This window comes from Lycorma delicatula, chromosome 10 (assembly GCF_047948215.1).
Source record: "Lycorma delicatula isolate Av1 chromosome 10, ASM4794821v1, whole genome shotgun sequence".
Taxonomy (NCBI): domain Eukaryota; kingdom Metazoa; phylum Arthropoda; class Insecta; order Hemiptera; family Fulgoridae; genus Lycorma; species Lycorma delicatula.
In genome coordinates, this window is record NC_134464.1 from 59065092 (window position 1) to 59194643 (window position 129552).

At 30.0% G+C, this 129552-nt stretch overlaps 2 protein-coding genes across 3 annotated transcripts; one reads left to right on the forward strand and one right to left on the reverse strand.

The window, feature by feature from the left end:
- Positions 1–22060: 22060 nt before the first annotated feature.
- Positions 22061–36465, reverse strand: LOC142330876 (cuticle protein 8-like). The gene is made up of 3 exons (XM_075376340.1): positions 36427–36465; positions 30915–31079; positions 22061–22327 (listed from the first exon to the last, which is right to left on the reverse strand). The coding sequence occupies exons 1-3, from the start codon at positions 36463–36465 to the stop codon at positions 22061–22063; spliced, it is 471 nt and encodes a 156-aa protein (XP_075232455.1).
- Positions 36466–61501: 25036 nt separating this feature from the next.
- On the forward strand, positions 61502–121666 carry bonsai (28S ribosomal protein S15, mitochondrial). Of its 2 annotated transcripts, none has more exons than XM_075377098.1 (4): positions 61502–61888; positions 65581–65714; positions 116958–117165; positions 121338–121666. In XM_075377098.1, the coding sequence occupies exons 1-4, from the start codon at positions 61674–61676 to the stop codon at positions 121615–121617; spliced, it is 837 nt and encodes a 278-aa protein (XP_075233213.1). In that variant the 5' UTR covers positions 61502–61673; the 3' UTR covers positions 121618–121666. The 2 variants fall into 2 exon arrangements, with proteins under 2 accessions (XP_075233213.1, XP_075233214.1); XM_075377099.1 differs by lacking the exon at positions 61502–61888 and adding an exon at positions 61913–61935.
- The last annotated feature ends 7886 nt before the right edge of the window (positions 121667–129552 follow it).

Consider the following 129552-nt stretch of genomic DNA (forward strand, 5'->3'; position numbering starts at 1 on the left):
GAGTTCAGGATTACTCGATAGAACTGGCGTTTATAGAAAGACTACAGTTAAATAATAGACATTGTCCCGGGAGATGTCCAACCTTAAGGGGCTAATTAAGGACATCAAAATAAACAAAAACGTTCATGCGAACAAGTGCCTTATCTTGCTTCATTTTCCCCTCTTGTCGCCTCAATCTTAAGAACGAATTGAGGTATTTTAATGAAATTTAGTGTGTATGAACGTGCGCGCGCGCGTGTGTATCCAACTGCATCTTCTACAAAATAAATAAGTTGGAAACTTTTACCTTTGATAATTCCAAAACGGCAGCCATTTAAATTATTTTTAATTATTAATATTTCCATAAATACTACTTTTATAGAATTTTATTTCTATTAGATAAAATACTTACCCTTTTATTGTAAAGAAATTACACCTCATTTGTTGAAATCGGTGTACAAATAACGTGAAACTATAAAAGTGAATCTCAATAATTGCGCTTTCTAAGAATTTAGTGGCTGTTTTCACGCTTAATGTTTGAGATCCACTTTTATAATCTCAGGTTATTTACCGACCAATTTGAATAAATGAGGTGTAATTTCTTCACAATAAAAGGGTTAATATTTTATCTAATAAAATATAATTCGAAAAAAGTAATATTTACGGAACTATTAGTGATTAAAAAATGTAACTATACGCAAATTTGGAATTTTCAAACTTATTTATTTTTTAGAAGATGCGATGTGTAAACCAAATTTCATTAAAATATTTCAGTCCGCCTTTTTAGTATATAAATTATTATTGAAAAAATGCAAAGAAAAATAGACGAGAAAATGAAGCGAGATAGGGAATTTGTACACGTGAACGTTTTTTTTTATTTTGATATCCTGTACCGGACACTTAAATTTGGCCCATATTTCCCGGGGCAGTTTTTATACAAATATTTTTATCTTTACACGATTATAGTTAAACAAAATATATTTGTGATATTAAAAATATCGGAAATGAAAATATGATGGTAAAACAAATATAAAAACTAGTGTTGTTAGAACAAATTAGGAGGGGAAAAGTCTACCGTTTTCCCGTACTTTTAGGAAATGAGTTTTTTAGAAGAAGATAATTAGATCAGTTCACGGATTTCCTGAATAGTAAATACCGGTGAACTAAATCAATATTGTAAAACTATTGGCAGTATGTGTGTGTGTGTGTGTGTGTGTGTGTGTGTGTGTGTGTGTGTGTGTGTGTGTGTGTGTGTGTGTGTGTGTGTGTGTGTGTGTGTGTGTGTGTGTGTGTGTGTGTGTGTGTGTGTGTGTGTGTGTGTGTACAATAAAAAGAAATATTTTATTTAAAAATATTACTTTTATTAATTTTTTGGGTTAACCAGTCAACTACACAAACTTATAAATTAAATACACAATACACGGAGGGTGTATTTAACTTACACATTTTTCCCCTTCTTTTTTCCCCGCTTCCCGAAGCCGGATCCACAACTTAACATAAACTCGTCTCCGAGGGGTGCCATAGCCTCTAACTACCTCATCGGGAACGAAGTTCCCGCCAGAAAGCCGGGACCCGGTCATTATTCCTTGCCTAATGGAGAACCCCTGAAAGGATCTCCCACCGGGACTAGGTCTTACTTTCGCTCCAAAGGTACTGCAAAAGAGTCCCCATCCGATCATCGTAAGCGGAAGACCAAGCCTCCCACCCCCTCCCGGATGGGGCTGTCCCTCAGAGATACCGTGATATTCCACATGTAAAACAGTGGCCGCTTTTGTCTGCGCCAGAACAGAACTTGGCCCTGTGGCCTGGATTCCAACATCTGCAGCAAAGGTCGTCGGATGTACTCGACAGGCCACCCACTCGATCCGAACTCGCGATCACATAGTTTGTTGCCAGGACTGGCGGCACTGTCAGTGTAACCACCTGAATAGTGGTATTATTTTATTGGTATATAATTTTTTAATCATAAATCATTTTCTTAAATGTGTAAGGTACGAGTAATTATTATTTAACTCCATATTATTTAAGTAGGTCTTTTAAAATGACTAATTGTCGTCAACCAGTAAATATTCCTCTTCTTCCTTGTGTTATGATCACGGAGACCCCCTTCAATTTTTTTAGGGGATTAGTAATTCCATCGTTTGTAGATGATGTAGGTAACAAAAATCTTATTTAATTTTTATTATCAAAATATGATATTCATGTGAGGTACTGAACTTTTTTTTAAATCAGATCCGTTTGTCTTCTGTTCTTTAGCTTAATAAAATAGATTATAGAAATACATGAAGCACATGTGTATTCATTATGGGACGCAGTTTAATCTGAGAAGAGGCTTGAAAACTATTTGTAAATTTGCTAATTATAACTGTTAGTTTATACAACAAACAGTAATACTAAAAAAAGGTGTAATAAGGAAATAAAAGTTATTGATCTTTTGGTTTGACGTGTTCAATTTTATTCACTTTTTAAAATTCTGTTTAATCATATGGAATAGGGTGGTCGGTAGAGGACAGGTAGGGAGGCAAAGTAGAGGAGTAGTTTTTTTAAAAACAATTCAAAAACTAATTATTTTATTAAAAGACGCATTAGTTGTATTTTAAAGCTTATCTTTATTACTTGCAGTTGAGTATATTTTTACAATCTAAATTAACCTAGTTATGACGTTTAACTTATTTAAATTTTTAAAATCAGCTATGAAAGTGTCTTTTTGTATTCGTTTTTGAAAACTTGAAAAAAATAAGGATTTATAAACTTTTTTTTAAATTCGTTTGGAAAAAGCTTTTATTTTCTGTAATTTTATTTATCTGTTTTCACCATACTTTCAAAATGTACTGAATGATGAATATAATTTGTGAAATAATAACAACAGTTATTAAAAAATTAAAAAACATGACTGCCAAAAAATAAAAAATAAATTGAACTAAAAAAACGACAATAAATCAAACCAAAAAAAATAAATCAACAAATGGAAATAAAAGATTGGACATTGTTATGCAGTATTTAATTAAATAAAATAATTGGTGACCGATCAACTTTCAGACAGTTTTAATTAGTTTAAATATCTTTTTCATGTTGTAAAAATAACAATCATTTAATGTTGTCTAATGATTAAGTTCTCACCAAGTCTTACGTCAGCAAGTAAATTTTGTTCTTCAATAAAAATATTTAAATTCAGTCGAGGGGAGTCTGAATAATAATTGTTCTATATTAAAGAGAAATTGAAATAATATTACATGAGGAGCTAGCCGTACTCAAGCTCATCTTTTTCTCTTTAGCCTCTGGAACTACCGTAAAGTATTACTTCAAAGGATAAATGAGATGATATTTATGAATGTAAATGAAGTGTTGCCTTGTACAGTCTCAGGTCGACCGTTCCTGAGATGTGTGGTTGAAACCAAAACAACCAGCTCTGTATGAAGCTGCCGTACACCCGTGCTTTCACGGGTGGGCGGTGGTGATGAAGTGCGAGGGCTCTCCAGCTCCTGAGCTAAAAGACTGAGTCCCGGTGGGGCAGTCCCTTTGGGGCTGTCCCCATTAGAGGCAAAGCATAAAAGGACCGAGTCCCGATTGCTGACTGATGGTGACCGGGAATGGCATAGCCGGGCCTGGCATTCCCCTCATCTGGCGGCTAGAGGCAAAGGCTTTCCTGGAACCATGTTCATGCTTAATTGGGGGGTCTGGTTCCGGGAGGCAGGGTTAAAAAAAACCACCGAAGAACACCGGTATCCACAATCAAGCTGGATACACTAGTATCCGTACTCAAGCTGGTCTCGGCGTAGCGTAGGCCACTCGATTTTTTTTGAGTATATCAGTTAATTTTTGTCCCGGTTTGGTTCCGTTGTGATTTTGTATTATACTAGGAAATATCCCATTTGAATTTTAAAAATCCGAAGATCGGTTGCGAAGATATAACAATATTTCTGAATAACCATGATCTGTTATATCAAGAGTGTACCCGATGCATGTAAAAGTTAGCCTTCTAACGAATACTTCGTTTGAATACTGAAAATCGGACGATTGTTTGGATATATAAGAGAACCCCATTGCACCTCCCGAAACAGGCTCACAGGGGCACCTCGTTTGTTGATACTGATTATTGGTCTAGCCTCATACGAGTTGCTGGCATCACCTCATCACTATAGTATGTCACCATGGGAAACCATTTATTATTAAACAGAAAGTTTTTTAATTTATTTAATATTATTTTATTTAATTTAACGTAGATTTAATACTATTATTTTAGTAATTTTATTCATTCGATTGATGTGAATCATTTAGTTCAAATCTTGCTAACACAGTGATAGAGGCTCAAAGTTCACATTTCATTAAAGTTTGTGCTTCAACCGGCAAATCTCCATTACGAATAACTACAATTTTTTTTAATTTTTTATTATATTCTAAATCCAGATAATTTTATTGATATAAAAGTCATTTTGTAGAGTTCAAAGTTTTTTACTAAACATTTTTTTTCTCAATTGTACTTTTAATGCTAGATAATTTTTAAGTTAAAAACATAATTTGATCAAAGGGGTGAAATTGAATTCAAATTTTTTTACTGAAAATTTTGGTCATTTTCGCATTGTACTCTAAATATTTCATAATTATATTATTAATGTTTAAAAACCGTTTGGGGTATTTGAAATTAAAATTCATCAAGAACAAAGGCGGGAAAGTTATGGAACCCTTTGCCAGTTTTTTAGGGTTATTCACAGATATAGTTTCGAATTTGGTTAAAAATTACTCAAAAAGGATTACTTTTTTATTATTCTTTCCGTACATTAACAGAAAACTAGTTGCGGAAATCAAAGTTCCCTTTAATTTTTACTATTACTATAATGCGAGCTATTATCCCTCTAACTCATCGGCAAAGATATAGTATAAATATAATGTTCTACTATTTAAACATTTTTTTTTTTTTTTTTTTTACTTCTTTGTATGAAATGAAGTAAAGGAAGTATTGTGATTTGTGATGGCGAAAAATTTCGGTTTCCAGATTTCAACGGAAATATCCATTTTGACCATCCCTGAATCCATTTTAACTAGTTTCGGCGTGACGTCTGTACATACGTATGTATCTCGCATAACTCAAAAATGATTAGTCGTAGAATGTTGAAATTCTGGATTTAGGACTGTTTACAACAGTTGTGCATGTCCTCTTTTGACTGCAATCGACTGTCCAAAAAAAGCTCAAAATCCATGGATTTTGGAGTTTTTCTTAAGTGTAGTAACTGAGAGCTTTTCAACGATCTATCATAAGTGGTACTTATTTTCAGTGGTTCCAGAGTTGTAGCCAAATAAAATTTCAATTAATGAAATATTTTGATCTGAGGGGAAGGCACATCGGTGCCTTCCCACATCGGTTTGATTCAGACTTCATCTTCTTTTTTTAACTTTATTTTTTAATTTAAATATATTGATTTATTAATAATTATTAACCCCTCATTGTAAAAAAAAATACAATAAATAATAATTCAATAAAAAAAGAAAAATATCACAAGTTATTAATGAAATAAAATATATGTACTTTTCATTTTAAAAAAATGTTTAAATGTAATTTAATAGGCGTACAAGGTAGTCATGTATTGTCCACATCAGATTTTTTTTAAACACATATACAATGTGTAAGTATATACTTATTACATTAAGGATATTATTATGTCATTTAAGCTATCTTTATGTGCACCACATTACTTACCTTGAGATAATATGACATTTATTTCATAAAAGTTTAGAAAGTCAAAGTTAAACTTAATAACTCAAAATTCTCTTGTTAACTCAAGAAAGTTGTTATCATTGAAATAATATCTTTACTTGTAGTTATTTTAGATAATTTACAAAAAAAAGTCCTAATTATTTTTTAATTATGCAACAATTTGTAACATTTACTTGATTTCATATATATATAATTTTTTTTTTTTTTTCATGGAATGGAACACTGTTTTCTGTAATATTCGTTTTGGTACGTTAGCTTGTTTACCTTCTTTCTATTTATCGAAGTTACTTATATACGTATTTGTATATGTACACGGGCGCGTGTGTGAGTGTATGTAATATTTATTATTATGAAATTATTAGTTAGCATGTATAAATGTTAATTTCATTTTACTTGCGCTTACATAAAAACGTTAATCGTTATTGTGTTTAGCAGTTTCAGCCCAAAATAAATGCTTAATTTTATAGATATTCCAGTGGCATACATAAGGCCATACAAGAAATGAAAGGCATATAAAGCCTATAATTTTTTTTGTATGTTTCTTGTAATTTTACTTAAAAGTTCTCATTGTGTTCAAATTCATCTATAATTTTTAATATTTCTTATAGATTTAGAAACAGTAAAACGGTTTCAACCTCAAATCGAGGTAAAGTGTAATATAATACATCGTTTCCTACGGAAAGAAATACATCAATTTTTATTACTTCACATCGGCTTTATCAAACTTTTATAGGTGTAACGCATGTAAATCATCTGAGATACAAGCGATTCTAGTCTACGCTGCTGTTTCTGAAAGTAATCATGTTCATTATACAACCAATCCCTGCGGAAAATAAAGTGAATGTTTAGCCTATCGGCTCAGAAAAGAAATCAGCGGGAATCCACTTCAGTCCTTACTTTTTTGTATGCTTTTCGATGGATTCATTTTATTCTTGATAATGGCCGCGCTGTTTTTGGGAGTGGCTGTTGCCCCACGTTGTGGCGTTTGAAAGTGTTAGTAATGGCACGTAATATAGATATTATGAAAAATTTTTAAATATGTAACGACTGTTGATAATTTAATCCCAAAAGCGTACCAGAGCAGAGAGAGATAGGGTATGTTTTCATTAGAAGTTTATGAAATTTATGAGTTTTTTCTTGATTTTTGAGTAAATCAAGAAGAATTTGAGTAGGTAGAATTGTAGAACCAGTTTTCGTTTTTGCGGTCAAGACTTGTTTTGTTAGTATGGGAATAGTATTTTTCTATGAGTATTATCTCTGTTGGAATAGTATTTTTGTTGTCGGTATGAGAATAGTATTACTCAATCAAATAATGATCTGACTGCATAGTCTAACTGTAGTTGAGATGCGGCAGTAGTTTTTGTGCGAAACCTTCGGTGTTAGAGGAAGTCGCGCGATACCCGCGACTTCTTCTAACACCGCGAGTATCGCGGGTATCCCGAATCGGTTAATTTGATACTTAAGGGATCGTAAGTTATAGTAGCCGGTGGAGGTTGGAAGAAGCCACACGATGGCGAAAGTAAGCCGTGTAAATACACCGATGAAAATGTCTCCCGAGATATTGCATCGATGGCATCCTGACAGAGGTCAGACTGATAACTGTGATGTGTTATCAGGTTTAGAGGTCTAAAACACGACCTCCAGTAAAGCCTCTCAGGCTTAAGAACGGAGGGGATGGTGTGGCGACCGGGATCGTCACAAGGCGAGTGTCTTCCGCTACGGAAGTCTGGATATTTACAATTTATCGACATAAATTGAGATTTTATTACCTCTTCAAAACAGTAAACGGAAGATGTATAACAATTTCTTTCTATTTTGGATTTTCAGGAAGAATGAGAATAAAAACATATTTTATTCTTAATTTTTAGAAAATATTGCATTTCAAGGAAAGTTAAAATAACCGTAAATAACTTATTAAATAGAGGTCATTATAATTTTTATTTACCGTAACGTTGACATAGATTTAAATATGATCAGTTTCAGTCGATTATTTTTATTTAACGGTAAAATAGTCGAGGACATATAAAAGCCTGATTAATAATTATGAACTTTCAGGTCATATACGGTTGATATGAATCCTACAAAACGATATATATTGATTTAGAATTTTTTGAGATGAAATATATCTATAAATCTTTTCAGTTATCCCAAGAAACATGGGTAAAAATTTGGTTGCTATTGATCGAGTTATTTTTTTGTTTATCCCGAACAAACAAAAACCCTCTTCTGTTTTATATAATCGTATAATCTTAGTAATCATTTTAAAATTTATTTATTTATGCATACAATTATTAGGAATAAAAATTAACGAAAATATACATAAATAATACAAAACATAACTACATTTAAATAAATATAATTATAGATCAGAATACTTATTTATTTAATACAGGAGTATTTTTATATTTCATTAAAAAATAATAATAAATAAAAATTCCAGACGCGCGTTGTATGTAAACAAGTTTCTTGGATCGTGTCATTCATACAAGATCAAACTGGGCCATTGCTCTTGTAAGTAAACATAAAAAAAAAAATAATAATAATATTAATAAAAGTGTAGGTTATCATGTTATGTTACGTAACTATTACAAGACAAGAAATAAATGCACTAAGCGTGGAATAAAAGTAACCATTTGTGGAGCTGTCTCATATTTAACTTATATGTATGTTAGTAAGTGTGTTCGATTGAAGATGTAGACTTCGTCATCTAGTTGTCTGGGAAAAAAAAAGAAAAAAACTAGACCGTATAGCATACAGTTGAATGACTTGTTTCTTAGTTAATAAAGTATTTATATATGTGTGAGTGTAAAGGCATACTCCATACATTACCATTACGTTGGTATACGTTATTATTATTCTAGTATGAAGTTGGTAAATATCGTATGTGAATTGAAAAGGTATACATGTATAATATATAATATTTTATCGTATTATCCAAGAGAATATTCAATTAATAGAATAATTAAAGAAAGCGATTAATTTTTAACGCATAATTTAATTTAGAATACAGCTGTTTCTTTTTGTTATTAATATGTTTATTTATTTACTACAATATATAAACGTGACTTTCAATTTTAAAATCTAAATTTAACATAGGAAATGAATTTTTAGAATAATTTTACTTGTATAATAAATTAATTCGTATACTAATTGAATTTAATTTACTCAAAATTAAGTCATCAATCTTTTTTTTTTATTAATATTCAGATAATAAAAATGATTTAAATAAATTCTTCGATATCCACTTACATTTTTATGCAACATTTCATTTTAATTTATACTAGCCGGTTTACTCAGTACTTCTCAGATTTTAAGTTCAAATCAATTATCCGGAAGGAAACACTCTCGATCAAAAGTGTAAGAAATGTTTTTTTATAAAGTTTTTACTCAATATCATTGATTCTTTTTCCTTCCCATCTAGATAGCGCTATAACAATTCTAGAAGATAAAGTTTTGTAATCAGTCCAATTTGGGCATATGCGGTTTTCACCGTTCTTGACTTTTGACACCTAAGAAACCCAAAAAACCGGATGGAAATTTTTCGGAAGTTAATGTTCGTATATACGTGTGTGTGTTCCATGTTGTTTTCTATATCACCTTATATATCCAGAACTACTGGACCGATTTTGACCAAACGTGGTCAGATTACTTCTATATATAGTGCACCGATGCCATTAAATTTTCAATTTAAAAGGTCAAGGGAGTAAGGCTGTAGAGCAAGGTTACCCTTAGTATCTCGAGATTTCGCCTAATTAAGATCATATTTTTCTTAGTCACATCTGTTAATTAAAAAAATAACAATATTTGCAAAAAAACTTTTGCAAAATCGCACTCCCACCCCAAAAAATACTGTTGTAGTCATCTGCTGTATTGTGACGTCACAGGTGAACGTTAGAATTAAATAAATTAATAATATTTAAAGAATAAAAATGTAAATCGGTCAGACCAGTTGTCGAACTCGGTCGAATCCGTACCTGGTGCGTTAAGCCTCGTGGTTACACCGATCTGCCGACCGTACAAGCGAAATTTGTTCTATGTATTTTATGAAATTACATTAGTTTAGTTAGCGCCGACCGTCGCCGCTAGTACCGCCACATCCGCGCAAATTAAATACGGTATGCACGTGCGCTTTAGTTAGAATCATTGAAGTAAACAAACGAAAGAATATTATATTTAAATAAAATGATAAATATTTTTAAGTTGGTGTATGTAAGCCGTGCATCAGAAACAACTCACAGTTGTCAGATTTTTTTTCATTTTTGTATCATAGAATACATAAATTATATTAAAATACAACTATAACAATTAAAACAGTAATTTAACTGCATACATTTTTATAGACACAGAATGTACACTCGACTCTCTGTACTATAGCATGGCAACACTTTAACTCTTCAACCGTTAAAAATAGAAAAATGAAATGCTCCCACGAAACTACTTATCTTTTTTGGAATGAGACGATTACACAACGGTAACTAAAATATTGTGAAAGAAAATAGTACGGTTGTAATATCATTTTAATTGGCATTAAAAAAAAAACAAACATTTTGTCGTAAAAAACATCAGGATGCAACAACCCTGACCACAGTAGCGTTCATTTAATATTTTTCAAAGGAAGTTTCAAAAGTGCCTTATTGTACATTCCATGCAGTGGTATCATACTACAAAATATATCTTAAAATAGGATCATTTGTTGATTTATTATATTTTTTTTTTAGTTTTTTAAAACGGTTCTTTGAAACGGTTATGAAATACATTAAATAAAGCCACCCGTTTTGGTTATAGTTTATATCTTTTCACTAGTCTTTAAACTACTGTAATCATTTTACCACTTTAGAGTATTACTAGCCTAGTCTGGGTAGAAGCTTCGTCCTTGGAACCCTAAACATTCGTTATTTTCATGGTATGTTAGAATATTAAATATTTTACATATATTAAAGAAAAAAACATTAAATCATTTTATTTCATTCTGTTGCCATGAATACTTATAAATATAATAATGAAGTAAAAGGATACTTTATTCTTTAATGAATATCTTTAATTCTCAAATTCACTTCCGACGAGGTTAGGGTCTCGATCTATAACTTAAAACCTTCCGTGGAAAGCATCTTTAAAAAAAAGCATCCTGAAAATTTGAAAGCAATCGGTCGGCTGATTCTCGCGTGAAGCTGTTGCAAACGGACAAACTTTCGCATTTGTATATATAAGATTTTTAAGTTGTGATTATTTAACACAGCTCTAACCCCAATGTTTTACATTTTTATCCCAAAAACGCAAATATAATTTTAGATAAATCGTTTGTATCAAGAAGTATAAATCGTTCGAACGAATGAATCGTTCGTGCGCTTCATTCAAAATAAAAATGTGAGCACATACAACAAACAATCCGACGCACCGTGCTTTTAGGTAGATTTCATAAGAAAGCTATCTGTAGTAGCTTTCTTATGCCTTTTCTTATGCCGCGCCTTTTATGCCTGTTTTTAATTGTAAAAATAGAAACAAAATTGTCGGTCTGCATCATTTTTGCGATCCGCTTTGAAAGCTTCAGCCGTACCTTAGCTGTTTATTGACCGATTTGAACAAATGAGGTGCCATTTTCTTTGCAATAAAAGGATTAAAGTGAAATATATATATATATATATATTTCACTTTCTTGTGGACACGATAACTGCCGTAATTTTGCGCCAATCACTTTCAAATTGGTACATCAAATATAACAACCCAAAATCTAGGTCGAGTTTGTTAAAAACTCGTCCCATGGTTCGATTTTGCCTCGATGGGAAAAATCGAACCATGGGGTGGAAATGGGGGGAGCTTTTTTGAAAAAAACAAAATATCGCTATAACTTTCTTATTAAGTAAAATATAGAACTCGTTTAAAGTTTCTACTATTCTTTGGATAAAGGCCTAAAACCTATCTTAGTAAAGTCTTTTGATACCACCAACCATTGTCCCAGGGGATGGAAAAAATGGGATTTTGTAGACAAAAAAAATCATACCTCCCTTTATCGAATCGGTTTAAAGTCCTCTAAAAATTACCTAAAACGTTTTTTGTCTGAAACAATTTTTGATATGAACAACCCTTACGGCAAGGAATGACCAAAATGTTGCTGGAATTGTAAGAAGATGGGGCTTGTAGTTTGCTAAACATACTACAAGCCCCATCTGAGAATGACATGCAACCACTGCAAGTTTCACATGCAGTGGTTGCATGTGAAACGTTTTTCACATGCAACCACTGTTGTATTGAGTAAATTTCAGATTTTCTTAACTTTAAGGTGGAAATCTTTTTTATCCCCTACTTAGTTGTATCCTCCTTGGGTGCTCGGGATGTAGTGGTATCATACCAAAAAATTGTTTCGAGATAGAAATATCTGCTGACTTAAATGTCTCTCTGTTTAATGGTTGAAAAGTTATTTAAGGATTGTCATATTTAATGAACTCCACATATTTATTTGAATTATTAAAAAAAACCTCCGCTTACTTCTATTTCTCTTTTGTTATCTCCTCTGAGTATTTTCGCAGAGATCTCTGGTTATTCATAGTCGGTTCTTTTCTATAATAAATTAAGATATGGAGATTTTGAAATTTTGTAGAATTAACTTTATTAACTCTCGTTCGTTGAAATAATTTTATTTCAAGATCAAAAAAGTAAAATAAAACATTAAGTATTTTACTTAATCTGTTGTAGGGGAAAACTTTGCAGATTAAACACACATTTGTATTTTTTACTGAAATATAATAACCAGGAAGGAAGGAAGGAGGCTTATCCTTTCTCCATATACCGATTACAATAATTTATCCGTTACTAAAAACTCTTCCAATTTGTAATTCTGCTTACGGTTATCGGGCGGAGTAATAATATATCACCGTAATGATGATATACTATTTACTATTATAAAACGTAATGATGTACGATATTCAATGTATTTTCTTGCAAAAAAAGAATACTTGGAAACATAAGGTTAAAAAATAATTCGTATTCCTTCCTCATTCTTTTTCTTATTTTATCAAGGCATCTTTCTCGCCTTTTTCGTTTCTTGGAAACGGTTGTTTTATTTTATTTTATTTTAATACAAAAGACATCGGTTGTATATTTATCTTTATACATTTAAAAAAAAAAACGGTTTCAGATTATTGCGACACACTAAAGTTTAAAAAATAGTATAATTGAACATTTTCAACTTTCGGAAGACGGGCCAAATAATGTTCGATAAGTTTTTGGTAGTTGTTTAGGTGTAATTTAAATAGTGCCGACATGATAAAGGTTGGGATTTTAATAAAAATATATTATTTTTTAAATTTTATCGTGTGTTTTATTTCTATGACAATCCATCTGAAAAATTATGTTAAGTATTCATATACATAGAGTGTTCCGGAAAGTATGGACCAAATTTAAGGGACTTTTTTCACCGTGCCTTTTGTGCCTGTTTTTAATTGTAAAAATAGAAACAAAATTGTCGGTCTGCATCATTTTTGCGATCCGCTTTGAAAGCTTCAGCTGTACCTTAGCTGTTTATTGACCGATTTGAACAAATGAGGTGCCATTTTCTTTGCAATAAAAGGGTTAGAATTTTATTTACTAAAACATAATTCGATAAAATTAATTATTATGCAGTTATTAATGATTAAAAAATTGTAATTTTCATCTTTTTGGAATTTTCCAAAGTAATATTTTCAAGCTTTTTTGTAGAACTTTTCGGATAAATGCACCAAATTTCATTGAAATATCTTAATCGATTTTTAAGATATACTTTTTTACTGAAAACATAGTATACACTCAAAACACACAATCGTGCACAAACAGGCATTCTGCAGTATCGTTTAAAATTAACAGGCGCGTCTTACTTTTTGGTATTCGGATGTTATAAATAATTTATAAACTAACTAATTAAGATATGTTCTCCGCACAAAAAAAGTTGTATTAACTTGTTTATAATTATGAGAATAAAAAGCGATGATTTTTTCTTTCTTTTTTAATGAAATAATAAACTATATGAAGTTAGTTACAAAGTCTGTACACGTACAAAAAGTAAATGTATAATGTCGTAATAATAACTTAGCGACAAGCAAGCAGTTAGATAATTTTTTTAAAGATTGCACTATGTTATCGAGAAATTAACCCTTAATTTTCACTTTATTTTACTGAAAAAAGGAAAATAATTAGGTACACCTCTGACGGCTACTGGTACAGTAAATGTAAATTTTAATGAGTACCCTTTAGCGAGTTAATCTTTTAACTAGTTTTGTCTTTACCATAACTAGTTTTGGCTACTTCAGGACTAGATAACATTATTATTTATTAAACTAGTGAGCGTTTTCACGCTATCAGTTTCTCTTCCTTAAACGCCCACTTCTTATATATGTCCCTCTCATGCCTTTCAAAACAATAATAAATATAATTGAACTAAATTTAAAACGCTTGACAATAATCTTTTGACTTTTCGTTTATTTATGTCGATCGCCTTTTGAAAGTGTGTTTTATGTAACTAACATTTTAAAATAAAATGTTTCTATGCCACTTGCGTTATCGCTTTATATTTTCCCCTGCTAGTTTGAAACTTAATAACTCGCTTCATTATAACGTTAAAGAATTAAAGTAGATTTTATTTTATTCGTGTTTTCCCCGTTAAGCTATGCGATTACATTTCATTTTTGAAATTCATCTCTTCGAGTTACGAAATAAGAACAACCTAATTATTAATATTAAATTAAAAACTCTCGCAGACGTGGGATGAATCCTTTTTATCTAAATGCGTATGTTTTTAATGGGTACCATGATTCGACTTTCGGAAAATTTCGACATATCTTTGCGTTTCACATGCCCCAGACTCCAGTCACCGTTGTTCAAAAGTTTATTTATATATATATATATATATTTTTTTTTTTTTTTTTTTCACTTTCTTGTGGACAAGATAACTGCCATAATTTTGCGCCAATCACTTTCAAATTGATACAATATAACGACCAAAAATTTCGATCGAGTTCGTTAATGGGCAAAAATCAGTCCATGCGGGTGGAAATGAGGGGGGGGGGCTTTTTCAAAATAACAAAATATCACTATAACTTTCTTATTAAGTAAAATATCGAATTCGTTTAAAATTTCTACTATTCTTTGGATAAGGGCCTAAAACTTATCTAATTAAAATTTTTTGATATCACCAACCATTGACCCAGGAGGTGGAAAAAATTGAGTTTCGAAAAAAATATCATACCTCCTTTAATAGGCACAGTATCGAATCGGTTTAAAGTGGTCTTTAATCCTTTAAACATTAACTAAAACGTTTGTCTAAAACAATTTTTGATATTACCAAACCTTACGACAAGGGATGACCAAAATGTTGCTGGGATTGTAAGAAGATGGGGCTGTCAAACATGTGAAACGTTTTTTCACATCCAACCATTGTCGTATTGAATAAATTTGAAGTTTTTTCGTAACTTTAAGGTTACGAAAATTTTTATCCCCTAAACACCAGTGAAATCTACCTCCCCTTCCGGTGTGCCGAAAAGGATTTTTTATGTAGAAAGAGCTAATAATATGGAATGCTAGGGTTTTAAACTGTACAGTAGCTTCAAATGTATTCAAGTTAATTCGTATGCAAAATTAAACTTCTCAATCGTTAAATTAAATATACTGGTATTACTAAACAAACATACAGTATGTATCAAAAACAATTTACCCTATTTCAAACAGATATATTTCATAATAAAAAGGTGTTACAAGTACAAGACAAATTACATACTATTCAAACATGTTTAAAATTTCATATACTAAATTATAAATGTTCTATATACCCTCCATCTCCAGCACGGATATCTGAATTCGTTTGCAACGCGTCGCAGGGGTTGACGTAAAACACTTCTGAGTAAAATATCTCCAAACAAAATGGCAGGCATTTAATGTTTTTCACAGCTAGTTTTAAAAGCGATCTATATTATCTCTCAAATACCCGCCAATAGTAAAACATTACATAAATAAGATTTAGCAAATGCTTTTGCCCCAAACCGATCTATTTTTCGGTACGAGTCGCTATTTAAGGTTTAATGAAGCGGCCCCGTATGAGATTAGCTGTAAAAATACAGTATTAAATGACAGCCATTCTCGTTTGAGTTGCAGCCAGAATTTGTTGGTCAAAAGTTTTATTTTTCAATGTCCTCTGAAACGATGCTTTTAAAGACCATCATTTTAAAGGGCATTGAGAACAAATAAAACAAAACCCAAATACTGTAATTCTAGTCCTTTCCATTTAAAACTTTTGAGTTGCCTTCCACGTAGCCTTCGCTGGTGCTTGTGTTGCTATCTCGTACGAAAATATTTGTCGTTTTGAAAGGAACATTTACTTGATCCCATTTTTGTATATTTAACTGTTAAAAAATTATTTCCCATTCTACATGTTCAATTATTTTGTATAGTACGCTATATAATTTTTCTATATTTTTTATTTGACTATTTGTTTAGAATTTATGGTCTCATATTATGTCGATAAAAAATCTCGGTTGCGTGTAAAATTTTCGTGAAAAATAGTTGCGAGTCCAATATTTTTCAATAGAATATTTAATTCTATTCCTTAACAGTAGATTATTTTGCGATTCGTCGACTACTATCTTGGAAGCATGAGTTATCGAGATCGGTGGTTATAGCAAAATCATAAAACAACCTGTACATCAGATATACTGTAATCTGCTTTCTAATGGATAAAAATATTTTACACTCTCCGTCATGTAATTTACGAATAATAGTCACGAAAGATGTCACATTCTTTATAAACAAACTAACCTTGTCTCAGCTTCGCCTGCGCTATACGGTTACTTGCTTTTCCCGTCGCGTTCAATTTTTTTATTTTATGTTTTTTACTCAACTTACCGGAGGCAGATGCAGCCAATCGCATCGTAAATACAGTATTGGTAGCAGAGGCTGTGTCGGTTGTACACCGTTGCACCCCTTAAAAAATCAAAACTAAAAAAAAAACCGAGAATGGTTTTCAGATAATTTACTCGAAAAGTATTTACAAGCCCAACTATACCGACTATCTTGTTTAGAATAATCGGGATCGGGAAAATTGTTCAAAATTTTTTTAATCTTTCTTTACCCCTTTTCAAGGTCAATTTAAAAAACCTAGAAATCGGTTAATTCACATGAAAATTATACTGTCTAAAAATCAGGTTTATATCTTCATTTGTTACTGATAAATTTAAAAAAACGGGTTTCAAAAAAAAATTCAAAAACCCATTTAACCCTTTAAACTCGAAATTTCTAAAAAATTTAGAAATCAGTTTTTAGATATTCACCAAAAAAATCAAGCTGATATCTTCATTTGTTATAGAGAAATTAAAAAAAATAAATAAATTTCATTGTAACTTCATTTTACCTCTTTAAACTTGGAATTTCAAAAAATGTTTTCTTAGTGTGCATTTACACCGTAAGAAGAACATGTATACAAATTTTCACCGAATTATCTTCAGTAGTTTTTGTTTGGCGTTGATTAAGAATGCTTACGATATGTTGTCTTTAATTTCAATAAAATCTCTGTTGAAAAAGCGGCTAGCAGCCTAGCGGCCCGAATGAGAAGTGCAGTACCGTGAAGGATTAAAATTTAGTAGCGATTAGTTCAGCGGTTCTTGAGAATTTTGTTAACATACGGAGACAAATGATCTCTGTCTTTATATATATAGTAGACAGATTAAGGAAATATATGACTGAATCGCATCTTAGGGAAAGCAAAAATGGTTGACCTAAAGAGTTTTTTTTTAACAAGCATATGGACTATAATGATATATATTACACCGTATTAATATTATTTTGCAAAAGAGCCTAAGCTGAACACTATGAAGTTATATTTTATAATTAAAAATATCATTATAACGGTTGGTTTTCCTTTTCGGTTAGATGAGTAGGAAGCTGAAATTCGCACTTCTGTGTACGTCAGGCGATCTTAAAGAGGTGAACTAGACCAAAAGTTATAGATTATTTGTCTGTTCCTTTCTTCTTATACACCTTTTATCAAATATTAATTTAGAATAATAGGAAGAAATTAATAAATGAACGATTAATTCGATTTTATTTTTTATTAATATTTTTTTTTAATTTCGGTAAATTTACATTCTGAATGATTTATTAAATCGTATGAAAATAATTTTGCAAATTAAATTTGAATTTTGTTTTAAAAATATAAATCGAAAATGTAACGTTTATTTATTACGCAGCTGTAAAAATACTATTGATTTTAATATTATATTAACGTTGGAGTATATTAAATGAATTTTCTATATAAAATAGTGTTTATTTTTTTCAAATCCGACCTTATAATATCTTGTAAAAATTAAAATTTGTATTATTATTCAATAGAATTATAAACAATTTTTTTTATTTTTCCTGCTTAAAGATGAGTTTATTACAATTTTATTGTAAATGTTATAAAGGTATTTAAATACATATTTTTTAAACCAAAATAGGTATTAAACATAAATAATTAAAATATACGAATTTATATACCGTATGTCCTTTATAAATGAACTTCGTAATAACCGCTTATATCGGTAACACCGATTGTATAATCTGCTATATTAGTCGTTGATTATATAGTGTTTTTTTATCTATTACTTTCACATCCTCTCTTTTTTTAAGTTTTTACTTTACTAATACAAAGTACATAAAATAAAATTCATTTGATACTTAATTTTAAAATTACAACAAATAAATAACAGTTTAAAAAATAAATAAATAAATAAAACAACAGTTTAAAAAATAAATAAATAAATAAAACAACAAAATAATAAATATTATATATAATTAAAACAAATTAACAAAACAATTATTAACAAATAAATAATTTAACAACTTTACAAAAGTAATAAAATATTGACACATAGTAATAAATTTAATACAAAAATATGTCCTAGATAACAATAATTTTTAGATTAAGGGTTACCCTTAAATTATATCATACAAATTATATCATAAAAAAAAATTGTTTAACGGCTTTTCCAGTTTTCGTTTTCAAAATTCATTTTATTATTATATCATATCTCATGTTGCTTTGTAGAATATAAAATTAAAATGAATTATTTAGTTTTATTTGTATAAATAGGTGTATTTATACCGTATTAAATGATACCGTGTCAAAACGATACAAAGTGTTGACATATAAATAAGTGGTGATCGTAATTTTGTAATCGTAATTTTCTAATTGGATTTTTTTTTAAATTAAAAATACTCGTACTGGGAATTCCCTTACTTTATCATCATATATTACTGCTTTTTTTATAACCCGTTTTTAATTCTCGTAAATTAATCTCTTGTAAATTCACAAACCTGTATTTTATTACAAGTAAACATTAGCCGATGTGATTTAACGTCTAAGGAAATAGAAGAATATTATTTATTAACTACGTAATGAAATATTTTTATATTTTATGAATTTAAAAAACAAAACGGATTACTTATAAGCAGGGAGGAGTACAGAATTATCTGCTTACACAGTATAGAAGCGCAACGTAAATTTGCAGCGAAAGATGTCTATGAGATGTCTACGAGTCGACGAAACGGAACGGAATGCAAGTGTAGAGGGAGAATTTATATCTCCCTTCTAATCGCAAAACCTGGACAAAAGTCCTCTTGCTGCCGAGTCTGTCATTTATCGGGAGGATAATTATTTATTTAGTAGCTGTTATATCTATTTTGTTTTATTTACGGACGGAATTATTTTCTTCGTTCCGATCCATTAGATCGGAGAGAATTTGTCGATCGGGGCACACCCTAGGAGAGTAGCCTCGTATGAGCTTCATTCTCCCTGCCTGAATCCGCTTAGTCCGTCTCGGAAATCGACGAACCTGCAGGCTTCCTTTATATCGATATACATTATTTTTTCTTACACGGCCATATAAAAAAAGGAAGCTTCTCGGACAACGGAAGAGCACTATATATATATATATATTTTTGCGTAGCTCTGTGGATAGCGGTGCCCTTGAATTATCACCATAGTAACAAGTTTATATATCGATAGTTTTGAGTTTTTTTCCGTATTCATTACGCTAAATCCCGAAACCAATCGTATTTTTAGAATCGATAAATCTATCTTATTTATTCATATTTTTATTATAATGTAAACAGGGGACGCCATGAAAAATTTTCTGATCGCGTCAAATAATTACACGTACAGTGCGTGCATTTCATCCGCGTTACGTAACTAGAATTAGCTTCTTCTTCTTCTTCTTTTTCCTGTTTAGCCTCCGGTAACTACCGTTTAGATAATTAACTAGAATTAGCTGATTGAGTTTATGCGAACTCTTTGTATAAAGACTATATCATAAACAACGTGTGTTATTGGGAACGAGTAATAAATGTGATAATATGACTACCTTATACCGCCATTAATTTTATTTGTTTACATGAGGATAGAACAAGTGTAACTAAATCGATCTGTCTATTACAATAAGTAACAAAATAAAATCGGATTGGTTTTTAATAAAACTGAATTGTTACCGATTCAATACGGACCAGGTATATAAATATCTATAAAAATTGAAAGGAGTCGTATTATTTTTCATAATATGAAGCATAGGTTGTTGGTAAAACAAACTGTGTAGTTTATGTCTGCGATCAACACGTTCTTCTAATCGTTACTGTCTCTTAAAACATTTGACATAATTTTATTAACGGACAGTACCTCAACTCGAAATAATTAAGAAAAAGAATTCGATGAAAGAAACTGCAATAATCATTTGTTAGTACTTGTTTGAAAAGGAATAAAAATATTTAATTTTTCCCTTAATTAGAAACCTATTAAACAGATCTGTAAACAATTAAAAAAATTGTGTTTATTTTTATTAATGATGTAATTTAATTTTTGTCATTATTATTTGGTAATTAAGCTCATTTTAAGGCGATTTAAGTAGGAAAATGCATAGTACTCGAATATTTTTACGGTATACCGTATATTTTTTTATTGTAACCATGTACGGTTACTTTTTACTGTTTAGGTTAAGGTTAGGTTAGGTTAGGTTTAAGGTTACTTACTGTTTAGGTTACTTTTTACTCTTTTACGTTAAAATTAAATGTTCCTATCAGTTACCCAATTTATAGTTTTATTTCTTAACTTGAGATTATTATTATTGTTATATTATTACTTGAATTTGAAAAAATTGGAATAACTCGTTGTGTTAATATTTTTTTAACTGGCTTAGATATCCCGTTTAAGTATGGTTATTGTCATTCTAATTAATTGATTCTTCATGGTATTCACGATTGGTGATATCAATTTTAATACCTGGTAAATCCTTAAATAGTTATATCGATATTTCACGATAAAATTATGGTTTTTCGATCTTTTGAATTATTATTTTTCGTGGTAATGTTACTTTTATAATAAAGGTTGATAGTATCCAAGATTTATTTTTAAAATCGATAAATATTTTCGTTACCTAGTACTCTATTAATTTTTATACAATGAAAGATTTTTTATGTTGTCTTTTTAGAATTTAACAAATAAACAGTTTTTTATTTTAGATATATAAAATAAATTATAAATTCATACGTAAAACTTATTTACGTTTATTTTAATGTAGGTAACTTAATTATACAGTAATTCGGTTTTAAAAGTGATAATAGATTAATAATATATAATTTAAACTGGAAAGCAGTTATAAAACAATGTGAAATATATTAAATAAACTTTACATATTCAAATTTTGATTTAATGATAACCACTTAATATTTCATTTAAATTATTAAAATATTTTTTATCGGCTAACTTTTAACATAAGTATACGTTTCAGAAAATATCTGATTTTCAATAAAAGAATATCTGTGAAAAACCAAACGGAAAAGCGAGAGAGATAGAGATAGAGGCAAACTTACCTGCCGTGAATCTGAATCTAATAACTTTTTAATAATAGTTTTTATTAGATTTTTTACAAAGAATTTAAAAAAAAGAGAATAAAAATTACAGTGTAAATGAAGAAGAAATTTAAAATGAAATATTTTCCATAATTTATTTTTCATGGTGTTATTTTTGGTGGGCGGGATCTTGAAATAAAGTACTCGTAAGGAGTAATGTTGACGTGGAAACGCGTACAAACTACCAACCGGTGTAATGCATCGGTTTCCACAGCTACCGTCACCAATCACTATTATTCTCCTACAAGATCCCGCCTTTCCAGATAATACTATAGACTCTAACAAAGAATTAAAAGAGGCAGTGGAATAAAAATATGACATAAGGAATACTTTCTTGGGAATTTAAATTATTTTACATCCCTAGTACCAACACCTTGGTTAAATTATTCATCCTTTTTCTAAAAATGAGCAACATTGATTTTTTCTCCACCAGGACCTTATACTAATGCTATTATTTTATTTTTAATTATAATTTCAGTAATAATCGTAAGAATTAGAACCACTACTACCACTTGATGTTGACGGTGAAGAAGGAGAATATACCGGCGGTTTATAATTAATTGTAGCTTGAAAACCATTTTTCGGATCGGACGTATACGAAACGATTCTTAACGATCCGTCTGGTTCCACTACACTATATTCACCTTTTACTACATCACCTTCACGTGTTTCACGATGGTTTTGTGTGTTACCTGATGCAGCATCGTCGACACCGTAAGCAAAAGAGTAATCAGGTTTAGCCTAGAACAAAAAAAAAAAAATACGATGTAGATTTAATTTAAATTCTTCACAACAAAAATCTTTATTCAAAATCCTCATTCTCAAGTTATTTAGCTTTTATAATATTGCATTACTCTTTTATTATTTTAATTTTTACGTTGGCATTAATTTAATTGTGCAGAAACATAAATATAGAACGAAATGTGTTGCGAACGTCTAAATCCTACGAGTGTTTCTACATTGTACTTCTACGTTGAAAATCGTTTCAACTTGTGTGATATTCCTGACTTAATTTCTGATAAATCAAAATTCATTTTGGTATAATGTTATTATTAAATGTACAAATTTTTAAATCTTATTGTGGTACACGGTTGCTACTGTTTTTATCTGATTATTGCAAAGCCAAAAATCTGATATGAACACCACATGACTTCCTTTTTCCTATTAAATTACATATACACATTTTTTTTTTAAATGAAAAGTACGTAAAATTCTATTTCATTAATAACTTCTGATATTTTTTTATGTAATTTTTTTATTGTTATTATTGAATTATTAAACTTTTAGGATAAAATAAAAAAATTATTAAATTACAATAAATTTTATCGTAAAAGTTTTTTTTTTAGAATCAGAGGTTAATAATTATTAACCTCTGATAAATCAATCGGTTGATTTAAAAAAATTAAAAAAAAATTAAAAAAGAAAAAGGATATGATGTCTGATTCGAACCGATGTGCTTTCCCCTCTTAAAAATCAAATATTTCATTAATTAGAATTTCCTTTGGCTACAGCTCTGGAACCAATAAATAAGTACCAATTATGATATATCGTTGAATAGCTCTCAATTAAGGCTTATTACTGCAGTTAATAAAAAGTCCAAAATCCAATTTGTTTTGGATTTTGAGCTTCTTTGGACACTTTTGGTTCAGTCGATTGCAATCAAAAGGGGAAGTGCACAACTAGATGTTACAACAGTCCTACATCCAAAATTTCAACATCCTACGGTTAATCGTTTTTTTAAGTTATGCGAGATACATACGTACGTACATAGACATCACGCCGAAACTAATCAAAATGGATTCAGGGATGGTCAAAATAGAAATTTCTATTGAAATCTGAAAACTTAAATTTTTCCTGATCGCAATACTTTCTTTACCTTGTACAAGTAGTAAAAAAGATGGGTAATGATTTTCGCGTGTCAGTATGTATGTATGTATATATATATATATACTTGTTGGATTTCATTAGCTACACTCTGAAGCTCAAACGGCTTTTTCCAAATAAGATATCATTAGTTATGTCTTGTCACTACGGTTGATAAAGGGTAGGTGACTTCGCGAAATTATTAATATGGCAGATGCTGCCATTATAATATCGGACTCAAAAATATTTTCTTTTCAAATACCAGCAACATATACATGAAACAATATTACACATATAATAATAATTATTTCCATATGGCGGTTAAACTGTCACAATGTTGGACTTACGGTACGGTCTAGTTTAACCTACTACTTATAAATTCTAGTATATATACAGTTTTTAGTTAAAAAGTAGCAAATTTTTCAGTTAAAATTTTCCACCTCTACCGCGTCCTAGACCGATCGACCGCTTGACTCGTCCGTCGTTCCAAGAAACGACTTTCACCGAATGAAAATTTTCATCAAATCGAGCTTTCATCAAATGAAAGCTCTTTGGAAGATAATTCCAAAAATAATGAAAATTAATTAATAAGTAATAAATGAAATATGTAAATAATTATGAAATCGGTAACAAATGCGACGCAGTGCGGCGAGAATGGTACAACGTACAAACAATAATGTTTATAAACATTATTATAATAAAAAGCTTATTAGGCGTTAAAAACAATTTTAAATAGTAAGTTGTATTTAATGTAACTACTTCCGTCCACATAATTGAATGTGTACTTTAATATTAGAGTACGGTACCACAAATAATTCCTATTTTATTTGTACCAAGCCGGAATCAGAGATTTTTTAGAGGATGTGATTAAAATTTTAAGACCTTCGACTACGGTTTTTTTTAAAAATAAAATAACTACTACTATTTGTGATACAAATATTCAAATATACATATAAATATCTGCATGCAAACAGTTAATTTAAATATTTGCGTCTCGGCCTTTCATCTGGAGGTCCCGGCTTTGAATCCCGGTAGGGCATAGCATTTTTACACGCTATAAAATTGTCATTTCATCTCATCCTCTGAAGCAATGCTTAACTATGGTCCCGGATATTAATATTAATTACTACCTATAATTGTTTTTATGTGAACGTTTAATACCATTTTTTATGTTAATGTTTATCATCAATAAAAAGCACGGTGTGTCGGTTTGTTGTATGTGCTCACATTTTTATTTTGAATGAAGCGCACGAATGGTTCATTCTTTCGAACGACTTATCCTTCGTGATGCGAACTATTTTTTCTAAAATTATATTTGTGTTTTGGGGATAAAAAAGGAAATCGTTGGGGTTAGAGCTGTGTTAAAATATCACAACTTAAAAATCTTATACATATAAATGCGAAGGCTTGTCTGTTTGCAATTACGCGAGAACCAGCCGACAGATTGCTTTCAAATTTTCAGCATACATTTGTGTCATCCCAGGGAAGGTCTTTTCATCCCAGTTACTTTTATACGGATTTAAATTCTAGATCGTGGATACCGATGTTCTTTTGTGGTTGGATTTCAATTAACACACATCTCAGGGAATGTCGACCTGAGACTGTACAAAACTACACTTCATTTACATTTATATATATCATCCTCATTCATTCTCTGAAGTAGTAATACCTTACGCTGGTTCCGGAAGCTACACAGAAAAAGAAAAAAGGGTAGGTCTTAAACCATAGATCGAGGTCGTAGCCCCCTCGGAAGTGAATTTGTGAATTAAAGATATTCATTAAAGAGAAAAAAGTATACTTTTGCTTCATTATTATATTTCTTTCACTATGGCAACAGAAATATTATGAAGTAAAATTATTAATATTTTTTCTTTAATGATATCTGTATTAAATATTCCAACAACCAGGATAACGAATGTCTCGGTGAGCAAGCGGCAAACCCCTCTATCTAGACGGTCAGGCAAGCGAAGCGAGCCCTGACCGGCTAGTATAAACGAAAAACGTTTTCTTCTTTTTTAGTTTGACCATAAATTTAAAGATCATGTAGAATTTATCAATAAATTCTAATAAATATACTTTTTGTCACAGTTAGTTTTTGGCTGATTGCTTTTTTTGTGTTAAATTCATTGTGATATAACTGTATAAACAATTTGATAACCTAAATTTTGGAATTTTTTAATTTTTTTTTCGTTTTTTCTTTATACTTTTTGATTTTTTTGGGACTAGCTATCTTTTTTCAGTTAGGAACACTTAAAAGAGATACGATTTTTACAAAAAACAAGTATTAAGCAATTCTTTCCATGTGGTTTTTTGCACGTGATTTTTGGAGTAAAATTACACCTCTGTAGATAATGTAGATATATTCTACATATACTGAGTAAAGGTTTAGACTTAAAGTTCAAAAAGGAATTTATTTTTATTTTATCTTCTAAATGTTTTTATCTGAAAACACTCTTTTAGATCTTCTTTTAATATGAAAAGAACATCTTCATAATCTTTTTAAAAATCAAATAACGAACACCTGCCTTGAGTAGCAGAATTTATTCTAGATGCGCTAAACTGCCGATAATTTTGAAGCATATTTCACAATAACATTATTCTGGATATAGAAAAGTGAGGTTATTCTAGTTCGTTACCGATCATTTTTCTATTATTCTTGGTAATTTGATGAGAAAAAAGTGAAAAAAATATATAACTAATTAAAACTGTAACAATCTTTTTCTTTATTTTCGATCGATTCGACCGTTTTTTATGCCACTATTATTCTGGTGATCGACCATTTTACTTTTCCTTCTAGAGTTATAGCAAATTTATAACTCTAGAAGGGAAAGCATTATAATCGGTCCAATTTAGGCATTTGCGGTTTTCACCGGATCTTGAAATTTTGACATCTAAAAAACCAAAAAAACTGGATAGAAATTTTCCGAATGTTAATGTTGTTATGTACGTGTATGTGTTCGGTGTTGGCCTTTAAATCTCATTATATCTCCAGAAGTACTGGACCGATTTCGACCAAACTTGGTCAGATTACTTCTATATATGGGGCGTTGGTACCTTTAAATTTTCAAATTAAAAGGTCACCCTCAGTATATTGAGATTTCGCTTAATTAAGGTTACATTTTTTTAGGCGCATTTGTTAATGATTAAAAAATCACAATATTTGCAGAAAGAATTTTTGCAAAATCGCACTCTTACCCCAAAAAATCTTCTAAGTTGCTGTTATATTGTGACATCACAGGTGGACGGTAGAATTAAATAAATGAATAATATTTAAAGTGTAAAAAAGTAACTTGGTCTGAGCGATCTCGAACTCGATCGCCCGGTTGATTCGGTACCTGGTGCGTTAAGCCTCGCGGCTACACCAGTCTGCCGACCGTACAAGCGAAATTTGTTCTATGTAAGAACATCATTGTTCAATGAACAATGTCGCGGAAAGATATCTCTAAATAAATACTTTATTACATATTTCGTGACGGTACGGGCGATTTCACTCTACCAAACAAAAAATAATAATTAGTTTGCAGTAGTAACCGCATACCGTTCTTTGTTATTACGTTTATATTTAAGTAAACGTTAAGAATTTCACGATTGAAAAAATAGTTTTTTGTGAACTGAAATAGCTATTATTTGAAAAATTACTAAAACTAGTAAAGCGTTGATTGAAAAACGTCGGATTTGATTGAGAATAAAGATTAAATAACTCAGTTGTTTGAGAGTTAATGGGCTATTGTTTTCCAATTTATTTTGCGCGATTCACACGGGTATAAAATGGTACTTTAAAAAAAATCCAGTTATAAAACTGAATCGTATAGGATTACTAAAAAGTTTTTTGGCGGTAAAAAATTTTATTAACGGTAAATTTTTTTTTACCGTTGATATGAAGCAAATTATTAAGGTTGTAAGTAATCGGATTAGGTATAGAGTACGATACATAGGTATTTCTTATTTGATTATTATTATTATTATTATGAAGGCAAATCTTATTTCGTTATATATGAACCATATTTATTTTTCACTTTATTTATAATAATAATAATAAAAGTAACGTATTATATAATACTTTGAAAAAAATTCCCTGGTTACAAATAAATAATAAATGCCGATACTGTACCCGTCTATTAATCTTTAAAACGAAACTTTTATACCGTGCTTGTTCTTCCATTCGATACACAAATAATCTATATTCAAGAGCCATTACAATTTCTTTGATTATGCTGTGTCACGGGTAAGCAATTCAATGTCGTCACGTATTTGGATCTACATAATCGATCGTTAAATTACGTGTAATGTTTTTATAAGTAAATACAACGTTGCGTCGATTTGATATTAGTATTTATTTGATTTGTATGTTTCGATTGTGGTCTTTTATTGATATAAAAAGTGCTTCCGTTCTGATTCTATTCTCACACGCTCATAAATACTTGGCAATTAATGTTAAAAGTTCAACGATCTAAAATAAATATGTTTAAATCTATATTTAAAAATGTACGTGAGTCTGAATGTTTGCTATTCCAGAGTGCTTTCATATAAGCTGAAGAGGCCTGGTTATATCTTAATCGGTTTTATAACACTACTCGGCTTTGTTCTGTGGGAGAAAAATATTTGCCGTACTAATAAAATTTTTTCATTGTAGATTATGGTAAGAGTTCAGTAATCTCAATCATTTTAGTTTTTAAAGAAGTCTGGAAGTAGACTTAAATACCAACAGACTTATAAGTGAAAAAATGTATTGAACAATTTTAAATAACCTTTGCATTATAACATAAACATTATTTATGAATAACCTAAAAATGAGGACGTGAAATATCGACTTGATTTGTACAATTAATTAATGGGGAGTTACGCTTTTTGACTGTTCTTTCAAATATTCAGTAACTCGTAAAGAGCCCTGCAAATTTAAAAATTAAAAACCAGAATTACCTTAAAATGTTATACTTGACTACAGAATATTAAAATATATAATATATTAAGAAAAAACACATGTAAATATTTCCCATAAAGTACATAATTTCTAAAAAAAAATTTTTTTTAATAATAATAATAAGGAAAATTTAACTGTTATCAAAACTTGATTGATTCTGAAATCAGATCAGTCCGAAATATATCTTGAATTACATGTTTGCCTCTTATCTTGCATCGTTCGTGGATAGATAATCCGTTCTCAACTTTTACTTTTTCCTCGTATTTTTGATTCCTTCTTCTCCAACTTAAACTGTATTTAAGCTCTCATTAAAGATGTGAAGACCCTTTTTCCTTTGATATTTTTTATTATGTAGTAGATCTGATCACGAAACTATAGGTGTCCCAAAAGTAACGCAGGATTTAAATTTACAAATCGTTCTTTTATTTATTCATTAATCGGCAAAGTTGTGACGTAGTTTGAAAGAGTAAACGCTCCGATTATATATGAAAAATAATATCCGGCAAATATCCTTCACGTCTCATATGAATCTCACGCGACAAAATTTGCAATTACATTTTCTCAAAGTTGCGGCTCAATTGTCGCGGTAACTTGTCGGATTTCTTTTTTAAGTTCAGGAACGGTCGGTATGCGTTTACTGCATATGAATTTACAAATTCTCAGAAGTAAAAGTTATACAGTATAACATCTCATGAACTTGGTGACCGATTTTTATCACCGTTTCGCGAAATCAGCCGCCCGTAAATTTTCTGCTGCAACTCAATCATTTCGTACGCCGCATGAAAAGCGGCGCCATCCTGCTTCAATAACATTCCATCAAAACCAAAGCAAGAGTTTCATTCAAAATTATTATTCCAAAGGCTTTCATCCAAGACCACAAAAATACTGTCATCATCTCGCGATAACGTACACTACAGACAATTTTCAACAGAACACTCTTCGGATTTGTAACACGTTATCGCGATAGTTATGCGCTCCTTTCTTTCCTTTTCTGTTTAGCTTCCGGAAACACCGTAAATTATTACTTCAGACGAAGAATGAGGATGATATGTATGAATGTAAATGAAGGGTAGTCTTGTACAGTCTCAGTTCGACCGTTCCTGAGACGTATGGTTAATTGAAACCCAACCACCAAAGAATAACGGTATCCACGATCTAGTATTCAAATCTTTATAAAAGTAACTATCTTTATAAGGACTAATACCTGAGTTACTAGGACTAATTCCCGGAGGCTAAACAGGAAAAAGAAAAAAAAGAAAAAGAAAAGTTCCATTGTCCAGTTCGGTAGAAGTGGATATTGTTATTTTTTAACAATAAGCGACTATTTTTTAACGAAGTTTGCATATTCCAATATATAAATGCAATAAGTTAATATAAGCTTTTATTAGAAAACGTATTTAATTTTCTAAATATATATGTGCACGATTCGTACTTGTGAAAGCCAGATCTGAAAGCCTATTTTTGTATTAAAAAAAACTCGTTCTGACTTTTCGAAGGAGTTTCAAGAGTTGACGTTATACTTTCGACGAGAGTATACGTAGTCGAAATAAATATTTAATAATGAAGTTTAGCTTTTTGTTAAGAGCTTGAAAGAAACAAAATAGTACGGTTTGATTTTAATCAAATGAAATCATCTGTTCATCCTCCGAGAACTTGTCGCCTAATACGAGTAAAACGCCCAGAAATTTCGCTTTATGGGTAACAGAAATATCATCATCATTAATGGGAATTCTATTCACACGATTAAGTAATTGAACTACGAGTATGTCATAGATTTCATAGATTTTCATTAAAAAAAATTCAGTTATTCGAATCGATTCCTCGAATTAGGATGGGCACATAATATTTAAAAAAAATTATTAAAAGCTATACTCAGTATTCGTCCTTAAAACCGTTTGTAAAGAATTCACCCCATTTGATACGATAGAACCTTCAAATTTTTCTTTCAAAACGAATGTTTTATTATTTGTACTTTTAGTATCGGTTTCAACGTAATAGTAGTAAAATTTTACTACAGTAAGAATTCTTTCCTTGACGGATGTTTTTTTTTTTAATTTTAAAAACTGTATTTGTTATTTATAATTATTAAATTGAAAGCCAGCCGTTTTTAAAACAGATATTTACCGTGGGCGACTTTACTAGAACAGGTTTGTTTAATATTTAAATGAACATTGAATAGTCAAATAATTTTTTTCATCCATAAGCTCAAATCTTAAACATGAAAATACAGTGTGAAAATCTACAGCGTGAAAATTACTACGTTTGATCAGAATTCGAACCTGAGGTCGTTCCAATAAAAAATTGAGACTCTACCGTTCTGCCGCAGTATGGAGTTTCCGTTCGATTAGCTTATTGAAAAACCAATAAAACAGTTAATCGATTATTTAAAAAATCTTGTGTAATTAATAATGATAATAATAATAATAAAACTAAAATAAAATTAAGAACGGTGTTATTATTAAATAAAAAAATCGGTTGTTTTCTTTAAACAATATTTAAAACAAATTTCTAGTATAATATAATTAAATGTATAATTTTACTTACAACATAGTCTCTTGATTTTAAATAGCTGAGCGGATGGTTTGCTGAATAGTACGGTACAATAACTTCTTTAATCGCTCCAGAAACAGGACCGATAAATGTTTTATACTGATACCCTTGCGTTAACGATTTGCATAATATTATAAAACAGAATAATAATACTTGCCACTGAAACATAAAATAATTTATTATTTTAATCGACTAAAACTCAAAATTTATAAGATACAATTAAAAATAAAAAAGAAAAAAAATTATAATAATAATTATTATCTTTAAATCGATTCTTAGATCGGCAAATAAAAGTAAATCACAGTCTGTCGTTTATCTTTGCTTACAGGTAAACTCCAGTATCTTCTTCATTTTACTCGTTTACTACTTTAATGTTAATTAATATAATTAACTAGCAGATCCGGCAATGCTTCGCTATTGATATATATATATATATATATATATATATATATATATAGAGAGAGAGAGAGAGAGAGAGAGAGAGAGAGAGAGAGAGAGAGTGAGAAAGAGAGAGTGAGAGAGAGAGTTTAAATGAACACAATTGAAAATTTGATAAAAGAATTGAAAACTGAACTTCACAAATTTTACCTTTCACTTAATCTCCTTCCTCTTTCCCCTTCCAACTTCTCCCTTTCACCCCTTCTCCCTCCCCCCTCTCCCAGGTTCTTTTTTATCCTTTCCCGTTTCCCCTTTTCTCTTTCCACCTTTTCCCCGTTTTCAATTTTCCTTTTGCCCGCGCGTAAATCGGTCCGGTAGTTTTTTGGTCTTTAGCGGACACACATTCGAACATGCCTTTTATATATATATATATATATATATATAGAATAAAAAAGTCTGTTTGTATATTTGTTAGTTTGTTTCGTAAATATCTCGACACCGGCCCCACCTAGCGGGTATAGTTTTTGCAAAAATATTTCTTTTCGCGTAACTAATATTCATATTTTGAATATGAACCAAATCGGTCCATAAATATAATTTTCCTAAATATTTCAACCGCAGCGCCATCTAGCGGGTTCATTTTTTGCAGAGATAATTCTTTCCATGTAAGTAACATATATTCTGAATATGAGGCATATATTCTAAATACAATTTTTCGAAATATCTTGACGCCAGCGCCACCTAGCGGGTCCAAACTAATTCAGAAACCTTCCCTGGCACGCGTTCAACCATTCCCCAAAGTTTCATCGCTATCGGATGAACGGTTTAAGAAGGCATAAGAGACACACAAACAGACAAACATTAATTTTTATATGTATAGATAATATATAATTACAATTATATAAATATATAATATAATTAATAATGCCGCCCTCCATGGCGAGAGTGGTAGCGTCTCGGCCTTTCAACCGGAGGTCCCGGGTGTATATCAGATGCATTCAGATCCCGATAAAATCACCGCGGAGGTCGATATCAAACTTTTTTATTATCATTAATTAATTGTTATTTCTTATTATAAAATACGTAGATCGTCAAGATCGTTAGGATCCGGGTGTATTTCGATATTATTTTGGATTCTTAAAAAGGATCTCAGCATTGTTGTATACATACATACATACTGATATATATATGTATATATATTTTTTCTCCCCTCCACTGTTGTAAATATATAACAGAAAGAAAGTACTGCTTTGATAATAAGTATCTGTAAATTTCTTCTACGGAGTTTGAAAACGAAGAAATTTCTTAAAGTTTTTGATAAAACATTAACAAGATCGCATTAACCAAATCGAACTATCTCGAACACTAGAATATTAAAATATTTGAAATTAATCTGTTGCCTTTCATATATTGGGCATCGGTGCCGATAAAATTTGATACTGATATCTTAAGAGGATGAGAGATTGAGGGATTTTGGAGGGTTCACATTATGTGATTCGTAGAATTTGATAAAAATTTATTCTGACGCGTTTTGCGTACTATTCGAAACATTCACAATTAAACTTTTTTTTCCAACCGCAAATTTCTTTCCAAAGAAGTTTTTTTTTCCTTTTTTTTATTATTTCTTAAGCTTTAACTTTAACATTTTAACGTCATAAATTGGAAATTGATGCTTTAAATTTGAAATTTGAAATTAAATTGAACTTTTTCAAAATGATATGTTAGGATTCGAGGTATATGAAAACGGGTGTTGCGTAAAATTTGATAAAAATAACTTCCTTCAGCGTATTTTTTTGAACTTTTCAAAGTATGTATATTAAGAGTAAAAAAGAGATAAAAAAGTCAGCAATTAGTTCTATAATCTTCTCGAGTATAAACGTTAAATAATTATGTATGTATCGTATTTGAATATATAATATTACTAGCTGCAGGGCGTACCTACGGTACGCCTCCGGGCGGGTTGCCCTTCTCGGAATGGGATTATTAATTGTCCAAAATTGATTATCTCCTGTGTAAAAATATCTTTTTTTTTAAATGATGAAAATGATACACGAAAGTTAAATTAGAGATTTAACTCTAGAAATTGGTACTAACGAATCGGGATTTTCCGCTAGTGATCGGTACATTCCGGTGCTAAGCTAAGGGGGCGAACACACATACAAATGCCGTTTAATAAGGTAGAATATAAAGTACGAGTATAATTTGTTTAAAGGAATTTTTTTTCAAAATAATTACTCGTACTGCTAATAGAAAATACTTGATTTTGCATTGGAAATTTGATTTTTACATTCTCGGTTACAGCTCTATTGTTGCTGCAACAAAAGGGAAAATGTAACAATCGCCCAAAATTTTGAGTATCGTGGTTTTTTGCAAACGTCGAAACTACAAGAACCTCCTTGTCCAAAAAAACACATATACTTAGAAATTTCCGAAAATTTATGTACGTACGAATGTCGGCCTGTATTTCGATTAATGCTTTCGGACTGACTTAAAATAAATTCTTCGAAAATGACAATCCATTTCTTTATACGGGCCATTGATGGCATTCAATTTTGAACAAAATAAAAAAGGGGGAGAATTAGTTTTCATCGTTTTTAATATTTTTTCTTTTTGTGTAAGTCGTAGAAAGTTGAGCTTTGGTACGATGAATGTACCTATTAAGTTATTTAAAATTCCAAAGTTTTAAGTCGATTATCCGTTTAGGGTAAGGATATTCAACATTATTTCAAAACAGATTTTTTTATATCTTGTTAATTCGCTAATCAAAAATGTAGAAATTTGCTAAGAATATTATGGTATCATCCCAGCTTTGGCCTGATTTTCTACCCTGTTACACAAGGGGCTACCATATGGTACCCATAATTGTTTTTAATAAATTATAATTTTTTTTTTAGCTTCTTAGATAAATCCCACCGAATCGGGCCACCCTTTACTCCAATAAATAAACGTTTAAAACTTACAAAAAAGAAATGGGATGAATGGGGCAAATACTTATATACCAGTTTTTTTTTAAACTTTAACATCTAAGATTCAAAATTCCAGGGTATGTAATATTTATGTAGACGAAATGAGAACTTTAAAATAGGGAACTCGACTTAAAAATTTAATTTTTTTAATAATTCCTAATACTGTAGGTGTACTTCACGTTGTGGCTGTTATTAAAAATTAGGTGTACCTGTCGAGTAAGGTATCAAATAGCACCCAACTTTTTTTTTATTTTAACAATTAGAAAATTCAGTAAATGCCCAAATGCAGTATAATTTTGAGAAATAATTTGGTCAGGTGAGACCCATAATTATTTTCTAAGAATTTTGTTTTTTCTTAATTATACTTTTATTATTTTTCTAGCTCTCCATCGCAGCTTCATCCGCTCCATACAGTTACTTGCGTTTCCCGTAGCGGTCAATTTTTTTATTTTATGTTTTTTAGCCAAGTAACCTAAGGTAGGTGCAGCCAGTCACACGTACAGTAACAGTGGAAAATTGTTTTTAAATATTTATCTGAAGAGTATTGCAAGCCCAAATCTACTGAATATCTCGTTTAATATAATCGGGATTGGGAAAATTTACAGTCATTGTTCAAAATGTTTTTTACCATTCTTCACCCCCTTTCAAAAATCTACAAATTGGTTTATTCACCTAAAATCAGGTTGGTTCTTCTTTTGTTACCGAAAAATTAAAAAAATAGTAAATTTCATTGTTATGCTATTTTACTGCTTTAAACTCGGAATTTCAAAAAATCCTTTCTTAGTATGTAGTTACACTGTAAGAAGAACACGTATAAAACTTTTTATCAATTAATCTTCAGTAGTTTTTGCTTGGCATTGATTATAAATCGCTCATGATTTCAATTTCATTAAGTCTTCTATTGAAAATATCTCGCTGAAAAATATCTTAAGAGCGGCTCGCTGTAAGAAAGGGCCATAAGAATTTAGCCTCTCACCATCTAGCGGCCCGAATTAGAAGTGCAGCACCGTAATGGAACTACTTATTATTTATACGTTTTAATAAATAATTTTTTTATTTCTAGATAACATTTCCAAAAAACTGTGATCTATTAGACCGAGAGTGTACCTGATGCGTGCAAAAGTTAGCTTTCAACCTACTAATAAATACCCCGTTTGAATTTAGAGAATCGGACGATTGTATTATAAGAGCACCCCTTTGCACCACCCAAAACAGCGCTCCAGAGGCACCCCGTTTATTCCCAGTTGATAGTGATGATCGGTGTAGCCTCCAATGAGGTGCTCACATACCGCACCACACTAGCCACACACGTAGTCCCCACGAAAAGCCCGTTATTGTTAAACAAAATTTTTTAAATTTATTTAATATTATTTTATTTAACGTAAATTTATTCTATTGTTTTTGTAATATTATTTATTCGATCGATTCGAATCATTCAGTTCAAACCAACTTCACACAGTGATAGGAGCTCACAGTTCATTAATTCAGTTCATTAAAGTTTGTGCTTCAACCGACAAATCTTGAAGAAAATAAAGATATTTAGATGATGTAGGCAGATCTTAGATGAAATATATCTAAAAACCTTCTCAGTTATGCCAAGAAACAAGGATAAAAAATTTGGTTGCACTTGATCTAATAGTTTTTTGTTTATCCCGAAGAATCAAAATTCCTTTTCCTCTTTATAAAATAGTATAGATACTTTTTAAGGTAATATTATATCAAACCGGACCCGAATTGTTTTCTACTGAACAAGTCGATCTGCAATTGTATTGTAATTATTGCATCTTTAAGTCATTAATATTTATAAACTCTATGGAGAATTTGTAATAAAAGTCTGTCACAGAGGAAGCTGGGAAATTTATGAAATTTTTTCCCTCAGTAAAGTGGTTTCTATGTCGCATGGATTTAGCCCTGTTTCCTACGATCTCCATTTTAATGATATCTTACTGCTTTAGAAGAGATGATTATAAAATAGTCGCATAGTTTTTTAATATATATATTAATAATTATTATTGTTTTAATTGACGATTAATTAATTTTACTTAAAATCGATTACAGAATAAACTTAACGTTAAATGAAAGTTTTAATACCAATACCTATAGTAACAACAATACAATTAAATGTGTGTTTCAAAACAGTATTATTACGTAATTTTTATTACCTTATATTTTTCCACTTGGAAAACTTTAATCGTTGTCATTATTATATTGTTGTTCTACATTCTTAGATTCATTCTTTTTCTTTTTAAATAGTCAGTAAAATTATATAATAATGATATCATAAATAAAACGCGGTGGTTTTGTTTTCATAATGTTCTAGGTCAACCTAAATTCAATCAAGCGTAAAATGATGCACTTATCGCGTTGGATTTAACGTTATGGTTTATCAAGCGTAATAAAAGATGCTACTGCTTTGCTATTATAGGTAAATTAACCTATTTTTTTAAGTTTGCAGTATCAAATGCAATCAAAATGCATTAATAATGATAGGTATTTTTATTATTACTATTATTTTCACATATAATACGTAATATATTATTATTGTATTTAATTTGATAATAAAAAGCGAATTAAGTGAAAGTATATATATATATATATATATATATATATATATATATGTACTTTGGACATTACTTCTTTTTTTAAAGAAATCCATAGATATACCATGAAATATTACATTGTATCCTACTGTAAGCTACATATTATTTTATATTGTATCCTAAGGTTTTAGGAAATAATATATATATAATACAAATTATTATTTTATGTAATTTTTTTTCTCATTCTGATGTAATTTAACCTATATATATATATATATATATATATATATATATACAAAAGTGTAAAAATTCAGACGGCTGAACATTTCTTCTACAATATTGAAGCTAAGTTTATCGATCGATATTAATTTTCAAATTTACAATGTTTTTATTAAACCAGTAAAGACATTAAACATTACTATTCCTAACCCTTGAACGTTGAAGCCGTTCCAGTTAACAAGATTTTCAGAACCTTATCGATCAATGTGGAATTAAATTCTCCTTATAAAAGATCCAGGGGATGAAAATTACAAAATTTTAAATACCGTTATCCATTTTATGTACCAATATTAAACAGTTGAACAAAAAACAATTTGAACGTTTATAAAAATAAAATTATAAAAAGTTTTAATTAAATAAACATTTGGGAAAAATTATTATTCACATACTACAAAAAAGGCCCTCCGCAAAAAAGTTACCAGATTTATGTTTGTTTCATTATACATGATTTTTTGCCAATTGTAACTAAATAACGTTCACGAATTTACCGAACTAACAAACCGAAATAACAAGAACTTTTACAACGAAAAGCTTCAAAATTCTGAACATTTTCAGTGTTTCTTGAGTTGTGATTTTTAACACAGCTCTAACCCCAATGTTCTCCTTTTTTATCCCCAAAACACAAATATAATTTTAGATAAATCGTTCATGCGCTTCATTCAAAATAAAAATGTGAACATATACAGCAAATAAACCAAAGCACCGTGTTTTTTATTGGAGAAAATTAATGCGGTTGAAATACCGATCTTTGTTACGATTTCTTTCGTTTCCATTTGTGATAATTTTTTTTTTTTTTGTTTAACTTCCGGGTCCACCGTTAGGCATGCTAGGATGAATGATTGTTATCGTGTGTGAAAATGCCATGCCTGACCGAGATTCGAACTCGGGACCTCTGTATGAAAGGCCGAAACGTAACCACTCGCGCCACGGAGGCAATCGCCCCGTTCGTGATTTTGGATTAGGATACCGTAACGATTTTATCTCTATATCAATTTTTCACCTTAAAGAAACTGTTAAAATAACTTTTCTTAAAATGAGTATTGTTTTTTAAGTTTTTCAATTTTTCACTCTGGATTTACAATACAGAAGGGTTTAATTGCAATTCTAATCCCAAAATTTATTTAAGTAACTAATCCGCGGAAAAAAGATCCTGAAAATTTTTGACGTTTTTATTCGATAAAGATTCGATGTTAACAATTATTTTTACCTTACATTATATAAGAGTATGCTGTAAACATTATCCTGCAGTTTGGTGTCAATAAACCGCAAATCCGTTATATAAGATACATTACAAGTTTTCTTATTCTTTTCGAAGAAAACAACGATATTACTTTCGGTCTTATCGTGGAAGTGGAGGTGACAATTGATTTTCTTTACATTTTGAGGTATGAGGAGTACGAAAATACCATTCACTTAAATTGCGGTTTCCTTTTATATATATATATATATATATATATATATATATATAGGCCTACGTATAAAATATTGCGGCTAGAAAATCTTCAAAACTACTAGATTATTCGTTGAAATGAATTGAAATTTCATTGATCTTCGAAATTTAGATATGCTGTAGTAATGTATCTGGAGTTCTGTATATAAAAAACTGAAGAAGATTGATTGAATCTTTCTTTAGTTACGATCAATTTAAGGTTGAAAAAATTTTAGCGGGTCAAGTTAGAAGCGTTAGTCGTTATGTTGCTGCAAGTCGGAACGTTGACATTTCTTTATCTGTAGTATCCATTGTTGAATTATAATCGTGACACATTTTTCCAGTACTGAAATTTTTATGGTTATTTCTTTTATTTTTTGTTGTAGCGCATTTTTTACGAGTTTTTGTGGATCGATGGATTTTTTTATTGTAAAATATTAAATTAGAATATGTTTTTATTTATATCTGCATCAACAATTAAAATCATTATAGACTTATCAGTGTAGTGTAACTGTACCGGGAAATTAGTAGTCTTGAATCGAGCCGACTGTTCCTGAGACGTGAGATTAATTGAAACCCGACTACCAAAGAACATAGGTATTCACGATCTATCCAAATAAAAGCAACTAACTTTATTAGGATTTGAACTTGAGAATCTCGACTTCAAAATCAGTTGATTTGCGACGACGAGTTTACCCCCAGACTGACCCGGTGGATTTTTTTTTAATACGTCGATTAAAACAGTTTTTTTATTTATATTACAAATTAATGAAATTGATATTTACTTCATTGTACATAAAGAACAAAAATAATTTCTTTTGAAATATGTTAATTAACCCATCATATGTCCTTAAATACTCCTTAATAAATTTTTAATATACTACTAATTAACTCCAGGCAATATGTAACTAACCTCCTTTTTATAAGACACGTTAAATAAAAGTATTATTTTTAACGTTTATCCCAAACACGCCACAATCGGTAAGAAAATAAACTGGTTTTTGTTGATCTTTTTTTTTAGTTACTCTAAAATTGAAGTAGAGGATTTCCAGATCTTAAAAGGGATTTTTTCTTAAAATCTAGTAACGATAAAGTTTAAGTAGGAATTTTTAATGGGCTGCTCCGTTAAAAATATTACAAATTATAAATTTAATTTTGTATAAAAAAAAGTAAAAAATAAAAAAAACATTAGGATGTATGTTTAAATTATGAATCTGAACTCATCCTGGGTAGAATTTATGAATAGAAAAGTAGGTAAAAGTTATTTTCTGAAAATGATTTTAAAAGGTTTTTTAAATAGACGTATTTAATAAAATCTCTTTCAAAATTAAATTTTCTCTTCATTTTTAAAAGAACATATTAACGGTTTTACAGGTTTCTGATTCGTAAGAAACAGAGAATGATATTTAAATCATTGAATGTCGGCCTCCGTGGCGCAAGGCCGACAATCCGTTTTAGCCTTTCATCCGGAGATCCAGGGTACGAATCCCGGTCAGGCATGGCATTTTTTATACGCTAAAAAATTCCATTTCCATATCTCACGCAAAAGCTTCAAGCTTATGTGGCGATATCTCATCAAGCAAAAAAAAAAAAAAATATATAGTTAAGTTACATAAAAATCGTAAAAGATTCAAGAGTATAATAAAAATTCATTCGTAAAAAAATATTTTTATTTATCCCATTTTGAAGTTCTTTTTCCCCATTTCTGGTACTTTGACGTAATAACAGAAGCTGATATTTTATTATAATTTTAAACAGAAAAACAAACAGAAACGATGTTATTTAGTTTTCTATTGTATATAAGCTGAAAATTTAACCATCCGCCTAAATAATATTTTAAATTGTTAACCTATTGACCTTAGTTATATTTAAATTTACGATTTTAATTATATTCAAAATTTAAAAAAGGTTTTTAGAATATACATAAAACAATTAAGAAGTCATAAAAATTAATACATATTCAAAATGTTATTAAGTATCTTATGGCGTACTTTAGCAGTAATTCTGTAACTATAATGAAATGTTAATGACAATATTTTGGGGTTATTTAAAGCGAAGTTTTTTTGGTTGGTTTAAAATATTTATGACTCCACGGCAGCAACGTCGTTCCGCTTTGCCCTGTCCCCCTAAAGCGTCAAATTCGACAATAGTGGGCTCGATTCTCAATCCGATGCTGACAGCGTTACCTTTAATCGTACTTTCACCAAACTCTACAAAAACAAAGACCATTTGCCAGCTCGCCGGTCTCGGCGTAGTGCAGGCCCCCTCGATTTTTCTGAATATATCAGTTACTTTTTGTTCTAGTTTTGTTCCATCGTGATTTTGTATTACATTAGCAAATACCCTGGTCTGAATTTTTAAAATCAGAAGATCGGTTGCCGTGATCTAACCGTGATCTACTAATCGTGAATAACCGTGATCTATTAGTTCGAGGTGTACCTGATACGTGCAAAAGTTAGACTTCAACCTGTTAACAAATACCAGTTTGAATTTTGAAAATCGGACGAATGTTTGCAGAGATATTATAAGAGCACTCCATTGCAACTCCCCAACAGCGCCGAAGGTGCACCCCGTTTGTTACAAGTTGATAGTGATGATAGGTTTAGTCTCGCATGAGGTGCTCACATCACCTTACCACTCTAGCCTCACACGCAATCCCCACGGGAAGCCCATTATTAATAAACAGATTTTTTTTTAATTTATTTAATATTATTTAACATAAATGAAATTCTATTATTATTTTTGTAATATTATTCATTCGATTGATTCCAATCATTCAGTTCAGACCCAGCTAACACAGTGATAGAGACTTACAGTTCTCAGTTCATAATTCAGTTCATTAAAGCTTCCGCTTCAACCGGCAAATCTTCATTATTATATATATATATATATATATATACACTCATATATAAGGGCTATAAATAGATATATGTGGATATATATATAAATGTAGCCCGTGACACTCCCGGTAATGTAAGGCTTCCAACACGGAGTCATATATCTAAATCGGTTCTGCCGTTATATACACCCTAAATATATTACACTCTTTTCTGGACAGTCGTGTAAAAAATATAAATTTATAGAGTTGAGTGAAATAAAGATTTATTTTGTGCTGAGGTTCCGGGTTCGAATCCCGGTATGGCATGGCATTTTTTCATACGCTACCAAATTCCTCCTGGCTAATGAAAATAATGAAATTATTTTCCCACGGTATTTCTTAGTATTTTTTTTTAAGTAGCATATTAAAAAAAATGCACGAGTTAAGTTTTCATTAATTGCGATTTTTTTTTAAATGTAACATATCCTCTATGTTTTCTTTTTTAACCATCCTGTTTGTAAATTAAATTTTTTTTATTTAATTAGATAACTAAATTTATGTTATTTATTAGCTTATTATTCTGTGTATCCTAATCTCTATTAGGTGTTTCAAGTACAATTACGTCCAAGAGAAAAATAAAAGCTTTTTTTTTACACGTGGTATTAAATATGCGGTCCATGTTTAAGAAACTAAATAACTGAATATCTTATTTGTAGAGCTGAATGTTAGCAAAACTTTTCTTTCGATTTCGCATAATGAGATGCAACAATATATTCGATTTGATGCAGAAATCGCAGCACGAATCTACCGCAATCCTCACTTTCTCTAGTATGCTTGGCATCACAATAAAAGGTATGTAAATATGTACCATTGTCGATAAGTAAAAATAAATATATATATATATATATATATATATATATATATATATATATATATATTGTTCTGATTGAGTACATTCGTTTCATTTTAAAATCTAGGTTATAGATTTTTTTTCAAATATAAATTCACTTGTGCATGTAAAAGATTGACCGTACTCTATAATATATATTGCATACAATAAAGATCATACATTTTAAATATTTCTATTTTAGGCTACAACAACGTGAAATTTCAAATGTACGCAGCATTTCATCCGTAAAATTTAATTTAGTTTTTTTCATTTTTATTTATGTTTTACAAATTTTTACTAAAAATATTGATGCATAAAATTAGTTTAACCGACCAATCGTAACTAAATTAATTTTGTAATATTTTTTTCCTATTAATGTGTGTAAAAAGCATAATAACTATTGTGTTTCAAATGAAATAGAAATTATAGAGTGTATCGTGAAATTTATTACTATTGCATATAAAATAATTATTGAGACTGTAAAAGGTAATATTTATAAATTTGACAGTTTAAAAAAAATCATTTACGTTTTGAAAAAATTAACGTTTTATAATTAAAAAATTGTAAATACATTGAGAATTAATTAGAAAGATATTTAATAATTTTTTTTTTAACCTCTGGGACCACCGTTAGATATTAGACTTCAGAGGATGAAATGAATGACAATTTTTGTAGCGTGTGAAAATGAATCCCTGACCGGGATTCGAACCCGGGACCTCCGGATGAAAAGCCGACACTACCACTCGCGTCACGGATGCCGGCCATTTTATATTAAACCCTTTTATATGTGCGATGCTACTTAAGTTTTCACGTTTACTTTTGTACTTATAGAGAAAGTTTCCGGAAGAAATTGCATAACCTTATCTTCCAAGATGTTTTTTAAAATACCGTTTAGATAATACTTCAGAGGATGAATGAGGATGATATGTATGAGTGTGAATAAAGGGTGTAGTCTTGTACATTCTCAGTTCGACCATACCTGAGATGTGTGGTTAATTGAAACCCAACCACCAAAGAACACCGGTATCCACGATCTAGTATTCAAGTCCGTGTAAAAATAGCTGGCTTTACTAGGACTTGAACGCTGGAACTCTCAACTTCCAAATCAGCTGATTTGGGAAGACGCGTTCACCACTAGACCAACCCGGTGGGTGCTAAACTACAAACTGTATTGAATCTAATTAACGAGTGGCCAGCTAGATGGAATATGAAGCTTAATCCGGCTAAGTCTACACATGTTACATTTGCGATTAGGAAGGGCAACTATCCGCGAGTTCAATTTAATTGCGTTTTTATCCCGCATGCTAACAGTGTGCGATACCTAGAACTGCATCTGGATCGCCGTCTGACTTGGAAGATTCAGGTCAGACAGAAAAGGATGCGGCTTACCATTAAGTTTAGGGAGATGTTCCAGTCCCTAGGCAGGGGGGTAGCAACTATCATTATCTCTTTCTTTTTCCTGTTAGCCACCGGTAACTACCTTTCAGAGGATGAATGAGAATGATATGTATGAGTGTAAATGAAGTGTAGTCTTGTACAGTCTCAGTTCGACCATTCCTGAGATGTGTGGTTAATTGAAACCCAACCACCAAAGAACACCGGTATCCACGATCTAATATTCAAATCCGTATAAAAATAACTGACTTTACTAGGACTTGAACTAGGGCTAGAACTCTCGACTTCCAAATCAGCTGATTTGGGAAGACGCGTTCACCACTAGACCAACCCGGTGGGTTAACTATCATTATCTAACAAGCAGTTTCCGTACTCAGCGGTCCTGAAAACGGCTTAGACCTACGGGACTAAGACAGACGAGAATAATATTGAAGTCATACAGCGATTCCAGAACAAACTATTGAGAAATATAATCCTGTATAACAGAGACGACGTTAGGCGCCTAAAGTGACTGCATATATTAGATTTGTATCGCTCCAGATTTGAGATGAATCAGCTACGCTAATGTATTGAACACGTCAAAATTACTCATTTTGTTTCGCCACTCACTTTTGTTGGTTCTTTGATTTGTTTCACTGTCTCTTTGTTTGATTAGTTATTCTTTGCGTAGTTTTTTGTTTTCTTCGCTTTTTATGTAGTGAACTTTATCAATATTCCTTGGACTCATCTTTGTATGTATTTATTTATGTTTATTATATATTTATGTATACTGTATAAGATATGTATACTTATTTATTTGTAAAGCAGCTTTTCTGGCAGTTATTTTCAATTCCTCAACTTGAAAAATTGCCTCTTTCTGTGAATTCGCCAGTTAAGCCAAATCATCTATGGAAGCTAAAACATTTACTTTTATTTTTCCTTCCCTGTCCCGATTCAAAATTTTTTAACAATCCAAATTGTATTTTTTTAACCATCCAAAATCTTTTCATTAGTTTATCTATTACTAGGTTAAAGAGTATAAGGGAAAGGCTATCACTCTGTCTCAGACATGTTTTAGTCTCGAAAGGATCGCTGATTTCGCCTAAAAATTGTATTTTTGAGAATGTATTTGTTAGAGTTAATTTTTTTTTAATTTACAGTTTTCTGCTTTCTTTTTATTTATTTATATTTTTTTATCAAAACTTAAGTTTCTTAATATTTTAAATTGTAAGAATAACCAATTAAAAAACCTATAAAGTAAAATATAATATTTTTTGATATTAAACGTTTACTTTTCTAAGCCAAAGATAAAGTTTAGTGTTACTTTTTTTTTAATTAGATTTTTTTACTTTAAATCTGTTACTAATTTCAAAAAACTTGAATCTTGTGTGTATATATATATATATATATATATATATATATACAAATGAATGTTTGTTTGTCCCGTATGCGTTCCTATACCATTCATGCAATTACGATTAAACCTTGGTAAGTTGTGCGCACGCCCGTAAAGGTTTCTGAATTAGTTTGGAACCGCTAGGTGGAGCTGAGGGGTCGAGATATTTAGAAAAATGTTATTTATCGACCGATTTGGCTCATATTCAGAATAAATATTAGTTACGTGAAAAGAAAGATTTTTACAAAACCGCCGGTATCGAAATATTTACGAAACACACAAACAAAGAAATACACGAGCAGACTCGTACAATAAATATATTCTCTACAAGCAGACTTTCTTCTTCTATTTATATAAAGGCAATGTTCGAATGTGTGTCCGCTATAGACTAAAAAACTACTGGACCGATTTACGCGTGGGGAAAAAAGGGTAAAAAGGAAAGAGGAAAAAGGGAAAGGGGAAGGGGGAAATGTAAATAGGGAAAAAGTGAAATGGTAAATTTTATGAAGTTCCGTAATGTTCAGTTTTTTACTGTTTTATCTAACTTTCAACTGTGTTCATTTAATCTATATTTATATATACTCAAATCCTATCACTATTGTCTTTTAAATAACGTGATTTACGGTCGGATGTGTCCAAGATTGTCTATACAGTATAATTTCGTAGCTATTTAATAATCAATTCACGAGAATTCACATAAAGCATGTTTAATTAGGATTTTAACAGTAGCTGATTACTAATCCTTTAAAACCAAAATAAAAACTTATTTTCTTATAATTCCCTTATAAGCTGTTTTTTTTTTTTTTTTTGGTTTTGCATAAGTTCCCAACTCAAATTACTAAATTTCTAAATATTGAACAACATTATTCGAGAGACTAGGTTAAGTTTTAGGTTAAAAACTGTTAATTAAACGCAACATAAAATATGAAAAATGTTAACTGCTTTATAATATATTTAACTTCTACAATCGATTATTTTCCTTGACTTATTGGATAGATCCGGTCTTATATTTTTTTATTTAATAACGGTTACTATTACTTCATCGATCTTTCGATCATTTATTCGGTATATCGTTGTCGAGATCGTATAGATATCGTTTGTGTTTTTGAATCGAATCTGTTATCCGGCTCCGCTATTCGACAGAAGTCGTAAGACTTCTGGTATGGGCCGGCTACATTATATTTTCATGTTTTATTTTTTTTTTTGTAGTCGATTATGTAGCTTAAAACGACTGAATATGAAATTCTTATATCGGGTTAATAATAAAAGATTTTTTTTACAAATAAGTGTAATTTTACCAAAGAATATCTGAACAGAGAGAAAAGAAAGCGGACGATTTGTAATCCGATTTACCATTAGCGGTTAAACTCGGTGGAGAAAAAAGCCTTATCCGGATTAATAAATAGTTTAATAAATAAATCACTTTATGAGAAACCTGAAATATATTTCCTAAGAAATATTTATATTGTTGAGGCTCAGAAGATTTCTCTTTCATTTTGCTACTCCATAGTTATTTGAATATGACAAGTAACAAAATATCCGAATTAGAAATTGAAGGTATTTAGAATACGAATGTATATATATATATATATATATATATATATATATATATATATATATATATATATATATATATATATATACTGTCGGGATCATGAATCAAATATTTTAATATTTATTAGCTACCAAAATACAAGTTAGTAACACTTAATGGAAATAAGCGTTTAGTTTTCGCTTTATTTTAATAAATAAATTAATGAAAACTACATTTTGGTACGTACTTAAGGAAAAAAAAACATCAGAAGAAAATAAGTAATAAACTAAACGTAAACTGTAAATAAAAGTAATCCCCCCCCAAAAAAAAAAAATTGTAATTAAATATAAAAAAAAAAATCTAAAATAAAATCCCTCGAATAAAATCAAGAAAAAAAAGGAAACCCACACAAACAAATTATTACACGACCGACTTTTAATACATTCTTAGTAGTGTTCTTATACATTTTCCATCATCGAATACTATAATCGGGTTATTTCAAAAAAAATTTCTACCGTTAAAATCACATTTATCTTTACCATTCGAGCGATTAAAACCCGAATTAAACCCTTTCTCGGTTTGATTCGTAAAGCTTATATTTGTTATTTTTATGATCCTCGTTGCTTTTACATAGGCTAAGCCTATGCAATCCAGCTTATGTAAACATCATAAAAATAACGCTTATATCGATAGATTTTTGTCTTTAAAACTGCTTTTGTTTTACTACAATAATTACCACGATATTTATTATTGATATTATATAATTAATTTTAAAAGAACACGAAACATTTAGCAAAATTGATCTACTATTCATATTTGAACCGTATTTAAAACATGTCGAATTATTAAGGATAATTATGCTTGTACATCGCCCTAGCTATCGTTTAAACCACGATTATTATATTTTATAGTCGATTTAATTTTATTGTTGTTATTTTCAGGTAGATTTCATAAGAAAGCTACCTATTGTAATGGGTGCCATGATTCGACTTCCGGATAATTTCGATATATCTTCGCATTTCACATCCCCCATACCCCAAAACCACCGTCAATTCAAAATCGTATATATATATTTATTATTTTATTATTTATACTTATTATTATTAATTATACTTATTATTTTACTTTGTTGTTTACTTTACTTATTATATTTCACTTTGTTGTGGACACGATAACTGCCGTAATTTTCCGCCAATCACTTTCAAATTGATACATAAAATATAACGACCCAAATCTCAATTGAGTTTGTTAATGGGGAAAATCGGACCATGGGGGTGGAAATGGAGGGCTTTTTCAAAAAACAAAATATCACTACACCTTTCTTATTATGTAAATCATTGAATTTGTTTAAAGTTCCTATCTTTGGATAAGGGCCTGAAACTTATATAGGGGAAAGTTTTTTAATATCATCAACCATTGGTCCAAGGGATGGAAAAAGGGGTTTTGAAAACAACAAAATTCATACCTCCCTTAATAGGCACAGTATTGAATCGGTTTAAAGTGGTCGTTACTCCTCTAAACATTACCTAAAAGTTTTCTGTGAAACAATATTTGATATGACCAACCCTTACTCTAAGGTATGACCAAAATATTGCTGGAATTGTAAGAAGATGGGGCTTGTCATACGCTAAATGTGTAAAACTTTTTTTCACATGCAACCATTGTCGTATTGAGTAAATTTGAAGTTTTTCTTAACTTTAAGGTGGAAATCTTTTTTATCTCCTACTTAGGATCAGTAAAATCTACCTCCACCATCCGGCGTGCCGAAAGGGATTTTTTGATTTAGAATCACATTTTCTATCCCCTTCCGTTCACTTTTATATAGAAGTTTCTTTAATTCGCTTATCATATTGATATTTTCGATTTTTTTTTTTTTTTATAATTGTTTTGGGATTTAAATCTTATAAAATTCTTTTGCAAAGTTTTAATCGTTTATTGTGAATTTGATCAACAATTACTCTATGCCAGACTTAAAATTAATAGCTTAAGCTGTACAGTTTTCTTACAAAACTTCAAAAAATATAGTTCTGGAACCTTCAGTTAACATAGGAGGAAAAATTGTTTATATTGGAATGGAAACTAGTGTAAATTTTCCGTTAGAGGTAATTTGAAAACTTAAGAGTTTTCTGGTTACATATTTGTATGAAGTTTTTACTTTAAATTAATATAAATTTTTATTTATTTATTTGTTTTACTCTTGAGTAATTTTTTGGGGTTTCTGTAGACCGCTTTTAGAAACTATACGTAAGAAATATTAAGTTCCCGCCATTTTAGTTAAGGTTATTATATTCCGATGTTTTTTAAATTGAAATATTTTGTTTTCAATGCCCCATTTAAAATTCCCTTTCCTTTTAAAATGTTCTTTCTCGCTTGGGATATGATGCGATACCGAAAAATAGATCGTTTTCAGGTTAACATTAAAGAATCAAATTTAGTCAACGCTAAATTAGTTGTTTTATATTAACAGTTGAAATGTTATTTAAGGTTTGCTATATTTTAACACTGTATATTATAACCAGATAGAAAAAAATTAGAAACTTTGAAATTCGAAAACAAAAATTCAATATCGGTAATTCTGTGGATATTAGATGTAATTTTATAAATAAAATAAAATCAACATTAAAATATTTTTAACGTTTTTTTTTTTCTTTAATTACACACTAACATTAACTAACTGTCACCGTAAAAGGTTTTAGAAATAAGGATAATAAAACTTGTTTTCTAAAAATATAAAATATATTTTTTTTAAATCTTCTGGTATTGTAATAAAATTAAACTAAGTTTTAACGAATTAACTGAAAACTAATCAGCTGGAATCCCTTACAATAATATTGAAAAAATAAATTTGTCCCAACACTTTATATCGTTCCGTAAATTATGAGTTATCTAAAAATAATATAATAATATTATTTTTAGATAAAATAAAAATAAATGAATGAATAAATGAATAAATGAATAAATAAATGAATTGTTCCCCAATAAAAATAAATGAACTCCAGATCTGGAGTTCATTTATTTTTATTGGGGAACAAAATATTTTGCCCTGTCGGCAAAATATCTTAACCGATATATTAAATTATAATTGTATAATTTTGTGAAACATCTCTACATATAATTTTTATTAAAAAAAAAATTGCATTATAAATGAAAAATATTCTAATTTAAAATCCTAAAAATATATCGGTGTTAATTTAAGAGCAGGAATTTTATTAATGTTACTCATTACGGTCATAAATTAAAAATTTCTATTTAAAAGCCGAGATAAAATTGTAACTCTCATTAATAAAAAAAATTGATTGACACGATAAATGGAAATATTCCTAAAATATAAAGAAAAAAATATTGTAACCATATCACTTTACCCTAATATTGCTCTGTGAAATGGTACTTAACGAACGAACTAATGTTTACACAATATCAAATAATATTTCAATAATAACTAATTAATTTATTTTTCAAACTTTAATTTCTTTTAAAAATAATAACAGTAATTTGTAAAAAAAAGAAAAAAAGAATTTTGACGTAATATTACGTCAGATTCCGGCAAGAAGTTTAATTAATATTAAAGAATTCTGGCTGAGGAATTATAATACAAATAAACCTTTGTAATTAGCATTTTGATAAATTAAAATTACTATTTAATAAATATTTAAATACATTGCAAATACATTTATTTATTAATAACAATAAATATAATATTTTATGAATTAATCGATTACCTTGATCATATTTGATGCTAGTTTGAAGTACAATCGGTCGAATGCTCCGCTTAGTGTTTTATCACGATATTATATAGGTTTCTAGTATTAGGTAAGATCGTTCTGATTTAGATTGAGGTGTCTCGGTGCGTGTGCACTATGCAGAACAAAACCAAGATAGACTGTTGTCCATTTCACGGACCGATGAAAACAGACTTCCTCGTGGTACCTCGGCTATATCTAACATAACACATAATGTAACGTATAAAAAATAACATAACTTACCGTAAGTAATATGTTTATCCTAATCTAATTTAATATATATGTACGTATTGCGAAATAAATCGACTAATCGTTCTTGTTAAATCGCTGTTGAAATAATAGAATTTATCTCTTTTAAATATATGTACGTATTTTTTTTTTTTTAATCGAAATCACGGGTGGTCTGTCAAGTTTTTATTCATTGCGTGAAATAATGACAACGATTTTTCGATGTTTAAAAATGCTAAGAAAAAAACACAGATGCGTAAATATTATTTATGCATAATAGAAAAAAGGAATTACAAAGAGTAGTAAATAAAAAAAAAGGTGATAAAGTAAGCGGTCTCAGTACGATTACAAAGTAATGGTATTGCAATACAAATATTAAAATAATTGTAAAATTAATTAAAATAAACGATCCAGCGATTCTTGAAAAAAACTTTCTTATTACGCAAAGAGATTTACATTTAAAACATTTTTTAATCGGTTACTACTTTAGTAACGTCATAATTATAGATGAAAATTAAGCCGAAAGAAACAGAATATTTGTAATCGGAAAAACGAATCGCTTAACCTCCACTGATTAAGATGGCAATGCTTCATTTCATAAAAACTTTTGTAATAAATTAAAAAAATAAATAAAATGGAATATATTCTTAATTAGGTTAATTGTTATAATTAAGAAGTGAACGATTAACTGCTGAAGAATAAAAATATTTATTTTTTGTTCAAAAATATTGGTGACAATTATTTATTAATGTTTAACAATAAACATCTCATTATTTACTTAAAAACTATTTACGTTATAGCTTTTTTTTTTAACTGACTCGACTGCTATGGACGTTAGCCCAAATGGAAATTTGTAGCATATGAAAAATGTCATTCCTTATCGGGATTCGAACCCGGGACCTCAAGATGGAAGACCTAGACGCTACCACTGCGCCACGGAGATCGGCATTGTAATGGACAATGACTCCTCCAATTTCTAATATTTCTTTCATAAATCTCTATTTCGGAGTAAAGCCTTTTACTTCCGAAACAAAGGAAATATTGTGATCACGAAAAATTTCGGTATTCAGATTTCAACGGTAATATCCATTTTGACCATCCCTGAATCCATTTTGACTAGTTTCGGAGTGAGGTCTGTACGAATGTATCTCGTATAACTCAAAAACGATTAACCGTAGGATGTTAAAATTCAGGATTAAGGACTGTTCTAACATTTAGTTGTGCACCTCCGATTTTGATTGCAATCGATTGGACCAAAAGTGTCCAAAAAGCCCAAACTTTTTAATTATTTGTATTTTGGACTTTTTCTTAATTGCAGTAATAAGCCCTCATTGAGAGCTTTTCAACAATATATCATAAGTGGTACTTATTTTCATTGGTTTCAGAGTTATAGCCAAATAAAAGTTAATGAAATATATGGATCTTACAAGGGGAAGGCATATCGGTTCAAATCAGACTTCATCTTTTTTTTTTAATTTAAGTATATTGATTTATTATAATTATTAACCCGTGTTGGAAAAAAAAACTTTTACAATAAATAATTCAATAACAATAAAAAAAGAAATATGAAAAAATATCAGAAGTTATTAATCAAATAAAATTTCATGGGCTTTTCATTTAAAAAAAATTGTATATGTATTTTAATAGGCGTAAAAGGAAGTCATGTAGTGTTCACATCAAATTTTTTTATTGAGGAAAAGAACTTCTATGAGTACATCGCAAAACTCGGGTCTAGCAAATCTTGTCGCTAACATGTATGTTATCGATGTTTAAAAACTACAACTCATTCATGTTTTGATCAGTCGATAATAAAATACATGCACCCACAATATTAGGAGATATGCAATATCACAAGATTCAAAACGTTTCAGGGATAAACATCACCTAGCGCAAGAATAATTTTCTTTTATCATGTTCAATCCGATCAGAAATATTCTATTGCCTGTTATCACTTTGTGATAATTACCTTCAAAGAATGTTGTCATTTTTTCAAAGTATCGAGTTTTTCATGCAACTAAACATCCCACCAATTTATTAAAAATAAAATTTTAAAGTTTTTTCTTTTGTAGAAACAATATTACTCTGGGGATGAGGTTTTAAATAATAATAATTAAAAAGATAATATAAAAACCCCTAAATATAGTGCATTCCTATGCAGTATATTTCTCGTTAACGGTTGTAATTGAATTATTACCTCAAGTACATTTCGACCGTTCATCTGGAAGTTCTACTAGATTTTATCTGAAAATTTTGAAAAAAGACTTAATCCATTTGAACAGGGGGATTTTGTGGATTGTGTAACAGAGTTGTTTATGGCTGGTTTTCGAGTTGTTTCGTCGATGAAATCTGGTGTAGATGCTTGTAATGTTGTGGTTGAATGTAGTGTGTGGGTGAGAGGTTTGTTGAGAGCGAGAGAACGGGTTGTGGTCAAATTGTTTTAAGTATTTGGATTATGGGCATGTTCAGAGGATTTGTAAGATTCAAAGTGTGTGTATACATTGTGGTGTGGAGGGGAATGTGGGGAATGCATGTAAATTTTGTGCAGGCAGGAAAGGACTCTGGCTACTCTGTCTAGAGTAAGGATTGAACAGCATATTTGAGCGTATTCAACACGGTGATTAGGGCTGATGATTATGGCTTCTGAGTCCCTATGAATTAATCAAGTGAATGTGGGATGATCTAGGACGGCCTTGGATATGGTTGTATATATGGCTGAGGGCATGAGTTCAGATGTGTTGTTGGTTCATTACACCACACAACCATGCTCTGTTTCAGGTTCCTGAACCAGAGCATGGTTGTGTGGGAGCATTTAGTGGGAGTCATTGTGTGTTTTTGAAATTATCCTGTGGGGGGGGGGGGAGTTTGTATGTAGCGAGTGTATATTGTCAATATTGGGATGCGATAGAACCACATTTGGAATACATGAGAAGAATGGTAGTTTGTTTGCATGGTCAGCCGGTATGTATGGGTGCTGATCCAAATGCCAAGTCTCCTATGTGGTTTGTTCATGCAAGGGACCCGAAAGGTTTGTTGGTGAAAGAATTTATTGCTGAGTGTGGGTTGGTGGTGTTAAACAGCGAGAGTGAATGGTGTATGTTTGAGAGTGGTCCCGGTTAATGAGCAACCACATAATCATTGGCTGAGCCTGGTGTCTCGGGTTGGCCTGTGTTCAATGGTGGAGTTGTTCCTCAGACGGGGAAGTTGAGTATGAGGAAGAGTAATTGTTGGTGTTTGATAGGTTGTTGTGTATATGAATGAGGTAGCAAGAATACGGAAACCACTGCATATGAGTTGAGTGGGAAATTAATGGAAATTGATGGTGAGGAAATGTGTGCCTGAGATGTCTGGAGGTGGTGATTGTGTGTGTGATTGATGGTGTGAAAGGTTTCAGATAACATTAAAAAGCAAGCCTCCATGGCATGAGTGGTAGGTAGCGTCTTGGCCTTTTATCTGGAGGTCCTGAGTTCGAATCCTGGTCAGATATGACATTTTTCACACACGCTAAAAATCATTCATCTCATCCTCTGAAGTAATACCTAATGGTGGGCCCAGAGGATGAAAAAAAATAATAATTAAAAAAGAACATTAAAAAAACATAAATTACATCTTGTCTCCATGGCAACAGATGCTGTTATTCATTCAAAATTTCATAACTTAAAAAATGATATAAACTTGTTTTTTTTACCATTTTGTAACATTCTTTTCTTTATTAGTTCAACATTATTTGTAGAGTTTTTGCCACCATTCAACACAAATAAAAGTGAAACGTGGATCATTTGTTTTTGTTTACATTTTGATTGTTGAATTTGTTTTTTGTGTTTTTTTTTTGGTTTTTGTTTGTTGTTTGTTTAATAATAACTTAATTCTAAACTGTTTTAAAAAGTAACGGGGATAGAGAACATCCTTGTCGGACTCCCTTTCTTATTACGGCTTCTTTCTTATGTTCTTCAATTATTACTGTTGCTGTTTAGTTCCAGTAAATGTTAGCAATTGTTCTTCTATCTCTGTATTTCAAAACTAATTATTTTTAAAATGCTGAACATTTTATTCCAGTTTACGTTACCAAATGCCTTTTCTACGTCTATAATGCCAATTATGTGGTTCGTTTTTCTTTAATCTACCTTCTACTATTAATCTGAGTGTTAGAATTGCTTCAATTGTCCCTATACTTTTCCTGAGACCAAATTCGTCTTCTCCTAACACTTCCACTCTCCTCTCAATTCTTCTGTATAGGATTCTAGTTAAGATTTTTTATGCATGACTAGTTAAACTAATTGTTCTGTATTCTTCACATTTATCTGCTCCTGCTTTCTTTGGTATCATGACTATAACACTTTTTTTGAAGTCTGACGGAACTTCCCCTTTTTCACAAATATTACACACCAGTTTTTATAATCTATCAATCGCTTCAACACCTGCACTGCTCAGTAATTCTATAGGTATTTCATCTATTCCAGAAGCCTTTCTGCAATTCAAATCTTTTAATGCTTTCTTAAATTCAGGTCTCAGTATTGTTTCTCCCATTTCATCCTCTTCAACTTCTTCTTCTTCATCTATAACCCTATTTTCTAAGTCATTTCCTCCGTATAACTCTTCAATATATTCCACCCACCTATCGACTTTACCTTTCATATTATAAATCGGTGTACCATCTTTGTTTAACACATTATTGGATTTTAATTTATGTACCCCGAAATATTCCTTAACTTTCCTATATGCTCCGTCTATTTTTCCAATGTTCATTTCTCTTTCCACTTCTGAACACTTTTTTCTGATCCAAGTTTGCACTTCCTGGTTTATAGTATTTCTTAATTGTAGATAGTTCCTTTTACTTTCTTCAACACTAGCATTCTTATATTTTCTACGTTCATCCATCAGCTGCAATACATCGTCTGAAACCCAAGGTTTTCTACCAGTTATCTTTGTTCCGCCTAAGTTCGCATCTGCTGATTTAAGAATTTCCTTTTTAACATTCTTCCATTCTTCTTCTACATTTTCTACCTTATCTTTTTTACTCAGAACTCTTGCGATGTCCTCCTCAAAATTCTTCTCTACCTCCTCTTCCTCAAGCTTCTCTAAATTCCACCGATTCATCTGACACCTTTTCTTCAGGTTTTTAAACCCCAATCCACATTTCATTATCACTAAATTATGGTCGATATCAATGTCTGCTCCAGGGTAATTTTTGCAGTCAACGAGTTGATTTCTAAATCTTTGCATAACCATGATATAATCTAACTAATACCTTGCAGTATCGCCTGGCTTTTTCCAAGTGTATATTCTTCTATTACGATTTTTAAACTGCGTGTTGGCAATTACTAAATTAAAGTTCGTGCAAAACTCTATAAGTCGGTCCACTCTTTCATTCCTTTTGCCCAGCCCGTATCCACCCACTATATTTCCTTCCTTGCCTTTTCCAATGCTTGCATTCCAGTCTCCAACTATTATTAAATTTTCATCTCGTTTCATGTGTTTAATTGCTTCATCAATTTCTTCGTATACACATTCTACCTCATCATCATCATCATCATGGGCGCTTGTAGGCATATAGACCTTAACAATCGTTGTCGGTTTAGGTTTTGATTTTATCCCTATTACAATGATTCTATCACTATGCATTTTGAAATACTCTACTCTCTTCCCTCTCTTCTTGTTCATTATGAAACCTACTCCTGCCTGCCCATTATTCGAAGCTGAGTTAATTATTCTAAAAGTCGTTTTCCTCTTCCCACCGAACCTCATTAATTCCTAACACATCTACATTTATCCTATCCATTTCCCTCTTTAAATTTTCTAACCTACCAACCTTTTTTAAACTTCAAACATTCTACGCTCCGACTCGTAGAATGTTATTTTATTAATTTTCTGGTGACCCCTTCCTTAGTAGTCCCTACCCGGAGATTCGAACAGGGGGACTAGTTTACCTACGATATACTTTACCAAGGAAGGCACCTCCATCACTGCTATATGAAAATGCAGAGAGCTACATTTTCTTGGAAAAAAGCCGCTGTAGTTTTGCATTGCTTTCAGCTGCGCAGTACTCAGAGGACTGAGTGATTGTGATATCATCGTTTAAGTCGTCCTGACTTACGCCCGTAACAACAACTGAAAGAGCTGCTGCCCTCTTTCAGGAATCATTCCTTAGTCTGGCTACAGCAGATACCACTCCGATATTGTTACATCTTCGGTCCAGCTACTCTGTATTATTGAGCACCAACTGCAACTTCTCATGATTCATAATGGAGCGTATCAATGTATTGAACACGAAATATAAGTCCTCACAGAGATAATTATATGGGGGATCACTTTTTCTAAATTTTCTGACTTCCTGTTCGTACCAGACCAAAACCCGCCCGGATCTCCACCGATCCGAGACTCCGCTATCTCCTGACCCCAAATCCAAAAAACCCCAAAAATTACCCCTGCCAAAAAAAATTCTTCGACAGTCCAAATCTTTCCATTTCTAAGCGTTTCACATTTTTTATTGGGTAGGGTATTTTGACAGTTACTAATTAAGTTATGATTTTTCTTCTGAAACACCTATTTTTCCTCCCTGGATCCTATTTTTGGGGAAGAGGTAATTTTCTGAAAATGTAGGAATTATTTATTTAATAAGTCATTAATCAACTAATAAAATATAGGCATGCAGTTCGTAAAAACAAAAAAAAAATTGTTGACCACTCTTCCCCCCCTTTTAAAGACGGTTAAACATCAGTGACTGATGATGAGTTCCGCCCTGGACTTCTATTGAAATTTTAACTCCAGCGCCTGAATCTCACATAGACTTTATCATCCAAGAAGAATTACAGTAAAAATTTTAGCTGAAAAATTACGAGTAAGTGTTTCTATAGTTCGTAATATTATGAGCAATAAACTAGAGTACCACAAAACAAGCACTAGATGGGTTCCAAGAGAGTCGACAGATCACCATAAGGAAACAAAGACTTCACACATATACAGAGCTGAAACAACGGTATCGACATGAAGGTGATGCTTTTTTGCGCAGTATTCTTACTTATGATGAAAGATGGATTCACCGTTATGAAACGGAATGAAAAATACAGAGGGTGTAGTGACAGTACATGAGTTCAGTACTGATTCCGAATGCTAATCGAACATAATCATAAATCGAAACATAAATCAATAAACATAATCGAACATCAATGATGGCAAGAAAATGTGTTTAATAGGTTCCGACATCAAGACAAAGATTTCTTTGTAGCAGTTATAAATTAGCCGATTTATACTCTAGCTTTACTCTAGCTTTTTGCTAGAGTCGGGACAATTGCATTAATGTTGCTGTAGATTATGTTGAAAAGTGTAAAAGATGTCATATCAATTCCGTTTTATTTCCAGAACAGTACATAGCTTTAATGATTGAATGACTCTCGCATATGCCATTTTTTTAAGATAAGTTCTTTAAGAATAATTAAAGAATATTACGTACTGAAATCCCAAACTGAACTTATTTTATAAAAGTTATGAACTAATATTTAGGGGTTGTATTATTTTTTGGTATGTTGTAATTTTGTTTGATATTTTTCTGTACCGTTTATCTGTTAACATTGTTTGTTATCGTTTAAGACATTTATTTAATAGTTTTCTTGTCGATCGATACGGTATAAAGATTTTGTAAGAACTTTTATTAGGTTATACATTAAAATATCGAAGGAAGAGTGTTATTGCGGTACGTGTGGTCAGACGTGTTATGTATTATCGAACTGTCGACTCTGTTTTGCCGTCTAGTTTTAAATTCGTCTTGATTTTTTTTGATAATGTAAACCTCATATTGTTTGTTTCTTTTTGTGGTAATATGAAATTAAGCTTAATATATCGATCCGATATTTTTTTTTGTCTTCAGTCATTTGACTGGTTTGATGCAGCTCTCTAAGATTCCCTATCTAGTGCTAGTCGTTTCATTTCAGTATACCCTCTACATCCTACATCCTATTATACAATTAGATCTACAAATAGATCCGATATTATACAATTAATTTTTTATTTATCAAAATACCCGTGAGTTTTTTTTTATAGGCTAATAAAGATTAAAATTTAATTTAATTTCTTTCCTCTTTTACAAATTTTTAAGTAAGATTGTTATGAACCAATAATAACTGCTTTAAAATTAAAAAATAAAAACAAACTTTACATCGTTTAATATCGTGAAATTTAAAAGAACTTTTAAATTTGTAGAATACTGTTATATCAGAGCTTCCATCAGCTGTTCAATCATAATGTTCTAAGGGTTAAAATTTATCGACTTACCCAGGTCCTTTAAGACAAGTAGGCTGCTAAAGAAATTCAGTGCATCACTAGGTTCGCATTCATTTATGAACTGTAGACCTTAGTAAATTTCAGTGAAGTAAGTGAAAAATAATTTGCTGCAACATCTAATCTTACTTGTATTCTTAGTATGAAGTGTTTTTATTTCAAAATTTTACTTGAACAATATATAAATAAATGCAGGTTAGATATTTTCATATGAAGCATACAACAGAGGAGAATAAAATCGATGTGAATATTGCCTTTAAACTGGCAAAAAAGTATTAGCATTTAAAATTTAATTTACCCAAAAGTAGCATTTAATCTTTTTGCTAGACCTCTGCCAGGTGTGTGAAGGATGTCATCCTTATACAACACTTTTTGAAGCACAATAGTGTGTTTTTTTTTTTATTCATATGTTAAGGATATATGTTTAAGATTAGGAATTCTGATATATTGAGGTAATATAAACATATAAAAGCACAAACGTAATGAAGATAATTTAATAAATGTGTAGACTTTTATTGAAATGTCTTCACATAAAAGAAGAAAGAATTGAACAACGAAAACAGCGCAGGTACCTAGGTATAATATTAACAGTACATTGCTAAAGTGAAAATAAAACAAAAATTGGGATAGCAATAGATAAGCAGTCGTTTAATATAGACAGACAATTATATATTAAAATAAAGTTATATTTGGGGATTTGTATATATTTCTCACCTCTTACCACTTTCACTTTCTTACCTCTTAAGTAACTATTCATCAGTGATGAAACGCTAGAAAAATATATTCTCCCGCTTTGAAACAATCTGCTTTTTGAAACCATACTTTTTTGTCAATTGGAAACGATCTATTTTTTTGGTGTGAAACTACACTTGGGTTGTAATTTTGGCCTATTTTTGAAAGTAGCTATAAAAAATATTAATTGACCACACAAAGAAATTCAAATCAAGTTAACTGATTTCTTGATTCAAAACACCTGTTATTTGTTTTTAGTGGCTCATGTAGTAAGTTGGTGGTTTCTTCTATTAGTATAGTGGTTGGTTGTATCTAAGGATGCAATTGTGAATTTTTGAGGATGCATATACTTATCTGTAATTTTCTTGAATTTTTTATATATATAAAAATAAAAATGTCAAACAAGATAGTCTGTGGACAATTATCAGTGGTCAGTATCCATTTTACTGTGCTAATCAAAATCTATAAGAAACTGTGGAGGTACTTGATCACAAAGCTAAGGGAAGAAAGAAGAAGAACTGTTTCATAGTTGCTTACGCAGTAAAATTACCCCTAAACTGGTGTATTCAGATTTAATCCTAAAATAGTTCTGAAAAATCTCTGGTGCACACCAACAAAGTGGCAGGAATCACTGCAGAGGTCAGCGGTGGCAAGGCGCAAATTCTTTGGTTTTGGAGTCTGGTTATTTCATTGTCTTCCTTCTTTTCCAGATGTCAGGTATCCTTTTGGATTTGGCTGTGCAGGCACGCTGATTATGCAACAGCCAGACTGGATTGATGCCAGACTAATTATTGGCTGGTTTGGGTCATAGTATTGCCTCAGATGAATCTTTCAACTGGCAGCTTGGACCTGCTAGTCACAGAGTAATTTTAGCAATAACAGCAATCATGACAAATAGATAAATTTGTTAAGAAGAAATGGTAATTTATTAATGTTAAACATTTATGTTTACAAAAGCTTAAGTTAACTTTCAAACATAGAATATTTTTAGGATATTAATAATTCAAAACTGTAATAAATATTTCACGCCAAGAAATCTTTGAGTTCCTTCATGAACAATGAAGTAATCTGACCAAGTTTGGTCAAAATTGGTCAAGTAGTTCTAGTGATTTAGAATTGGACAACGAACGCACACAGGTACATGTGAATATCCAGAATGTTTCCATCCAGTTTTTGAATTTTTTGCTTTCCTTCGGTGTCAAAACATAAAGATCAGGTGAAAATCGCATTTGCCCAAATTGGATCGATTTAGCCCCTTTAACCATGCCCCTTTAGCCCCTATGACCATGTAAGTAAGGTTTGAATTGAATTGTTCGAATTAATAATATTACAAAAGTAATAGAATTAAATTTACGTTAAATAAAATAATATTAAATAAATTTCTGTTTAATAATAATGGGCTCCCACGGGGACTGCGTGGTAGGCCAGAGTGGTGAGATGATGCGGGCACCTCGTGCGACGCTAGACCAGCCTCAATAGATTACCAATATGACTGTGATTGATCTAATCACCATCAACTGGTAAAAAATTCGTTGCACATGGGGCGCTGTTTTGGAAGAGTTCCAGTGGAGTGCTCTTATAATATCTCTACAAACAATCGTAATTTTCAAAATTCAAACGGGGTATTTGCTAGTATAATACAAAATCACTATGCAATTATACCAGATCAAAAATTAACTGACATACTCAGAAATTTACCTTATTTAACGCTGCATTGGATTCGAATGTAGATCTATTACTAGAAATTAATGTGAAAGCATATTCTTAGGTGAGACTATAGATTTAGTGACGACAAAATAGACATAATTTAGCAAATTACAATAATAATTATATTTATACCGATTTAGATTATGTTTTTCGATCGTGTCGCATGGTAGTTCTTATATATCATGCAATTTCATTCTTACTATTCGGCTTATGCGAACATTATTATTAAAATAGAACTTTGTATTTCCACGATTGCTTTCAGACTGAACCAACTGTTCATTAGAACCGTTCTTGACTATATGGTTACTCGTGAATAAAATCTTGAAAAACCAGCTGTGTACTTGAATGGTGTCGTTGTCCTGCGTAATTATTAGTGGACATTGTAACTGTTGAAATATCCGTAGAACTATTTATATTATAAATATTATATTCGTTCGTGTACTGTAAATTGTAGATTTTACAATTTAGGAATATGTTTCGAAGTGTTATTAAAAGATATGACAGATTGAATAGCGTTATGGTGTATGTGCCTTGTAGAACAGCTAAGCATCAGCTCCCTTTTACATGGGAACGACCGGTAAAAGTTCCTAATTATAAACCAGAAAAATCTGGAGATTTACAGGCCTTGAAAGAAATTAATGTTACTCAGTTACCAGGATTGTTTAATAAATCGGAAGAATTAAAGACGTTAGTATCATTTTTAAATGTTTATGGATTTACTTTTTGGTACATAGGTTAGTCGATGTATAATTATATAAATTGAAAGAGAAATAAATTTACTGTGTTCAGTGTAAGAGCTAACCTAGATGTTGTTTGTAGTTAGTGTGGTTTTACTGCAGCGTGTGCGATTGTGTTAGTGGAATAATGTACCGGATGACAATTTGTTAGACCTCACTATTGTTTATAATACTTAATCGTGTATCTTTTTTTGTCAACTCGTTATTTGTAATTAACTCGTAAGTGACTTGATTCAGTCGGCGCCAGATGAAAACTTCAAATAATAAATCAAAAATTCTTTTATTATTCATTTTTGTTGTATAATTTGTTTCGATACGGTTTATTTCAAAGCCACACAGTTTGTTTACAACTGGATAACTCCTAAAAGTGAATACAGTATGGCATAAAATTAATTCCTGCCCTTATCAATTTTAGCAGTTCCATGAAAGTAGTAGAATAGCCAATCATGTTGCTAGTGATTGCTTCATAATTATTAAATAACAGTCATGATATTTTCATCCTTTTTTCTATATTGAAGAGAAATTCTCTAAGTCTGCTTTTATAAGATCATTTCAAGTCAGTGGTATTAAAATGACATTCATTTAAGCTGGTTAGGAAACTTAAATGTTTGGTTTACTCCTTAATATTTGATTTGTGTTGCGTGTGTGATTTTATTTAATATTGTGTAATTTTAAATTTAATATTGTTAGAATGTGGTGATACTAGTTCATTGCTTTCATGTTATATTTTGCAAATTCACATTCACCATTCCCAAATTGATCAAATACATTTAAGAAAACTCAAATGTAAGATACACTACCTATCTATATAATGGTATTGAGTTGACCTTAAATATACCTAACCCAACATTCCAACACATACTTGTTTATTGAGATTCCATGAGTGCCCTGCAGGCGATTAGTGATATGTACTCCCGACACCCTATTGTCTGTGATATACAGTCTGTTATCTCTGAAATGACTCAGTGTAACACAACTGTGCGCATCTGTCAGACCCCTATTCAGTTTGTTATTTCAGGCAATGAGCATGCTGCTCAGGATGGTTCAAAGTGAGTGGAATGCTACCATCAACAATAAAAATAAACTTCAGTTAAAACACTGGGGCTTTTCATGTGGGAATAACCGTCGTGAGGAGGCTATTACTTGCATTTTGTGAATAGGGCACACAAGGCTCACTTATGGATATCTGGTGACTTGGACTGATGCACTTGTTTGTATTTGCTACAACTGCCAACTAATGATCCACCACATCCTTGTGGACTGTGTATGTTATGTGGCATGCATTGGAAGTTTCAACTAGAGCCTAACATATGAAATATCTTAAGCAGCAATTTATCGATGTTGCCTAATATGATAACATTTCTTAAGGCCGTAGATCTGGATTCAAATGTTTATTTAAACTTTCATGTTTCTGTCTTTTGGTATTCAGCAATTTTATTGTTTCATGCCAGATTTTGAATATTGTTTTTATTTCAAACTTAACATTCCTGTGTTTTCAATCATTTTAATTTTTAAATCATTTACTTTGATAATTTTGTGTCTGCACTGATAACACCTCACTGTGCACCCAGGAAAAAAAGATATTGGATTGATTACTTGACAACCTTAAGACAATTGAGATACTATTGATCCTACTCTTAAAACTATCTGAAGCCGTACTTACAATTATATTTAAGTCAGTTTTGATGATTTTTAGTGTAATTAATTGTAAAATATTTTTTTTTTAAATTTGTGTTTACATTATAGTCTTATGCCATTTGCATACATTAAACATAAAATTGTTTGAGATGTTTCAAATGAGATGCCATTAACTAGGCCTACTGCTTTATTTTAGCTTACTCAGTTTTACTAATGTGTTAAAGGTCAGTCAATCTATTTGAAGTGTCCCAAAAAGACAAACTGGTTGATCGGCCAATTAAAAAAAATTTAAATGTACCCATTTGTTTCCTACATGTCTCATTATGTTAAAACTATTTTTCTTACATTTTTTATGGTACTTACGTATTAATGCCACTGTAGCTACAGCTTTATTAAAAAACAAAGTAGTCAATCGAATTTTGGTTGGAAAATGGGCCAATATAGAGTTTAACATAGATTCAAAACAGTATCTTTATTAATTTTAATAAATGGTTATTTTTATTTATTTATTTTATAAATATAATTTAACCAAACTTAACCTACGCTCGCTTTGCTTGCTAACCTTGACTAATTAACAGGAGTGTTTTGATTATTTAAATAATAAACAATTGCAATAATTACTGAATTTATTAAATAAATACTCAAAAAATTACGGTGTTAATTAGTCAAGGTTAGCGAGCGAAGCGAGCTTAGTTTAAATTTGGTTAAATTATATTTATAAAATAAATAAATATAAATAACCATTTATTAAAATTGATAGAGACTGTTCATTTTCCACCGAAATCCAATTGACTACTTTGTTTTAAAAAAACTGTAGCTGTGGTGGCGTTAATACGTAAGTACCTTTTTTATTTAAGCAGTTTACCTGTGGTGGCCATTTTTGTTATGGTGTGCAAACTTAATTTTGTGATTGTAAAGGTTTTTGGAAAAAATCATAACTAAAAACTATTGGTCCTGGAAGGATGAAACAAAGAGCAATTCATATTTTCTCAAGGTAAAATATTAGTTCAGTGGTTTATTTACCAATAAAGTTGAACTATTTATTATTATTTGTATTATTTATTTAGCAATAAAGTTGAACTTGAAAAACAGTGAAACTTGACTTTTGGTAACTTTTTTCAAGGGGCAGGGATGGCATATACAGTTTGAAATATTTTTTTATGTGTAGGTATATGTTTGCAGTTTTACCATAAATAATATTAATGGTGATATACTTACCCCAAAATTTTTATGAATATAATTTTTTTTTTAAATAGAAATTTTGGCTTGAAATGGAACCCTGATGAACTTTTTTATTGGTACAGTACACAAGAAACTTTTTTATTTGCCATACATATCTACAAAAACACTGCAAGTTGTTCAAATTTGAGATTTTTATCAACAGAGTTATTTCAAGCCAAAATTTGAATTTAAAAAAATTAGTTTTCAAAAATTCATAAAAATTTAGGGGTAAGTGTATCACAATTAATATTATTTATGGTAAAACTGCTTACATATACCTACATATAAAAAATATAATTCAAGTGTTATTGTATGCCATCCCTGCCTCTTGAAAAAAATTACCAGAAGTGAAATTTTACCGTTTTTCATGTTCAACTTTATTGGTAATTTTTCTCATAGAAAGATGACAGGTAGGTAAATAAACCACTGAACCAGACTTTTACCTTAAGAAAATGTGAATGCTTTTAAGAATGCTTTTCGTTTCATCCTTTCAGGACCAATAGTTCTTTATTTATGAATTTTTCCATAAACCCGTACAATCACAAAAATAGGTTTGCACATCGTAACAAAAATGGCCGCCACAGGTAAACTGCTGAAATAAAAATTTAAGAAAAATATTTTTAAGATCCTGAGACTTGTAGGAAACGAGTGGGAAAGTTTCAATTTTTTTTGAATTGATCAAGCAACCAGGTTAAGTCTTTTTGGGACACTTCAAATGGATTGACACGTGAGCTATTATTCAAATTCTTTGATGCTTATTTATTTATTTTTTTATGTTAATAGGGCTGATGAAAATGTTAAGAGATTATTTTCAATTGAATTTCAAAAAGGAGATGTCTTACGTAGAGAAATTCGAAAAAATTATATGGAATCCGTTAAGAGACATAATTTTGATGATTCTTCACCTGAAGCAAAAAGTAAGGTTATTTGTTTTTGTTATCTATAAAAATAAGTTAGTCCAGTCCAGGAATTATGACTTGGTCAGTTTTATCAGCCTCCCAAAAAATTTATTTAAACTATGAAAATATTTCTTTTACCCAAGATCATGATTCTTTTTAAGATTGAATTTTCTACTTTTGAGAAGAATTTGGCATTAACTGAAATAACTATTTGCTTATGATGATTCGTAAAAAGCAATCCTGTGACGTTTTAGTCTTACGTTATTCTATAGAGAATTTGAAAGCTTGAGGAATAGTAGAATTCTGTCTATATGTGGCATTGAAGAAAATCTCTTTTTAACATATTTATACTAGTTTTTTATTCCTTAACTAGTAGCTAGTTCAAAAAAATGTTTCTTACCAATCTGCAGTTTTTCCAAAGATGCCACGATTACAGAATAATTGTTGTCATCGACATTGTTAGACAAAATTTGAGAAAATTAAAAGGTAAAGTAAAGATAATGTAGAATATCACACATTTCGTAAATAATTATTTATGTGAAGTAATTTCAACAAATTATGGCTTATCAACCTAGTAAGACATATTTACTTAAAATTTTGCCATGAAACCCATAAATATCTAATTGGAAAAGCAATCAAGTGGAATCAAAAACTATTTTACAAAATTTACGAAAACTATACAGTTGTATTGTTTACCCAAAACAACCAATGTATTGTTAAAAGCATGAATAAGAATTTAAAAGTATTTTTCTGCCTATAATGATGCTTGGACTAGTGAAAGTACAAATTTGTGTAGTAACTTTATAAGATGAAACTTTTGAAAATTTAATAAATTAACAATTAATATAATCCACCTTACCAGCACAGTGATATATTCTCTAGATTTTTCAGCTTACTTGGAATTTTTTAACATAAGTTAAAATTAATGCATTAAAGTCAAAGATTAAAAAATCATAGTAAAAATTTAAAAACAGTCATGACTGTCCGGTATACTTGAGTCTACTAGTATACTCAAGTAGGTATACTGAACAGTCTGGTATACTTTATGGCTGGACAGTCATAAATTTTAAAGGTTTTCAATAACAAAACCTTTTCCACTGTTAAGAAAGGGCTTTTTTTCAACAAAAAAAAGCCCATATACACATAATATGCATTTAAATGCATCTTCATCCCCTGTCCATAAGAGTTTTAGTGGTTGATCCATCTGCAACAACTATTTGTATCAGACTAGCTTTAACCTTCACATTAATGGTTTTCCTAATAGTCCTTTCATTAATTTAATAGAATTTTTTAAATTTATTACAATTGGAACTCACCTCCCAATTTGATGAGATTTGGAATTTAGCTTATTTAGGACCTAAGTTATTCATTACAGTGAGAAATTTTCATCAGAAACTCCTTTCACCCAAGTTACATTCCACATAAGTTGCATTCATCAGCAAAAATTCTGTAATTCAACAATGCACAAGTGTAAACTACATTATTTTTGGATTAAATAATTTGATTAAGTTTGTTAATTAAGTTAAAAATAAAATTAGATTCACTTAAGGCTAGATTAAGTTTAGTTGAAGCTTAAGTGCAAATTAGGTTACGTTGAGTACAATATACATTATTTAAAAAGTAAAATACTTGCTTTAAGTGAAATTCAGTTAAAATTAGAGTCACGGTTAAAACAAAAAATTGCTTATGGTATATAATTCTGTATTCAGGCTAACAATCAGCCATATTAATATATAAGGTTAATTTGTTGAATTTAGTGAGCGAAGCAAGAACAGGAAACACTTGCTTAAAATGTATGGATGTCTTATATTGAAATTGAGTACGTGGAATCATTGAACCTAACCTTAACTTAAGCATAACTAAACTCAACTGAATTTCACGTAAACCAAGTTATTTACTTGAAATAATGTATTTTACTATTGTACAGTGTTGAATTACAAAGTTTTAAGTGAGGCTACTGTGTACCTTTTGCTGAGCGACATAACTCAAGTGAAAGATGTTTTTGACAAAAGATTTGAGTTGTAATGATTGACTTAAATAAGGTATATCCCAATTTTCATCAAGATCAGAGGAAACTCCTTAATTGTAAATAACTATACAGATTTTTTGCATACATTGCTTTTAGAAGTAAAATCAAATTTTTAAAACCTAACCTTATTTATGTCTGTAAAAGCTTAGATAGATAAAATTAAAAGAGTATGCTTTTTTGTAGATATATGTGTAATATTTTGTAATTTAGTGACCAGATTTCTTAAATTTCCAGTTTGATACATGCTCTGAAGTTACATTGATGATTTTTAAACAACTTTTAATTTTTTAGTATGGCAAGGCATTTTAGACATATGTCTAGGTATTTCATTGTTATTAAAGCACATGCTTGTTCATTGAAATAGTTCTAATTACACGACTGCCCATAAGAACTGTATTTAGGGTATATGTATGTTTGTTTGTTTATTTCTTCCACCGTAGCAGCAGCAGTATGGATTTCAAAATTCAAATCGATTCACAGTGGCTGTACCGATTTAGAAGTGTTACCCTCATGTTAATACCCTTACATTACCGGGTGCATCATAGGCTGCATACATATATATGAGGTCTATAAATAAAGTAATGAAACTAGTTCAGAAAAACCTTTTATTTACAATCTAGTTATACATGGACTCTACACCTTCAAGATAGTTCCCTTGGGAAGCCACACAATTCTTCAAACAGTTTTCCCACTCTTCATAGCAGTGTTGGAACTCAGAAACTAGAATATCCTTCAGATGGTTGTTCACATTTTTTTTGTTTTGTTTTCTACTGTTCCAAAATGGTGTCCTTTGAGGTGTTTTTTTAAGTCGGGAACAGGAAAAAGTTGCAGGGACTCAAGTCAGGTGAATAAAATTGTTGTGGAACTATAGGGATGTTTTTTTTTTACTAAAAACTCGTTAATTCAGACTGCAGTTTGACAAGGTCCATTGTCATGATGCAGCATCCAGTTGTCTTTGAAGAGTGGTCTCACATGCGCAACTCTTTTCTTATCTTTAGCTCCTTGCATGACTCGAGAGTATTCACCACGTTTTGGTAAAAGCTTTGTTAAGCTTAATTTAATAAATTAAATAGGGTGTATAGCTTTTAAGTAAGGTCAGTCCATTTCAAATCATTCAGCTAAAAATTAAAATGAAACCCATCGTCTTAGAAAGTCGAGAGAATTTTTTCTTTGTTCTATTTGCCACCCTTATTACCATGTAAAGTTTTATTTTGATAACTTAAATACTTTTAAAGTTACTAATTATTTAAATTTCTCAAAAAATACATTATTGTTGTTTCTGGGGGATTTAGTGATTATGATGTTGATTTAGTAAAAAACTCATAACTTTTTCTGTAAATATGCAGAATAAGGTAAAAATTCATTTAGCAACTTATCTCTTAATTGCTGCAGTAAATAAACTCAAACCTGGACTTCATCATTTTTGTTAAAAAACATGAAATTTTAAAATGCAATTTAAAGTAAAAGGCACTATTCGTTCAGAAGGCAACAATATTCATTATTCACTGCATTTATTTAATTTTGCACATAAAATCATGCATAAGTTTTCGTACAAAGTACTTTTTTTTAAAATTAAAACTTTAAACAGTATAATTTAATTTTCTCAAAACTTTAAAAGTTTACATTCAATGAATTGAATAGAATCTGTGAACGAAAGAATTTAAAGTCTTTTAAGAGTCTTGATGTAGGCTCATTTGCTATTTCCACCTATTATGTTAGTGGAATTACACAAATGTTTCTTACAATAAAAGTGTTTTGAACTAAACACCAACAACTTGTTATTTATGGGCTTGTGTTTGTTTTAACATCTTGTTGTACTGAAGATTGATTGAACTAATTTTCTTGACTGCATTAAATGCATCTTCATCCCCTGTCCATAAGAGTTTTAGTGGTTGATGCGTCTGCAACAACTATTTGTATCAGACTAGCTTTAACCTCCACATTAATGGTTTTGCTAATAGTCCTTTCATTAAATTAATAGATTTTTTTTTTAATTTATTACAATATGAACTCACCTCCTAATTTGATGAGATTTAGAATTTAGGTTATTTAGGACCTAAGTTATTTATTACAGTGAGAAATTTTCATCAGAAACTCCTTTCACTTAAGTTACATTCCACATAAGTTGCATTCATCAGCAAAAATTCTGTTATTCAACAATGCACAAGTGTAAACTACATTATGTTTGGATTAAATAATTTGATTAAGTTTGTTAATTAAGTTAAAAATAAAATTAGATTCACTTAAGACTAGATTAAGTTTAGTTGAAGCTTAAGTGCAAATTAGGTTATGTTGAGTACAATATACATTATTTAAAAAGTAAAATACTTGCTTTAAGTGAAATTCAGTTAAAATTAGAGTCACGGTTAAAACAAAAAATTGCTTATGGTATATAATTCCGTATTCAGGCTAACAATCAGCCATATTAATATATAAGGTTAATTTGTTGAATATAGTGAGCGAAGCAAGAACAGGAAACACTTGCTTAAAATGTATGGATGTCTTATATTGAAATTGAGTACATGGAATCATTGAACCTAACCTTAACTTAAGCATAACTAAACTCAACTGAATTTCAAGTAAACCAAGTTATTTACTTGAAATAATGTATTTTACTATTGTACAGTGTTGAATTACAAAGTTTTAAGTGAGGCTACTGTGTACCTTTTGCTGAGCGACATAACTCAAGTGAAAGATGTTTTTGACAAAAGATTTGAGTTGTAATGATTAACTTAAATAAGGTATATCCCAATTTTCATCAAGATCAGAGGTAACACCTTAATTGTAAATAACTATACAGATTTTTTGCATACATTGCTTTTAGAAGTAAAATCAAATTTTTAAAACCTAACCTTATTTTTGTCTGTAACAGCTTAGATAGAAAAAATTAAAAGAGTATGCTTTTTTGTAGATATATGTGTAATATTTTTTAATTTAGTGACCAGATTTCTTAAATTTCCAGTTTGATACATGCTCTGAAGTTACATTGATGATTTTTAAACAACTTTTAATTTTTTAGTACGGCAAGGCATTTTAGACATATGTCAAGGTATTTCATTGTTATTAAAGCACATGCTTGCTCATTGAAATAGTTCTAATTACACGACTGCCCATAAGAACTGTATTTAGGGTATATTAATGTTTGTTTGTTTATTTCTTCCACCGTAGCAGCAGCAGTATGGATTTTCAAAATTCAAATCGCTTCACAGTGGCTGAACCCATTTAGAAGTATTACCCTCATGTTGAAACCCTTACATTACCGGGTGCATCATAGGCTGCATACATATATATGAGGTCTATAAATAAAGTAATGAAACTAGTTCAGAAAAACCTTTTATTTACAATCTAGTTATACATGGACTCTACACCTTCAAGATAGTTCCCTTGGGAAGCCACACAATTCTTCAAACAGTTTTCCCACTCTTCATAGCAGTGTTGGAACTCAGAAACTAGAATATCCTTTAGATGGTTGTTCACATTTTTTTTGTTTTGTTTTCTACTGTTCCAAAATGGTGTCCTTTGAGGTGTTTTTTTAAGTCGGGAACAGGAAAAAGTTGCAGGGACTCAAGTCAGGTGAATAAAATTGTTGTGGAACTATAGGGATGTTTTTTTTTTACGAAAAACTCGTTAATTCAGACTGCAGTTTGACAAGGTCCATTGTCATGATGCAGCATCCAGTTGTCTTTGAAGAGTGGTCTCACATGCGCAACTCTTTTCTTATCTTTAGCTCCTTGCATGACTCGAGAGTATTCACCACGTTTTGGTAAAAGCTTTGTTAAGCTTAATTTAATAAATTAAATAGGGTGTATAGCTTTTAAGTAAGGTCAGTCCATTTCAAATCATTCAGCTAAAAATTAAAATGAAACCCATCGTCTTAGAAAGTAGAGAGAATTTTTTCTTTGTTCTATTTGCCACCCTTATTACCATGTAAAGTTTTATTTTGATAACTTAAATACTTTTAAAGTTACTAATTATTTAAATATCTCAAAAAATACATTATTGTTGTTTCTGGGGGATTTAGTGATTATGATGTTGATTTAGTAAAAAACTCATAACTTTTTCTGTAAATATGCAGAATAAGGTAAAAATTCATTTAGCAACTTATCTCTTAATTGCTGCAGTAAATAAACTCAAACCTGGACTTCATCATTTTTGTTAAAAAACATGAAATTTTAAAATGCAATTTAAAGTAAAAGGCACTATTCGTTCAGAAGGCAACAATATTCATTATTCACTGCATTTATTTAATTTTGCACATAAAATCATGCATAAGTTTTCGTACAAAGTACTTTTTTTTAAAATTAAAACTTTAAACAGTATAATTTAATTTTCTCAAAACTTTAAAAGTTTACATTCAATGAATTGAATAGAATCTGTGAACGAAAGAATTTAAAGTCTTTCCAGAGTCTTGATGTAGGCTCATTTGCTATTTACACCTATTATGTTAGTGGAATTACACAAATGTTTCTTACAATAAAAGTGTTTTGAACTAAACACCAACAACTTGTTATTTATGGACTTGTGTTTGTTTTAACATCTTGTTGTACTGAAGATTGATTGAACTAATTTTCTTGACTGCATTAAATGCATCTTCATCCCCTGTCCATAAGAGTTTTAGTGGTTGATGCGTCTGCAACAACTATTTGTATCAGACTAGCTTTAACCTCCACATTAATGGTTTTGCTAATAGTCCTTTCATTAAATTAATAGATTTTTTTTTTAATTTATTACAATATGAACTCACCTCCTAATTTGATGAGATTTAGAATTTAGGTTATTTAGGACCTAAGTTATTTATTACAGTGAGAAATTTTCATCAGAAACTCCTTTCACTTAAGTTACATTCCACATAAGTTGCATTCATCAGCAAAAATTCTGTTATTCAACAATGCACAAGTGTAAACTACATTATGTTTGGATTAAATAATTTGATTAAGTTTGTTAATTAAGTTAAAAATAAAATTAGATTCACTTAAGACTAGATTAAGTTTAGTTGAAGCTTAAGTGCAAATTAGGTTATGTTGAGTACAATATACATTATTTAAAAAGTAAAATACTTGCTTTAAGTGAAATTCAGTTAAAATTAGAGTCACGGTTAAAACAAAAAATTGCTTATGGTATATAATTCTGTATTCAGGCTAACAATCAGCCATATTAATATATAAGGTTAATTTGTTGAATATAGTGAGCGAAGCAAGAACAGGAAACACTTGCTTAAAATGTATGGATGTCTTATATTGAAATTGAGTACATGGAATCATTGAACCTAACCTTAACTTAAGCATAACTAAACTCAACTGAATTTCAAGTAAACCAAGTTATTTACTTGAAATAATGTATTTTACTATTGTACAGTGTTGAATTACAAAGTTTTAAGTGAGGCTACTGTGTACCTTTTGCTGAGCGACATAACTCAAGTGAAAGATGTTTTTGACAAAAGATTTGAGTTGTAATGATTAACTTAAATAAGGTATATCCCAATTTTCATCAAGATCAGAGGTAACACCTTAATTGTAAATAACTATACAGATTTTTTGCATACATTGCTTTTAGAAGTAAAATCAAATTTTTAAAACCTAACCTTATTTATGTCTGTAAAAGCTTAGATAGATAAAATTAAAAGAGTATGCTTTTTTGTAGATATATGTGTAATATTTTTTAATTTAGTGACCACATTTCTTAAATTTCCAGTTTGATACATGCTCTGAAGTTACATTGATGATTTTTAAACAACTTTTAATTTTTTAGTACGGCAAGGCATTTTAGACATATGTCTAGGTATTTCATTGTTATTAAAGCACATGCTTGTTCATTGAAATAGTTCTAATTACACGACTGCCCATAAGAACTGTATTTAGGGTATATGTATGTTTGTTTGTTTATTTCTTCCACCGTAGCAGCAGCAGTATGGATTTCAAAATTCAAATCGATTCACAGTGGCTGTACCGATTTAGAAGTGTTACCCTCATGTTAATACCCTTACATTACCGGGTGCATCATAGGCTGCATACATATATATGAGGTCTATAAATAAAGTAATGAAACTAGTTCAGAAAAACCTTTTATTTACAATCTAGTTATACATGGACTCTACACCTTCAAGATAGTTCCCTTGGGAAGCCACACAATTCTTCAAACAGTTTTCCCACTCTTCATAGCAGTGTTGGAACTCAGAAACTAGAATATCCTTTAGATGGTTGTTCACATTTTTTTTGTTTTGTTTTCTACTGTTCCAAAATGGTGTCCTTTGAGGTGTTTTTTTAAGTCGGGAACAGGAAAAAGTTGCAGGGACTCAAGTCAGGTGAATAAAATTGTTGTGGAACTATAGGGATGTTTTTTTTTTACTAAAAACTCGTTAATTCAGACTGCAGTTTGACAAGGTCCATTGTCATGATGCAGCATCCAGTTGTCTTTGAAGAGTGGTCTCACATGGGCAACTCTTTTCTTATCTTTAGCTCCTTGCATGACTCGAGAGTATTCACCACGTTTTGGTAAAAGCTTTGTTAAGCTGAATTTAATAAATTAAATAGGGTGTATAGCTTTTAAGTAAGGTCAGTCCATTTCAAATCATTCAGCTAAAAATTAAAATGAAACCCATCGTCTTAGAAAGTCGAGAGAATTTTTTCTTTGTTCTATTTGCCACCCTTATTACCATGTAAAGTTTTATTTTGATAACTTAAATACTTTTAAAGTTACTAATTATTTAAATTTCTCAAAAAATACATTATTGTTGTTTCTGGGGGATTTAGTGATTATGATGTTGATTTAGTAAAAAACTCATAACTTTTTCTGTAAATATGCAGAATAAGGTAAAAATTCATTTAGCAACTTATCACTTAATTGCTGCAGTAAATAAACTCAAACCTGGACTTCATCATTTTTGTTAAAAAACATGAAATTTTAAAATGCAATTTAAAGTAAAAGGCACTATTCGTTCAGAAGGCAACAATATTCATTATTCACTGCATTTATTTAATTTTGCACATAAAATCATGCATAAGTTTTCGTACAAAGTACTTTTTTTTAAAATTAAAACTTTAAACAGTATAATTTAATTTTCTCAAAACTTTAAAAGTTTACATTCAATGAATTGAATAGAATCTGTGAACGAAAGAATTTAAAGTCTTTTAAGAGTCTTGATGTAGGCTCATTTGCTATTTCCACCTATTATGTTAGTGGAATTACACAAATGTTTCTTACAATAAAAGTGTTTTGAACTAAACACCAACAACTTGTTATTTATGGACTTGTGTTTGTTTTAACATCTTGTTGTACTGAAGATTGATTGAACTAATTTTCTTGACTGCATTAAATGCATCTTCATCCCCTGTCCATAAGAGTTTTAGTGGTTGATGCGTCTGCAACAACTATTTGTATCAGACTAGCTTTAACCTCCACATTAATGGTTTTGCTAATAGTCCTTTCATTAAATTAATAGATTTTTTTTTTAATTTATTACAATATGAACTCACCTCCTAATTTGATGAGATTTAGAATTTAGGTTATTTAGGACCTAAGTTATTTATTACAGTGAGAAATTTTCATCAGAAACTCCTTTCACTTAAGTTACATTCCACATAAGTTGCATTCATCAGCAAAAATTCTGTTATTCAACAATGCACAAGTGTAAACTACATTATGTTTGGATTAAATAATTTGATTAAGTTTGTTAATTAAGTTAAAAATAAAATTAGATTCACTTAAGACTAGATTAAGTTTAGTTGAAGCTTAAGTGCAAATTAGGTTATGTTGAGTACAATATACATTATTTAAAAAGTAAAATACTTGCTTTAAGTGAAATTCAGTTAAAATTAGAGTCACGGTTAAAACAAAAAATTGCTTATGGTATATAATTCTGTATTCAGGCTAACAATCAGCCATATTAATATATAAGGTTAATTTGTTGAATATAGTGAGCGAAGCAAGAACAGGAAACACTTGCTTAAAATGTATGGATGTCTTATATTGAAATTGAGTACATGGAATCATTGAACCTAACCTTAACTTAAGCATAACTAAACTCAACTGAATTTCAAGTAAACCAAGTTATTTACTTGAAATAATGTATTTTACTATTGTACAGTGTTGAATTACAAAGTTTTAAGTGAGGCTACTGTGTACCTTTTGCTGAGCGACATAACTCAAGTGAAAGATGTTTTTGACAAAAGATTTGAGTTGTAACGATTAACTTAAATAAGGTATATCCCAATTTTCATCAAGATCAGAGGTAACACCTTAATTGTAAATAACTATACAGATTTTTTGCATACATTGCTTTTAGAAGTAAAATCAAATTTTTAAAACCTAACCTTATTTTTGTCTGTAACAGCTTAGATAGAAAAAATTAAAAGAGTATGCTTTTTTGTAGATATATGTGTAATATTTTTTAATTTAGTGACCAGATTTCTTAAATTTCCAGTTTGATACATGCTCTGAAGTTACATTGATGATTTTTAAACAACTTTTAATTTTTTAGTACGGCAAGGCATTTTAGACATATGTCAAGGTATTTCATTGTTATTAAAGCACATGCTTGCTCATTGAAATAGTTCTAATTACACGACTGCCCATAAGAACTGTATTTAGGGTATAAGTATGTTTGTTTGTTTATTTCTTCCACCGTAACAGCAGCAGTATGGATTTTCAAAATTCAAATCGATTCACAGTGGCTGAACCGATTTAGAAGTATTACCCTCATGTTAAAACCCTTACATTACCGGGTGCATCATAGGCTGCATACATATATATGAGGTCTATAAAAATAAAGTAATGAAACTAGTTCAGAAAAACTTTTTATTTACAATCTAGTTATACATGGACTCTACACCTTCAAGATAGTTCCCTTGGGAAGCCACACAATTCTTCAAACAGTTTTTCCACTCTTCATAGCAGTGTTGGAACTCAGAAACTAGAATATCCTTCAGATGGTTGTTCACATTTTTTTTGTTTTGTTTTCTACTGTTCCAAAATGGTGTCCATTGAGGTGTTTTTTTTAGTCGGGAACAGGAAAAAGTTGAAGGGACTCAAGTCAGGTGAATAAAATTGTTGTGGAACTATAGGGATGTTATTTTTTTACTAGAAACTCGTTAATTCAGACTGCAGTTTGACAAGGTCCATTGTCATGATGCAGCATCCAGTTGTCTTTGAAGAGTGGTCTCACATGGGCAACTCTTTTCTTATCTTTAGCTCCTGACATGACTCGAGAGTATTCACCACTTTTTGGTAAAAGCTTTGTTAAGCTTAATTTAATAAATTAAATAGGGTGTATAGCTTTTAAGTAAGGTCAGCCCATTTCAAATAATTCAGCTAAAAATTAAAATGAAACCCATCGTCTTAGAATGTCGAGAGAATTTTTTCTTTGTTCTATTTGCCACCCTTATTACCACGTAAAGTTTTTATTTTGATAACTTAAATACTTTTAAAGTTACTAATTATTTAAATTTCTCAAAAAATACATTATTGTTGTTTCTGGGGGATTTAGTGATTATGATGTTGATTTAGTAAAAAACTCATAACTTTTTCTGTAAATATGCAGAATAAGGTAAAAATTCATTTAGCAACTTATCACTTAATTGCTGCAGTAAATAAACTCAAACCTGGACTTCATCATTTTTGTTAAAAAACATGAAATTTTAAAATGCAATTTAAAGTAAAAGGCACTATTCGTTCAGAAGGCAACAATATTCATTATCCACTGCATTTATTTAATTTTGCACATAAAATCATGCATAAGTTTTCGTACAAAGTACTTTTTTTTTAAATTAAAACTTTAAACTCTATAATTTAATTTTGTCTAATCATTAAAAGTTAACATTCAATGAATTGAATAGAATCAGTGAACGAAAGAATTTAAAGTCTTTTAAGAGTCTTGATGTAGGCTCATTTGCTATTTCCACCTATTATGTTAGTGGAATTACACAAATGTTTCTTACAATAAAAGTGTTTTGAACTAAACACCAACAACTTGTTATTTATGGACTTGTGTTTGTTTTAACATCTTGTTGTACTGAAGATTGATTGAACTAATTTTCTTGACTGCATTAAATGCATCTTCATCCCCTGTCCATAAGAGTTTTAGTGGTTGATGCGTCTGCAACAACTATTTGTATCAGACTAGCTTTAACCTCCACATTAATGGTTTTGCTAATAGTCCTTTCATTAAATTAATAGATTTTTTTTTTAATTTATTACAATATGAACTCACCTCCTAATTTGATGAGATTTAGAATTTAGGTTATTTAGGACCTAAGTTATTTATTACAGTGAGAAATTTTCATCAGAAACTCCTTTCACTTAAGTTACATTCCACATAAGTTGCATTCATCAGCAAAAATTCTGTTATTCAACAATGCACAAGTGTAAACTACATTATGTTTGGATTAAATAATTTGATTAAGTTTGTTAATTAAGTTAAAAATAAAATTAGATTCACTTAAGACTAGATTAAGTTTAGTTGAAGCTTAAGTGCAAATTAGGTTATGTTGAGTACAATATACATTATTTAAAAAGTAAAATACTTGCTTTAAGTGAAATTCAGTTAAAATTAGAGTCACGGTTAAAACAAAAAATTGCTTATGGTATATAATTCTGTATTCAGGCTAACAATCAGCCATATTAATATATAAGGTTAATTTGTTGAATATAGTGAGCGAAGCAAGAACAGGAAACACTTGCTTAAAATGTATGGATGTCTTATATTGAAATTGAGTACATGGAATCATTGAACCTAACCTTAACTTAAGCATAACTAAACTCAACTGAATTTAACGTAAACCAAGTTATTTACTTGAAATAATGTATTTTACTATTGTACAGTGTTGAATTACAAAGTATTAAGTGAGGCTACTGTGTACCTTTTGCTGAGCGACATAACTCAAGTGAAATATGTTTTTGACAAAAGATTTGAGTTGTAATGATTGACTTAAATAAGGTATATCCCAATTTTCATCAAGATCAGAGGAAACTCCTTAATTGTAAATAACTATACAGATTTTTTGCATACATTGCTTTTAGAAGTAAAATCAAATTTTTAAAACCTAACCTTATTTATGTCTGTAAAAGCTTAGATAGATAAAATTAAAAGAGTATGCTTTTTTGTAGATATATGTGTAATATTTTTTAATTTAGTGACCACATTTCTTAAATTTCCAGTTTGATACATGCTCTGAAGTTACATTGATGATTTTTAAACAACTTTTAATTTTTTAGTACGGCAAGGCATTTTAGACATATGTCTAGGTATTTCATTGTTATTAAAGCACATGCTTGTTCATTGAAATAGTTCTAATTACACGACTGCCCATAAGAACTGTATTTAGGGTATATGTATGTTTGTTTGTTTATTTCTTCCACCGTAGCAGCAGCAGTATGGATTTCAAAATTCAAATCGATTCACAGTGGCTGTACCGATTTAGAAGTGTTACCCTCATGTTAATACCCTTACATTACCGGGTGCATCATAGGCTGCATACATATATATGAGGTCTATAAATAAAGTAATGAAACTAGTTCAGAAAAACCTTTTATTTACAATCTAGTTATACATGGACTCTACACCTTCAAGATAGTTCCCTAGGGAAGCCACACAATTCTTCAAACAGTTTTCCCACTCTTCATAGCAGTGTTGGAACTCAGAAACTAGAATATCCTTCAGATGGTTGTTCACATTTTTTTTGTTTTGTTTTCTACTGTTCCAAAATGGTGTCCTTTGAGGTGTTTTTTTAAGTCGGGAACAGGAAAAAGTTGCAGGGACTCAAGTCAGGTGAATAAAATTGTTGTGGAACTATAGGGATGTTATTTTTTTACTAAAAACTCGTTAATTCAGACTGCAGTTTGACAAGGTCCATTGTCATGATGCAGCATCCAGTTGTCTTTGAAGAGTGGTCTCACATGCGCAACTCTTTTCTTATCTTTAGCTCCTGGCATGATTCGAGAGTATTCACCACGGTTTGGTAAAAGCTTTGTTAAGCTTAATTTAATAAATTAAATAGGGTGTATAGCTTTTAAGTAAGGTCAGTCCATTTCAAATCATTCAGCTAAAAATTAAAATGAAACCCATCGTCTTAGAATGTCGAGAGAATTTTTTCTTTGTTCTATTTGCCACCCTTATTACCATGTAAAGTTTTTATTTTGATAACTTAAATACTTTTAAAGTTACTAATTATTTAAATTTCTCAAAAAAATTCATTATTGTTGTTTCTGGGGGATTTAGTGATTATGATGTTGATTTAGTAAAAAACTCATAACATTTTCTGTAAATATGCAGAATAAGGTAAAAATTCATTTAGCAACTTATCACTTAATTGCTGCAGTAAATAAACTCAAACCTGGACTTCATCATTTTTGTTAAAAAACATGAAATTTTAAAAAGCAATTTAAAGTAAAAGGCACTATTCGTTCAGAAGGCAACAGTATTCATTATCCACTGTATTTATTTAATTTTGCACATAAAATCATGTTTAAGTTTTCGTACAAAGTACTTTTTTTTTAAATTAAAACTTTACTGTATAATTTAATTTTGTCTAAACTTTAAAAGTTAACATTCAATGAATTGAATAGAATCAGTGAACGAAAGAATTTAAAGTCTTTTAAGAGTCTTGATGTAGGCTCATGTGCTATTTACACCTATTATGTTAGTGGAATTACACAAATGTTTCTTACAATAAAAGTGTTTTGGACTAAACACCAACAACTTGTTATTTATGGACTTGTGTTTGTTTTAACATCTTGTTGTACTGAAGATTGATTGAACTAATTTTCTTGACTGCATTTAAATGCATCTTCATCCCCTGTCTATAAGAGTTTTAGTGGTTGATCCGTCTGCAACAACTATTTGTATCAGACTAGCTTTAACCTCCACATTTATGGTTTTCCTAATAGTCCTTTCATTAATTTAATAGATTTTTTTTTTAATTTATTACAATTGGAACTCACCTCCTAATTTGATGAGATTTAGAATTTAGGTTATTTAGGACCTAAGTTATTTATTACAGTGAGAAATTTTCATCAGAAACTCCTTTCACTTAAGTTACATTCCACATAAGTTGCATTCATCAGCAAAAATTCTGTAATTCAACAATGCACAAGTGTAAACTACATTATGTTTGGATTAAATAATTTGATTAAGTTTGTTAATTAAGTTAAAAATAAAATTAGATTCACTTAAGACTAGATTAAGTTTAGTTGAAGCTTTAGTGCAAATTAGGTTACGTTGAGTACAATATACATTATTTAAAAAGTAAAATACTTGCTTTAAGTGAAATTCAGTTAAAATTAGAGTCACGGTTAAAACAAAAAATTGCGTATGGTATATAATTCTGTATTCAGGCTAACAATCAGCCATATTAATATATAAGGTTAATTTGTTGAATTTAGTGAGCGAAGCAAGAACAGGAAACACTTGCTTAAAATGTATGGATGTCTTATTTTGAAATTGAGAACATGGAATCATTGAACCTAACCTTAACTTAAGCATAACTAAACTCAATTGAATTTCACGTAAACCAAGTTATTTACTTGAAATAATGTATTTTACTATTGTACAGTGTTGAATTACAATGTTTTAAGTGAGGTTACTGTGTCCCTTTTGCTGAGCGACATAACTCAAGTGAAAGATGTTTTTGACAAAAGATTTGAGTTGTAATGATTATCTTAAATAAGCTATATCCCAATTTTCATCAAGATCAGAGGTAACTCCTTAATTGTAAATAACTATACAGATTTTTTGCATACATTGCTTTTAGAAGTAAAATCAATTTTTTAAAACCTAACCTTATTTATGTCTGTAAAAGCTTAGATAGATAAAATTAAAAGAGTATGCTTTTTTGTAGATATATGTGTAATATTTTGTAATTTAGTGACCAGATTTCTTAAATTTCCAGTTTGATACATGCTCTGAAGTTACATTGATGATTTTTAAACAACTTTTAATTTTTTAGTATGGCAAGGCATTTTAGACATATGTCTAGGTATTTCATTGTTATTAAAGCACATGCTTGTTCATTGAAATAGTTCTAATTACACGACTGCCCATAAGAACTGTATTTAGGGTATATGTATGTTTGTTTGTTTATTTCTTCCACCGTAGCAGCAGCAGTATGGATTTCAAAATTCAAATCGATTCACAGTGGCTGTACCGATTTAGAAGTGTTACCCTCATGTTAATACCCTTACATTACCGGGTGCATCATAGGCTGCATACATATATATGAGGTCTATAAATAAAGTAATGAAACTAGTTCAGAAAAACCTTTTATTTACAATCTAGTTATACATGGACTCTACACCTTCAAGATAGTTCCCTTGGGAAGCCACACAATTCTTCAAACAGTTTTCCCACTCTTCATAGCAGTGTTGGAACTCAGAAACTAGAATATCCTTCAGATGGTTGTTCACATTTTTTTTGTTTTGTTTTCTACTGTTCCAAAATGGTGTCCATTGAGGTGTTTTTTTAAGTCGGGAACAGGAAAAAGTTGCAGGGACTCAAGTCAGGTGAATAAAATTGTTGTGGAACTATAGGGATGTTATTTTTTTACTAAAAACTCGTTAATTCAGACTGCAGTTTGACAAGGTCCATTGTCATGATGCAGCATCCAGTTGTCTTTGAAGAGTGGTCTCACATGCGCAACTCTTTTCTTATCTTTAGCTCCTTGCATGACTCGAGAGTATTCACCACGTTTTGGTAAAAGCTTTGTTAAGCTTAATTTAATAAATTAAATAGGGTGTATAGCTTTTAAGTAAGGTCAGTCCATTTCAAATCATTCAGCTAAAAATTAAAATGAAACCCATCGTCTTAGAAAGTAGAGAGAATTTTTTCTTTGTTCTATTTGCCACCCTTATTACCATGTAAAGTTTTATTTTGATAACTTAAATACTTTTAAAGTTACTAATTATTTAAATATCTCAAAAAATACATTATTGTTGTTTCTGGGGGATTTAGTGATTATGATGTTGATTTAGTAAAAAACTCATAACTTTTTCTGTAAATATGCAGAATAAGGTAAAAATTCATTTAGCAACTTATCTCTTAATTGCTGCAGTAAATAAACTCAAACCTGGACTTCATCATTTTTGTTAAAAAACATGAAATTTTAAAATGCAATTTAAAGTAAAAGGCACTATTCGTTCAGAAGGCAACAATATTCATTATTCACTGCATTTATTTAATTTTGCACATAAAATCATGCATAAGTTTTCGTACAAAGTACTTTTTTTTAAAATTAAAACTTTAAACAGTATAATTTAATTTTCTCAAAACTTTAAAAGTTTACATTCAATGAATTGAATAGAATCTGTGAACGAAAGAATTTAAAGTCTTTTAAGAGTCTGATGTAGGCTCATTTGCTATTTACACCTATTATGTTAGTGGAATTACACAAATGTTTCTTACAATAAAAGTGTTTTGAACTAAACACCAACAACTTGTTATTTATGGACTTGTGTTTGTTTTAACATCTTGTTGTACTGAAGATTGATGGAACTAATTTTCTTGACTGCATTTAAATGCATCTTCATCCCCTGTCCATAAGAGTTTTAGTGGTTAATCAGTCTGCAACAACTATTTGTATCAGACTAACTTTAACCTCCACATTTATGGTTTTCCTTATAGTCCTTTCATTAATTTAATAAAAATTTTTTTTTAATTTATTACAATTGGAACTCACCTCCTAATTTAATGAGATTTAGAATTTAGGTTATTTAGGACCTTAGTTATTTATTACAGTGAGAAATTTTCATCAGAAACTCCTTTCACTTAAGTTACATTCCACATAAGTTGCATTCATCAGCAAAAATTCTGTTATTCAACAATGTACAAGTGTAAACTACATTATGTTTGGATTAAATAATTTGATTAAGTTTGTTAATTAAGTTAAAAATAAAATTAGATTCACTTAAGACTAGATTAAGTTTAGTTGAAGCTTAAGTGCAAATTAGGTTATGTTGAGTACAATATACATTATTTAAAAAGTAAAATACTTGCTTTAAGTGAAATTCAGTTAAAATTAGAGTCACGGTTAAAACAAAAAATTGCTTATGGTATATAATTCTGTATTCAGGCTAACAATCAGCCATATTAATATATAAGGTTAATTTGTTGAATATAGTGAGCGAAGCAAGAACAGGAAACACTTGCTTAAAATGTATGGATGTCTTATATTGAAATTGAGTACATGGAATCATTGAACCTAACCTTAACTTAAGCATAACTAAGCTCAACTGAATTTAACGTAAACCAAGTTATTTACTTGAAATAATGTATTTTACTATTGTACAGTGTTGAATTACAAAGTATTAAGTGAGGCTACTGTGTCCCTTTTGCTGAGCGACATAACTCAAGTGAAAGATGTTTTTGACAAAAGATTTGAGTTGTAATGATTGACTTAAATAAGGTATATCCCAATTTTCATCAAGATCAGAGGAAACTCCTTAATTGTAAATAACTATACAGATTTTTTGCATACATTGCTTTTAGAAGTAAAATCAAATTTTTAAAACCTAACCTTATTTATGTCTGTAAAAGCTTAGATAGATAAAATTAAAAGAGTATGCTTTTTTGTAGATATATGTGTAATATTTTGTAATTTAGTGACCAGATTTCTTAAATTTCCAGTTTGATACATGCTCTGAAGTTACATTGATGATTTTTAAACAACTTTTAATTTTTTAGTATGGCAAGGCATTTTAGACATATGTCTAGGTATTTCATTGTTATTAAAGCACATGCTTGTTCATTGAAATAGTTCTAATTACACGACTGCCCATAAGAACTGTATTTAGGGTATATGTATGTTTGTTTGTTTATTTCTTCCACCGTAGCAGCAGCAGTATGGATTTCAAAATTCAAATCGATTCACAGTGGCTGTACCGATTTAGAAGTGTTACCCTCATGTTAATACCCTTACATTACCGGGTGCATCATAGGCTGCATACATATATATGAGGTCTATAAATAAAGTAATGAAACTAGTTCAGAAAAACCTTTTATTTACAATCTAGTTATACATGGACTCTACACCTTCAAGATAGTTCCCTTGGGAAGCCACACAATTCTTCAAACAGTTTTCCCACTCTTCATAGCAGTGTTGGAACTCAGAAACTAGAATATCCTTCAGATGGTTGTTCACATTTTTTTTGTTTTGTTTTCTACTGTTCCAAAATGGTGTCCTTTGAGGTGTTTTTTTAAGTCGGGAACAGGAAAAAGTTGCAGGGACTCAAGTCAGGTGAATAAAATTGTTGTGGAACTATAGGGATGTTATTTTTTTACTAAAAACTCGTTAATTCAGACTGCAGTTTGACAAGGTCCATTGTCATGATGCAGCATCCAGTTGTCTTTGAAGAGTGGTCTCACATGCGCAACTCTTTTCTTATCTTTAGCTCCTTGCATGACTCGAGAGTATTCACCACGTTTTGGTAAAAGCTTTGTTAAGCTTAATTTAATAAATTAAATAGGGTGTATAGCTTTTAAGTAAGGTCAGTCCATTTCAAATCATTCAGCTAAAAATTAAAATGAAACCCATCGTCTTAGAAAGTAGAGAGAATTTTTTCTTTGTTCTATTTGCCACCCTTATTACCATGTAAAGTTTTATTTTGATAACTTAAATACTTTTAAAGTTACTAATTATTTAAATATCTCAAAAAATACATTATTGTTGTTTCTGGGGGATTTAGTGATTATGATGTTGATTTAGTAAAAAACTCATAACTTTTTCTGTAAATATGCAGAATAAGGTAAAAATTCATTTAGCAACTTATCTCTTAATTGCTGCAGTAAATAAACTCAAACCTGGACTTCATCATTTTTGTTAAAAAACATGAAATTTTAAAATGCAATTTAAAGTAAAAGGCACTATTCGTTCAGAAGGCAACAATATTCATTATTCACTGCATTTATTTAATTTTGCACATAAAATCATGCATAAGTTTTCGTACAAAGTACTTTTTTTTAAAATTAAAACTTTAAACAGTATAATTTAATTTTCTCAAAACTTTAAAAGTTTACATTCAATGAATTGAATAGAATCTGTGAACGAAAGAATTTAAAGTCTTTCCAGAGTCTTGATGTAGGCTCATTTGCTATTTACACCTATTATGTTAGTGGAATTACACAAATGTTTCTTACAATAAAAGTGTTTTGAACTAAACACCAACAACTTGTTATTTATGGACTTGTGTTTGTTTTAACATCTTGTTGTACTGAAGATTGATTGAACTAATTTTCTTGACTGCATTAAATGCATCTTCATCCCCTGTCCATAAGAGTTTTAGTGGTTGATGCGTCTGCAACAACTATTTGTATCAGACTAGCTTTAACCTCCACATTAATGGTTTTGCTAATAGTCCTTTCATTAAATTAATAGATTTTTTTTTTAATTTATTACAATATGAACTCACCTCCTAATTTGATGAGATTTAGAATTTAGGTTATTTAGGACCTAAGTTATTTATTACAGTGAGAAATTTTCATCAGAAACTCCTTTCACTTAAGTTACATTCCACATAAGTTGCATTCATCAGCAAAAATTCTGTTATTCAACAATGCACAAGTGTAAACTACATTATGTTTGGATTAAATAATTTGATTAAGTTTGTTAATTAAGTTAAAAATAAAATTAGATTCACTTAAGACTAGATTAAGTTTAGTTGAAGCTTAAGTGCAAATTAGGTTATGTTGAGTACAATATACATTATTTAAAAAGTAAAATACTTGCTTTAAGTGAAATTCAGTTAAAATTAGAGTCACGGTTAAAACAAAAAATTGCTTATGGTATATAATTCTGTATTCAGGCTAACAATCAGCCATATTAATATATAAGGTTAATTTGTTGAATATAGTGAGCGAAGCAAGAACAGGAAACACTTGCTTAAAATGTATGGATGTCTTATATTGAAATTGAGTACATGGAATCATTGAACCTAACCTTAACTTAAGCATAACTAAACTCAACTGAATTTAACGTAAACCAAGTTATTTACTTGAAATAATGTATTTTACTATTGTACAGTGTTGAATTACAAAGTATTAAGTGAGGCTACTGTGTACTTTTGCTGAGCGACATAACTCAAGTGAAATATGTTTTTGACAAAAGATTTGAGTTGTAATGATTGACTTAAATAAGGTATATCCCAATTTTCATCAAGATCAGAGGAAACTCCTTAATTGTAAATAACTATACAGATTTTTTGCATACATGGCTTTTAGAAGTAAAATCAAATTTTTAAAACCTAACCTTATTTATGTCTGTAAAAGCTTAGATAGATAAAATTAAAAGAGTATGCTTTTTTGTAGATATATGTGTAATATTTTTTAATTTAGTGACCACATTTCTTAAATTTCCAGTTTGATACATGCTCTGAAGTTACATTGATGATTTTTAAACAACTTTTAATTTTTTAGTACGGCAAGGCATTTTAGACATATGTCTAGGTATTTCATTGTTATTAAAGCACATGCTTGTTCATTGAAATAGTTCTAATTACACGACTGCCCATAAGAACTGTATTTAGGGTATATGTATGTTTGTTTGTTTATTTCTTCCACCGTAGCAGCAGCAGTATGGATTTCAAAATTCAAATCGATTCACAGTGGCTGTACCGATTTAGAAGTGTTACCCTCATGTTAATACCCTTACATTACCGGGTGCATCATAGGCTGCATACATATATATGAGGTCTATAAATAAAGTAATGAAACTAGTTCAGAAAAACCTTTTATTTACAATCTAGTTATACATGGACTCTACACCTTCAAGATAGTTCCCTAGGGAAGCCACACAATTCTTCAAACAGTTTTCCCACTCTTCATAGCAGTGTTGGAACTCAGAAACTAGAATATCCTTCAGATGGTTGTTCACATTTTTTTTGTTTTGTTTTCTACTGTTCCAAAATGGTGTCCATTGAGGTGTTTTTTTTAGTCGGGAACAGGAAAAAGTTGAAGGGACTCAAGTCAGGTGAATAAAATTGTTGTGGAACTATAGGGATGTTATTTTTTTACTAGAAACTCGTTAATTCAGACTGCAGTTTGACAAGGTCCATTGTCATGATGCAGCATCCAGTTGTCTTTGAAGAGTGGTCTCACATGGGCAACTCTTTTCTTATCTTTAGCTCCTGACATGACTCGAGAGTATTCACCACTTTTTGGTAAAAGCTTTGTTAAGCTTAATTTAATAAATTAAATAGGGTGTATAGCTTTTAAGTAAGGTCAGCCCATTTCAAATAATTCAGCTAAAAATTAAAATGAAACCCATCGTCTTAGAATGTCGAGAGAATTTTTTCTTTGTTCTATTTGCCACCCTTATTACCACGTAAAGTTTTTATTTTGATAACTTAAATACTTTTAAAGTTACTAATTATTTAAATTTCTCAAAAAATACATTATTGTTGTTTCTGGGGGATTTAGTGATTATGATGTTGATTTAGTAAAAAACTCATAACTTTTTCTGTAAATATGCAGAATAAGGTAAAAATTCATTTAGCAACTTATCACTTAATTGCTGCAGTAAATAAACTCAAACCTGGACTTCATCATTTTTGTTAAAAAACATGAAATTTTAAAATGCAATTTATAGTAAAAGGCACTATTCGTTCAGAAGGCAACAGTATTCATTATCCACTGTATTTATTTTATTTTCCACATAAAATCATGTATAAGTTTTCATACAAAGTACTTTTTTTTTAAATTAAAACTTTACTGTATAATTTAATTTTGTCTAAACTTTAAAAGTTAACATTCAATGAATTGAATAGAATCAGTGAACGAAAGAATTTAAAGTCTTTTAAGAGTCTGATGTAGGCTCATTTGCTATTTACACCTATTATGTTAGTGGAATTACACAAATGTTTCTTACAATAAAAGTGTTTTGAACTAAACACCAACAACTTGTTATTTATGGACTTGTGTTTGTTTTAACATCTTGTTGTACTGAAGATTGATGGAACTAATTTTCTTGACTGCATTTAAATGCATCTTCATCCCCTGTCCATAAGAGTTTTAGTGGTTAATCAGTCTGCAACAACTATTTGTATCAGACTAACTTTAACCTCCACATTTATGGTTTTCCTTATAGTCCTTTCATTAATTTAATAAAAATTTTTTTTTAATTTATTACAATTGGAACTCACCTCCTAATTTAATGAGATTTAGAATTTAGGTTATTTAGGACCTTAGTTATTTATTACAGTGAGAAATTTTCATCAGAAACTCCTTTCACTTAAGTTACATTCCACATAAGTTGCATTCATCAGCAAAAATTCTGTTATTCAACAATGTACAAGTGTAAACTACATTATGTTTGGATTAAATAATTTGATTAAGTTTGTTAATTAAGTTAAAAATAAAATTAGATTCACTTAAGACTAGATTAAGTTTAGTTGAAGCTTAAGTGCAAATTAGGTTATGTTGAGTACAATATACATTATTTAAAAAGTAAAATACTTGCTTTAAGTGAAATTCAGTTAAAATTAGAGTCACGGTTAAAACAAAAAATTGCTTATGGTATATAATTCTGTATTCAGGCTAACAATCAGCCATATTAATATATAAGGTTAATTTGTTGAATATAGTGAGCGAAGCAAGAACAGGAAACACTTGCTTAAAATGTATGGATGTCTTATATTGAAATTGAGTACATGGAATCATTGAACCTAACCTTAACTTAAGCATAACTAAACTCAACTGAATTTAACGTAAACCAAGTTATTTACTTGAAATAATGTATTTTACTATTGTACAGTGTTGAATTACAAAGTATTAAGTGAGGCTACTGTGTCCCTTTTGCTGAGCGACATAACTCAAGTGAAAGATGTTTTTGACAAAAGATTTGAGTTGTAATGATTGACTTAAATAAGGTATATCCCAATTTTCATCAAGATCAGAGGAAACTCCTTAATTGTAAATAACTATACAGATTTTTTGCATACATTGCTTTTAGAAGTAAAATCAAATTTTTAAAACCTAACCTTATTTATGTCTGTAAAAGCTTAGATAGATAAAATTAAAAGAGTATGCTTTTTTGTAGATATATGTGTAATATTTTGTAATTTAGTGACCAGATTTCTTAAATTTCCAGTTTGATACATGCTCTGAAGTTACATTGATGATTTTTAAACAACTTTTAATTTTTTAGTATGGCAAGGCATTTTAGACATATGTCTAGGTATTTCATTGTTATTAAAGCACATGCTTGTTCATTGAAATAGTTCTAATTACACGACTGCCCATAAGAACTGTATTTAGGGTATATGTATGTTTGTTTGTTTATTTCTTCCACCGTAGCAGCAGCAGTATGGATTTCAAAATTCAAATCGATTCACAGTGGCTGTACCGATTTAGAAGTGTTACCCTCATGTTAATACCCTTACATTACCGGGTGCATCATAGGCTGCATACATATATATGAGGTCTATAAATAAAGTAATGAAACTAGTTCAGAAAAACCTTTTATTTACAATCTAGTTATACATGGACTCTACACCTTCAAGATAGTTCCCTTGGGAAGCCACACAATTCTTCAAACAGTTTTCCCACTCTTCATAGCAGTGTTGGAACTCAGAAACTAGAATATCCTTCAGATGGTTGTTCACATTTTTTTTTGTTTTGTTTTCTACTGTTCCAAAATGGTGTCCTTTGAGGTGTTTTTTTAAGTCGGGAACAGGAAAAAGTTGCAGGGACTCAAGTCAGGTGAATAAAATTGTTGTGGAACTATAGGGATGTTATTTTTTTACTAAAAACTCGTTAATTCAGACTGCAGTTTGACAAGGTCCATTGTCATGATGCAGCATCCAGTTGTCTTTGAAGAGTGGTCTCACATGCGCAACTCTTTTCTTATCTTTAGCTCCTTGCATGACTCGAGAGTATTCACCACGTTTTGGTAAAAGCTTTGTTAAGCTTAATTTAATAAATTAAATAGGGTGTATAGCTTTTAAGTAAGGTCAGTCCATTTCAAATCATTCAGCTAAAAATTAAAATGAAACCCATCGTCTTAGAAAGTAGAGAGAATTTTTTCTTTGTTCTATTTGCCACCCTTATTACCATGTAAAGTTTTATTTTGATAACTTAAATACTTTTAAAGTTACTAATTATTTAAATATCTCAAAAAATACATTATTGTTGTTTCTGGGGGATTTAGTGATTATGATGTTGATTTAGTAAAAAACTCATAACTTTTTCTGTAAATATGCAGAATAAGGTAAAAATTCATTTAGCAACTTATCTCTTAATTGCTGCAGTAAATAAACTCAAACCTGGACTTCATCATTTTTGTTAAAAAACATGAAATTTTAAAATGCAATTTAAAGTAAAAGGCACTATTCGTTCAGAAGGCAACAATATTCATTATTCACTGCATTTATTTAATTTTGCACATAAAATCATGCATAAGTTTTCGTACAAAGTACTTTTTTTTAAAATTAAAACTTTAAACAGTATAATTTAATTTTCTCAAAACTTTAAAAGTTTACATTCAATGAATTGAATAGAATCTGTGAACGAAAGAATTTAAAGTCTTTTAAGAGTCTGATGTAGGCTCATTTGCTATTTACACCTATTATGTTAGTGGAATTACACAAATGTTTCTTACAATAAAAGTGTTTTGAACTAAACACCAACAACTTGTTATTTATGGACTTGTGTTTGTTTTAACATCTTGTTGTACTGAAGATTGATGGAACTAATTTTCTTGACTGCATTTAAATGCATCTTCATCCCCTGTCCATAAGAGTTTTAGTGGTTAATCAGTCTGCAACAACTATTTGTATCAGACTAACTTTAACCTCCACATTTATGGTTTTCCTTATAGTCCTTTCATTAATTTAATAAAAATTTTTTTTTAATTTATTACAATTGGAACTCACCTCCTAATTTAATGAGATTTAGAATTTAGGTTATTTAGGACCTTAGTTATTTATTACAGTGAGAAATTTTCATCAGAAACTCCTTTCACTTAAGTTACATTCCACATAAGTTGCATTCATCAGCAAAAATTCTGTTATTCAACAATGTACAAGTGTAAACTACATTATGTTTGGATTAAATAATTTGATTAAGTTTGTTAATTAAGTTAAAAATAAAATTAGATTCACTTAAGACTAGATTAAGTTTAGTTGAAGCTTAAGTGCAAATTAGGTTATGTTGAGTACAATATACATTATTTAAAAAGTAAAATACTTGCTTTAAGTGAAATTCAGTTAAAATTAGAGTCACGGTTAAAACAAAAAATTGCTTATGGTATATAATTCTGTATTCAGGCTAACAATCAGCCATATTAATATATAAGGTTAATTTGTTGAATATAGTGAGCGAAGCAAGAACAGGAAACACTTGCTTAAAATGTATGGATGTCTTATATTGAAATTGAGTACATGGAATCATTGAACCTAACCTTAACTTAAGCATAACTAAACTCAACTGAATTTAACGTAAACCAAGTTATTTACTTGAAATAATGTATTTTACTATTGTACAGTGTTGAATTACAAAGTATTAAGTGAGGCTACTGTGTCCCTTTTGCTGAGCGACATAACTCAAGTGAAAGATGTTTTTGACAAAAGATTTGAGTTGTAATGATTATCTTAAATAAGCTATATCCCAATTTTCATCAAGATCAGAGGTAACTCCTTAATTGTAAATAACTATACAGATTTTTTGCATACATTGCTTTTAGAAGTAAAATCAATTTTTTAAAACCTAACCTTATTTATGGCTGTAAAAGCTTAGATAGAAAAAATTAAAAGAGTATGCTTTTTTGTAGATATATGTGTAATATTTTTTAATTTAGTGACCACATTTCTTAAATTTCCAGTTTGATACATGCTCTGAAGTTACATTGATGATTTTTAAACAACTTTTAATTTTTTAGTACGGCAAGGCATTTTAGACATATGTCTAGGTATTTCATTGTTATTAAAGCACATGCTTGTTCATTGAAATAGTTCTAATTACACGACTGCCCATAAGAACTGTATTTAGGGTATATGTATGTTTGTTTGTTTATTTCTTCCACCGTAACAGCAGCAGTATGGATTTTCAAAATTCAAATCGATTCACAGTGGCTGAACCGATTTAGAAGTATTACCCTCATGTTAAAACCCTTACATTACCGGGTGCATCATAGGCTGCATACATATATATGAGGTCTATAAAAATAAAGTAATGAAACTAGTTCAGAAAAACTTTTTATTTACAATCTAGTTATACATGGACTCTACACCTTCAAGATAGTTCCCTTGGGAAGCCACACAATTCTTCAAACAGTTTTCCCACTCTTCATAGCAGTGTTGGAACTCAGAAACTAGAATATCCTTCAGATGGTTGTTCACATTTTTTTTGTTTTGTTTTCTACTGTTCCAAAATGGTGTCCATTGAGGTGTTTTTTTTAGTCGGGAACAGGAAAAAGTTGAAGGGACTCAAGTCAGGTGAATAAAATTGTTGTGGAACTATAGGGATGTTATTTTTTTACTAGAAACTCGTTAATTCAGACTGCAGTTTGACAAGGTCCATTGTCATGATGCAGCATCCAGTTGTCTTTGAAGAGTGGTCTCACATGGGCAACTCTTTTCTTATCTTTAGCTCCTGACATGACTCGAGAGTATTCACCACTTTTTGGTAAAAGCTTTGTTAAGCTTAATTTAATAAATTAAATAGGGTGTATAGCTTTTAAGTAAGGTCAGCCCATTTCAAATAATTCAGCTAAAAATTAAAATGAAACCCATCGTCTTAGAATGTCGAGAGAATTTTTTCTTTGTTCTATTTGCCACCCTTATTACCACGTAAAGTTTTTATTTTGATAACTTAAATACTTTTAAAGTTACTAATTATTTAAATTTCTCAAAAAATACATTATTGTTGTTTCTGGGGGATTTAGTGATTATGATGTTGATTTAGTAAAAAACTCATAACTTTTTCTGTAAATATGCAGAATAAGGTAAAAATTCATTTAGCAACTTATCACTTAATTGCTGCAGTAAATAAACTCAAACCTGGACTTCATCATTTTTGTTAAAAAACATGAAATTTTAAAATGCAATTTAAAGTAAAAGGCACTATTCGTTCAGAAGGCAACAGTATTCATTATCCACTGTATTTATTTTATTTTCCAAATAAAATCATGTATAAGTTTTCATACAAAGTACTTTTTTTTTAAATTAAAACTTTACTGTATAATTTAATTTTGTCTAAACTTTAAAAGTTAACATTCAATGAATTGAATAGAATCAGTGAACGAAAGAATTTAAAGTCTTTTAAGAGTCTGATGTAGGCTCATTTGCTATTTACACCTATTATGTTAGTGGAATTACACAAATGTTTCTTACAATAAAAGTGTTTTGAACTAAACACCAACAACTTGTTATTTATGGACTTGTGTTTGTTTTAACATCTTGTTGTACTGAAGATTGATGGAACTAATTTTCTTGACTGCATTTAAATGCATCTTCATCCCCTGTCCATAAGAGTTTTAGTGGTTAATCAGTCTGCAACAACTATTTGTATCAGACTAACTTTAACCTCCACATTTATGGTTTTCCTTATAGTCCTTTCATTAATTTAATAAAAATTTTTTTTTAATTTATTACAATTGGAACTCACCTCCTAATTTAATGAGATTTAGAATTTAGGTTATTTAGGACCTTAGTTATTTATTACAGTGAGAAATTTTCATCAGAAACTCCTTTCACTTAAGTTACATTCCACATAAGTTGCATTCATCAGCAAAAATTCTGTTATTCAACAATGTACAAGTGTAAACTACATTATGTTTGGATTAAATAATTTGATTAAGTTTGTTAATTAAGTTAAAAATAAAATTAGATTCACTTAAGACTAGATTAAGTTTAGTTGAAGCTTAAGTGCAAATTAGGTTATGTTGAGTACAATATACATTATTTAAAAAGTAAAATACTTGCTTTAAGTGAAATTCAGTTAAAATTAGAGTCACGGTTAAAACAAAAAATTGCTTATGGTATATAATTCTGTATTCAGGCTAACAATCAGCCATATTAATATATAAGGTTAATTTGTTGAATATAGTGAGCGAAGCAAGAACAGGAAACACTTGCTTAAAATGTATGGATGTCTTATATTGAAATTGAGTACATGGAATCATTGAACCTAACCTTAACTTAAGCATAACTAAACTCAACTGAATTTAACGTAAACCAAGTTATTTACTTGAAATAATGTATTTTACTATTGTACAGTGTTGAATTACAAAGTATTAAGTGAGGCTACTGTGTCCCTTTTGCTGAGCGACATAACTCAAGTGAAAGATGTTTTTGACAAAAGATTTGAGTTGTAATGATTGACTTAAATAAGGTATATCCCAATTTTCATCAAGATCAGAGGAAACTCCTTAATTGTAAATAACTATACAGATTTTTTGCATACATTGCTTTTAGAAGTAAAATCAAATTTTTAAAACCTAACCTTATTTATGTCTGTAAAAGCTTAGATAGATAAAATTAAAAGAGTATGCTTTTTTGTAGATATATGTGTAATATTTTGTAATTTAGTGACCAGATTTCTTAAATTTCCAGTTTGATACATGCTCTGAAGTTACATTGATGATTTTTAAACAACTTTTAATTTTTTAGTATGGCAAGGCATTTTAGACATATGTCTAGGTATTTCATTGTTATTAAAGCACATGCTTGTTCATTGAAATAGTTCTAATTACACGACTGCCCATAAGAACTGTATTTAGGGTATATGTATGTTTGTTTGTTTATTTCTTCCACCGTAGCAGCAGCAGTATGGATTTCAAAATTCAAATCGATTCACAGTGGCTGTACCGATTTAGAAGTGTTACCCTCATGTTAATACCCTTACATTACCGGGTGCATCATAGGCTGCATACATATATATGAGGTCTATAAATAAAGTAATGAAACTAGTTCAGAAAAACCTTTTATTTACAATCTAGTTATACATGGACTCTACACCTTCAAGATAGTTCCCTTGGGAAGCCACACAATTCTTCAAACAGTTTTCCCACTCTTCATAGCAGTGTTGGAACTCAGAAACTAGAATATCCTTCAGATGGTTGTTCACATTTTTTTTGTTTTGTTTTCTACTGTTCCAAAATGGTGTCCTTTGAGGTGTTTTTTTAAGTCGGGAACAGGAAAAAGTTGCAGGGACTCAAGTCAGGTGAATAAAATTGTTGTGGAACTATAGGGATGTTATTTTTTTACTAAAAACTCGTTAATTCAGACTGCAGTTTGACAAGGTCCATTGTCATGATGCAGCATCCAGTTGTCTTTGAAGAGTGGTCTCACATGCGCAACTCTTTTCTTATCTTTAGCTCCTTGCATGACTCGAGAGTATTCACCACGTTTTGGTAAAAGCTTTGTTAAGCTTAATTTAATAAATTAAATAGGGTGTATAGCTTTTAAGTAAGGTCACTCCATTTCAAATCATTCAGCTAAAAATTAAAATGAAACCCATCGTCTTAGAAAGTAGAGAGAATTTTTTCTTTGTTCTATTTGCCACCCTTATTACCATGTAAAGTTTTATTTTGATAACTTAAATACTTTTAAAGTTACTAATTATTTAAATATCTCAAAAAATACATTATTGTTGTTTCTGGGGGATTTAGTGATTATGATGTTGATTTAGTAAAAAACTCATAACTTTTTCTGTAAATATGCAGAATAAGGTAAAAATTCATTTAGCAACTTATCTCTTAATTGCTGCAGTAAATAAACTCAAACCTGGACTTCATCATTTTTGTTAAAAAACATGAAATTTTAAAATGCAATTTAAAGTAAAAGGCACTATTCGTTCAGAAGGCAACAATATTCATTATTCACTGCATTTATTTAATTTTGCACATAAAATCATGCATAAGTTTTCGTACAAAGTACTTTTTTTTAAAATTAAAACTTTAAACAGTATAATTTAATTTTCTCAAAACTTTAAAAGTTTACATTCAATGAATTGAATAGAATCTGTGAACGAAAGAATTTAAAGTCTTTTAAGAGTCTGATGTAGGCTCATTTGCTATTTACACCTATTATGTTAGTGGAATTACACAAATGTTTCTTACAATAAAAGTGTTTTGAACTAAACACCAACAACTTGTTATTTATGGACTTGTGTTTGTTTTAACATCTTGTTGTACTGAAGATTGATGGAACTAATTTTCTTGACTGCATTTAAATGCATCTTCATCCCCTGTCCATAAGAGTTTTAGTGGTTAATCAGTCTGCAACAACTATTTGTATCAGACTAACTTTAACCTCCACATTTATGGTTTTCCTTATAGTCCTTTCATTAATTTAATAAAAATTTTTTTTTAATTTATTACAATTGGAACTCACCTCCTAATTTAATGAGATTTAGAATTTAGGTTATTTAGGACCTAAGTTATTTATTACAGTGAGAAATTTTCATCAGAAACTCCTTTCACTTAAGTTACATTCCACATAAGTTGCATTCATCAGCAAAAATTCTGTTATTCAACAATGCACAAGTGTAAACTACATTATGTTTGGATTAAATAATTTGATTAAGTTTGTTAATTAAGTTAAAAATAAAATTAGATTCACTTAAGACTAGATTAAGTTTAGTTGAAGCTTAAGTGCAAATTAGGTTATGTTGAGTACAATATACATTATTTAAAAAGTAAAATACTTGCTTTAAGTGAAATTCAGTTAAAATTAGAGTCACGGTTAAAACAAAAAATTGCGTATGGTATATAATTCTGTATTCAGGCTAACAATCAGCCATATTAATATATAAGGTTAATTTGTTGAATATAGTGAGCGAAGCAAGAACAGGAAACACTTGCTTAAAATGTATGGATGTCTTATATTGAAATTGAGTACATGGAATCATTGAACCTAACCTTAACTTAAGCATAACTAAACTCAACTGAATTTCAAGTAAACCAAGTTATTTACTTGAAATAATGTATTTTACTATTGTACAGTGTTGAATTACAAAGTTTTAAGTGAGGCTACTGTGTACCTTTTGCTGAGCGACATAACTCAAGTGAAAGATGTTTTTGACAAAAGATTTGAGTTGTAATGATTAACTTAAATAAGGTATATCCCAATTTTCATCAAGATCAGAGGTAACACCTTAATTGTAAATAACTATACAGATTTTTTGCATACATTGCTTTTAGAAGTAAAATCAAATTATTAAAACCTAACCTTATTTTTGTCTGTAACAGCTTAGATAGAAAAAATTAAAAGAGTATGCTTTTTTGTAGATATATGTGTAATATTTTTTAATTTAGTGACCAGATTTCTTAAATTTCCAGTTTGATACATGCTCTGAAGTTACATTGATGATTTTTAAACAACTTTTAATTTTTTAGTACGGCAAGGCATTTTAGACATATGTCAAGGTATTTCATTGTTATTAAAGCACATGCTTGCTCATTGAAATAGTTCTAATTACACGACTGCCCATAAGAACTGTATTTAGGGTATATGTATGTTTGTTTGTTTATTTCTTCCACCGTAACAGCAGCAGTATGGATTTTCAAAATTCAAATCGATTCACAGTGGCTGAACCGATTTAGAAGTATTACCCTCATGTTAAAACCCTTACATTACCGGGTGCATCATAGGCTGCATACATATATATGAGGTCTATAAAAATAAAGTAATGAAACTAGTTCAGAAAAACTTTTTATTTACAATCTAGTTATACATGGACTCTACACCTTCAAGATAGTTCCCTTGGGAAGCCACACAATTCTTCAAACAGTTTTTCCACTCTTCATAGCAGTGTTGGAACTCAGAAACTAGAATATCCTTCAGATGGTTGTTCACATTTTTTTTGTTTTGTTTTCTACTGTTCCAAAATGGTGTCCATTGAGGTGTTTTTTTTAGTCGGGAACAGGAAAAAGTTGAAGGGACTCAAGTCAGGTGAATAAAATTGTTGTGGAACTATAGGGATGTTATTTTTTTACTAGAAACTCGTTAATTCAGACTGCAGTTTGACAAGGTCCATTGTCATGATGCAGCATCCAGTTGTCTTTGAAGAGTGGTCTCACATGGGCAACTCTTTTCTTATCTTTAGCTCCTGACATGACTCGAGAGTATTCACCACTTTTTGGTAAAAGCTTTGTTAAGCTTAATTTAATAAATTAAATAGGGTGTATAGCTTTTAAGTAAGGTCAGCCCATTTCAAATAATTCAGCTAAAAATTAAAATGAAACCCATCGTCTTAGAATGTCGAGAGAATTTTTTCTTTGTTCTATTTGCCACCCTTATTACCACGTAAAGTTTTTATTTTGATAACTTAAATACTTTTAAAGTTACTAATTATTTAAATTTCTCAAAAAATACATTATTGTTGTTTCTGGGGGATTTAGTGATTATGATGTTGATTTAGTAAAAAACTCATAACTTTTTCTGTAAATATGCAGAATAAGGTAAAAATTCATTTAGCAACTTATCACTTAATTGCTGCAGTAAATAAACTCAAACCTGGACTTCATCATTTTTGTTAAAAAACATGAAATTTTAAAATGCAATTTAAAGTAAAAGGCACTATTCGTTCAGAAGGCAACAATATTCATTATCCACTGCATTTATTTAATTTTGCACATAAAATCATGCATAAGTTTTCGTACAAAGTACTTTTTTTTTAAATTAAAACTTTAAACTCTATAATTTAATTTTGTCTAATCATTAAAAGTTAACATTCAATGAATTGAATAGAATCAGTGAACGAAAGAATTTAAAGTCTTTTAAGAGTCTTGATGTAGGCTCATTTGCTATTTCCACCTATTATGTTAGTGGAATTACACAAATGTTTCTTACAATAAAAGTGTTTTGAACTAAACACCAACAACTTGTTATTTATGGACTTGTGTTTGTTTTAACATCTTGTTGTACTGAAGATTGATTGAACTAATTTTCTTGACTGCATTAAATGCATCTTCATCCCCTGTCCATAAGAGTTTTAGTGGTTGATGCGTCTGCAACAACTATTTGTATCAGACTAGCTTTAACCTCCACATTAATGGTTTTGCTAATAGTCCTTTCATTAAATTAATAGATTTTTTTTTTAATTTATTACAATATGAACTCACCTCCTAATTTGATGAGATTTAGAATTTAGGTTATTTAGGACCTAAGTTATTTATTACAGTGAGAAGTTTTCATCAGAAACTCCTTTCACTTAAGTTACATTCCACATAAGTTGCATTCATCAGCAAAAATTCTGTTATTCAACAATGCACAAGTGTAAACTACATTATGTTTGGATTAAATAATTTGATTAAGTTTGTTAATTAAGTTAAAAATAAAATTAGATTCACTTAAGACTAGATTAAGTTTAGTTGAAGCTTAAGTGCAAATTAGGTTATGTTGAGTACAATATACATTATTTAAAAAGTAAAATACTTGCTTTAAGTGAAATTCAGTTAAAATTAGAGTCACGGTTAAAACAAAAAATTGCTTATGGTATATAATTCTGTATTCAGGCTAACAATCAGCCATATTAATATATAAGGTTAATTTGTTGAATATAGTGAGCGAAGCAAGAACAGGAAACACTTGCTTAAAATGTATGGATGTCTTATATTGAAATTGAGTACATGGAATCATTGAACCTAACCTTAACTTAAGCATAACTAAACTCAACTGAATTTAACGTAAACCAAGTTATTTACTTGAAATAATGTATTTTACTATTGTACAGTGTTGAATTACAAAGTATTAAGTGAGGCTACTGTGTACCTTTTGCTGAGCGACATAACTCAAGTGAAATATGTTTTTGACAAAAGATTTGAGTTGTAATGATTGACTTAAATAAGGTATATCCCAATTTTCATCAAGATCAGAGGAAACTCCTTAATTGTAAATAACTATACAGATTTTTTGCATACATGGCTTTTAGAAGTAAAATCAAATTTTTAAAACCTAACCTTATTTATGTCTGTAAAAGCTTAGATAGATAAAATTAAAAGAGTATGCTTTTTTGTAGATATATGTGTAATATTTTTTAATTTAGTGACCACATTTCTTAAATTTCCAGTTTGATACATGCTCTGAAGTTACATTGATGATTTTTAAACAACTTTTAATTTTTTAGTACGGCAAGGCATTTTAGACATATGTCTAGGTATTTCATTGTTATTAAAGCACATGCTTGTTCATTGAAATAGTTCTAATTACACGACTGCCCATAAGAACTGTATTTAGGGTATATGTATGTTTGTTTGTTTATTTCTTCCACCGTAGCAGCAGCAGTATGGATTTCAAAATTCAAATCGATTCACAGTGGCTGTACCGATTTAGAAGTGTTACCCTCATGTTAATACCCTTACATTACCGGGTGCATCATAGGCTGCATACATATATATGAGGTCTATAAATAAAGTAATGAAACTAGTTCAGAAAAACCTTTTATTTACAATCTAGTTATACATGGACTCTACACCTTCAAGATAGTTCCCTAGGGAAGCCACACAATTCTTCAAACAGTTTTCCCACTCTTCATAGCAGTGTTGGAACTCAGAAACTAGAATATCCTTCAGATGGTTGTTCACATTTTTTTTGTTTTGTTTTCTACTGTTCCAAAATGGTGTCCTTTGAGGTGTTTTTTTAAGTCGGGAACAGGAAAAAGTTGCAGGGACTCAAGTCAGGTGAATAAAATTGTTGTGGAACTATAGGGATGTTATTTTTTTACTAAAAACTCGTTAATTCAGACTGCAGTTTGACAAGGACCATTGTCATGATGCAGCATCCAGTTGTCTTTGAAGAGTGGTCTCACATGCGCAACTCTTTTCTTATCTTTAGCTCCTGGCATGATTCGAGGGTATTCACCACGGTTTGGTAAAAGCTTTGTTAAGCTTAATTTAATAAATTAAATAGGGTGTATAGCTTTTAAGTAAGGTCAGTCCATTTCAAATCATTCAGCTAAAAATTAAAATGAAACCCATCGTCTTAGAATGTCGAGAGAATTTTTTCTTTGTTCTATTTGCCACCCTTATTACCATGTAAAGTTTTTATTTTGATAACTTAAATACTTTTAAAGTTACTAATTATTTAAATTTCTCAAAAAAATTCATTATTGTTGTTTCTGGGGGATTTAGTGATTATGATGTTGATTTAGTAAAAAACTCATAACATTTTCTGTAAATATGCAGAATAAGGTAAAAATTCATTTAGCAACTTATCACTTAATTGCTGCAGTAAATAAACTCAAACCTGGACTTCATCATTTTTGTTAAAAAACATGAAATTTTAAAATGCAATTTAAAGTAAAAGGCACTATTCGTTCAGAAGGCAACAGTATTCATTATCCACTGTATTTATTTTATTTTCCACATAAAATCATGTATAAGTTTTCGTACAAAGTACTTTTTTTTTAAATTAAAACTTTACTGTATAATTTAATTTTGTCTAAACTTTAAAAGTTAACATTCAATGAATTGAATAGAATCAGTGAACGAAAGAATTTAAAGTCTTTTAAGAGTCTGATGTAGGCTCATTTGCTATTTACACCTATTATGTTAGTGGAATTACACAAATGTTTCTTACAATAAAAGTGTTTTGAACTAAACACCAACAACTTGTTATTTATGGACTTGTGTTTGTTTTAACATCTTGTTGTACTGAAGATTGATGGAACTAATTTTCTTGACTGCATTTAAATGCATCTTCATCCCCTGTCCATAAGAGTTTTAGTGGTTAATCAGTCTGCAACAACTATTTGTATCAGACTAACTTTAACCTCCACATTTATGGTTTTCCTTATAGTCCTTTCATTAATTTAATAAAAATTTTTTTTTAATTTATTACAATTGGAACTCACCTCCTAATTTAATGAGATTTAGAATTTAGGTTATTTAGGACCTTAGTTATTTATTACAGTGAGAAATTTTCATCAGAAACTCCTTTCACTTAAGTTACATTCCACATAAGTTGCATTCATCAGCAAAAATTCTGTTATTCAACAATGTACAAGTGTAAACTACATTATGTTTGGATTAAATAATTTGATTAAGTTTGTTAATTAAGTTAAAAATAAAATTAGATTCACTTAAGACTAGATTAAGTTTAGTTGAAGCTTAAGTGCAAATTAGGTTATGTTGAGTACAATATACATTATTTAAAAAGTAAAATACTTGCTTTAAGTGAAATTCAGTTAAAATTAGAGTCACGGTTAAAACAAAAAATTGCTTATGGTATATAATTCTGTATTCAGGCTAACAATCAGCCATATTAATATATAAGGTTAATTTGTTGAATATAGTGAGCGAAGCAAGAACAGGAAACACTTGCTTAAAATGTATGGATGTCTTATATTGAAATTTAGTACATGGAATCATTGAACCTAACCTTAACTTAAGCATAACTAAACTCAACTGAATTTAACGTAAACCAAGTTATTTACTTGAAATAATGTATTTTACTATTGTACAGTGTTGAATTACAAAGTATTAAGTGAGGCTACTGTGTACCTTTTGCTGAGCGACATAACTCAAGTGAAATGTGTTTTTGACAAAAGATTTGAGTTGTAATGATTGACTTAAATAAGGTATATCCCAATTTTCATCAAGATCAGAGGAAACTCCTTAATTGTAAATAACTATACAGATTTTTTGCATACATTGCTTTTAGAAGTAAAATCAAATTTTTAAAACCTAACCTTATTTATGTCTGTAAAAGCTTAGATAGATAAAATTAAAAGAGTATGCTTTTTTGTAGATATATGTGTAATATTTTTTAATTTAGTGACCACATTTCTTAAATTTCCAGTTTGATACATGCTCTGAAGTTACATTGATGATTTTTAAACAACTTTTAATTTTTTAGTACGGCAAGGCATTTTAGACATATGTCTAGGTATTTCATTGTTATTAAAGCACATGCTTGTTCATTGAAATAGTTCTAATTACACGACTGCCCATAAGAACTGTATTTAAGGTATATGTATGTTTGTTTGTTTATTTCTTCCACCGTAGCAGCAGCAGTATGGATTTCAAAATTCAAATCGATTCACAGTGGCTGTACCGATTTAGAAGTGTTACCCTCATGTTAATACCCTTACATTACCGGGTGCATCATAGGCTGCATACATATATATGAGGTCTATAAATAAAGTAATGAAACTAGTTCAGAAAAACCTTTTATTTACAATCTAGTTATACATGGACTCTACACCTTCAAGATAGTTCCCTTGGGAAGCCACACAATTCTTCAAACAGTTTTCCCACTCTTCATAGCAGTGTTGGAACTCAGAAACTAGAATATCCTTCAGATGGTTGTTCACATTTTTTTTGTTTTGTTTTCTACTGTTCCAAAATGGTGTCCTTTGAGGTGTTTTTTTAAGTCGGGAACAGGAAAAAGTTGCAGGGACTCAAGTCAGGTGAATAAAATTGTTGTGGAACTATAGGGATGTTATTTTTTTTACTAAAAACTCGTTAATTCAGACTGCAGTTTGACAAGGTCCATTGTCATGATGCAGCATCCAGTTGTCTTTGAAGAGTGGTCTCACAAGCGCAACTCTTTTCTTATCTTTAGCTCCTGGCATGATTCGAGAGTATTCACCACGGTTTGGTAAAAGCTTTGTTAAGCTTAATTTAATAAATTAAATAGGGTGTATAGCTTTTAAGTAAGGACAGTCCATTTCAAATCATTCAGCTAAAAATTAAAATGAAACCCATCGTCTTAGAATGTCGAGAGAATTTTTTCTTTGTTCTATTTGCCACCCTTATTACCATGTAAAGTTTTTATTTTGATAACTTATTTACTTTTAAAGTTACTAATTATTTAAATTTCTCAAAAAATACATTATTGTTGTTTCTGGGGGATTTAGTGATTATGATGTTGATTTAGTAAAAAACTCATAACATTTTCTGTAAATATGCAGAATAAGGTAAAAATTCATTTAGCAACTTATCACTTAATTGCTGCAGTAAATAAACTCAAACCTGGACTTCATCATTTTTGTTAAAAAACATGAAATTTTAAAATGCAATTTAAAGTAAAGGGCACTATTCGTTCAGAAGGCAACAGTATTCATTATCCACTGTATTTATTTAATTTTGCACATAAAATCATGTATAAGTTTTCGTACAAAGTACGTTTTTTTTAAATTAAAACTTTACTGTATAATTTAATTTTGTCTAAACTTTAAAAGTTAACATTCAATGAATTGAATAGAATCAGTGAACGAAAGAATTTAAAGTCTTTTAAGAGTCTTGATGTAGGCTCATTTGCTATTTACACCTATTATGTTAGTGGAATTACACAAATGTTTCTTACAATAAAAGTGTTTTGAACTAAACACAACAACTTGTTATTTATGGACTTGTGTTTGTTTTAACATCTTGTTGTACTGAAGATTGATTGAACTAATTTTCTTGACTGCATTTAAATGCATCTTCATCCCCTGTCCATAAGAGTTTTAGTGGTTAATCCGTCTGCAACAACTATTTGTATCAGACTAACTTTAACCTCCACATTTATGGTTTTCCTTATAGTCCTTTCATTAATTTAATAAAAATTTTTTTTTAATTTATTACAATTGGAACTCACCTCCTAATTTAATGAGATTTAGAATTTAGGTTATTTAGGACCTTAGTTATTTATTACAGTGAGAAATTTTCATCAGAAACTCCTTTCACTTAAGTTACATTCCACATAAGTTGCATTCATCAGCAAAAATTCTGTTATTCAACAATGTACAAGTGTAAACTACATTATGTTTGGATTAAATAATTTGATTAAGTTTGTTAATTAAGTTAAAAATAAAATTAGATTCACTTAAGACTAGATTAAGTTTAGTTGAAGCTTAAGTGCAAATTAGGTTATGTTGAGTACAATATACATTATTTAAAAAGTAAAATACTTGCTTTAAGTGAAATTCAGTTAAAATTAGAGTCACGGTTAAAACAAAAAATTGCTTATGGTATATAATTCTGTATTCAGGCTAACAATCAGCCATATTAATATATAAGGTTAATTTGTTGAATATAGTGAGCGAAGCAAGAACAGGAAACACTTGCTTAAAATGTATGGATGTCTTATATTGAAATTTAGTACATGGAATCATTGAACCTAACCTTAACTTAAGCATAACTAAACTCAACTGAATTTAACGTAAACCAAGTTATTTACTTGAAATAATGTATTTTACTATTGTACAGTGTTGAATTACAAAGTATTAAGTGAGGCTACTGTGTACCTTTTGCTGAGCGACATAACTCAAGTGAAATGTGTTTTTGACAAAAGATTTGAGTTGTAATGATTGACTTAAATAAGGTATATCCCAATTTTCATCAAGATCAGAGGAAACTCCTTAATTGTAAATAACTATACAGATTTTTTGCATACATTGCTTTTAGAAGTAAAATCAAATTTTTAAAACCTAACCTTATTTATGTCTGTAAAAGCTTAGATAGATAAAATTAAAAGAGTATGCTTTTTTGTAGATATATGTGTAATATTTTTTAATTTAGTGACCACATTTCTTAAATTTCCAGTTTGATACATGCTCTGAAGTTACATTGATGATTTTTAAACAACTTTTAATTTTTTAGTACGGCAAGGCATTTTAGACATATGTCTAGGTATTTCATTGTTATTAAAGCACATGCTTGTTCATTGAAATAGTTCTAATTACACGACTGCCCATAAGAACTGTATTTAAGGTATATGTATGTTTGTTTGTTTATTTCTTCCACCGTAGCAGCAGCAGTATGGATTTCAAAATTCAAATCGATTCACAGTGGCTGTACCGATTTAGAAGTGTTACCCTCATGTTAATACCCTTACATTACCGGGTGCATCATAGGCTGCATACATATATATGAGGTCTATAAATAAAGTAATGAAACTAGTTCAGAAAAACCTTTTATTTACAATCTAGTTATACATGGACTCTACACCTTCAAGATAGTTCCCTTGGGAAGCCACACAATTCTTCAAACAGTTTTCCCACTCTTCATAGCAGTGTTGGAACTCAGAAACTAGAATATCCTTCAGATGGTTGTTCACATTTTTTTTGTTTTGTTTTCTACTGTTCCAAAATGGTGTCCTTTGAGGTGTTTTTTTAAGTCGGGAACAGGAAAAAGTTGCAGGGACTCAAGTCAGGTGAATAAAATTGTTGTGGAACTATAGGGATGTTATTTTTTTTACTAAAAACTCGTTAATTCAGACTGCAGTTTGACAAGGTCCATTGTCATGATGCAGCATCCAGTTGTCTTTGAAGAGTGGTCTCACAAGCGCAACTCTTTTCTTATCTTTAGCTCCTGGCATGATTCGAGAGTATTCACCACGGTTTGGTAAAAGCTTTGTTAAGCTTAATTTAATAAATTAAATAGGGTGTATAGCTTTTAAGTAAGGACAGTCCATTTCAAATCATTCAGCTAAAAATTAAAATGAAACCCATCGTCTTAGAATGTCGAGAGAATTTTTTCTTTGTTCTATTTGCCACCCTTATTACCATGTAAAGTTTTTATTTTGATAACTTATTTACTTTTAAAGTTACTAATTATTTAAATTTCTCAAAAAATACATTATTGTTGTTTCTGGGGGATTTAGTGATTATGATGTTGATTTAGTAAAAAACTCATAACATTTTCTGTAAATATGCAGAATAAGGTAAAAATTCATTTAGCAACTTATCACTTAATTGCTGCAGTAAATAAACTCAAACCTGGACTTCATCATTTTTGTTAAAAAACATGAAATTTTAAAATGCAATTTAAAGTAAAGGGCACTATTCGTTCAGAAGGCAACAGTATTCATTATCCACTGTATTTATTTAATTTTGCACATAAAATCATGTATAAGTTTTCGTACAAAGTACGTTTTTTTTAAATTAAAACTTTACTGTATAATTTAATTTTGTCTAAACTTTAAAAGTTAACATTCAATGAATTGAATAGAATCAGTGAACGAAAGAATTTAAAGTCTTTTAAGAGTCTTGATGTAGGCTCATTTGCTATTTACACCTATTATGTTAGTGGAATTACACAAATGTTTCTTACAATAAAAGTGTTTTGAACTAAACACAACAACTTGTTATTTATGGACTTGTGTTTGTTTTAACATCTTGTTGTACTGAAGATTGATTGAACTAATTTTCTTGACTGCATTTAAATGCATCTTCATCCCCTGTCCATAAGAGTTTTAGTGGTTAATCCGTCTGCAACAACTATTTGTATCAGACTAGCTTTAACCTCCACATTTATGGTTTTCCTAATAGTCCTTTCATTAATTTAATAAAATTTTTTTTTAATTTATTACAATATGAACTCACCTCCTAATTTGATGAGATTTAGAATTTAGGTTATTTAGGACCTAAGTTATTTATTACAGTGAGAAATTTTCATCAGAAACTCCTTTCACTTAAGTTACATTCCACATAAGTTGCATTCATCAGCAAAAATTCTGTTATTCAACAATGCACAAGTGTAAACTACATTATGTTTGGATTAAATAATTTGATTAAGTTTGTTAATTAAGTTAAAAATAAAATTAGATTCACTTAAGTCTAGATTTAGTTTAGTTGAAGCATAAGTGCAAATTAGGTTACGTTGAGTACAATATACATTATTTAAAAAGTAAAATACTTGCTTTAAGTGAAATTCAGTTAAAATTAGAGTCACGGTTAAAACAAAAAATTGCGTATGTTATATAATTCTGTATTCAGGCTAACAATCAGCCATATTAATATATAAGGTTAATTTGTTGAATTTAGTGAGCGAAGCAAGAACAGGAAACACTTGCTTAAAATGTATGGATGTCTTATTTTGAAATTGAGAACATGGAATCATTGAACCTAACCTTAACTTAAGCATAACTAAACTCAATTGAATTTCACGTAAACCAAGTTATTTACTTGAAATAATGTATTTTACTATTGTACAGTGTTGAATTACAAAGTTTTAAGTGAGGTTACTGTGTCCCTTTTGCTGAGCGACATAACTCAAGTGAAAGATGTTTTTGACAAAAGATTTGAGTTGTAATGATTAACTTAAATAAGCTATATCCCAATTTTCATCAAGATCACAGGTAACTCCTTAATTGTAAATAACTATACAGATTTTTTGCATACATTGCTTTTAGAAGTAAAATCAAATTTTTAAAACCTAACCTTATTTATGGCTGTAAAAGCTTAGATAGAAAAAATTAAAAGAGTATGCTTTTTTGTAGATATATGTGTAATATTTTTTAATTTAGTGACCAGATTTCTTAAATTTCCAGTTTGATACTTGCTCTGAAGTTACATTGATGATTTTTAAACAACTTTTAATTTTTTAGTACGGCAAGGCATTTTAGACATATGTCTAGGTATTTCATTGTTATTAAAGCACATGCTTGTTCATTGAAATAGTTCTAATTACACGACTGCCCATAAGAACTGTATTTAGGGTATATGTATGTTTGTTTGTTTATTTCTTCCACCGTAGCAGCAGCAGTATGGATTTTCAAAATTCAAATCGATTCACAGTGGCTGAACCGATTTAGAAGTATTACCCTCATGTTAAAACCCTTACATTACCGGGTGCATCATAGGCTGCATACATGTATATGAGGTCTATAAATAAAGTAATGAAACTAGTTCAGAAAAACCTTTTATTTACAATCTAGTTATACATGGACTCTACACCTTCAAGATAGTTCCCTTGGGAAGCCACACAATTCTTCAAACAGTTTTCCCACTCTTCATAGCAGTGTTGGAACTCAGAAGCTAGAATATCCTTCAGATGGTTGTTCACATTTTTTTGTTTTGTTTTCTACTTTTCCAAAATGGTTTCCTTTGAGGTGTTTTTTTAAGTCGGGAACAGGAAAAAGTTGCAGGGACTCAAGTCAGGTGAATAAAATTGTTGTGGAACTATAGGGATGTTATTTTTTTACTAGAAACTCGTTAATTCAGACTGCAGTTTGACAAGGTCCATTGTCATGATGCAGCATCCAGTTGTCTTTGAAGAGTGGTCTCACATGGGCAACTCTTTTCTTATCTTTAGCTCCTGGCATGACTCGAGAGTATTCACCACTTTTTGGTAAAAGCTTTGTTAAGCTTAATTTAATGAATTAAATAGGGTGTATAGCTTTTAAGTAAGGTCAGTCCATTTCAAATCATTCAGCTAAAAATTAAAATGAAACCCATCGTCTCAGAATGTCGAGAGAATTTTTTCTTTGGTCTATTTGCCACCCTTATTACCATGTAAAGTTTTATTTTGATAACTTAAATACTTTTTAAGTTACTAATTATTTAAATTTCTCAAAAAATACATTATTGTTGTTTCTGGGGGATTTAGTGATTATGATGTTGATTTAGTAAAAAACTCATAACTTTTTCTGTAAATATGCAGAATAAGGTAAAAATTCATTTAGCAACTTATCTCTTTATTGCTGCAGTAAATAAACTCAAACCTGGACTTCATCATTTTTTGTAAAAAAACATAAAATTTTAAAATGCAATTTAAAATAAAAGGCACTATTCGTTCAAAAGGCAACAGTATTCATTACCCACTGTATTTATTTAATTTTGCACATAAAATCATGCATAAGTTTTCGTACAAAGTACTTTTTTTTAAAATTAAAACTTTAAACAGTATAATTTAATTTTCTCAAAACTTTAAAAGTTTACATTCAATGAATTGAATAGAATCTGTGAACGAAAGAATTTAAAGTCTTTTAAGAGTCTGATGTAGGCTCATTTGCTATTTACACCTATTATGTTAGTGGAATTACACAAATGTTTCTTACAATAAAAGTGTTTTGAACTAAACACCAACAACTTGTTATTTATGGACTTGTGTTTGTTTTAACATCTTGTTGTACTGAAGATTGATGGAACTAATTTTCTTGACTGCATTTAAATGCATCTTCATCCCCTGTCCATAAGAGTTTTAGTGGTTAATCAGTCTGCAACAACTATTTGTATCAGACTAACTTTAACCTCCACATTTATGGTTTTCCTTATAGTCCTTTCATTAATTTAATAAAAATTTTTTTTTAATTTATTACAATTGGAACTCACCTCCTAATTTAATGAGATTTAGAATTTAGGTTATTTAGGACCTTAGTTATTTATTACAGTGAGAAATTTTCATCAGAAACTCCTTTCACTTAAGTTACATTCCACATAAGTTGCATTCATCAGCAAAAATTCTGTTATTCAACAATGTACAAGTGTAAACTACATTATGTTTGGATTAAATAATTTGATTAAGTTTGTTAATTAAGTTAAAAATAAAATTAGATTCACTTAAGACTAGATTAAGTTTAGTTGAAGCTTAAGTGCAAATTAGGTTATGTTGAGTACAATATACATTATTTAAAAAGTAAAATACTTGCTTTAAGTGAAATTCAGTTAAAATTAGAGTCACGGTTAAAACAAAAAATTGCTTATGGTATATAATTCTGTATTCAGGCTAACAATCAGCCATATTAATATATAAGGTTAATTTGTTGAATATAGTGAGCGAAGCAAGAACAGGAAACACTTGCTTAAAATGTATGGATGTCTTATATTGAAATTTAGTACATGGAATCATTGAACCTAACCTTAACTTAAGCATAACTAAACTCAACTGAATTTAACGTAAACCAAGTTATTTACTTGAAATAATGTATTTTACTATTGTACAGTGTTGAATTACAAAGTATTAAGTGAGGCTACTGTGTACCTTTTGCTGAGCGACATAACTCAAGTGAAATGTGTTTTTGACAAAAGATTTGAGTTGTAATGATTGACTTAAATAAGGTATATCCCAATTTTCATCAAGATCAGAGGAAACTCCTTAATTGTAAATAACTATACAGATTTTTTGCATACATTGCTTTTAGAAGTAAAATCAAATTTTTAAAACCTAACCTTATTTATGTCTGTAAAAGCTTAGATAGATAAAATTAAAAGAGTATGCTTTTTTGTAGATATATGTGTAATATTTTTTAATTTAGTGACCACATTTCTTAAATTTCCAGTTTGATACATGCTCTGAAGTTACATTGATGATTTTTAAACAACTTTTAATTTTTTAGTACGGCAAGGCATTTTAGACATATGTCTAGGTATTTCATTGTTATTAAAGCACATGCTTGTTCATTGAAATAGTTCTAATTACACGACTGCCCATAAGAACTGTATTTAAGGTATATGTATGTTTGTTTGTTTATTTCTTCCACCGTAGCAGCAGCAGTATGGATTTCAAAATTCAAATCGATTCACAGTGGCTGTACCGATTTAGAAGTGTTACCCTCATGTTAATACCCTTACATTACCGGGTGCATCATAGGCTGCATACATATATATGAGGTCTATAAATAAAGTAATGAAACTAGTTCAGAAAAACCTTTTATTTACAATCTAGTTATACATGGACTCTACACCTTCAAGATAGTTCCCTTGGGAAGCCACACAATTCTTCAAACAGTTTTCCCACTCTTCATAGCAGTGTTGGAACTCAGAAACTAGAATATCCTTCAGATGGTTGTTCACATTTTTTTTGTTTTGTTTTCTACTGTTCCAAAATGGTGTCCTTTGAGGTGTTTTTTTAAGTCGGGAACAGGAAAAAGTTGCAGGGACTCAAGTCAGGTGAATAAAATTGTTGTGGAACTATAGGGATGTTATTTTTTTTACTAAAAACTCGTTAATTCAGACTGCAGTTTGACAAGGTCCATTGTCATGATGCAGCATCCAGTTGTCTTTGAAGAGTGGTCTCACAAGCGCAACTCTTTTCTTATCTTTAGCTCCTGGCATGATTCGAGAGTATTCACCACGGTTTGGTAAAAGCTTTGTTAAGCTTAATTTAATAAATTAAATAGGGTGTATAGCTTTTAAGTAAGGACAGTCCATTTCAAATCATTCAGCTAAAAATTAAAATGAAACCCATCGTCTTAGAATGTCGAGAGAATTTTTTCTTTGTTCTATTTGCCACCCTTATTACCATGTAAAGTTTTTATTTTGATAACTTATTTACTTTTAAAGTTACTAATTATTTAAATTTCTCAAAAAATACATTATTGTTGTTTCTGGGGGATTTAGTGATTATGATGTTGATTTAGTAAAAAACTCATAACATTTTCTGTAAATATGCAGAATAAGGTAAAAATTCATTTAGCAACTTATCACTTAATTGCTGCAGTAAATAAACTCAAACCTGGACTTCATCATTTTTGTTAAAAAACATGAAATTTTAAAATGCAATTTAAAGTAAAGGGCACTATTCGTTCAGAAGGCAACAGTATTCATTATCCACTGTATTTATTTAATTTTGCACATAAAATCATGTATAAGTTTTCGTACAAAGTACGTTTTTTTTAAATTAAAACTTTACTGTATAATTTAATTTTGTCTAAACTTTAAAAGTTAACATTCAATGAATTGAATAGAATCAGTGAACGAAAGAATTTAAAGTCTTTTAAGAGTCTTGATGTAGGCTCATTTGCTATTTACACCTATTATGTTAGTGGAATTACACAAATGTTTCTTACAATAAAAGTGTTTTGAACTAAACACAACAACTTGTTATTTATGGACTTGTGTTTGTTTTAACATCTTGTTGTACTGAAGATTGATTGAACTAATTTTCTTGACTGCATTTAAATGCATCTTCATCCCCTGTCCATAAGAGTTTTAGTGGTTAATCCGTCTGCAACAACTATTTGTATCAGACTAGCTTTAACCTCCACATTTATGGTTTTCCTAATAGTCCTTTCATTAATTTAATAAAATTTTTTTTTAATTTATTACAATATGAACTCACCTCCTAATTTGATGAGATTTAGAATTTAGGTTATTTAGGACCTAAGTTATTTATTACAGTGAGAAATTTTCATCAGAAACTCCTTTCACTTAAGTTACATTCCACATAAGTTGCATTCATCAGCAAAAATTCTGTTATTCAACAATGCACAAGTGTAAACTACATTATGTTTGGATTAAATAATTTGATTAAGTTTGTTAATTAAGTTAAAAATAAAATTAGATTCACTTAAGTCTAGATTTAGTTTAGTTGAAGCATAAGTGCAAATTAGGTTACGTTGAGTACAATATACATTATTTAAAAAGTAAAATACTTGCTTTAAGTGAAATTCAGTTAAAATTAGAGTCACGGTTAAAACAAAAAATTGCGTATGTTATATAATTCTGTATTCAGGCTAACAATCAGCCATATTAATATATAAGGTTAATTTGTTGAATTTAGTGAGCGAAGCAAGAACAGGAAACACTTGCTTAAAATGTATGGATGTCTTATTTTGAAATTGAGAACATGGAATCATTGAACCTAACCTTAACTTAAGCATAACTAAACTCAATTGAATTTCACGTAAACCAAGTTATTTACTTGAAATAATGTATTTTACTATTGTACAGTGTTGAATTACAAAGTTTTAAGTGAGGTTACTGTGTCCCTTTTGCTGAGCGACATAACTCAAGTGAAAGATGTTTTTGACAAAAGATTTGAGTTGTAATGATTAACTTAAATAAGCTATATCCCAATTTTCATCAAGATCACAGGTAACTCCTTAATTGTAAATAACTATACAGATTTTTTGCATACATTGCTTTTAGAAGTAAAATCAAATTTTTAAAACCTAACCTTATTTATGGCTGTAAAAGCTTAGATAGAAAAAATTAAAAGAGTATGCTTTTTTGTAGATATATGTGTAATATTTTTTAATTTAGTGACCAGATTTCTTAAATTTCCAGTTTGATACTTGCTCTGAAGTTACATTGATGATTTTTAAACAACTTTTAATTTTTTAGTACGGCAAGGCATTTTAGACATATGTCTAGGTATTTCATTGTTATTAAAGCACATGCTTGTTCATTGAAATAGTTCTAATTACACGACTGCCCATAAGAACTGTATTTAGGGTATATGTATGTTTGTTTGTTTATTTCTTCCACCGTAGCAGCAGCAGTATGGATTTTCAAAATTCAAATCGATTCACAGTGGCTGAACCGATTTAGAAGTATTACCCTCATGTTAAAACCCTTACATTACCGGGTGCATCATAGGCTGCATACATGTATATGAGGTCTATAAATAAAGTAATGAAACTAGTTCAGAAAAACCTTTTATTTACAATCTAGTTATACATGGACTCTACACCTTCAAGATAGTTCCCTTGGGAAGCCACACAATTCTTCAAACAGTTTTCCCACTCTTCATAGCAGTGTTGGAACTCAGAAGCTAGAATATCCTTCAGATGGTTGTTCACATTTTTTTGTTTTGTTTTCTACTTTTCCAAAATGGTTTCCTTTGAGGTGTTTTTTTAAGTCGGGAACAGGAAAAAGTTGCAGGGACTCAAGTCAGGTGAATAAAATTGTTGTGGAACTATAGGGATGTTATTTTTTTACTAGAAACTCGTTAATTCAGACTGCAGTTTGACAAGGTCCATTGTCATGATGCAGCATCCAGTTGTCTTTGAAGAGTGGTCTCACATGGGCAACTCTTTTCTTATCTTTAGCTCCTGGCATGACTCGAGAGTATTCACCACTTTTTGGTAAAAGCTTTGTTAAGCTTAATTTAATGAATTAAATAGGGTGTATAGCTTTTAAGTAAGGTCAGTCCATTTCAAATCATTCAGCTAAAAATTAAAATGAAACCCATCGTCTCAGAATGTCGAGAGAATTTTTTCTTTGGTCTATTTGCCACCCTTATTACCATGTAAAGTTTTATTTTGATAACTTAAATACTTTTTAAGTTACTAATTATTTAAATTTCTCAAAAAATACATTATTGTTGTTTCTGGGGGATTTAGTGATTATGATGTTGATTTAGTAAAAAACTCATAACTTTTTCTGTAAATATGCAGAATAAGGTAAAAATTCATTTAGCAACTTATCTCTTTATTGCTGCAGTAAATAAACTCAAACCTGGACTTCATCATTTTTTGTAAAAAAACATAAAATTTTAAAATGCAATTTAAAATAAAAGGCACTATTCGTTCAAAAGGCAACAGTATTCATTACCCACTGTATTTATTTAATTTTGCACATAAAATCATGCATAAGTTTTCGTACAAAGTACCATTTTTTTTTAATTAAATTTTAAACTGTATAATTTAATTTTGTCTAAACTTTAAAAGTTAACATTCAATGAATTGAATAGAATCAGTGAACGAAAGAATTTAAAGTTTTTTAAGAGTCTTGATGTAGGCTCATTTGCTATTTACACCTATTATGTTAGTGAAATTACACAAATGTTTCTTACAATAAAAGTGTTTTGAACTAAACACCAACAACTTGTTATTTATGGACTTGTGTTTGTTTTAACATCTTGTTGTACTGAAGATTGATTGAACTAATTTTTTTTGTCATGAAAGAGTACATTCTGCCAGATGGAGATGGAGGGTTGACACATGAATTTACGTTGCTTACATGAATCCAGCAAATATCTTCTTTTGAGAGCCACTGAAAAGACTGAGCAGGCCTGTCGGATGCAGAAAATTAACTTTTATGTCGCCTTCATCTTCATGTTTTGTTAAAACTAATCCAAAAAACCACTGGTCATCATAAGTACAGACAATGTAGATGTGCACACTAACGTCAGACATCTTCACTGATTTGTTTTCTCCAGAAAAACTGAAGAGTGAGCAGAAATTTTCATCAAAACTTACACGTTTTGTTGAGTCTTCAGATTTGGATTCAAAGTGGTGAAAACTATGTGTCCCAGGAACATTCTTGGCTTACGAGAAACGAGCCTCTAGTTTTTGTCATGCCTGTATCATTGTTTCTTTTATAATCATTGTAAATTTTATGTTTTCTATTTTTGTCTTGCAAAATTCAAAGAATCTATGGTCATTATCAATGGCATTACCAGGACTATGTTGGAGACTTGATTTTGTCACAATGCACTTGAAAGGAAAAATTCATCACCAGATTTGGTAAAAATTTTTTTATCTTTATTTTTGGCCATGTTCGAAATCTTATATCCCAGTTATATAGTTTTATAATAGGTGGAAAGTGCAGCTTTTAAACAACATAGTCCATACATTTTGTTTTTTGACCTATATAGTATTGTAGGTAAGAAAGCTAATTTATTTTTTTAATTACATTGGTAGTGACTGTCTAGGTTGAATGAATTAATGAAACTTCATTAAGAAATCTTTAATGTACATAAACAAAGATTAAATAGCACCCGTGACAATTTTAGCATTAAAATGGATTACTGATTGATCAGTGCCTCTATATAAGCATCATAACATACATCCTGTCCATTGGCTGATGTTAATTTATAATAAACATATAGGTTGATAACATTTTAATTTTTTAGGAATAATATTACTTCTTTTTTCGTTTTCAGTTGCCTCTATCACCGGTATTATTAGATACCTTCAAATTATAATCGACACTTATAAAGATAAAACACCACCAAGACATTTGAGAGTTTACTTAAAAGAGTTGGTTGAAAAAAGATCAAAGAGACTTAGAAAGCTTAGATTGGCAGATTATAAATTATTTGAATGGGTTATTGAAAACTTGGACCTTATTCATAAAGCGAGACCTACTCCGTAAGTATATGTTATTATTATTTATGGGTTTTAGTAGAACTTCTTTTTAGTATTGCAATCTTTTCATTTTTACATTTTTTGTTTATACTGCATAAAGTTCACATAAATAATATCAATTATCATTTCATATATTTAGTAATGTTAGAAATTGTTGGTTTTATTTTATGCATTTAACCTCATTTCAATTTGATATCAAAAGCTGTGTAGCTATTTTTCAACATTTATTGATGAAAATTGAATTTTTTTGTTTTTTGGATGAGAAAAGTGAGAACTAAAAGGAAGCAGTATTAAAACTTGTCTATATGTGATTTTGTAGTAAGTGTTGTGCATGTAATAACTATAAATGTTCTTACTGTTCATGATTCTGTTGTTATTTGATAATTAATGAAGAAAAAAAATTTATAAACATATATCATTGAAAAGCAAGTAAATTCCACTTTTATAAATGTATTTAAGATATTTTATAGTAATGTGCCTAAATCTGTAAATTCAGATAGAAATACAAGGAGTAACTGAAATGTAATGCACGCTAGAAAGTAACAGGAGAACAGAATGTTGCACAAAGTAACAGATGCTGCCATTTTGTAATTTCATTCCCTTACTACTAAACATTCTGAAACTCATCGACCCACACCCTCTCATTAGCTACCATTGTTACAGAGTCGAGTATGCCTGCTATGTTAAGGGTCTAAAATAATGAGAACAATGAGATTGAATTTGTAACAGTGGAAAAAGTAAATGTTAGCAACATTTATTGTCATCTAAATGATGATAAGGTAATAAGATTTGACTGAAGTATGGTCAGTCGGTGGGCAATAAAATTTTATGTATCAGAAGTAGATAAAGCGAATATTGTGAATGACCACAAAGTGGTCTTTTGGTTTCTATGGCTGAAAGGAGCTAGATGAATCAATTCAAAATGATCGTTGCATCACACAACAACAATATCACCATACAGATAAACATATCAAAATGACAAGTTTACAAGTAGGACACGTACAACTGGGCCGCTGTAAAATGTGCATGATGATTTGCACGCAAACTCACAAACAATAATGAAAGTTGTTTTGAAGAGCTTCTAAAATTTTATTACGTGGAAGTTTCCTTTTCAATATTGTGATGGATGATAAAACTTAGGTGATTCATTACAACCAAGAAGAAAAACAGCAGAGCATGGAATATTGATTGACATTATGATTTCCTACAATAAAAAAAGTTCAAAGTTTTTTTGAAACCTTCTGAAAAAATTCTCTTTGCATTATTCTGTGATTCCAAATAAATTTATGTGCCTCTACTACCTGGAATCTGAGTCAACTAAATTCTGTGCAACAACCACGTCTTGTGAAGTTAAATTTAAACTTATGCCACACCACATTCACCACTTATGGCATCTTGCAATTTTTACTTCTTTTCGTAATTAAAGAGAGATATTAAGATCATTTATTTCACCATCGCTAGCATTCTTCAGTAACGGAATGAGAAAAATGGCACTGTCAGGAGAAATGCGTAGCTATAAATGGTGTCTATTTAGAAAAATAAATGTAAATCTTTGTAGCAAATAAAATGTACCTATTTATTGTCATATTTATTTCATTTGACTACAACTCTAATTATTTGCGAGCTGTTTAACTGCATTGTAGCTTAACTGCAAGTACTATAGTTCATTGTGGATATGGTAGGACAGTAATTCATTGTGTGATATTATTATGCAATGCAAACTATGAAATTCATTTAAAAGAAAGTTTTTTCAGTCACTAAAATAACAATCAATCGTGTCATATTTAAAAAAAAAAATCTGAAGTGTTAGTTAATGCATTACATATAATACATTATATGTACATACAATACAAATAATGTATGTATATATATATATATATATATAATGTATTAAATACATAACTTAGTTATGTAGTTAGTTATTAGTTTTAATAACTGTGCAGTCAGAGTTCAAGAAATTTTGAAAAATCTCTGAATGTTTTTATATTTTGGGAAATTTTGGTTGAATGTAACCTGCTGGTTTGCTGGCTTTGGTTTTTATCTCTTATAAACCTATTTTTTTTATAACAAATGTGTGTCATATTTTTTTATATGATTCATAAGAATGGTGTAGATGGCAGGAACACAAAAAAGTACAATATAGTACAACAAATACCCTGTATCTCTACATAGTATTCTGGAATTACATTAAAATTATCTGTAATACTAATTCATTAATTGCATATTAAGTTTATTCAGGGATTGACAATATTGCTTAATAATACAAAAAATAGATAAGAAATTAGCGGTAGGAATTTAAAATAAATATTTACATTTCCCTCATTGAATGAATAAATAATTTTATTAGCCAACATAAGATTTTTTATAAATGCAGTTTATAATGCAGTTAATCTGAATAAAAAGCTTAATCTTACAAAATATTTTAAAACAATTGCAGAACTTTTGTATATAAATATGTTTTATGAGATATTACAGATTACATACTATAGTTAAAACGGGATGTATTAGGTATTACTGGCAAAACAATAGCTTTTGTGCCAGCAACTGTTGTAATTTTTATTTCAAAATAAAGCCTACCTGTCTTAATATTGTCTTTAACATTTATAAAGAGATGGTAGAATTTATTCAAAATGTCCGGTTTTGTTTATAACAGTATATCATTCAGCTGGCCCCCGTACATTCAAACTATAGGAAAAATCATTATCTGATATCCATCCATGTTTCAGTTAATATTATTATGTTGAGAACTATTTTAGTTTTGAATAATATAAATAAATTCTTCAAAATTCTTACTTGTACTACATATATTCACATGCAAAACATTAAAGATACTTAGTCGTTTCTTACTTAAAAACAGGTTCAAATACTAAAAATTTCATCGCTTACTGTGCACATTCTAACATTCTAAATTAATAACATCATGAAAGTTAATATCATGAATTGATTATTCAAAAATAAAAGAAAAGGAAATTTAAATCTTGTAGGAAGATAAAAAGTAAAATAAAATGTAAGCTGAACCGCCTCCAAACTGAGTTGTTAGAAACGATTATATAACATTACTTATTAAGTGATAAAATCCAAGTCTCCCTTTTATTACCTTTCTAAGTTTTCAGTTTTCCTAACAAAAATTTGCATGTGTTCATTTACGTGCATGTGTGTTTCCCAAAGATTGTTGTTATTGATCTCAAAAGATTTTAGACCTCCTCTTTTTTTCTTTGTTCTTAAGGCAGATTTTATTATGATTGCACTTGATTTATTGGCTATCCTCATTCTGTGTACAGTCTGTCTATACATCATCTTTCTTGAAGTTACATTCATTCTTTCTATAAGCGTAGAAGGAGCAGACAATGAGAATTGTTATGCTTGAACAATCAAAAGGACAGGTCAGTGCTAGTACTGAAGGTCCTGAGATAGAAGTATTGCCTGGGACCAGCAGAGGACAGTTATAAGTTCATGTTCAATAAACAATATACAAGATAGAAGTTTGAATAAAAGTGATTACAGTGTGTGGGAGCATTTGGAGTAAATGTTTGGTAACAAACAAGTGAAGAGTGCATCATGAGTATTCCATTTTGAACAGTGGTTGAAACTGTTCAACGAGTTATTTATGAACAGGAATAAAATAGATATTCTATTCATTTATAATTGTAGTGTATTTTTTTATAATTTATTATTAAATTAATTTCTATTTTGTACATTATTTAATAATTGAGTAATATAGTGTATTTGTCAGAAATTTTTATGTGTGCTCTTAATATCCTTAATCAAACTGTAAACACGGGACAATATATAAATTTTAATCCATCTGTAGTTATGTAAATTTAATATAAATCTATTAGTACATGAATCAGAATGACCATGTGGATATATCAATGATCACCTTAAAGTCACATTAACACTATATGCACAAACTGTTAACATCTACTAACCAAGAAGTTGGGTGCCAACTTCTCTGTTATGACCATCTCTCTTATGGTGATAAGAAGTTTTTCGGATAACAGATTAAATCAATTCATAATATCAGTTGGAAGTACCCTGTGTGTTTTGGAAAACAGAAAATCCATTGATTTTAATTTTACATTTTTGTTATTTTATTTTATTTATTTATTTATAGTTGTTTATACTCCATGTTGTATGTTACTACTCCAGTAACATGTTCTTTGTTATGTTAACAGGAATCCTGAAAAAGTTGAAAGAAAAAAATCATTAAGAAGATTAACAGATCTATATTGTGATACATTAAGACAAGAACGTTTAGACCAATATAGGGATCACCTTGAGTCACAACATGAAAAATTCTTACAAGAAAAACTAGAGACTTTACAGTGGATCCAAAATAAAGAGAAAGAATGCGGTATTAATTTAACAGTTTCTGATGAAGAGATTGAATGTGTTAGTGAAGAGTTAGAAAAAGTAAAAAAACTTAATAAACAAAAAATTGTTGAAGAAGATTAGTTGATTTCTGTAAATTTGAATATTTCTAATAAATATTAAATTATTTAAACTGCTGTATTTTTTTTATTATATTATCATTTTGTTTATTATATGGGTGTTTCAAAAAGGGTGTGTAATCCAGTATTTGATAATACACATTTGAAACTTTTTTCTCTAAGACTCAAATTACAAAAATTTTTAGATCATAACCTTTAATGTAACCTTTAAAGTTTGTGAAAAACTATTTAGTATATACACAGATTTTCAGATTTCCACTAAATTGTATTAGCATTTTCTGTATAGCTGGTTCGTCCAGCATACATGTGGAGCATGTATGTTCGTCCAGTATACTTTTCACAATTTTTCTCACTTCTCACTTTAATGATTTTTTTTTATTTTATTGAAGTGTGTGAGAATGGTTCTTAAAACTAAACTTTTGTAATATCTCCAAAGGAAAAAATCCATTGGTTAAGACTACTGTTTCATTAATTTGTTAAACAAAGTCTGTATAGAAACTTTACCATTATAAAAGAAAAAATTAAAAACCTTTAATTTTTGTAATAAAAGCATCCTACTACATAGGATGCTCTACCACAATACATACATATATAGGATATTCCAAATAAAAACCAAAGCCAGCAAACCATCAGGTTACATTCAGCCAAAATTTCCCAAAATACAAAAAAAAATTCAGGGATTTTTCAAAATTTCTTGAACTCTGACTGCACAGTTATTAAAACTAATAACTAACTAAGTTAGTTAGTTAGTTAGTTAATTAACTAAGTCTAATAACTAAGTTATGTGTATAATACATTATATATACATACAGTACATTATTTGTACTGCATTAACTAACACTTCAGATTTTTTTTTAAATAGACACAATTGATTGTTATGCTAGTGACTGAAAAAACTTTCTATTAAATTTACTATAGCATAATAATATCACACCATGAATTACTGTCCTATCACATCCGCAATGAACAGCATATGGTAATGTACAGCATTACCATATTCAAAACAACACACATTCAAATAAATGAATGAAGAAGTAAAACCAATTGCAAAATGATGAAAAAATTTTACATTTTTAGCTTCTTTATAAGTCTTTAAAACTTTATTTTTTCTGAGAGGCATCGCGGTTAAGCTGCAATGCAGTTAAACAGCTTGCAAATAATTAGAGTTGACTGTAGTCAAGTGAAATAATGCGTTTCACTTTTGTTTTGGGTAGGGTATTTCGTGACAGGGGTCGGATAGGTCACGAATGCCATGAAACGCCTATAAACTGAAGGATTTGACCTGGCGAAGATTTTTTGGGGAGGGGGAAATTTTTTGGATTAGGAGTCAGGAGATAGCGGAGGCCCACATTGGTGAAGATTCAGAGGGGTTTTGGCCTGGGACGAACAGGAAGTAAGGAAAATTAGAAAAAGTGATCCCCCTATTAATTGTCTCTGTGAGAACTTAGAATTTATTTCATGTTCGAGACATCGATACGCCGAATGGCCACCTCACAGCCAAACGGTCTTTAAGGAGCATTATTGTGGCCTTCTCTGAGCTAAAAGACACCTTATGTTGATGACCCTTTAAGCATAAGCCACGATGTGACACCTGCTGAGCAACCTCAGCCGCAGAACTAAATCAAACTCCACCACTCACAATAACTGCCCTGTGGACAACCCTTTTACAGTATCTTCCCCAACCCATGGCTGTTCAAGAATTCGTTCCACCAAACAACAATCCGACGCCCGTCACCATACCGATGTAGGTGGGCATCTTACCAGGTGCCCACCTATATACCTGCAAATTATGTTATGCAAAAAAGCCCTCAATTAATTCACCGCCAACATTGGTGAAGCCACTATGCCACAAAAGTTTGTCAATCATGCATGGTCTGTTGCAATATACCCTTGTCTCACTGCCCCTCTTAGAAAGTGATCTGTGAGAATCAGATTGGGCAATTGTGCAGGCCATAAACTCCTTCAAATTATTCATTCACTAAAGGCATTTCGTAAAAAAGTCATTGACCTGTTAGCTGTGTGCGCTACGGCTCTATCTTGTTGGAACCAATCATTACTGATTTCCACAACAGACTAATGAAGTTTGTTAAAACTGCCCAATAAAGATCACTATTAACTGTATTTTAAAAAAAAGATTGAACCACAATGCGCATCCTACTCACACAGTTTTCCAATTTTCGCTTGATGTAAATTTTGTGTAATTTACGGGGGTTAGTTGTCAACCATAGTCTAATTTTATGAATTAATATACTCTCCCATATGAAACCGCACTTCATGTGTAAAAAACGTAATGTCAAGGATACGTATGGAATTTTGGTCAAGAAAACGTTTTAACCATGACAATAATTTAGTCTTTTGACATGATCTATACGTTTTGGTTCTTGAATACACATTACGGAAAAGTTGCAGTTCTATTCTTACAGCTTTATGTGTGGTAGCAAGTTTGATATCGTGCTGCTGTGCAAACTTACACATAGTCTTTGATGGATTTTCAGCCATAGCATCCAAAATATCAAGTTCATTTAGTTTAGGTGGTATTCCATTCTTATCAGCATCTTCAACAGAACCTGTTATCTGAAATTTTTCGATAAGAGTTCGTACTGCATTGCAGTTTGGCACGTGAGTATTTGGTAACGTTTCAGACAACTTGTCCTTCAGTAAATCAATATTTTTGTTGCCTTCACAAAAGATGTGTTCAACAAGAAAAATGTGTTCCTCTACCAAAAAAACCATTACATTCTTGCAACTATTAATTCCAATAAATAAAACAACATGAAACAAAGCATGTTCAATCACAACTCAAAAACTGATATCTTGGTTTATTACTGAGCAATGCCCAACGAACCCACATGGCTACCAACCTAATGCCGAAAGAACAGAATTCTAAACACCACATAAAAGTGAAACATACTGCACAGCGACTTAAAATGCACTGTTGTTAGATATTAAGTTCCTAGCACAAGCATTGTACTTTTCCTCGTTTCACATTATTTATTATAATAAACTTTCTTTGGGGAGAGAGGACATGTAACATTTTTCATTAGATTATGGAAAATATAAAATTATGGGTCATATAAAATTAGACTATATTAAAAAAAGATTATATAAATTTTTATTATTCTCTTTTTTACAGATCATTATATTTGAGCAGTTTACATGTTCTGGTGAAGTCGATTTTTCTTCCAAACCAGTATTTGTATAAAATAGTTTGTTTTAATTTTTGTTGTATGTATGTTTTTTAATAAAATATTTTACAAAAACATTATTTGTTTATTTTTTTTTTATTTGACATAACCAAAACTATGGTTGAAATTAGGCTCTATGACTTATATGTTTATCCATTTCTTCGTAGTAAATAAACAAAAGGCTAATGATAAATTTTTTTATCACAGTGTAAATTTATCAGCCCCAGGACAAGGTCAGATCAAATGTCAAAAAGTTAATATTATAAAAAAAATCATGTGAACTACATACATGTAGATCACATTATTAAAAAAATTAAAAAATTGACACTTATTGGAAATTTCCAAAATATTATACCGTGTGGTTGAAAGGGTTTTTTGGGCTGTGTGCAAATTGTATGTTAGTACCTGTGAGTAATGGATATTGCATTACACTATGAGTAGTAATCACCTTATCCTATTAAACTGTAATCAACTGTTACTATTTACATTTGCATGTAAATTTAGAAATATTTTTAAAATATTAAAACTAAAAATATGTAATTATTTTAAATTTTGTAAATATTAATATGTAAATATTTTAAAAATATTTGGTTAACAAATAAATTCACATAAAAGTTTATGAAATAAAATACATTCTTATATCTTCTCACTTATTTTTTTTTTTTTGCCATTTTGCTTGATGTCATAAATTTGGTTCATTTTTGGTATGCAGAAACATTTATGACAGTAATAATGAGAGAATTAATGCTTCATTTGGATCTAAATAATAGAATATGGAAGTTTAAAACATATATGGTCAAACACTGTAAATGCTCATATTTCATTAATAATGAAAAAGAAGATGGAATAAAATACCTTTTTTCTATTTGCTTACTCTGCTTATTGATAGTAATAAATAAAAAATAGGATTTATTTGACATTTTTCAGAGAATATAAAATTAATATTCACTTTTTTGCTATTTTATGTGATGTCATGAGTTGTGTCATTTGACCCAACCCATGGCAGGAATATTTATGAGAGGACTATCCAAAAATATATTATAATGTTTCTTTTCTGTCTAAATAATTATAGAATTATGGAAGTTTTAAACTTTTGTGATTAGACATTTAAATACATATATTTCATTAATAAAAAATAAAGAAAGTGGAATAAAATAATATTTTATATTTGCTTATTTAAATAAGCGATGATAAAAATAATAAATAGAAGTTATATTTTTGACATCGTTCAAAAAATGAATTATATTGGGTGCCTGAAAATTATCTGCACAATTTTGATACTGAATTTATTAAGATACAAAAATGGGTTGTATGAATTTGGAAACATTAAAAGTAAAAGTTTGTTTTTTACCTGTAATCAAAGACATTCAATATGTGTACTATTAGTAATTAACTAGTGATTAATTTCATGTCATGTGTGTTATAACATATCCTCATCTATGAGTTTGAATGCTTTAACAATCCTCTCTTCAAGGTTCACTACAGTTTTGTTAATGAAACCCTGTAGGAAAAGATCACATGGAGTTATATCAAGTGATCAAGGTGACCAAGCAATCAGTTCATCACGTCCAATCCAGTGATTTGGGAATGTGTTTTTAGGGATTTGTGCACTAGACCCCAATGTGGCATCGCTTCATCTTGTTGGAATGTGATTTTAGATTGTAACTCTTCAAGCTAAAGGCCAAGAAATATTATGATAAATAGATATTAACATTAACTGCAGTTTCCGTAAAGAAACACGGTCCAGTCACACAATCGTGAAGTAGTCTGCACCAAATATTAATTTTTGGGCCATCTCTAATATTGTAAGTATAACATGTGGGATCTCTGATAACTGTATTTGAATGTTCTGTGTGTTCACTTTTCCAGACACATGAAAGGGAGTCTTGTCTGAGAACATAACTTATTTAAGGTAACAATCATCATTTTAAATTCTTTTTATCATTTCCACAGCAAATTCCTTTCTAGCATGATGATCTTGGGGTGTAATGTGTTGCAATATTTATAATTTATGAGAATGCAATTTTATAGTTTCTTCAAAACATTGTAAATTGTAGATCATGCAAGATTTAACTCTCATACGTCACACTTGTTTGAGCAGCTTGGAATTCAACCTTCTTCCACGACCCTCGCTCGTCCAGCAGGAGACCATCGTAAGCATAAGCCACGATTCAACACCTTCTGAGCAACCTCAGCTGCAGAACTAAATCAAACACCACCACTCACAATAACTGACCAACACACTGCTCTGCGGAGAAACCATTAAAACAGGAATTGGGGAAGATAAAAACAGTATCTTCCCCAATTCATGGCTGCTCAAGAGTTCTTTTCACCAAACAACAATCCAACACCCGTCACCATACCTGCTTAGGTGGGCATCTTAGCAGGTACATTATATACCTGCAAATTATGTTGTGCGAAAAAGACTTCAATTAATTCACCGCCAACATCGGTGAAGCCGATAATAGATAACACTAATTTCTAATTCATTTCCTCTGTATAACTCTTCAATATATTCCATTTACCTTTCGTATTATAAATCGGTGTACCATCTTTGTTTAACACATTGGATTTTAATTTTTATTTTTTATTTTTTATTTTAAATTGAATTATATTACACAGCTTTAAGTGAAAAATATTTAGTTAGACGAAGATATAAAAAAAAACTACCTTCTTGTCCGAATAATTGAAGTAGTAAGAATATGTCGTGTTTTGAACATATAAATGCGGATTAAAAAACCCAGCTTTATATTAATCATGTTTATTGATTTTTTACTTTAAATTTTTTACATTACACTTCTTCAAGAGAAAAATATTTAGTTTGACGAAGATATAAAAAAAAAAACTACCTTCTTCTCCAAATAATTGACGTAGTAAGCAAATGTCGTGTTTTGAAAATCTAAATGCGGATTAAATAAATCCAGCTTTATATTAATCATGTTTATTGATTTTTTATTTTAAATTCTATTACATTACACTTCTTCAAGAGAAAAATATTTAGTTTGACGAAGATTTAAAAAAAAACTACCTTCTTGTCCGAATAATTGATGTAGTAAGCAAATGTCGTGTTTTGAAAATATAAATGCGGATTAACAAAACCCAGCTTTATATTAATCATGTTTATTGATTTTTTATTTTAAATTCTGTGACTAGAAATTAACTGTGTTAATGCAGTGTTTTTGTTTGATTATTCCTCCTTCACTGCAATTATAGTAAAGAAGATAGAAGATAGATTAAAATATACAATTACTATTTTAAGGTAAATGATAAGAAATAAAGACAATGTTTTTAACCAGAATTGTTTATTAATCAAGTAAATATACATAATTCAATCAATTATTTTACAATTAAATAGATTCCTCTGCTCCACTCTGTATTACACTATGAGCCAATGATGTGTGTATTTATGCAGATTCCAGGGCATGCTAGTATCTCACGAAAGAAAAGCACAGAATGGCAACAACTTGTGAGAATATGAATATAATTTCTATTCAAACGACAAAAATCAGAAATTGTCTAACAAATACATTAGAAACATTCAGCGCAATGAATAATAGATAATTTTAAGTTCTAAAATGAATGCAATAAATACTCCATATAAATCGAAGAGCAAAGAAAAACTCACTTGCAGGGAGCACGCAGCATTGAAAAGACTGAGAATCATTCACACACAAATGACAAATTCATATATGATTATACAGGAGAAGAAAGACCAATGTCTGGTGTATGTGACACACCATTCATTGTTAACCTTCTATTTCAAAAATCTACATTGTATGAAAACCTTAGAATGGATAAAGAAATGCTGCTACTGCTGATTTGGAAAACAGCAATGGAGAAACAATTATTGCTTAACTTCATTCCAGCAAATTACTAAATAAATCAGTTGTGAAATAACTAAATCAGACGATGAAATAAAGATTTGTTTTATGTTGGATTGTAGCTCCCATGTGTAAAGGTATACCTTCACCTGAGTACAAAGGTCTCTTTTGTTCTTTTTTTCTGCATTGTCTAACAATTTGTGTATTTCATTTAATTTACATTTACTGATGTAAGGATAGATATCCTTACAAAGGCATGATGAAGTTACTGATGATTTTATTCTGTTTTTAAACAATGTAACAGTGGCTATTGACCTTAGAAGTAATTACATTATCAAGTAAGCATACAAATATACATAATAATATATTAAATTTCTTAAAATTGTAAATGATATTTAGTATTTTCTAAGTTTTATTTATGATACTGTTTTATTTTGCAGACACATAATACAGGATACATATGACAAACTGTGCTTGAATAAAATAAATGACAAATAAAAAACGATACACAGTTTAATGAGCAAATTTTTCAAATATAATTTTTTGAAATAAAATTTGTTGCAATAATTTACTAACTGCACTTAAAATAAACCACTTTTGCTTTAGTGTATTGTAAAAGTATTAATTTAAGAAAAACTGTTTTTCATATAAGGTTCAGAAATGTAAGTACTTAATATAATAAAATTAAAAAAAAAAATTATCAGTGACAGGAACTCTCTTGCTGTACAGTGTCTACTAACAGGATTTTAAGAAAACTTATTCACACAAAGAAACCTGATGAAAGTAATTATTAATAATAGATTCATCATATAAATCAAATAATATACATAAATATAAGACAGCTGTTTAAAAATGCTATTTATACTGAACATTGTTAAAAAAAATAATCATATCATTAATTTTAAAAATAATTAAAATAAAATCCAGCTGTTA

What these genes read in the sequence shown, in the direction of transcription:
- LOC142330876 (XM_075376340.1), bottom strand. Translation starts at nt 36,465, where the DNA reads ATGACAACGATTAAAGTTTTCCAAGTGGAAAAATATAAG. An exon ending in TCCAAGTGGAAAAATATAAG is followed by an intron (nt 31,080 to 36,426) that starts GTAATAAAAATT and finishes TTTATGTTTCAG; the next exon opens with TGGCAAGTATTATTATTCTG. An exon ending in TAAAATCAAGAGACTATGTT is followed by an intron (nt 22,328 to 30,914) that starts GTAAGTAAAATT and finishes TTTTTGTTCTAG; the next exon opens with GCTAAACCTGATTACTCTTT.
- bonsai (XM_075377098.1), top strand. Translation starts at nt 61,674, where the DNA reads ATGTTTCGAAGTGTTATTAAAAGATATGACAGATTGAATAGCGTTATG. An exon ending in TTCTTCACCTGAAGCAAAAA is followed by an intron (nt 65,715 to 116,957) that starts GTAAGGTTATTT and finishes TTTCGTTTTCAG; the next exon opens with TTGCCTCTATCACCGGTATT. An exon ending in CATAAAGCGAGACCTACTCC is followed by an intron (nt 117,166 to 121,337) that starts GTAAGTATATGT and finishes TTATGTTAACAG; the next exon opens with GAATCCTGAAAAAGTTGAAA.